The 144,179-nt window shown below is 41.4% G+C and overlaps 2 protein-coding genes, 3 non-coding genes and 1 pseudogene across 9 annotated transcripts; 5 read left to right on the forward strand and 1 right to left on the reverse strand.

Moving 5' to 3' along the window:
• The first annotated feature begins 2,964 nt into the window (after window positions 1-2,964).
• Window positions 2,965-73,234, forward strand: PPP4R2 (protein phosphatase 4 regulatory subunit 2). 5 transcript variants are annotated; one of them, XM_003309888.7, is made up of 9 exons: window positions 2,965-3,249; window positions 4,255-4,336; window positions 53,240-53,410; window positions 65,080-65,173; window positions 67,068-67,105; window positions 69,707-69,781; window positions 70,033-70,176; window positions 70,873-71,162; window positions 71,418-73,234. In XM_003309888.7, the coding sequence occupies exons 1-9, from the start codon at window positions 3,216-3,218 to the stop codon at window positions 71,741-71,743; spliced, it is 1,254 nt and encodes a 417-aa protein (XP_003309936.2). In that variant the 5' UTR covers window positions 2,965-3,215; the 3' UTR covers window positions 71,744-73,234. The 5 variants fall into 5 exon arrangements, with proteins under 5 accessions (XP_003309936.2, XP_063662084.1, XP_054536769.1 ...); XM_054680794.2 differs by lacking the exon at window positions 2,965-3,249 and adding an exon at window positions 3,305-3,626; XM_063806014.1 differs by lacking the exon at window positions 69,707-69,781 and having other exon boundaries at window positions 2,972-3,249.
• LOC112208795 (U7 small nuclear RNA) lies at window positions 33,882-33,948 on the forward strand (annotated as a pseudogene).
• Window positions 68,003-69,072, forward strand: EBLN2 (endogenous Bornavirus like nucleoprotein 2). Its single transcript, XM_009445864.5, is given in 2 exon segments — window positions 68,003-68,281; window positions 68,283-69,072. Coding segments are annotated over 2 exon segments (816 nt in total). The 5' UTR covers window positions 68,003-68,120; the 3' UTR covers window positions 68,938-69,072.
• A 14,894-nt stretch (window positions 73,235-88,128) lies between the features above and the next one.
• Window positions 88,129-88,232, forward strand: LOC112208849 (small nucleolar RNA U13). The gene has a single exon (XR_002943401.2). It is a non-coding gene; the product is annotated as a small nucleolar RNA U13 (small nucleolar RNA).
• A 10,078-nt stretch (window positions 88,233-98,310) lies between these two features.
• LOC112208787 (U6 spliceosomal RNA) lies at window positions 98,311-98,416 on the reverse strand. The gene has a single exon (XR_002943348.1). It is a non-coding gene; the product is annotated as a U6 spliceosomal RNA (small nuclear RNA).
• Window positions 98,417-117,015: 18,599 nt separating this feature from the next.
• LOC112208887 (U2 spliceosomal RNA) lies at window positions 117,016-117,206 on the forward strand. The gene has a single exon (XR_002943435.1). It is a non-coding gene; the product is annotated as a U2 spliceosomal RNA (small nuclear RNA).
• Window positions 117,207-144,179: the final 26,973 nt, after the last annotated feature.

The following is a 144,179-nucleotide window of genomic DNA, read 5'->3' on the forward strand; positions in this document are numbered from 1 at the left end:
GTGCATTGGAGAGGAGGAGCTAACCAGAGGGGCACAAGCCTTGATTATCTGAAGACCAGGTGGGATCTGAAAAACCATAAGAAATTCAGTTAAGCTGACAGCAATGAAAGGGACAAAACAAAGTGTTAGAAATTAGCATAATGTGTTCTCCAACAGAAAGTTCCAATAGAACTTTTTGCAATAATGAAATTTTCTTTATCTGAACTATCCAATACAGGAGCCACTAGCCACATGTAGCTACTGAGCACTTAAAATGTGGCTGGTATGACCAAAGAATTGGATTTTTAGGCCAGGGGCGGTGGCGCACACCTGTAATCCCAGCACTTTGGGAGGCTGAGGCGGGTGGATCACAAGGTCCAGAGTTCAAGACCAGCCTGGACAATATGGTGAAACCCCATCTCTACTAAAAATACAAAAATTAGCTGGGTGTGGTGGTGGGAGCCTGTAATCCCAGCTACTGGAGAGGCTGAGGCAGAGAACTGCTTGAACCCGGGAGGCAGAGGTTGCAGTGAGCTGAGATCACGCCACTGCACTCCAGCCTGGACGACAGAGCAAGACTCCGTCTCAAAAAAAAAAAAAGAAAAAGAAAAAAGAAAAAAAGAATTGGATTTTTATTGAAGAACTCAGGAACTGAATTTTAAATTTTATTTAATTTTAATTAATTTAAATTTCAATATTCACACATGGCTAATATCTACTGTACAGCAGAGCTCTTACAGTAAGAGACCCTTCTGAATAGTAGAGTGGCAGATAGAAGGAGAGGCTAAGCTTTGCCATGTAGGCAGTAGGCCCTTTCAGACTGGAAGGGACCTGGATAAACTAAACCTGGTGCCTGGCAAGTGCTGGCCAAGTGCTTGATGTGCTACCCTATTCCCTCTCTCTGCAAGGATATTTGTAATTGAGCTAGATGCTCTGAACAATGAAGGTCTAAAGACACAGGGGACTGGTTCTCTGATGGCACAATTTGAGAGAGCTATTTTGGGTGTGAATGTCTTTTGCCTACATCTACCACCTAGGATCAGGGTCAGACCCACTGTCTTTTAAGAGGGTCAACAGTGTAAAGGCTGTGTCCAAACTTGCATCTTCTTAGACCAAACAATAACCTTCCTTCCCTCCCTTGGTCCTTCTCTCCCCTCCTTCCTTCCATGACTTTGTGCTATGCTGGGTTTTGGGAAGAGGAGGTGGAACAACGCAATACCTTTTCTTTTCTTTCTCTCTCTCTCTTTTTTTTTTTTTTTTTTTTTTTTTTTTGAGACGGAGTCCCATTCTGTCGTGCCCAGGCTGGAGTACAGTGGCTGGAGTATCTCGGCTCACTGCAACCTCAGCCTCCAGGGTTCAAGGGATTCTCCTGCCTCAGCCTCCCGAGTAGCTGCGATTACAGGTGCCCGCCACCAAGCCCAGCTAATTTTTTTTTTTTTTTTTTTTTTTTTTTTTGTATTTTTAGCAGAGACAGGGTTTTGCCATGTTGGCCTGGCTGGTATCAAACTCCTGACCTCAGGTGATCCGCCTGCCTCAGACTCCCGAAGTGTTGGGAATACAGGTGTGAGCCACCGTGCCCGGGCAGTACCTTTTCTTTTAAAAGCTCACAGATGAGTATAAAAATGTCCACGCACTGGCTGGGAGCCAGATGATTTGGGTTCTGGGTTCTAGTTCTGTCTCCCCAGACTTGCTGCCTGTGACACAGCTTTCCCATTTGTAAAATGTCAGGGCTGCAGAGGACTTCTGAGGTTTCCGCCCTCTCCTACCTCCTGGGAGATTATGTCATGTAATAATGATAACAGTGGTAATAAAAACCCAGCCACGTTGAGTGTTCCAGGTTTCACGCACTGTGCCAAATGTTTCACATTTGCCATTTCACTCAATCCTCGTGGCCGTTTTACAACCCTCATTTTATAAATAAGAACCCTGAAGCTGCCTGAGTTTAGGTAACTACTTCAGGGCCACACAAGGAGTAAGTAGTTGAGTTGGGATTTGAATATTGATTCCAAACCTTGAGCTCTTAATGACTTTGCTGTATACATTACTTCTTGCCACAGGTGGGCCAGTGACGAACGAACGTTGGGTTAAGCAGGGAGGTATTCTTGTTAGGATTATTAGCAATGCTTAGTGTATGTATGTATTTTTAATTTTATTATTTTTTTTTTGAAACAGTCTCGCTTTGTCGCCTAGGCTGGAGTGCAGTGGCGCGATATCGGCTCACTGCAACCTCCGCCTCCTGGATTCAAGCGATTCTCGTGCCTCAGCCTCCCGAGTAACTGGGATTACAGGCACGAACGACCACGCCCGACTACATTTTGTATTTTTAGTAGAGACGGGGTTTCGCCATGTTGGCCAGGTTGGTCTTCAACTCCTGACTTCAGGTGCTCCGCCCGCCCCAGCCTCCCAAAGTGCTGGGATTACAGGCTTGAGTCACCGCGCCGGGCCTGTATTTATTTTTATATAGAGAAGGGCGCGGGAGCGGGGTCATTTTGTTACCCAGACTGGTCTCGAACTCCTGGGCTCAAGCGATCCTCTCGCCTCGGCCTCCCTCCCAAAGTGTTGGGATCACCGGCCTGAGCCCCCTGCCCGGCCTCGCTCTACGTTTTTTAGGCGCATTCTGAACGTGAAGTGTATACACTGAATTCTCACAGCAACTGCATAGGGCATCGGTACCAGTGCCCTCACTGTACAGATGGGGAAAATGAGGCTCAGACAGGCGAAGTAAGTAGCTTAAGTTCACACAGAGAGGAAATGGCAGGGATTCAAAGCCTAGGAGTCCGCCTGCAACCCTCTCGCCTGACCGTCCAGTCTTCAGCTCCGCGGAGCCTGGGCCTGGGGCTGGGGCTGGGGCTGGGGCTGAGGCTCGGGCTGAGGCTCGGCAAGCCGCCGGGACGCAGCCGCCACTGGGCCCCAGCGTCACGCCTCGGCCGCGCACGCGCTCTCGGGTTCCGGGCCGGAGCGCGCGGCGGGAGCGAGGACGGCGGCAGGGAGCGTGCGCGCGGTGACGTAGCGGGCGCCATGTTGGAGGGTTGGTGGTAGCGGCTTGGGGAGGTGCTCGCTCTGTCGGTCTCGCTCTCGCACGCTTCCCCCGGCTCCCTTCGTTTCCCCCCCCCGGTCGCCTGCGTGCCGGAGTGTGTGCGAGGGAGGGGGAGGGCGTCGGGGGGGTGGGGGGAGGCGTTCCGGTCCCCAGGAGACCCGCGGAGGGAGGCGGAGGCTGTGAGGGACTCCGGGAAGCCATGGACGTCGAGAGGCTCCAGGAGGCGCTGAAAGGTGGGGGTAGCTGCCCCCTCTTCATTCCCCCTCACCTTCTCCGGCTCGCTCTTCTCTCCTTTCAGGGCGGATGGTTCCGAGGACCGGGGCCGGGCGCGGCGTGGGGAGAGTGCTTCCCGGGCTCCCATCCCCCTCCACCTCCCCAGGGGCGGGGAGCCCTGTGGGCAGCTCCCTCCCGCCCCGCTCTGGCTTTGTGTCGGCCGCCGGCGTCTGGGCTGGGGGAGGGGAGCCGGGGAAGCTCTTGCGGGGGCCCCAGTCTTTCTCCCACCCGTTCAGGGGACGAGTCGCGGACCCGCAGACCCCTCCCTCCCAGACATCCTCCTTTCTCCACCAGGCTACCCGCACGCTAGGCGTTGGGGTGGGAGAAAAAGTAAACGGTTGGTGGGGGCGGGGGTAGGGGGTGGCATCGCAACTTTTAAGTTGTCTCAGTATGCCTTTTTCAGGGCTTTTGAAGTCATCCTTCCGCGCCCTAATTTCGAGGTGGTTGCCTTCACTGTTCTTGATTGCACGCCTTCCACGCAACAGGCTTGAGAACAGTGGCTTACAAACTTCGAATAGAGAGATTTCAGCGTTTTGAGAATTATTCTTTGACATTCACAATCATTTGGGGACGGCAACTTGGAGTAGTTGGTGCTTCTTAGAAAGGCAGATTTATGGACTTAGATGAACAATTGGTGGGAGTCGGGGCCTGGGGATTTTTATTGTCGCTGGATTCCCAGCTTAATATAATGCTGGTGTTCCCCCGGACCACACTTCGAGAAGCACTGCGTTAAAAATGGTTTGTGAAGTTGAGTGCCCCCTTTAGGAGGATTCTTGTTATCTGTAAAGAGGGTGACATGTTGGAAGTAGAACTTGGAGGATTGAGGTGGTAATTTGGTTGAGAGGCCTTATTTTTTTAATTTTGTATTTAATTGATTTTTAATAAGGTAAAGGACTAGGAGGAAAGTTTGTTTTTAGAGCGCTTTTGAGAAAACTGATAACGTTTTTTTTTCTTCTTTCATCTAGATTTTGAGAAGAGGGGGAAAAAGGAAGTTTGTCCTGTCCTGGATCAGTTTCTTTGTCATGTAGCCAAGACTGGAGAAACAATGTGAGTTGAAAACATGCATTTGTCGTTATAGACCAGTGCATTATTAAGAATTGCTCAGGAAAGGGAAAAAAGTATATTTTGGGATAATTAAATAATTCATTCTAAATTGTAGAAGTCCTGGTCATTTAAATAATTTATATATTTACATTTAAAGAACGTATACGCTTACTTACTTTATACATGGTCTGTAACGGATTTTAAAAACTTGTGTATGTTAAAATTTTCTTTATAGCTAGGCTTTGGCACGCTTAGAGAATGTATTAGTCTTAACGAGCCAGAGAAAGGAAGAATGCCTATTCCATTATGACCCTTTTTGGCCATAACAAATAGGCTTATTCCTAGAATTTTGTGGCTTTGATTCTGTTTCAGAGTCTTGGTGGTATTTTCTCATATTGTCGTGTGTCCAGCCTTTTTTTGGTCATATTTGCATATGTAGGTGTTTAAAGTGTCACTTCTATTTATCGTCTGGAGGACTCTGTGATTATCTGACAAATTCCAGATGCTACAGTTTTGACTTGTAGACTTTCTAAGATAGCTGACTTGTTACATATGCTCAGCATTTTATTAAGCTCGTTTCCAAATGTTCTGAATCTGAAACTTACACTATAAAGTTAGGGCTGTGTTCAGAAGGAACATTCCAGGTCATTGTTTTGCAGTTTGTGTGGTAGACACAATCTGGCTAAGTTTATTTGTAGAGAACAGTGCATCTTTGATGACTTCTTTTTGTAGTCTTTGGGTGGGGGCTGGGGCAGCAGGAAAGGGGTAGGTTTCTATGGTTTCAGTGTTAATAAGTGGGTTATCTGCCCAGTATGAGTGTAGCTTTCAGCAAGTATTGTATAATTTCTCTGGCTTTATTATTAGCAAGTGTTCATTTCTCACAAGATTTGCTTATGGTTGTAGTCTAGCCTTTTAACAACTAGCCTAATTTTAGAAAGAAAAAAACCTTTGCTGCCTCAGTGCTTGATTTAATGGTCATGCCTGCAAGCTGAGTCTCCTTAGTATTCTATTAAAATACACCAGTCATTTTGAGAACGTCACTGTGATGTGTTCAATCTTGTATTTCTATTTATTACATTAAAAAATGGGACCCTCTTGGGGGGAAGTCATTTTTACCTTTGCATTAGGGTTTCATATAGAACATCTTGATTTAGAACAATGTAAAACTGTTAATTTGTGCTTATATAGATAAGCCTAAAAATGACCACATGCCATCTTTCAAAAATAAATTAATCCCTAAAACATAAATGCTTAGACTGCCACTATTCCTCTTGAATTGCTAGTCGGCACAGACTTAGCCCTGTCAACAATGTCAAGCCAAATAGCATTTTACTTTTGGCTGTTTTTTGATATACAAGATGATATCAAACTATTTGGAGATGAGTACTTAAAACGTCTTACTCAGTTTATCAGGTTTGTACACACTGCTTTCGCTTTTTGATAAAGTACATTGCCTATAAATGTATAAATAATTGAAAGTTTCTAAAAGATAGCTTTTTAATATCCTGTCTTACTGGAACACCAAGTGGCTGGGGAAGTTATCTGATTTTTTTTGGACAGTTATTTTATCCTGGTAGAAGAGGACTTAAAATTCCCAATCCTCCACCCCATATTAGGTGTTTATGTATTCACTAAGCATGTTTTGTACTGAAATGATTGGTGTAGTTAGATTCTTATATTCAATGGAATTTGGAAAATATTTTTTATTTTATTATGTAAATAGCAGCCAGTGTTTATGCATTTAGCTTTAAGCTTTGATTTCTTTTTATCAACATGGCATATCTTTGATACTGACATTTGCAGAGTTTCTGCTACCCATTTATGGCTAAACTAAGCTTTGTCTAGTATGTGAGATTGTAACGAGAGAATGAAAATGAAAATTTAAAGAACAGCAATTTAGACTTTTCTGTTGTTTTAGGATGAGTGGATTGCTTAAGATAAGCATTTCCACCGGATGTGGTGGCTCATGCCTGTATCTCAGCACTTTGGGAAACAGTGGATCACTTGAGCTCAGGACAAAAAATTTAAAAGTTACCTGAGTGTGTTGGTACATGCCTATAGTCCCAGCTTCTCCAGAGGCTGAGGCAGAAGGATTGTTGGAACGTGGGAGGTTGAGGCTGCAGTGAGCCATGATGGTTGGTGCCACTGTACTGCAGCCTGAGTGACAGAGTGAGACTCTGTCTCAAAAAAAATTTTCATAGTTGTTTTTATTTTCACTGATGCATTATAGCAAGAAAGCATTAACAGAAGTAGTATGTGAAACTGTTTATGGATCAAAATCAGTGACCCCCCAGGCTGCTTAGTTTTCTTTTCAAAAGACAATTGATTTGACACTTGCTTTTAGCTTTAGAGAGGTTTTAGAATTGTAAGTATAGGCTTTTACAATGGAGGAGGTTGTAGGAAAAATGGAGGAGGCTGTAGGAAAAATTTGAACATTTTTACTTCTTAGTCTATTAAAATTACCTGTAAACATCTGATGTAGGAAGTTAGGAAAGATATCAAGACATACTAAATTGATGTGAAGAGGGAAACTATATATGTATATAACTAAAATAATTAATCCCCAGGTGAATTGTTTCTGGCCACTTCAAAAAATTGTTTTTATGTTGGAAAGAATACACTCTTCTGAAGGTAATGTAGTTTCTGACATCATGCTAAATATATAGTATGCGCTGAATAAACAGGAACATATGGTGTGTTTCAATCATGAATTTAAACACTTGATGCATTTCAGTCATGGATTTAAAGGTATTTGATGGGTTTGAGTTGCAATTATCCTTTTTGACGGTCAAGTTGTCTCCCATTTGGTCAGTGGTAGCCTTTTCCAGTTGGCTCCAGAGTCCTTTTGACGTGACCTTAGTAGTTTTTGATAGTATCCTTATTCTCTGGTATAAGAATATGTTCCAAGCTTATTTCCTGCCCCAGATGTGAATCAGATATTTCTCAAGAAGACCTGCCTTTTAGTGGGAAATGGCATTTCAAGACTACAATCTTGGTGGTAGAGAAGTTTATTATTACTCAGCTACATAAAATACTAAGACTTGCAATTCAGGTTGAGGAATACAGCGTTTTAAAAAGTTTTTTTTTTGTTTAGGTAAAATATACTTATATAATTTACTGGCCAGGTGCAGTGATTGATGCCTGTAATCCCAGAACTTTGAGAGGCTGAGGCAGGTGGCCCAGGGTCACTTGAGCCCAGGAGTTCGAGACCAGCCTGGGCAACATGGTGAAACCCGTCTTTACAAAAAATATAAAAAATTAGCCTAACGTGGTGGCATGCGCCTGTAGTCCCAGCTACTCCCAGCTACTTGGGAGGAGGAGGTAGGAGGATCACCTGAGCCTGGGAGGTTGAGGCTGCAGTGAGCCGTGATTGTGCCACAGCACTCCAGTCTGGGCAACAGAGTAAGACCTTGTCTCAAACACACACACGCACACTTGCACACTTATATAATTTACCATCTTTACCATTTTAGTTTTCTTTCTTCTTTTTTGAGATGGAGTCTCGCCCTATGCCACACTGGATCGTAGTGGCGCGATCTCGGCTCACTTCAACCCCCACCTCCTGAGTTCAAGCGATTCTCCTGCCTCAGCCTCCCGAGTAGCTGGGACTACAGGCACACACAGCTAATTTTTGTATTTTTAGTAGAGACAGGGTTTCACCATGTTGGCCAGGATGATCTCTGTCTCTTGACCTCGTGATCCACCCGCCTTGGCCTCCCAAACTGCTGGGATTACAGGCGTGAGCCATCGCCCCCGGCCCCATCTTTACCACTTTAAGTGTACAGTTTGGTGGTAATAGATACATGTATATTCTTTTTTCTCCCCTTTTATCTCTCCTGTTCCTTGCTCAGTCTCTAGTAATCATCAGTCTTTAGACTCTTACCTTTGTGAGATCCACTGTTGTAGCTCCCACATATGTGAAAACGTGATGTTTGTCTTTCTGTGCTTGACTTAACTTCACTTAACATAATGGCCTATAGTTCCATCCATGTTGTTGCAAATGACAGGATCTAATTCTTTTTTATTGCTGAATAATATACCACATTTTCTTATCCATTGATGGGAACTCGGGTTGGTTCCTTGTTTTAAAAAAATGTATTTTTGAGGCAAGGTCTTGCTGTTGCCCAGGCTTTAGTGCAGCAACTCAGTCATAGCTCACTGCAACCTCAAACTCTTAGGCTCAAGGGATCCTCTTGCCTCAGCCTCCTGAATAGCTAGGACTTACAGATAGGGTACATGCCACGATGCCTGGCTAATTTATAATTTTTTTTGTAGAGACAAAGTCTTGCTATGTTGCCTAGGCTGATCTCCAACTCCTGGCCTCAAGCAATCCTCCCAGAGTGCAAAGATTACAAGGCATGAGCCATTGCACTGAGCTGGTTTCATATTTTGGCTGTTGTGAATAGTGCTGCAGTAAACATGGGAGTGCATAGGGATTTTTCTTTTCTTTTTTTTTTTTTTTGAGACGGAGTCTCGCTCTGTCACCCAGGCTGGAGTGCAGTGGCGCGATCTCGGCTCGCTACAACCTCTGCCTGCTGGGTTCAAGCGATTTTCCTGCCTCAGCCTTGTGAGTAGCTGGGATTACAGGCATGCGCCACCACGCCTGGCTAATTTTTTTGTATTTTTAGTAGAGATGGGGTTTCACTGTGTTAGCCAGGATGGTCTCGATCTCCTGACCTCGTGATCCATCCACCTTGGCCTCCCAAAGTGCTGGGATTACAGGTGTGAACCACTGCGCCTGGCCCAGGGTTTTTATAACTTTTTGAATACCAGAAATCCTGGTTCTCTCAAGAACACAGGCAGGGTATGATAGAATCAGGATGTCTTGTAATTACTGACTGTAACCAACATTACACATCAGAAAGTCTAAAATAATAATGCGAATATTACTGCCACCAATATAATTACTAGGAATGTTAACTTTTTTTTTTTTTTACATATTCTCTATTTCTAGCCCCCATTTAAAAGTTTTTCTGTCTACATTGTCTGAGCATATTGCTATTACGTAACTTTCCCTTTTGTTTTTTTTTTGAGACAGAGTCTCACTCTGTTGCCCAGGCTGGAGTGCAGTGGTGCGATCACAGCTCACTGCAACCTCTGCCTCTTGGGTTCAAGTGATTCTTGTGCCTCAGCCTCCTGAGTAGCTGGGGTTACTGGCACGTGCCACCATTGCCTGGCTAATTTTTGTGTTTTTAGTAGAGACGGGGTTTCGCTATGTTGAACAGGCTGTTCTCGAACTCCTGACCTCAAGTGATCCTCCCCCTGCCTTTGCCTCCAAAGGTGCTGGGATTACGGGCATAGTCACTGCCCCGGCTGACTTTCCCTTTTAACTGTCAATCTTAGTTTTACAGTAGGTATATATCTCATGCCTACAACCAGTCCTTATGTCATTGTCATTGTATTCTCTCTGTCTCTAGTCGGTTTGGTTGTCTGAATGAAGCTTATTCTTTAATAGATTATTGAAAAGCGGCTAATTGAAACAATATTTCTGGAGTTTTTTTTGTTTTTGTTTTTTTATTTAAGACAGAGTCTTGCTCTGTTGCCCAGGCTGGAGTGCAATGGCGCCATCTTGACTCACTACAACCTCCACCTCCTGGGTTCAAGCGATTTTTCTGCCACAGCCTCCTGAGTATCTGGGATTACAGGTGCATGCCACCACGCCCGGCTACTTTTTTGTATTTTCAGTTGAGACGGGGTTTCACTATGTTGGCTGGGCTGGTCTCGAACTCCTGACCTCAGGTGATCTGCCTGTCTTGGCCTCCCACAGTGCTGGGATTACAGGCGTGAGCCACTGTGCCTGGCCTAACTTTTGTATTTTTAATAGAGATGGGGTTTCATCGTGTTGGCCAGGTTGGTCTCAATTTCCTGACTTCAAGTAATCTGCCTGTCTTGGCCTCCCAAAGTGCTGGGATTACAGGCATGAGCCACCGCGCCTGGCCTGGAGTTCTTATGTGTATGTCTTGTATGTTGTCTGTGCCTTTTATTCTTTTTTTTTTTGCCCCCCTTTTTATTTCCCCTTTTTGTTGAGCATGGGGTCTCGCTATATTGCCCAGGCAGGTCTCAAACTCCTGGGCTCAGGCTGTCCTCCTGCCTGTGCCTCCCTAAGAGCTGGAATTACAGGCATGAGCCACCGTGCCTGGCATGTGCCCTTTAATCTTGAAGGTCACTTTGGCTGGAAGTAAAATCTTCGGTTCACATTTTCTATCCTTGAGTGTCTTAAGTTTGTTAATTCTATTGTTTCCCCCAGTAAAACTGTTAAAATCTATTTATTTTTGAGACAGAGTCCTGCTCTTTTGCCCCGGTTGGAGTGCAGTGATGCAATCTTGGTTCACTGTAAACTCTGTCTTCCCACCTCATCCTTCCCTGTAGCTGGGACTACAGGTATATGCCACCACACCTGGCTAATTTTTGTGTTTTCTGTAGAGATGGGGTTTCACCATGTTTTTAGGCTGGTCTCCTGAGCTTGAACTCCCGAGCTTAAGTGATCTGCCCACTTTGTTGGCCTCTTAAAGTGCAGGGATTACAGAGGTGTCACCATGCCTGGCCAGCTGTTAACATCTGATGATAATTTTTTTTACCTTATAAACTGCCCACTCTTTTTCCCTACCTTCCTAAAAGATTTTTTTCTTTAAAATACAGTGTGGGGGGTGTGTGTGTGTGTGTTTGTGTGTGTGTGTGTGTGTGTTTTGAGTCGGAGTCGTGTGTGTGTGTGTGTGTGTGTGTGTGTGTGTGTTTTGAGTCGGAGTCTTGCTCTGTTGCCCAAGCTGGAGTGCAGTGGTGCCATCTCCGCTAACCGCAACCTCCGCCTCCCAGTAGCTGGCATTACAGGTGCCCACCACTATGCCTGGCTAATTTTTGTATGTTTAGTAGAGACGGGGTTTCACCATATTGGCCAGGCTGGTCTCAAACTCTTGACCTCGTGATCTCCCCGCCTTCGCCTCCCAAAGTGTCGGGATTACAGGTGTGAGCCACTGCGCCCGGCCAAAATACAGTGGTTTTTATAGACTAGATCTTTAAAAGCATTTTGAAAATCAGTGTTGGATATTTTGGAGTCATTGTACTCAGGTATATGGTGTGGTCTTTTTTTTTTTTTTTAATCCACTTATCTACACACTGGTGGTGTAGTCTTTCAATATGAATTTTTAAATTTTTAAAAAATATTAAATATTTCAAGAAAGTGAATTGTTGTCTTTGGTTTTTTTGTTGGGGAGGGGAGGGAGACTATATTGCTGCATCTTTGCATATCTTCAGTACTTATCATTTTGTCTTGAATTCTTCTTTTGAGTCCTTTTTTAAAAAGCAGTGTTACGGGCCGGGTGCGGTGGCTCACGCCCGTAATCCCACCAGTTTGGGAGGCTGAGGCGGGCGGATCACCTGAGGTCGGGAGTTCAAGACCAGCCTGACCAACATGGAGAAACCCCATCTCTACTAAAAATACAAAATTTGCCGGGTGCGGTGCATGCTTGTAATCCCAGCTACTCGGGAGAATCACCTGATCCCGGGAGGCAGAGGTTACAGTGAGCCGAGCTCACGTCATTGCGGCAACAAGAGTGAAACTCTTGTCTCCAAAAAAAAAAAAAACAGTGTTATTGAGGTATAATTGACATACAGTACACTGTATTTATTCGAAATGTACAGGTTGCTAAGTTTTCATATCTACACTCAGGAAACCATCACAACAATCAAGATTGTGAACATGTTCATTCGTTACTCCCAGAAGTTTGCTCATGCCCCATTGTAATCTTCCCTCCCTGTGTGTGCTGCCTTCCCTTCAAGCAACTTTTTGTCAACGTAGATTAGTTTGTGAGTTCTAGAATTTTATGTAAATGGAACCATACAGTATGTATTCTTTGGCTTTTCTATTCAACATAGTTTGTATTTCTTTTTATTTCTGAGTAGATGCATCATATGAATATGCCACAATTTTTTTTTTTTTTTTTTTTTTGAGATGGAGTGTCGCCCTGTTGCCCAGGCTGGAATACAGTGGTATGATCTCGGCTCACTGCAACCTCCGCCTCCAGGTTCAAGCTATTCTTCCGTCTCAGCCTCCCTGGTAGCTGGGGCCACAGGCGCGCGCCACCATGCCTGGCTAGTTTTTGTATTTTTAGTAGAGACGGGGTTTTACCACATGGGCCAGGCTGACTCCTGACCTCATAATCCACCTGCCTCGGCCTCCCAAAGTGCTGGGATTACAGGCGTGAGCCACCACACTTGGCCCAGAGTAGCTTTTCTAACTACGTGGAGCACTCTCGTTGGTTTTGTGAAGTGTTTTAAGAACACGGCAGTTTGCATTCTGAAATTCCAGGCTGTGTTCTCCACTCCTGCTTTTTTTTGAACCTTGTCTTCGTTTCTCTTGACTCTTTCTCCTCATTGTGGGGCTTACCTCTAGATTGGAGCACTGTTGGGTCACTTTCAAGAGCTCAAGTGAGCAAGACCTGCTTCGTCTTTTCGAACTCAGAGCAGTCTATTCACTCATTGCTAGAGTTGGCAAAATCCATCTCAGTTTCAGCTGCTGTTCTCAAATTGGTCTGCAGTGATTTCCAATGAATACCTGTTGGCTATTTTATGATTCTCCTGTTCCTAGGCCTTTGAAATACACCTTGACTTCTCTGTGTCACAGATCCCAGTAATGTTGAGGTCATGTGACTATCAGTTTTTCCTCATCCACTTTTTGGAGTCTGGGAATACTGTGTCAGCTAGTTTTGTTGTAAATATGGTCCACTGGTTTTTGGTTCTGCTCTCTAGTTTGGTCAGCCATAAGGTTTTAGAGAGATGAAAAACTGTAGGACCACTGCCACCTTCTTAGAATTCTGCTTTTTAGGAAAACTTTTACAACCCTGTTAAGTCACTTCCCTCATTTATAAAATGAGATAATAATAGTACCTTGAAGTGTGGGCAGGCAATACATAGGAAACTCAGCACAGTGTTTGGTATGCAGAGTAAATGCTCGATAATAATACTCGTTGTTATGTTGTTGATAATGCATATTTTGATTCTGCTTTTTTTTCCCCCTCTACAGTTTGAAATTCTTTGTGTTCAGGTATTTTGACATAACAGTAAGAAAATAAAAGGTTGTTTAAAAGTAGTTATCGACAACTAAGACCCGCATTATTATAAAGAAATTCTCCTTAAGCCCATGAGGCTGTTAGATCCTTTTGTGAGGTTTCTTTTATCTTTTTCTTTTCTGTTTTTTTTTTTTTTTTTTTTTTTTTGTGAGACAGAGTCTCACTCTGTCACCCAGGCTGGAGTACAGTGGTGTCTTGGCTCATTTGAACCTCTGGCTCCTGGGTTCAAGCTCCCAGGTTCAAGCGATTCTCCTGCCTCAGCCTCCCAAGTAGCTGGAACTACAGGTGCACACCACCACGCCCAGTTAATTTTTGTATTTTTAGTAGAGATGGGGTTTCACCATGTTGGCCAGGCTGGTCTCGAACTCTTGACCTCAAGTGATCGACCCATCTCGGCTTCCCGAAGTGCTGGGATAACAGGTGTGAGCCACCGCGCCCGGCCTCTGTGGGGTTTCTTAAGAGGGAATTTTGTTTTATTTTGTCTAACATAGTATTTCTTGAAACACTTTGAAAATTATTTCTAAAATGTCAGCCAAAATACTACCTTTATGAATTTTTCCACATTCTTGTAACATCTGTACAATTACTTCTTTAATGCTTTTTTTCAGGTCAGCTGAGTTTTTTTCCCTCAAAATTTTTTTTAGGTGGAAAGAATATTACAGATAAAGGTCAAGCCCTCAACCCCCAGCCCCCACCCCCCCTCCCATAACCACTGTGTTAATTTTTTTCCCTTAATCTTGCTTTGGGAAATAAGATCTGAAGCCATTGGCTTGGTATAGTGGTTACGTTTTCTGAGTCACTTTACAATCTATAAATACTAAAATTACTAAAATATGAATTATCCATGTGTCACCTAAAGTCCTCTCATGTGCTGTCATCACAATGGTACACAGAGGAAGCACAATAGATTTTCAGTAAATATTAGTTGAATAGATGCCCTTTTGCTTCTGAATATTCCAGTGAGTGAAGTTATTAAGATATGAACATGAATAAAATTATAGTTTTCTTTTTCATCACATCATGTAAACCTGAATGGTACACTGGAAGTTAGGCACGCCAACTTTCTGAGTAGAGTTAATTTTTCTTATCTTCATTCTTTTGGGTGCCCAAATAAGCTCATGTTTTCCATGGTCGGTTTAGTTTTTACTAGTCGTTGGCTAGTTTCCTAATTGCATGTGAGTTAGCATGTGGTGATGGTGGAGTAATGTCATGTCTTGGAGAGAACATTGCTTGAGTTCCAAACTTAGCTTTTCTACTTCTTGGTGAGACTTTGGACAAATTATTTGTGAGCTTGTTTCCTCACTTAAAAAAATGGGGTTTGTACCTTTAGTTGTTTCAACTGTTGTGAGTACTTGAATAATAAAGTATATAGCTATAGATATGAAAACTTGGGGGACAGTAAAAATTATCTGTATGCTGGGCATAAATAGAATGAATATGGCTAAAGAAACAAGTCTAAAGTACTTAATCTTGTGGAATGAACTCTGATTGGACAGTCAGGAGAGCACAAAACAGATTTAGGTTTGAATTCTGAATTTCATCACGTAGTTACTATATGACCAAGGCTGACTTCTCTCCCTTAATTTCCAGGTGTGTAAATATAGGTAATAAAGTAGGTCTATTTAAAGGGATGTTGTGGGGATTAAATGAGTTTATAAGGTGCTTAATGCAGCGACAGGCAGATAGTGAGTGTCCTGTAAGTGGGAGTTACTGTAACTAATTATTCTACTTTTAGTGATTTTCATCACTTAAGTTACTGTTGGTCACAGTTTCCTCAGATACTAAATGAGAGGCTTGTAATAGATGATCTCCAAGGTTCCTTCCACCTTGAAAGCTTAGAGGAATCTCTGTGCTGCAGCACTATTTGTCTGGGGGTGGTATTGTAGCAGTAGCGACTACGAGTGGGGAATGGGACATGGTGATAGTGCTTAGTGTTAAAGTGTCTGATAATAATATGAGATGTTAACTGTTCGGGAGTAATTAGTAATTGGTGAATGGTGTGGACACATTAAAAAGTTGAGAAGCAGTTGTCTATATTGCATGAGAAAGAGCAGTCACCACTACTACTAAACTCTTTAAAGTCACAAAGAGGTTCTTAAAATATCTGTTAGTTTTACCTGTATGCACATGTGTATCTGTATCTACAGATCCACTTTGTGTCTGCCAGTGAATGTATGGAATCATAATGTTTATGGACTATTACTGTATATGACATTACTGGACACCTGTCAAAAACTTCACGTTGCTTCAAAACATCATTAGTAAGCTTCAGATCTCATTAGTAAGAAGATAAGGAATTTATAGTCCACAGAGCACCTTGCTTTCTCTCTGCTTGTAGACTGAAGGTCTTTTCCCTTTTTGATGTAGAAGTTTGTTATTCAGGATCCATAGCAAAAAACTGAATCGCTGACTAAAACATAACAGTGTAGATAATTGAGAGTGTTTACTGTTTAATTACATATGTCTATGGAAAACATTATATGTTGAGAAATGTATTTTAGATCTTCATTTTCACCAGCTCTCTGATGTGTTCGTTTGCTTGTCTTCTCTCTGGTTTCACCCATGAGCAGTCCTGTTGATGTGTCAGGCTGCCCAGGTTTTGCATTGCTTGTAATACATGTGTGTGGAAATCTACATGTAACCACTTGCACATTCCATCCCTATCGGATACCTTGGGTAACCTATTACCTGAATATTAAATATTTTTGAGAACTCACACCATTGACTATAAACTGAATAATAGCTAATTCAAGTCTCAAATTAGTAATGATATAAAACAGTAGTAATAATGCCCTTAGTGGTATTTTAAAAAAATGTGGCATGGAAGTAGGGCTTTTTCGTTATCACTTACCACTTAACGCAAAAAAATAAAAAACTTTTTTGTTTTGTTTTTTTTGAGACAAGGTCTTGCTCTGTCATCCAGGCTGGAGTACAGTGATGCCATCATGGCCCACTGCAGCCTTGACCTCCCGGGCTTAAATGATCCTCCTGCCTCAGCCCCCGCCCCCAGTAGCTGCCAGAGGCATGTGCCACCATGCCTGGCTAGAAAAATAAAAAGCTTTATTGAGAGCCTCTGTAGAGTGAAGAGCCATTTGGAGCTATAAGTGTCATAGTATCTCTCTTGTCTCTATGCTTGTAATTTGTTTGACCGTTGCTTAGAAGACAGTCATGGTTAAAACTCTACTTCTTTCAGTATAATTTACTTGTCTCTCTCACTCTCTTTTTTTTTTTTTTTTTTTTTTTTTTTTAAAGACAGAGTCTCACTCTGTCTCCCAGGCTGGAGTGCAGTGGTGCAGTCTCAGCTCACTGCAGCCTCTGCCTCCCGGTTTCGAGCGATTCTCTTGCCTCAGCCTCCTAAGTAGCTGGGATTACAGGCGCCCACCACCGCTAATTTTTGTATTTTTAGTAGAGACAGGGTTTCACCATGTTGGCCAGGCTGGTCTTCAAACTCCTGACCTCAGATGATCCACCTGCCTCGGCCTCTCAGAGTGCTGGGATTACAGGCGTGAGCCACTGGGCTCAGCCTTTCTTTTATTCCTAAATGGCAAATATTTAATGAACATTTATTTTGTGTCAGACATTATCAAATATTTCATATGCATAACCTGATTTAGTCTTTACAACTACTATCTGAAGTAGGTCTTTCTCTTTTTTAAAAATGAGGCTGTTGAGTCTTAGAAGGCTTAAATAATTTGTCCAAGGTTGTACAGCTGTTAAGTAATGGAACTGGGTTTTATACTCAGGCATTCTGGCTCCAAATCCTCTTGTAATTTGCATTTTATTAATACATACCATTTGCCCCTTGTTCAGTTGTCTTACATCCTCTTCCTCTACTGTAACAGTGCCAGAATCTTTTCAAAACCACTGTTAGAATTCGGAGCTTTTAGGCCAGGTGCGGTGGCTCACGCCTGTAATCGCAGCACTTTGGGAGGCCGAGGCGGGTGGATCATCTGAGGTCAGGAGTTCGAGACTAGCCTGGCTAACATGGTGAAACCCTGCCTTTACTGAAAATAGAAAAAATTAGCTGGGCATGGTGGCAGGCGCTTTTAGTCGCAGCTACTCGGGAGGCTGAGGCAGGAGAATCGCTGGAACGCGGGAGGCAGAGGTTGCAGTGAGCCAAGATTGCATCACCACACTCCAGCTTGGGCAAAAGGGTGAGACAGTGTCTCAGGAAAAAAAAAAAAATTGGAGCTTTTTGCTTTTGTTAGGACTCTTATAATCGTTATTTCTGTAATTTCTGAGATTTTTCAAGTGGCTTACCTAAGCTTGACCTCATGTACTGTGGGGGATTTGGGGGCAATTATGAGAAGGTTGAGTGTGGGTCAATAAGATAGATGACTGATGTACCCTTAACATTTGTAATTTTGACTATTTTCCCGTCACCTCAAGGAAAAAACTTTTAAGTAATTGTAATTTTGTAGAGACATAAATTTGAAACATACAGGTGATGAGACTGATACGTGTATTTTAACTTGAAGCGACTCTAAGCTTTCTATTTAATATATGCATCTTGGATTTGTTATTCTCAGTTAAGTAAAAATCTTACCACACCAATATTGGTAGGTAGTTCTAATATTCCCATTTGTAGGTGATGAAACTGGAGAAAAATATATGTTATAGAATTTGAAATTTAAGGAAAGTGCGAGGTCTTAACATTTGTAATTTTTGCACTATTGTGTGTATCTGGGAGGAAGGGGGAGAGTGAGGTAGCTTTCTGTCAACTAATGGCAAAGTACGGTTGTCCCTTGTTATATGTGGGTGATTGGTTCCAGGACCTCCTTTGGACATAAAATCTGTGGATGCTCAGTCCCTGATGTAAAATGGTATAATATTTGCATATAACCTTTGCACATCCTTGGTGCGTCTCTAGATTACTTATAATACATAATACAATATAAATGATACGTAGTTTTTATATCTTATATTGTTTAGGAAGTAATGACGAGAAATGTCTCCACATTTCAGTACAATTTTTCTCAGATATTTTCTCCTTCTTTTTTTGAGACGGAGTCTTGCTCTGTCACCCAGGCTGGAGTGCAGCGGCGCAATCTCAGCTCACTGCAACCTCTGCCTCCCGGGTTCACGCCATTCTCCTGCCTCAGCCTCCCGCTTAGCTGGGACTACAAGCGCCTGCCACCACACCTGGATAATTTTTTTAAATATTTTTAGTAAAGACTGTGTTTCACCATGTTAGCCAGGATGGTCTTGATCTCCTGACCTCATGATCCACCCACCTCTGCCCTCCAAAGTGCTGGGGCTACAGGCGTGAGCCACTGCGCCCAGCCCTTTCTCAAATATTTTCAATCTGAGGTTGGTTGGATTCGCGAATGTGGAACTCGTAGATACAGAGGGCGCACTGTATTTCTATTTAAAATTGTGCAACTAAAGGGAATTTAATATTTTTAGAGATTGTTTTATTAGGGATACTGTTGTCTATGGTGACTTCCAGGGTGGCTTTTGAGGTGGTGGCCGTTTTTGTTTCAAAGAGATTTGTTAACTGGAGACTGGTCCACCTTTTCTAGGGCTTTTGCATACTAGAGTGTGTCTTGCTGTAAGGAGCAATCTTAAATGTAGGTAGAATGTAGGCTTTTTTTTTTTTTTTTTTTTTAAACCACCCTTACCAGTGAATACTAGTGGTGAATTTGAGATTTTCATGTTTGTAGGGTATTGCAAGACAAGTCGTGTTTCTTTTCCTCTTGTGTAGATACTGATACTTTTCTAGTCTTGCCCTGCTTGCTTGTTCATAGTAGAGAGTTTTTGGGGATGATACCTTGTTAAGTTGTCATTCAGTTTTCTTGTAAATATTGTGTGTGGTCTTTGGTTTTGCTATGTTGCTTTTGGTAGGATATGGCTAAAATCAGTGCCATAGCCAGCATGTGGTTACTTTAAAAATTATTTCTGACAAAATATTAGATGGTTAGATGAACAGGTAAAAATTTAAAAGTAGCTTTAAAAACTTGGATTTAAAATATGGAGAATATCTTGATATATGCGTTTTCTATCTACATCTTCATTTTGGTTAAGGAGGAATTCGGTGAGAATAACTGCATTTTGAGTGTAATGGATCACACAAATTAGGTAATTCTTGTGCCTATAAATGTGGAAAACTCATGTGCAAAGATGATTGAAATTGATACTGCTTTAGATGTTTGTCTCATTTTACAAAAATGTAAGAAAAAAGAAAAATCAAACTATACTGTTACCTATTTCTTGTATATTCTTAACAGAATTTTCTATACACATAAGTGTATGTGTGTTAATCCTCTTGTTACATGCCATGAAACTTCAGTTTGCCTTTTGTTATTTTCTTTATTTAGATACCTTTTTTCTTTTTCTTTTTTTTTTTTTTTTGAGACAGTCTTGCTCTGTTGCCTAGGCTGGAGTGCAGTGGCACAACCTCAGCTCACTGCAGCCTCCACCTCCTGGTTTCAAGCAATTTTTCTGCCTCAGCCTCCCGAGTAGCTGGGATTACGGGCACGTGCCACCATGCCCAGCTAATTTTTTTGTATTTTTAGTAGAGATGGGGTTTTGCCATGTTGGCCAGGCTGGTCTCAAACTCTTGATCCCAGGTGATCCGCCTGCTTTGGCCTCCCAAAATGCTGGGATTTCAGGCATGAACCACCGCGCCCGGGCTTGTATTTAGATATCTTACCAAAACACAAAAATTTACCTCGTTGTCTTCATGGGCTGCATAATATTTTATTGTTTTGGGTGTTCTTTATTTAACCTGTCTTCTTTGATGGTTTTTTGGGCAGTTTACAGTTACCAACCAATTCAAACAGTGCTTAAGTTAATATACTGGCACAGATGTAAGAGTGGGATTTATGGGTTCATGATTATGTACATTACTATGTTTGACAGATACTGCCAGCTGGCTTTCCAAAAAACTTGTTCAGTATGTGCTTCTACTAGCAGTATATGAAAGTTATCTCTATATCCATGTTAGCACCAAGCATTATTCAGATTTTAAAATTATTTTTATTTTTATATGTATTTTTGAGACCGGGTCTCACTCTGGCCCAGGCTGGAGTGCAGTGGCATGATCATAGCTTACTGCAACCTCAAACTCCTAGGCTCAAGTGATTTTCCCACCTGAGCTTCCCCAATAGCTAGGACCACAGGTATGCACCACCACACGCAGCTAATTTATTAATTTTTTTGTAGAGATGGGGTCTTGCTCAGGCTGGTTGCCCAGGCTGGTCTCAACTGAGAATTGCTGAACTCAAGCAATTCTCCCACCTTGGCCTCCCAAAGTGCTGGGATTACAGGCATGAGCCATTGTGCAGAGCCCATTATTAGGCTTTTAAATCTGAAAATCTGGTAGGCGAAAAATGCTTTATTTAATTTGCATTGTTTTATTTTGTGCTAACATCTTATAGTTTTTTTTATTGCCACTTGTAATTTTCTATCTGATTCCTCCTTGATAGAGTTGTTCCTTTTTCAGATTTTTTGGCTAGACTAAAAAAATTGCCTGTATCATTTGTTTCATTGGAGATTTGAAAGTGATAATATTCTAAATCTAGCATTGCTTTATCAATTATTAGTTGGAATCCTTGTTTATTTATTTATTCATTTTAATGAGATGGGGTCTTGCTGTGTTGCCCAGGCTGGCCTCGAAACCCTGGCCTCAGGTGATCCACCTGCCTCAACTTCCCAAACTGCGGGGATTGCAGATGTAAGCACCCTCACCCAGTCGTAATTTTTTTTCCTCGAAATATACTCCTGGCCTGTTTATTAATAAACATGCCAAAGCAAGCCATTTAGGATATAGGAAGAAAATAAATACTGAGAGCACTCTGAGATCTCAGAAATGTCATAAAGTCCTATAAAACAGAAGGAATGAAAACACTACCCACAAGATTTAAGATTGCTCTCTGCTATCTTTTTTTGAGACAGAGTCTCTCTCTGTTGCCCAGGCTGGAGTGCAGTGACTTGATCTCAGCTCACTGCAACCTCTGCCTCCCTGGTTCAAGCAGTTCTCCTGCCTCAGCCTCCTGAGTAGCTGGGATTACAGGTGTGTGTCATGCCCAGCTGATTTTTACATTTTTAGTAGAGACAGGGTTTCGCTATGTTGGCTACGCTGGTCTTGAACTCCTGGCCTCAAGTAATCCGCCCGCGTTGGCCTCCCAAAGTTGGGATTACAGGCATGAGCCACCATGCCCAGCCTACTGTCTTTTTTTTTTTTTTTTTTTTTTTTTTTAGAGTCTCGCTCTGTCGCCCAGGCTGGAGTGCAGTGGCATGATCTCGGCTCACTGCAACCTCTGCCTCCCTGGTTCGAGCGATTCTTCTACCTCAGCCTCTCGATTAGCTGGCACTACAGGCATGTGCCACCATGCCTAGCTTTTTTTTTTTTTTTTTTTTGAGACGGAGTTTCGCTGTGTCGCCCAGACTGGAGTGCAGTGGCGCCATCTCGGCTCACTGCAAGCTCCACCTCCTGGGTTCATGCCATTGTCCTGCCTTATCCTCCTGAGTAGCTGGGACTACAGGCTCCCGCCACCATGCCCGGTTAATTTTTTTGTGTGTTTAGTAGAGACGGGGTTTCACCGTGTTAGCCAGGACGGTCTCGATCTCCTGACCTTGTGATCTACCTGCTTTGGCCTCCCAAAGTGCTGGGATTACAGACGTGAACTACTGCACCCGCCCTGTTTTTTTGAGTAGAGACAGGGTTTCACCATGTTATCCAGGCTGGTCTCGAACTCCTGACCTCAAGTATCTGCCTGCTTCGGCCTCCCAAAGTGTTGGGAATACAGGTGTGAGCCACCATGCCTGGCCTCTACTATCTTAAAAATAGTTTTAAATGACATATTTTAATCTAAATATAAATAAAACATTTAATTTGACCAATGCTGTTTAAGCTAATAATAACCCTTGACAATAAATTAGATCTGAAATTATTTGAAGTTGTATGAGATTCTTTGAGTTGTGGGGGGTTTTTTTCCACATTTTCCTTTAATTCTATAATATTCTCGTTCACTTTTTTTTTCAATGCCTTATAGCAGTGGTTCTAAACCAGGGCTGACAATGTCTAGAGATGTTTTTGGTTGTTACAGTTTGGGGGCATGCTGCCGGCATCTAGTGGGGTAGAGGGCAGGGATGCCGTCAAACATCCTATATAGCTCAGGACACTCCCCAGCAATGAAGAATTGTCTGGCCCCAAATGTCAGTAGTGTCAAGGTTGAGAGACTGCTTTATAGGAGAAAGCATACCTGAAGATTTTAAAAGTGTCTTGAAGTTTTCTTCTAGGACCTCTGAAATTTAAAAAAATGGTAAGACCACCAATTAAGGTCTTTAACCAAGTCTTAGTTTTACCTATCAGAATTCTATTTGAGACGGTAAAGCATAATTTTGAGAAATAAATAATATGAATGTCCTAGATGTTTTTGTGTTTATTTAAATATGGTGTCTGTTAACTGGCTTTATTGGTTCATTGTTTCATTTTTTTTTTTTTTTTTTTTTTAAATACAGAGTCTCACTCTGTCGCCCATTCTGTTAACTGGCTTTATTGGTTCATTGTTTCTTTTTCTTTTCTTTTCTTTTTTTTTTTTTTTTTAAATACAGAGTCTCACTCTGTCGCCCAGGCTGGAGTTCAGTGGCTCACTGAAACCTCCACCTCCCACTGAAACCTCCACCTCCCGGGTTCAAGAGATTTTCATGCTTCAGCCACCCGAGTAGCTGGGATTACAGGCATGTGTCACCACATCTAGCTAATTTTTGTATTTTTAGTACAGATAGGGTTTTGTCATGTTGCCCAGGCTGGTCCTGAACTCCTGAGCTCAAGTGATCTGCTTGCCTTGGCCTCCCAGTGCTGGGATTAATAGAGAATGGGATATGGCCTGTGTTGCTTAGGCTGGTCCCAAGCTCTGGGCACAAGCTATTTACCACCTCAGCCTCACAAAGTGCTGGGATTACAGACATCAGCCACTGTGCCCAGCCAGGTCATTCTTCATACCTGTGGGGAGAGAGCCTTTAATTCCTCACTTTCTTGATGGATTAGTAGCCTCATGGCTTCATTAACCACAGGTAACCATAGAGGTATACCTAACCTTTAGTTTCCCATAAACTCTGCCGGTTGTTAGCCTGGAAGCTGTGTGTGTTTTACAGTCCAGGTCACAGGCCACTGCTGATACACCAACCAGTCTTCAGTGACAGCAGTGCTGACCACTTCCCCCACCCCCAATTAGCACCCAAAGGAGCTAGCTGCCCTAGCCACTGGTGGGTCCCCTGCATGCTGTCCTTGAAAGGGAAGAGTTAGATATATTGAGTCTAGAAAGAGTGAGAGAGAAAGAGATTGGTTATTTCTGTCATCTTTCAGAATTAAGTGTATGTTGAAGTGAGGACTCTGTTCCTTATATATGCATCATATATATGCATTTCGGAAACTCTTGACAAAGTTGGAAGAACTTTGGAAGAAGCTGGAAGTGTAAGGTGGAGAAGTCTACTAAATCCATACCAGCTTTTTTTTTTTTTTGAGATGGAGTCTTGCTCTGTCGCCCAGGCTGGAGTGTAGTGGCTCAGTCTTGGCTTACTATAACCTCCACCTCCTGGGTTCTAGCAATTCTCCCTGCTTCAGCCTTCCGTGTAGCTGGGATTACAGGCGACCACCACCACACCTGGCTAATTTTTGTATTTTTAGTAGAGACAGGGTTTCACCATGTTGGCCAGGCTCATACCAGCATGTTTTAATGCAACTATTAACAATATTTTGTTAATGTATGGTAGAGATGGTAAACTGGCTGGGACACTGGGCGTGCAGATATAGACCAGGTTGGTTTTGGGGAAACCAGGAGGTATGGTCACTCTATTTTGTTTCTTTGATGTCCTTTGTACATCATTGCTAGTTAATATATTTCTTATATATTTTATCCTATCTTTCTTATACTTTTAGCCAGGCAGATATACACTTGACCCTTACACAACACAGGTTTCAACTGTGGGGGTCAACTTAAACATAGATTGAAAGTACAATATTTGTAGGATGTGTGAAACCTGCCTACACAATGGACTGCTTTTTTTGTATTCATGGGTTCTACAGGGTTGACAGCGGGATTTAAGTATGTGCAGATTTTGGTATATACAGGAGTCTTGGAACCAGTTCCTAAAGTATACCAAGGGATGACTCTGCTGTCATAGTCTTTATTTTATTTTATTATTTATCCGAAACAGGGTCTTGCTCTGTTGCCCAGGCTGGAGTGCAGTGATGTGTCCATGGCTCATGGCAGCCTCAACCACCCGGGCACAAGCAGTTCTCCCACCCCAGCCTCCCATGTAGTGTCTTGGTCTTTAAAATTTTTTCTTCACCTAGGTTCTTCTTACCTTTCCAGTCTTCTCTTTCCACCATTCGTAACTTTTTCACATTACTTGAAGTTCACTGAATATGCAGTGTTCTACTGTGCTGGTGTTAAATTCTCATAGCACTTTGTTGTTAATTGCCTCATATGTTCTTCCTTATGGGATACCTTCAACTTGTCTTTTAAGACTGTTCAGATGGCCCCCATTCAAATATATATTATTTACTGAGAAGTTTTCTTGGATCTCCTTTTCTCAATAAAAACTGCCATATTTCTGACATGCATCAATTGCATTTTCTGTTATAGCTGTTTGCTTACTAGTCTGTTTCTACTTGTGGTTCTGTAAGTTTTGAGGGGGCTGAACTTATGTTACTCAGAATGTGTCACACAGTAGGAGCTGGGTTAGATAAATGAATAGAGATATGTACCATATAATGACATTTTAGTCATCGATGGACCACATACATGATGGTGGTCCTATAATAGTATAATGCCGTATTTTTACTGTACTTTTTCTATTTTACCTATGTTCAGACATACGAATACTTACCATTACAGGTTTGCAGGCTAGGAGCAATAAGCCATATACCATATAGTCTAGGTGTATAGTAGACTATACCATGTGGGTTTGTGTAAGTGCACTCTGTGATGTTCACACATTGGAATCATCTGATGACACATTTCTCAGAACATACCCTCATCATTAAAAGATACATCACTGTAGATGAAAAACAGAACCCTGTCTTCATCTACAAAGGAACTATTATTTTATTTATTTATTTATTTTTGGGACGGAGTCTTACTCTGTTGCCCAGGCTGGAGTGCAGTGGTGTGATCTCAGCTCACTGCAACCTCCTCCTCCTGGGTTCAAGTGATTCTCCTGCCTCAGCCTCCCTAGTAGCTGGGATTATAGGCGTGTGCCACCACACCCGGCTAATTTTTGTATTTTTAGTAGAGACGGGGTTTTGCCATGTTGGCTAGGCTGGTCTCGAACTCCTGACCTCAGATGATCCGCTCCCTTTGGCTTCCCAAAGTGCTGGGATTACAGGTGTGAGCCACCATGCCCGGCCCCTAGAAGCTATTATTTGTAACTTTAGAAAATAATAGAAATCATTATTGGGATTGGAGTCATGAGTGTGAGTGGGTGAAAGTGTATTCTGAGTGAAGTATACTTGCTCTCTCTCTTCTCTCCCAATTTCCATATGTCCAGATTCTGTCTATTTGTCCACTTGGCTCTTGTCTGAGAGCTTCCCAGATTTTCCTAGAATATAATAGCCTTGCCATTTAAAATTTTGTCTTATTTTCCACTCTATATTTGGGGTATTTTGTTATAAATATTATTCTGTCAAGGTGTAGGCTTCTTCTAGAGGGCATAATTTGGTTGTTTTATCATTATTTGCTTCTGCATCATATGTCACGATTTCTTCAAAATACAAATTTACTGTCTTAGCTTGGGATGCTATAACAAAATACCATTGACTTGGTGACTTAATAGAAATTTATTTCCTCATGGTTTTGGAGGCTGGCAGTCTAAGATAAGTGTGCCAGCATAGTCAGGTTATGTGGTAAGGCTTTCTTCCTGGCCCTGTTTTTTTGTTTCATTTGTTTTTGAGACAGGGTCTTGTTCCATCACCCAGGTTGGAGTGTAGTGGTGGGACAATAGCTCACTGTAGTCCTAGGCTCAAGCAGTCCTCCTGTCCTCAGCCTCCTGAGTAGCTGAGACTACAAGCACACATCCCCACGCCTGGCTTATATTTTAAAAACATTATTTTGGCCAGTTGTGGTGGGTGGCTCACGCCTGTAATCCCAACACTTTGGGAGGCAGAGTCAGGCGGATCGCTTGAGCCCAGGAGTTTTGAGACCAGCCTGGGTAACATAACATGCTGAAACCCTGTCACTACAAAGAAATGCAAAAATTAGCTGGGTGTGGTGGTGTGTGCCTGTAGTCTCAGCTACCCAGGAGGCTGAGGTGGGAGAATCCCTTGAGCCTGGGAGGTCAGGGATGCATGGGGCCAAGATGGCACCACTGCACTCCAGCCTGGGCCACAGAGTGAGACCCTGTCTCCTTAAAAAAAAAAAAAAAAAAAAAAGTTAAAAAACTTTTTTTGTAGAGACAGGGTGTTGCTGTGTTGCCCAGGCTGGTCTTGAGCTCTTGTGCTGAAACAGTCCTCCCACCTTGGCCTCCTAAAGTGCTGGGATTATAGGTGTGATCTACCGTGCCTGGTGTTTCTGGCATAATTGGTGTGTCCTCACACGGTGGAGAGAGTATAAGTTCTCAGGTGTCTTCTTATAAGGGTCCTAATCCGATTATGAGGGCTCCTCCAAAAGGCTTGGGCTCCAAATACTATCATATTAGGAGTTGGGTTTCAACACATGAATTTTAGCGGTGTGGGGCGGGCGGGTAAGGGCACACATTTGGTATGTAACACTTGTCAAAGATTTGTGCATTAGTCTATGTTGCTTAATGTTTACTGGTTAAATTCAGGTATGGATTGCTTTATGCAGATACGTTTTTGAAAATTATGTTAACTAAGTTGTGTGTAGTAAATGTTTTAAGTGAACTCATATAGCTCACTTAAAAAGAGTAGGAAGGAGAAGGGGCTTGGATTCATTTTATTTCATTAAAAAAAATTTTTTTTTTTTTTTTTTTTTGTAACAGGATCTTACTGTTTCACCCAGGCTGGGGGTGCAGTGGCAAGATCACTACTCACTGTAGCCTTAATCTCCCTGGCTCAGGTGATCCTCCCACCTCAGCCTCCTGAGTAGCTGGGACTACAGATTTGCAACACCATGCCTGGCTAATTTTTATATATTTTTTTGTGGAGATAGGGTTTTGCCCTTTTGCCCAGGCTGGTCTCAAATTCCTGGGCTGAAGCCTTCCTCCCACCTCTGACTCCAGAGTGTTAGGATTACAAGCATAAGCCATCACGCCCAGCCTGGAATTTATTAAATGTATACCATGTGACAGGTTAGATACTTTCAACATAAATTAGGAAAAAAATACTGGTGTGAATTTTCTCAAAGGGGAAGCTCTGTTTATCACAGTATTTGTGTAATTCCTGATTTTACATTGTTTGCTCACATTCCTTCTCATGTTTATTAAGGTATCACTTAAGTCAACAAATATTTATTGAGTATATATTCTGTTCCAAGTACTGCGCTAGGTATTGCGGGTGCTGTGGTGAGCAAACCACAGTATCTGGTAGTAATTTAAAAAATTACTTTAACAGTGAAGTATTACATTTCTATATGTGTGTGTGTGTGTGTATATATATATATATACATATATTTTTTTTTTGAGACAATCTCGCTCTGTTCTTCAGGTTGGAGTGCAGTGGCACAGTCTTGGCTCACTGTAGCCTCCGCTCCCCAGGTTCAAGTGATTCTCCTGCCTTAGGTTCCCAAGTAGCTGGGTCTAGAGGTGCCTGCCACCACTTCTGGCTAGTTTTTGTATTTTTGGTGGAGATGGAGTTTCACCATGTTGGCCAGGCTGGTCTCGAACTCCTAACTTCAAGTGGTTTGCTCTCCTTGGCCTCCTAAAGTGCTGTGATTACAGGCATGAACCACTGCGCCCAGCCTGTTTCTTTTAATATTTTGCTTATTGCTTTTATCAGCATTGGCCTGTACAAAATACATTAACTTCATTTTAAAAATTAGGCTTGGAGGAAATCTTTTGTAAATGTAGCCCTTTAAGAGAGTAATTTTTTTCAATTGATTTTTAAATAAGCTTAGGTTAGGGGCCTAAGACTGATGAGGTATACAGAAGGTCAACAAACAATTATTACTTTTGTTATGCATTGAAAAGTTTTAGTTACAAGGTGAAAGTTACAGTGTCAAGTGATAGTAGCCTCATAATGTGTGAAGTGCTTAGTTCATAATGTGAGAGAGCTTGGTTAGATTAGATGGGAGTAAAATTGAAATTGAAATTTTTGCCTTTAGAATTTTTTCTGCTATATATGTAAATTCCAAAGATTTTGACATAATTACAAACTTCAGTAAAATGAAGTTTAATCCTATCTTTGCTACCAAGTTTAAGAACGTCAATAAATATCATCATTATGTTTTTCTCCACATTTTAATATCTCTGAAACTGGAAAGTCTTTGAAACATCAATAGTGACCTAGAATTGCAGCTTGCCGCATTTCTTTGTTTTTTTTTTTTTTAAACAATGCAGTCTTACAGTTTGATGCTGACTTAGATTTAATGGATACAATATTAATAACTCTTGGAAGGCTTAGGATATTGGATAGTACAAGCAACTTGGAAGAGACATTCACTCTTGAAGGAAAGACTTCTGAGTATTCATTGTAAATAGGCTGATTTAAATAATGTTGTGTTTCAGGTAAGAAAATGTTTTAAGAGACATTTTAGTATGTTGCTTTTATATTTAGTTGGTATTGTTTGCTCAGAAGTTCAGATCATTATGAGGATTTGTGGGTAAAATTGCATCCTTACTTTGTGACTGTTTAAGAGATTTTGCCTTTTTAAAATTGCTAATGGAACAATACAAAAACTTTAAATTATGGAATCATTATGGAATGAGGTTTCTTTTCTTTTCCTTTTTCTTTTTTTTTTTTTTGAGATGGAATTTCGCTCTTGTTGCCCTGGCTGGAGTGCAATGGCGCGATCTCAACCTCTGCTCACTGCAACCTCTGCCTCCTGGGTTCAAGCAATTCTCCTGCCTCAGCCTCCCGAGTAGCTCAGATTACGGGCATGCGCCACCATGCCTGGCTAATTTTGTATTTTTAGTAGAGACAGGGTTTCTCCATGTTGGTCAGGCTGGCCTGGAACTGCTGACCTCAGGTGATCCGCCCGCCTTGGCCTCACAAGTGCTGGGATTAGAGGCGTGAGCCACAGTGCCTGGCCAGAATAAGCTTTCTTTAATGTGCCCTTTTTAAAAATCACTGAATTTGGTATTGAGATGAGGCATAGGGTGTTAAAAAACACGGCTGGATATTTAAAATATGTTTTTTATTACAAAAGTAGGAAACCTTGTTTAAAACAATTTAAACAGTGCAGTAGTTCATCAAAGGAAGACATGACAGTCCCTCCATTTCTATCCCATGTAATATAGCATATTAATTTAGAATATACTTAATATTTATGTGCATTCAGTAAAATAAAAAATGGAAGTGGACCATTTAGTAAGTTGCTTTTTAAAAAGTCACCGTGAAAAATGAAAGTATACTTGAGCAAACCTTTGTATGTTAAGGAATTAAATTCAGATTTTTCAGGTATAATATACTTGGAAGAGAAATGCCAGAAGCCACTTAAAAGAATAATTTGGATTACCTTTACTTTTTGGTATTCAGTTTGAATGTTTTTGTTTCTGAATTACAAAGTTTCATCATTAGTAGCTTAATTTTTCTTAATTTGTATTTTCACTAAGCATTTACCTTTTTAATACTTTTAAAAGGTAAAAAGCTTATATTAAAAATAAAATAGATTTTATAGATATGATTGGCTGAAATGAACAGCCTTTTTTCAGACTAGAAACTTAAATTCATAAATATATACATAATAAATTCAGATCTAATTTCTAATGTAGGAAAATCAGTGTTTGGGTCTGATGCAGGAACATTTATATATTTTGAAGATCTATGATACTTACATTGGAAAAAGGTAAAATTCACCAATTTATAATCAAGGGTAGAAAGGAAAATTTATCAAACTAAAATCAAGGGATAAATTTCTAGGAAGAAAGGAAAATAGCAGTAAAGTTACTTTATTGGTAGTGATCTGTCTTAGGAGGATTGTCAATGTGTATAACAACATAGAGGATCTTTTACATTCTGTAGGGTTACCTGCGGAGAACCAAACTAAAACCTAAATTCTCTGAGTATTTTGGTGGATCTTAAGGTGTTGGGTAGTCTGCTGGACTCAGTGTTTTAAATGGTTCATTTGGGAATGTCCACCCAGATTTGAATTAATTTAGTAGTCTCACAGCATTTTAAATATTAAATGGTAAATAAACTTCTAAATTATAATTTGAAAGCCCAAAGGAGTTTCTTTTCTCTCTCCTTCCTTCCTGCCTCCCTCCCTCCCTCCTTCTCCTTTCCTTTCCTTTTCCTTTTTTTTTTTTTCTTTCTTCACAGCTCAGATTTCTGCTTTTAAGCTAAAGCATTTAAGATTTAGTCCCAAAATAATACTTGGCTTTTTGAAAGCATCAAATTCATTTAAAAATTTTTGCTTCCAAGCAGCACAACTGATTGTGGTTCACGTAAGCCCAAAAGAAAACTAGAAAAGAAGGGAAAGAAATATTTATTAGAAGGATATTGAAGTAACACTTAGAAACAAGGGTTGAGCTACACTACCAAGCCAAAGGGTATGAGGATGGAGCCCAGGGACCTCAGCAGCAGAAGTTGTTAGACTTGTTCTTCAGGTTCTAGCAAAGGACTGAGTTCCAGTCTTGGTATCTTCCATATTTCACATTTTTGGAGGAAAATATCTGATTGGCCTGGCCCTGGTCAGGTGGGGTGATGAGAGAAACAGAGCTGGCTACTGGAGGCCCATCCTTGTGTATTCAGTACCTTTTAAAGAAAATGGGAACCATGAGCTGGGGAGCTGACTCATTAGTATGTGCTATAATCAGCATATATGTGTGTACAGTACCTGCAATTCATCATATTGGTAAAATATGTTAAAATTATTATCTTAAAACTCTTGTGAAGGTTATAATGGCAACTTACTGTGTCAGTGGGAATCACCTTCTGACCTTTAAGGGTCCAGATAAATTTAGCACTGACCCTTGTTCTATTATTGTGAGACGTTTATTGTTCTTACTAAGATCTTTGAATTGTTGAAATGCTTATATTTCTTGATACTGTAGCTTCTGTTAGCCTAGTATCATGGAACCTGATCTTATAAGGAAAAAAAGACATAGAACTGGTGATTATGGTCTGGGGAAGAATATAATAGTTGCTTTAAGGAAGTTGTAAACAAAGTGCTTTGGGAGCAGTAACTTAAAAAGTTTATTTCTGGCAAGGAATATATAGCAGTGCATCATGGTGCAAGGAGGCATTTCAACTTAGTCTGGGCAGAGGGAACAGTGAGCAAAGGAATAGTAAAGTTCAGAGCTGTGGAGGAAGAATTAGGATAGATTAGAAAGGGTCTGCTAATGCATAGAATTTTGGCTTTAGAAAGACATTAGAAATTAATGAAGGCTTTTGAGCAGAGAAAAGATAAATCAGAGCTTTGCCTTGGAGAAATTGAGTCTAATTTAAAGGAATTAGGGAAATCACTCAGGAGACTATTATGGTATTTAAGCTAGAGGAGATGAGAATTTGTAATGGTGCAGCATTAGTGGGAATGAACATGAGGGTTCAAGACAACATTGGGTTATGGATCTGTAGATAATATCTGTTCATCATTCTCACCTTGCCTGGGTTTTTATAGGTTTCCTAACTTGATTTTGCTTGCCCTTTCTAGTCTTGTCTAATATATGCTATTAATAGTAGTCATGCTACAATGTAAGTATGTTATTCCCATGATTAAAATCTTTCTGCACCTTCTCCCTTACTCAAGTTAAAACTTAAGGTTCTTATGAGATTTAAGTCATAAATAAATAATTGTGACTCTACTTAATTTGATATTTTTCTATTTGTTCCCTGTGTTTGTCTTTTCTCCTAAATTACTCAATTCTCTAGTAAATTCGTACTGCCTCGTCCCAGTGACTTTGTACATATTGTTCCCTTTGCTGGAACAAAGGCCTTACTTTTCCTTTGTGTACATTTTTTCTCCCTCTTCTGTGTTGCTCTTGACTTTGTGCTCATTTTAAAAGATACATGCAAGGGGTCATCTCTTCTAGAAAACCTCCATTGACCCTGAATTAGATGTGACTCAGCCCACTTCTATCATCATATATAAAATTTGCCGTGCCATTATTTTTTGTTTAGATTGTGAGTTCCCTGAGGACAACTAAATTCTTTATATATCTTTTCTTACCACATAATAGCTTAGGGATGCATATTTGCATTAAATGTTTTTTGGCCTATACCGAGCTTATACAGCCCACAGGCTGCATGCAGCCCAGGGCAGCTTTGAATGTGACCCAACACAAATTCATAAACTTTCTTGAAACATTATGAGATTTTTGCGATTTTTTTTTTTAAAAAAAGCACATCAGCTATCATTAGTGTTAGTGTTAGTGTATTTTATGTGCAGCCTAAGACAATTTCTCTTCCAGTGTGACCCAGGGAAGCCAAAACATTGGACACTCCTGGCCTATACTGTTCCTGTAACTAGATGTCATGATGTAATTAGAGTATGGATTCTGAAGCCATAATGCCTGGGTTGAAATCCTAGCCCTGTTACTTATTACCTGTGCAATTATGGGCAGTTTATTTAACCTGTTTCGAAGTTGTCTTATTGATAATAAAATGCGGAGAGTAGTACCACCCAACTCATACATATGCTTCTGAAGATTGAGTTAATATGTCCAAAGTGCTTAGAACAGTACCTGGCATTTGTGATTATGTATGTGCTTGCTATTTTTGTTATGCATTACAGTTCAAATATGAATCTATTCCCCTATTTTTTTGTTTTTGAGACAGAGTCTTGCTCTGTCACCAGGTCGGTGTGCAGTGGCATGATCTCAGCTCACTGAACCTCCACCTCCCAGGCTGAAGCTCTTCCCCTGCCTCAGCCTCCCGAGTAGCTGGGACTACAGGCGTGTGCTACCATTGCGTGGCTAATTTTTTGCATTTTAGTAGAGGTGGGGTTTCACCATGTTGGCCAGGGTGATCTCAATCTCCTGACCTCATGATCCGCCCGCCTTGGCCTCCCAAAGTGCTGGGATTACAGGCGTGAGCCCCGCTCCCAGCTATTCCCCTATTAATTGCCAAAGCAGTTCTACACATAATTCCCAGATCTGCTTGAAAGGTGGCATTTTTTCTACCTGATTTGTTTTTTCTACTGTAGATGGTTTGTAGACATTATTCCCACAGAGTGGGCTTCAGGATATTCGTTTATTCAATCACCAGATAATTATTGAGTGCCTACTATTTGCCAGACTTTGTATTTGTTTTATATATATGAATAAATTCTTGGTACTTGTGAGGTGTGTGTGTGTGTGTGTGTGTGTGTGTGTGTGTGTATAAATATGTGGGTAGACAGTAGATAAATAAATTATATAATGTTACTGGATAGTAAGGGCAATGCAAAAAAAGGGTAAGGGAAATGAGAGTTAAGAGTGGAGAATGTTACAGCTCTTTCAGAATTTGTCTTAGTAGGCTTTCTGGGAGGTCTTTACCAGAAAGCCTCCCCACCGCTCCCCTCAAACTCCCATGTTAAAAAAAACTCTTTTTTTTTTTTTTTTTAGAGTGAATAGGTAGTTGGATTTTTTTTTTTTTTTTTAAGAGACGGGGTGGGCTGGGCACTAGTGGGTCACGCCTCTAATTCCAGCACTTTGGGAGGCTGAGGCAGGTGGATCACCTGAGGTCAGGAGTTTGAGACCAGCCTGGCCAACATGGTGAAACCTCATCTCTACTAAAAATACAAAAATTAGCCATGCGTGGTGGCACACGCCTGTCATCCTAGCTACTCAGGAAGCTGAGGCAGGAGAATAGCTTGAACCCCGGAGGCGGAGGTTGCAGTGAGCTGAGATCGCACCACCATACTCCAGCCTGGGTGTCAGAGCAAGACTCCGTCTCAAAAAAAAAAAAAGACGGGGTCTTACTCAGCCTCCCAAAGTCTGGGATTACATGTGTGAGCCACCATGCCTGGCCCAGGTAGTTGGAATTTTAAATAAGTTGATCAGAGGAAGTCTTATTTAGAAGGTGACATTTGATCGAGACCCAAGGATAAGGGAGTCAGCCATGCAATATATAGAAGATAAATCCAGGTAGAAGACTTTTTTTGTTTTTGAGATGGAGTCTCGCTCTTTCACCAGGCTCGAGTGCAGTGGTGCAATCTGTGCCTCCTGGTTTCAAGCAATTCCCCTGCCTCAGCCTCCCGAGTAGCTGGGACTACAGATGCGCGCCACCATGCCCAGCTAATTGTTGTATTTTTGGTAGAGACGGAGTTTCACCATGTTGACCAGGATGGTTTGATCTCCTGACCTCGTGATCCGCCCGCCTAGGCCTCCCAAAGTGCTGGGATTACAGGCACTTTTGTGAGCCACTGCACCCGGCCAAGGTAGAAGAATCTTTCAGTGCAAAAGCCTTAAGTAGGACTAGTGTGTCTAGCCCTTTCACAGACTAACAAGGAGGCCACTGTGGCTGAAGCAGACTGATCAAGGAGAGGAGGAGGTAAAGGGAATGGGGGAAATATAATGTAGGGCAATGTGGAGCACTGTAAAGGCTTTGGCCTTTGAGTGAAATCCAGAGCCGTTGCAGTTTTTTGTTGTTGTTTTTTTGAGACAGTCTCACTCTGTCATGCAGTGTAAGTGCAGTGATGTGATCATGGCTCACTGCAGCCTCGAACTCCTGGGCTCAAGCAGTCCTCCTTCCTCAGTCTCCTGAGTAGCTGAGACTACAGGCTTGCGCCACCATGCCTGGCAAATTTTTAATTTTTTTGTAGAGACAGGATCTTGTTGCCCAGGCTGGTTTTGAACTCCTGGATGCAAACAATCCTCCCACCTTGTCCTCCCAAAGTGTTGGGATTACAGGCGTGAGCCACTTCGCCTGGCTAGGATTACAGAGTTTTGAGCAGAGAAGTGACACTATCAGACTTAAGCGTTAAAAGAATTGTCCAATGAATGGCTGTGCTGAAAATATATTTGAGGTAAAGTAAGCTAGAGGCAGGGGTATTGAAATCAGGCTAAGAGATGTTTGTGGTTTGAATTAAGTGGTAGCAGGAGGTGTTAAGAATTAGTCACATTGTATATGTATTTTGAAGGTACAACCAACAGGATTTCCAGACAAGATAGAGTGTGATGTGAAAAAGAAAGAAAGGAGTCAGTAGTGACTCAGGAGTTTGAGCATCCGAAGTGTGGAATTTCATCACATCTGAGAGGTGAAAGGCTGTAGGAGGAGCAATATGTGGGAAAGATCAGAAGTTCAGTTTTGGACATGCCAAATATTAGTTGGCCAAATGGTTGGGTGGATGATTGGGGATCAGGAGTCATCCTGATAAAATTGGCATGCAGATAGTATTAAAAACTCCAGACTGGATGAGATCACCAAGTGTAGATAGAAAAGAGAGACTGAACTGTGAGTGCTCCAGCGTTAAGCAGTTTGGGAAACCAGAAAAGGAAAATGAACAAGAAAAATAAAAGGAAACCCAGGAAAGTAATTAAGGAGGAGTGATCAACTGTGTAAAATATTGTTAGTGAGACATTTAAGAAAATTGTCCACTAACCAGTGGATTTAGCAATTGGAGTTCGTTGGTGATGTTGATAAATGCAGATTAGGTTTAGTGGTGGGACAGAAAGCTTGGAGTAGATTTGAGAGATAATGGGAGGGAGACAGCTGTTTTAAGGACTTTTATTACAAAGCACAGCAAATTTTTAAATGGTATTGGAACTGGGAGGGTAAGTGGAATAAAGAATAAATTTTAAAAGGGAGAAATATCAGTGTTTTTATATGTGTATGCTGGTGGAAATGATCCATTATTAGCAAATAAAAAGTTGATGTAGATGATAGGAGAAAGGGGAGAATTGCTCAAGTGATGCTCTTGAGTAGGTGATCAAATGGCAAATCTGGTATATAAATAGACCAGAGCATGGATAGTTCCATCTATGATAACAGGTGGGAATTCAGGGTGTGTACATGTACATGACAGTAGGTAACTGGTGGGACCCTGGAAATTCCCTATTGTTTTCAGTTTTATAAGTGCGACAAGAAGCAAGGTCATTGAGTGTGACGGAGGGAAAACTCAATGTAGGGTTGAGGTGAGAAGATATGAAATAGTTACTGGGAGAGTCAGAGAATGAAATAGACTGGGGATAATGTCTGGTAGCATTTGTAGCGTACTCAAGATCAGCCAGCATGGTTGTGGATTTTTCTTTGTCTTTGCTTTCTTCCCTATGTTTATGTAGGCACAGATTTGGTGGGGATTATGTTGATTTTTTTTTTTTTTTAAATTACAGTGAAGCCAGAGAAGGGCTAGAGAACCAACTATATCTGAGGGAGTGATTATATTTTTTTTTTCTCTTTTCTCTTTTTTTCTTTTTTTGAGATGGAGTCTCACTCTGTTGCCCAGGCCGGAGTGCAGTGGCGTGAACTCAGCTCACTGCATCCTACGCCTCCCAGATTCAAGCAATTATCCTGCCTCAGCCTCCTGAGTAGCTGGGATTACAAGCACGTGCCACCATGCCTGGCTAATTTTTGTATTTTTAGTAGAGACGGGGTTTCACCATGTTGAGCAGGCTGGTCTCGAACTCCTGAGCTCAGGTGATCTGCCCGCCTCGGCCTCCCAAAATGCTGGGGTTACATGTGTGAGCCACCGCACTGGGCCAGATTATAATTTTTACAGTTGAAGCTGGGTAATGAAGGGAGAGAGGTTGTCAGAGGGTTGAGGGACAGTAAAAAGGTAATAGAATCAATGGATAGGAAATCCTGGTGGAGTCAAAAGAATTTTTGGAGTAAGTATAACATATGTAAATGTCTTTTAGCTCATCAAGAACTATAAAAATGTAGCTAAGGTTTGACAAAGCTAAGTGATACACCTCTTCTGTACTTTTCTGTTAGTTGAAATATTTCATTTATTTTTATGGCTGGGCACGGTGGTTCACGCCTGTAATCCCGGCACTTTGGGAGGCCGAGGCAGGTGGATCACCTGAGGCCAGGAGTTCAAGACCAGCCTGGCCAACATGGTGAAACCCTGTCTCTGCTAATAATACAAAAAGAATTAGCTGGACATGGTGGCATGCACCTGTAATCCCAGCTACTCGGGAGGCTGAGGCAGGAGAACCACTTGAACCAGGAGGTGGAGGTTGTAGTGAGCCAAGATAGTGCCATGGCACTCCACCCTGGGCAACAGAATGAAACTGTGTCTCAAAAAAGAAAAGAAAAAAGAAAGAAATATTTCATTTATTTTTAAAAAACAAGCAGTTTTGTGAATGGGTGGAAAAGCAACGTTGGGTAGAGACTTTATCCTCTCTGATGAAAGAGGATATTTAAAGTGCCTTTAGAAGTATTTCTAGGCCAGAGAGAATGCCAATATAAGCCCAAGCATCTTACTGTGGTCTAACACAGGTCTTTCTCACTGTTCCAGTCTTCCTTACTTAATGCCATCTCAGAACACTACCCTCATCCCCAAAGCTGTCTGCATATATCTACTGTATTACTCAGATGTTCTCCCCATCCTGAGTTTCTTGAGGAATAACGACCATTGGGTGCTTACTGGGTGTCAGCCATTTTGCTAAGCACTTTGCTTACACTAATGTTAACCCTTACAGCAACAGAACTAAATATTATTATCCCTGTTTCACAGATGGGGGAAACAGAGAGGCTAGGGTTATCTGCCTTAGGCCCTACAAATGAGAAAGTGGTTGAAATACCTGGTCAGGCTTCCAGACTCCAGAGCACCACCTGACTCTTTTTAAATTGATTTTTTTTATTATTTAGTTTTTACTTTTATTAAAGTTATATGCACACGCATTAGTGAATTTATTAATACGATAAAGGTCACAAAAAAGTCTGTGTACTTTCTTTTATTTCTTTTGCTCCTGAGAGACAACCACTTTAAATTTTCTTTGTTTTTTATTTTTTGAGCTACAAGTAAAACTGCTTTAAAATTATTTCTTTTTTTTTTTTTTTTTGAGACGGAGTCTCGCTCTGCTGCCAGGCTGGAGTGCAGTAGAGTAGCGTGATCTCGGCTCATTGCAACCTCCAACTCCCTGGTTCAAGCGATTCTTCTGCCTCAGCCTCCTGAGTAGCTGAGATTACAGGCAGGCACCACCACGCCCAGTTAATTTTTGTATTTTTAGTAGAGGCGGGGTTTTACCATGTTGGCCAGGATGGTCTCGATCTCCTGACCTTGTGATCTGCCCGCCTTGGCCTCCCAAAGTGCTGGGATTACAGGCGTGAGCCACCGCGCCCAGCGTACCTTCCTATTTCTAAGGTACAGTCTTTTTACTAGTTACTTTTTCTCTTAATTTTACAGTCTAGTTACTTTTTCCCTTAATGTCTGATTTCTTACTAATGAAAGTTAAGATTTAGTTTCTTTTACGTACTCCTTCTCCAAGCATACACACAAACTTCCCACTCTTTAACTGCTCATTTTTTCCAGTATAATTACATTGAAATTTTGGTCACATTAGCATTCAATATATACATTGTCTCTGTTAATGCTATTTTTTCGTTTAATTTTCTGTATGCTTATGACTAATTAAACCCCAAATTTTAGTTGTTTATATATCAATTTCATGTTTTAAAAAAAATCTCTTGTTGAGCCTTCTTAACTGCTCCATTCTGGACTGGTTGCTCTCTAGACCTGCCTTAATCCTACCAAGTTATGATGAAGATGGAAATTCTACCATCTTACGGTGGGAGACCCATTTTTATCATCCTATAATTAACTTTTTGTGTTGGAGTCTCAGTATTCTAGATACCATATCATGCTCTTTCTTGGTTTACATCATTGTTTTGGTGGGATGAGAGGAGGCACAATAACAATTTGTTTTGTACTTTCAGTGTCTGAAAATGTGTTTATTCTGCCTACTTATTTGATAGTCTGGTTATTCTAGGTTGAAAATTATTGTCTCTCTGAATTTTGAAGGAATTTTTTCATTGCTTTCTTTGACACCTGTTGATAAATCTGGAGCCCTCTTTGTATGTGACCTGGTTTATGTCCCTGGAGTTTTGTAGAATCTTCTCTTTGATTCCAGAATTACACAGTTTTACTGCAGTGTGCTTTGCTGTGAGTCTATTTGTCAACTCTTGTGTTGGTCACTCTTCAGTAACTCTTGTGAGTTCTCTTAATTTGAAAACTAGTATTTTTTAATTCTGGGAATTATTTATGGATTGGTTGGTTGAGGCAAAACATGCATAAAATGAAATTTACCACTTTTTAACCGTTGCTAAATGTACAGTTCAGTGGCATTAAGTACATTCACAGTGTTGTAGAGCCATCATCACTATTCATTTCCAGAACCTTTTTATTGTCCCAAATATAAATTCTTTACCCATTAAACAATAATGACCATTCCTCCTTCCTTCCAATCCCTGTCTAGCTTTTGTGTCTTTGAGTTTGATGGATTTTAGGTACCTCACTTAAGTGACATTATAAAATATTTCGTGTGTGGCTTATTTTACTTCACGTAGTGGTTTCAGGGTTCAGGGTTGTTTTCACCTTTTAGCCATTGTGAATAACACTGCCGTGAATGTTGGTGTGCGAGTGTCTAAGTCTGTACTTTCACTTCTTTTGGGTATACACCTAGAAGTAGAATTGCTGGATCATATGGTAGTTCTGTGTTTAACTTTTCGAGGAACTGTTTTCCACAATGGCCGCGCCATTTTACGTTCCCATCAGCAGTGCCCATTGGTCCCAGTTTCTCCATATCCTCACCAGTGCTTGTTATTTTTCATTTTAGAAAATGTTTTTGATTTAAAATAATTATTGGTTTCTTCTCCACTTTTCTGTGTGTGTGTGTGTGTGTGTGTGTGTGTGTGTGTATTTTTCTTTTTAAACTGGTCATTTAGACTTTGAACCTCTTGTGCTACTATTACAGTTTTTTGATTACTTCCCTCCTTTTTATAAATGTCTTTAAACAATGCACCTTTAAAAAAGAGTGTTAAATGGTGCCATCATTGAGTTAGTAGTTTTGTTTTATTTTAACTCCTCCTCTTCCCTCCAAATCTATAGTTTTTGTGTGTGTAGAATTTTCCAGGTAACGCAGAACACTTGCTGACTATTATTACTCAGGATATGGAGATTCCTACCAGTTAGTGGACACATATTTTCCTCCAATTTCTTAGTCTTCAAGAATCCTAGCTCCATTTGATAACTATGAGTAGTGCTTTTTGAATAACTTCTTTTGGAGGGATGAGACTGCAGCAAGCTATAGTTTTGTTTTGTTTTTTAGAGACTGTTCCTCTTTTGCCCAGGCTGCAGTGCGGTGGCACAGTCATAGCTCACTGCAGCCTTGAACTTCTGGGTTCAAGCAGTCCTCCTACCTCAGCCTCCCAGGTAGCTAGGATTTATAGGTACATGCCACCATGCCTGGATAATTTTTTAATTTTTTGTAGAGATGGGATCTTGCTATGTTGCCCAGGCTGGTCTCAAACTCCTGGGCTCAAGCAGTCTTCCTGCCTCAGCCTTTCAAAGTGTTGGGGTTACAGGCATTGGCCACTCTGCCTGGCCCTAGTTTTGTTCTTAAAACATTTCCAACAGGTCAGATCATTGGTCTGGGCAAAGGTAGGTGAGACCTCAAAAGCACAGGCAACGAAAGCAAAAACAGACGAATGGGATTACATCAAGCTAAAAAGCTTCCGCACAAGGGAAGAGTCGATAGAGTGAAGAAAATGAAATGGGAGAAAATATTTGCCAACTATCTTTCTCACAAGGGATTAATAACTAGAATATGTAAGGAATTCAACTCAAAAGCAAAAACACCAAATTATCCAATTAAAATGGGCAAATTATCTGAACATTTTCAGAAGACATACAGGTATGTGAAAATATGATCAACATTAGTAATCATCAGGAAAATGTAAACCGCAACCACGATGAGATGTTATACACCCCAGTTAAATGACCATTATCAAAAAGACAAGCCAGGCATGGTGGCACACACCTATAGTCCCAGCTACTCGGGAAGCTGAGGTGGGAGCATCACTTGAGCCGAGGAGGCAGAGGTTGCAGTGAGGTGAGATTGCACCACTGCACTCCAGCCTGGGTGACAGAGTGAGACCCTGTCTAAAAAAGGAAAGAAAAAGAAATAGCAAGATTCTGGCAAGGGTGCAGAAAAAGGGAAACACTAGTACACTGCTAGTGGAAATGTAGATTGGTACAGCCACTATGGGAAACAGTGTAGAGATTCCTCAGAAACCTAAAAATAGGTCTGCCATCTGACCTAGCAATCCCCACTGCTGGATAAATGTCCAAAAGAAAAGAAATCAGTGTGTCAAAGAGATACCTGCACTTTCTTTTTTTTCCATTTTTGAGATGGAGTTTCGCTCTTTTGCCCAGGCTGGAGTGCAGTGGCACAATCTCGGCTCACTGCAACCTCTGCCTCCTGAGTTCAAGTGATTCTCCTGCTTCGGCCTCCCCAAGTAGCTGGGACTACAGGCACACACCACAACGCCTGGCTCATTTTTATATTTTTAGTAGAGACGGGCTTTCACCATGTTGGCCAGGCTGGTCTTGAACTCCTGATCCGCCCACCTCTGCCTCCCAAAGTGCTGGGATTACAGGCATGAGCCACTGCGCCCGGCTGATACCTGCACTTTAATATTTATTGCAGCATTATTTACAGTAGCCAAGATAGAGAATCAATCTAAGTATCTACAAATGGATGCATGGATAAGAAAATGGTGTATATATACGCACACACACAGTGAAATACAGTCCAATTCAGATATAAAAAGAATGAATGAAGTCCCATCCTTTGCACCAATGTGGATGGAACTGGAGGTCATTTTGTTAAGTGAAATAAGCCAGGCACAGAAAGACAAATATCACATGTTCTCATGCATTATGTTGGAGCTAAAAAAGTTGATCTTAACGGAGGTAGAGAGTAGAATGAGGGTTATCAGAGGCTGAGAAGGGTGGGGGGCCAGGAATGAATAGAAATTGGTTACTGGGTACAAAAGTACAGTCAGATAAAAGGAATAAGTTTTAGTATTTGATAGCACAGTAGGATGACTATAGTTAACAATTTATTGTATATTTCAAAATAGCTAGAGAAGATTTGAAATGTTCCCAGCACAAATGATAAATGTTTGAAATGGATATCCCAAATATCGATTTGACCAATACACGTTGCAAACATGTATGAAAAGTATCACATGTATCCCATAAATATGTATAATTATGTATCAGTACAAATTTCCAGTTTATCTTTTTAGTTTTGTCATATGTAAATGGAGATTCCCAGGAAGCGTTAATTCATTTAGTAGCGTTGACATGTTCATTTTCCATGTATTCAGTCCTTAAACCAAAGTACAAATTGTTCTTGTGATAGGTACTTTGCTTTTAATGATTTTTTTCTTCTTTTTTTGAAAGTATGAGATACAGAAAAATGCATTCCAGATAATTATTACTTACGTGATTGGCAATTTTAAAGTAGCACATAACTCTGGGATATACTTTAAAGTAGCAGTGAAAGTAATCTGTATATAAAATTACACAAAATAAACGAATACCAAAATATTAGCTAACATAGCAGACATTGTTAAGATACTTTTGTTTTACTGTCAAACTCAAGATTCTTCAGGATAAAACCTTTGTATTAAAATATACAGTAATCTCTCACCACTTGTGGCAGTGCCAACTCATTTTTATATTTCAGTAACAGATATTTTAAGCTTTAATCATTTACATATGTCTTTCAGTCTCCCTAAATTCAAAAATGGAATGATTATTGTCTTCTTTGCTGTATATCACATGGATTGGTCTTTGGGTTGGATAGAAGGGGGATTTTTTTTCCCCCTCCACTTAATACACAGACGACTACACCCAAGAAAAAAAATTCTAGATTAGATCTTCATAGCACATTGTCCTGTACAACTGAAAGTGATTCATGAGATTTTAATGCTAATTAGTATGTATTTTTTAAATGAATCATCTGTGTATTAGGTTTAGATTATTTAGATTTCTCTTTCCCTCTTTCTGTAAAAAGATGTATATACATGTGCCACAAATTTTATTCCTCAAATTTTGTGACTTTGATCTTGGCAGTTCTGATTTCCCCAGCCTTATTATTTTAAGGTAACCAGTAAGATGTTAACAAAAGGGATTGTGTATTGCAGTGTTCTCCACCAGGAACCACTTCCCTCCTATGGTTCATTTGGCAATGAGTAGAGACATTTTTTTACCACTTGGAGTGAGGATTGCTGCTAGATAGAGGTCAGGGATGCAAATATCCTACAGTGCACACAGACAGCAGCTCATCACAAGCTAAAACCGTTTGGCTCAAGATGTCCATAGTGCTGAGTTTGAGAAACTCATTTATTGTTTATATTAAACACCTGCTTCTTGCTTTACTTTAGTCAATATATTTCCAATTCCTTTTTCTGTAAGGTTCAGCTTAAAGTTCCAACTTTGTCCTGAGGCCCTTCCTTGTTGAGCCCTAAACCTACACTGTGATCTTTAGGTTCTCTTGTACCATCACTGAAATCTCTGCAATTAAGTGTTAATGATGTTTTATTTTCTATTTAATATCTGTAAGTCTGGTTTTCCAAATGAATTTTGTTTTATTATTTTAAGCACACCTGCTGGCAGTAACAAAGTAATTTTGTTAGTCAAGGATTGTGACATATTTCTTCAGGACTTGCTAACTGCTGTTGACCTTCATGTTAGGGCTGAGTTGGTAGAATGAAAAAAAGGGCCCAGGTCCTACCTGCCCGGTCCTGTCTGACACATGTTGGGGTGAAGGGATAGATCAGTCCCTTTTGATGGCAGATTGGAATTGGTTATCAACTAGATTGTAGAGGGGGTGGTAAAAAGCAGGAGCAAAAGTGGTGAGAAAAGTGACTCTCTAGTTGCAGGGAGGAAGGTAGATCCACTTCAGCCATTAAGCTAGTACAAGTTAAAAAAACTCAACATCTCTTTGTTGGCTGTGGTCATTGTGAGCCGTGCTGTTAGAAGAGTCATCTTTGGTACAGCACTGACGTAGAAGGGAGGAGTCTATGTTGGTATAGTAATAGATTCTAGGGACATTTTTTTTCTTTTTTCTTTTTTCTTTTTGTTTTGTTTTTTTTTTTTTTTGGAGATGGAGTCTCACTCTGTCACCCAGTGGAGTGCAGTGTCACCCAGGCTGGAGTGCAGTGGCATGATCTTGGCTCACAGCAACCTCCACCTCCCAGGTTCAAGCAATTCTCCTGCCTCAGACTCCTGAGTAGCTGGGACTACAGGTGCGTGCCACCATGCCTGGCTAATTTTTGTATTTTTAGTAGAGACAGGGTTTCACCTTTCTGGCCAGGTTGGTTTCAAAATCCCGACCTCGTGATCCGCCCAGCCAGGGACATTTTCTGTAAGGGCTCAAAGGCTAAAAATTAAGCACAAGTCAGGCTAACTGGAATATACTGTTGGTTGGACTTTTTGTTTTAATTGGTAGGGAGAGGTGGATGAATAGGTAGTAATTTGAATCTTTAGGCATTTTTAGAATCCTTATCATGAATATGTAAGTTGCCAAGAAAGCAACCCAGGTTTACACTGAGCTATTGTCTGAAAGTTTGTGTTACCTTCTGAACCTTTCTTTTTCATCTGATTGGATCCTTTATGTGTACAACCATTTAGCACTCTAATTTGAAAAATTTGTCACTTTCAGTGGCAAATACTTTCCCTTCAGAATTTTTGTCAAAACTTTATTGTTTCAAAGCAGGTACTATGCCATCTTCAGATAGAAGTTTATGAGCAAGAAAATATGTAACACTTCAAGGATAATTTCAAAATAGGAAACATGAGAAATATTTTAGTGTCATTTCATTTATATAAAAAACAATACTTTTTTTATGAGACTGGGTTTTGCTTTTGTTGCCCAGCCTGGAGTGCAGTGGCGCCATCTTGGCTCACTGCAACCTCGGCCTCCCAGGTTCAAGTGATTCTCCTGCCTCAGCCTCCTGAGTAGCTGGGATTGCAGGCATGCCCCACCATGCCAGCTCATTTTTGTATCTTTAGTAGAAATGGGGTTTCACCATGTTGGCCAGGCTGGTCTCAAACTCCTGACCTCAAGTGATCCATCCACCTGGGCCTCCCAAAGTGCAGGGATTACAGGTGTGAGCCACCATGCCTGGCCAAAAACAATACTTTTTACTTTTGAAGTAGTCAGCACAAAATGAGAATCCAAAAATTATGTTCATACTTGTATCACATAATTTACCTTTTCTATAACACAAAAATAAGCAAAAGACAAATAATTTTAGAGAGGTGGGGAATGGGCCCATGGTTCTTAACTGGGGACAATTTTTGACTCCCAAGGAACATTTGATAATGTTGGGAGACATTTATGGTTGTCACAACTGAAGTGGGTGGTGTGCTGCAGGTTTCTAGTGGGTAGAGGCCAGGGATGTAGCTCCACATCCTCCAATAGAAAGGACATCCTCCTGTGACAAAGAATTCTATCCAACTTGAAAATGTCAGCAAGTGGCCGGGCCTGGTGGCTCACGCCTGTAATCCCAGCACTTTGGGAGGCCAAGGCGGCGGATCACCTGAAGTCAGGAGTTTGAGACCAGCCTGGCCAACATGGCGAAACACCGTTTTTACTAAAAATACAAAAATTAGCCAGGCATGGTGGCAGGTGCCTGTAATCCCAGCTACTTAGGAGGCTGAGGCAGGAGAATTGCTTGAACCAGGGAGGCGGAGGTTGTAGTGAGCCGAGATCGCCATTGCCCTCCAGCCTGGGCGACAAGAGTGAAGAAGCCAAAATTGAAGAAGCCCTGGGATGAGGGATTGCAAAGGACCTGTTAACACATAAAACAAGTGTCTTGTGGTCAAAATCAGGTAAAAATATTCCATTTCACTAGCAATGAAGGAAATGTAAATTAAACTGTTTCTCTCCTAGCATATTGACAGAATTTTTGAAAGGTTATCATACTCAAATGTAACATGTTGCTTTATATTACTGATGACACTACAAAGTATGGTACATGGTGTCTGGGGAGTTTTTGAAGGTTGAAACAAAAGTCTTGATGTATGTACTTCATACTTCGGACTCAGTAATTTCACTTACAGAAATCTATCCTCAGGTGATAAATAGATGCCTACAGGGTTTATTATTAGGCTGTTAATCACATAACTACATAATTATTTTTAATTGTAATGAAGTAGATGTGACCTATTTTTTTTTTTTTTTTTTTTTTTTGAGACAGTCTTGCTCTGTCACTCAGGCTGGAGTGCAGTGCAGTGGCATAACCTTGGCGCACTGCAACCTCTGCCTCCTGGGTTCAGGCGATTCTTGTGTCTCAGCCTGTCTGTAATTCCAGTAGCTGGAATTACAGGCGCTCACCACCATGCCTGGCTAATTTTTGTATTTTTAGTAGAGGTGGGATTTTACCATGTTGGCCAGGCTGGTCTTGAACTCCTGATCTCAGGTGATCTGCCTGCCTCAGCCCCCCAAAGTGCTTGCATTACAGGCGTGAGCCATCGCACCCAGCCCTAAATATTTTTTTAAACTGTGATTAATAAATTATGGCACAAATACGTGGTGCAGTTAAAAATCTTGCCCTCAAAGACTGTTTGTCCCATGCAAATAGCCGTAGTGAGTAAGGAGGAGGGAAAAAGGAATATTAGGATGTCAAATTTGAAAAATATATTAAAATGTTACTTTAGTGATGATGGTTGACTGCAGATTATGGATACATTTTACTTCTGTGTCTTTATTATTTCTTATAATGGCTGTACTATTGATGTAATCAGAAAAAACACATTATTTAGTTTTTAAATCCTATTAACATTTTGGAGTAGTCTCAATATTTTTCAGTTTACTGACTAATCTGTCCTTTACCATATATCAGATTTTCATATATGTGTGGGTGTGCTTCTCCGCTCTCTTCTGTTCTACTGATCTATTTTAATGTTCAATTAGTCGACAAGATGTAATATGATGTGGAATGATAATGTAAAAGAATCTCTTGTTTCGTGCCCCATTTATAGAGATAGTAATTTGTGTTTTAAAATTAGTCCTTAAAAATGTCATAATTTTATGTAAGCAACTCAGTGTTTTCTTACTTTTGCAGATCTTTCACTTATTTAATTCAGTGTTCAGATTAAATATACTTGTTTTGTTTGCCTCAGTCATATAATTAAGACTGAATTATTTGACGTTTTAAGTCATCTGATTGAAATATCTGCCTTTTAAACATTAAGTGTATTTTAAGCCTGTCACCTTTAATGAATGATCATCTCCATTAGATTTTATTTATTCATTCTTCTCAAATTCCCGTTTGATGTTTATAAATGGTGCAGTATTTGCTATCCTTTGGAGTAGCTAATAGTAGTAGGATTCTCCTGAGCTTTGTTGTGCTCTTAGTGTTCCTCACACTTTGTGTGCAATGCAGATAGGCTGAGTAGAGAGTAATCTTAGAACTGGAAATGGTAGGAACCAGTACGTTAAAGTGGTTGGCCGCTGGCCGCTAAATTGTTGTAGCACCACTTGGGAAAAGAAAAGATGGATTTTCTGTCCTTAAGCCTCTGGAAAATACCTTTAGCCTTTAGAGAATTGTGAGAGAAACATGTTTGAATATGAACTTGTGAGTTCCTATGGAGAAAAAAGGTCAATGTAAAATCTAGCACCAGGATATATTTATTAGAGATATGAATTGTACTTTCCTACAGGAGAAACTGCAAAAATGGGAAAATGGAAGGGGAGAAGAAAAAGGAAGTGAAGGGAGGTGAAGCTACTTAGTTAATGGTGATTAATTTCAGTACATTATTGAGTTAATTTCAGCAAAGTAGATTTAAATTTTGAGTATGTATTTTATTGGAGGGGATTTTATGTGGAGAAATTTGTTCTGAAGTTGAAAATGTGTTTATGTCTTATGAGCATCTTTTTAGAGTAATTTGATTTTCATATTGAAAGCCAAGGGTTTTTTTGTTCTCATTTCTACTCATCCAGTGAGTGTACATTCCTAAGAAATTTTTTTTTGTTGCCAAGTTTTTAGTTGATTTGCGCATGGCCTGTTTTTTGTGCCTGAATATAATTTCTTTTTTTTTTTTTTTTTGAGATGGAGTCTCGCTGTGTCACCCAGGCTGGAGTGCGGTGCTGCAATCTTGGCTCACTGCAACCTCCGCCTCCTGGGTTCAAACAATTCTCCTGCCTCAGCCTCCCGAGTAGCTGGGAATACAGGTGTGTGCCACCACACCCAGCTAATTTTTGTATTTTTAGTAGAGACAGGATTTCATCATGTTGGCCAGGATGGTCTCGGTCTCTTGTCCTTGTGATAAGCCCGCCTCGGCCTCCCAAAGTGCTGGGATTACATCCGTGAGCCACCGCGCCTGGCCCCTGAATTATATAACTTTTAGGGAAGCATTTTCTGTTTTTGTTTTTATCAAATAGTTGTCCTCCATCAAAAAGCTGTATCTTTCACATTTTATGAATGCTCTCCCCATATATATGTGGAGTAGTATCACTTGAATTGCATCGTATTGATCTAATTTAGAGTAACTGCTTGATTTATTTGAAAGTTAAGACTACAGTGTGTTCATAATTCATGTCAATTTATGGGGCTTAATTTCTGTCTCATGAGTTAGTGCCATAGAGTCTTTGAATCTCTTCAGAATTTCCATTACCTGGGGTCCCATACCTCTTGTCTGGCTGTTCCCATTAATGTGCTTTTTTTGGACCGCAAACATGTCATGTCAGATGGTTAATGGAAAGATGAGATTAAAACACACCACAAGACTCTGTGCATATGGAAATCTGAACTCACGCTATGAATTAGTGGGTGATTATTAAAAGCACAAAAAATTATTAATTTAAGAAATGAAAAGTATAAGCGTCCTATTTCAGTATAACTTTCCCTGGTATGTTTAAGTATGAAGTGCATGTGGAGAGTCTCATAAAATTTAAAGATAGATTTTAGGAACCAAAAGCAATTGTACATTAATAAGGATTAATATTAGGCATATCAAAAATTCTGTGAAATTAAATTAAAAATTAAAAATTCTGCTTGTTAATCCTCAAATTCCCCTTTCTAAAATAGGATAGGGAAAGGTGGAAAAAAGTAATCATGCAAATAGCTTTTAATTATCCTCACCGTTTTTAAAAGTAATAGCGGTAAAATACATAATTCACTCATTTAATAGAATGGAATTGTTGGATTACAAATCTGCATTTACCTTTCTGAGGAACTGCCCAAGTACTTTCCAAAGCAACTACACCATTTTACTTTCCCACCAGTAATGTATGACATTACCAGTTTCCCCACAGCAACCCAGCACTCGTTTATTATTCATCTTTTTGATTATAGCCACCCTAGTGGGGTGTGAAATGGGTGGTTTTGATTTGCATTTCTCTAATAGATAATAATGCTGAGCATCTTTTCATATGCTTATTGGCCATTTGTGTATCTTCTTTGTGGGGAAATACCTATTGAAATATACCTAATGTGAACCTTACCATTTTAACTATTTGAAGTGTACAATTTATTGGCACTAAGTACACTCAGGATGTATGTTACCATCACTGTCATCCATCTGCAGAACTTTTCATTTACACAAACTGAATACACATTAAAGAGTAAGTCCCTGCACCTTCCTCGCCACAGTTCCAGATGACTCTAAATTGACTATTCTTGATAGCTCATATAAGTGGAATCATACAATAGTCGTTCTTTTTGTGTCTGGCTTATTTCACTTTGCATAATGCCATCAAGCTTAATCCATGTCAGAATTTCTTTCAGATTAAAGACTGGATAATATTCGTGTGTGTGTGTGTGTGTGTTTATCTCTCACATTTTGCTTATCCATTCATGTGCTGATGGTGGCACGTTTGGGTGGTTTTCACCTTTTGGGGATCTATGGAGAAATGGGATTCCTGAATCATAGGGTGGTTTCATAATTTTTGTTGTTGTTGTTGTTGTTTTTGGAGGAACCAAACTGCTTTCCACAGTGACTGCATCGTTCCTACCAGCAATGCACAAGAGTTTCGGTTTCTTGGCTGGGGGCAGTGGCTCACGCACTTTGGGAGGCTGAGGTGGGCTGATCACGAGGTCAGGAGTTCCAGACCAGCCTGGCCAACATGGTGAAACCCCGTCTCTACTAAAAATACAAAAAGTTAGCTGGACGTAGTGGTAGGCACCTGTAATCCTAGCTACTTGGGAGGCTGAAGCAGGAGAATTGCTTGAACCCAGGAGGCAGAGGTTGCAGTGAGCCGAGGTTGCACCACCACTCTCCAGCCCTGGCAACAGAGTGACACTGTCTCAAAAAGGAAAGTTTCAGTTTCTCTACATCCTTGGCCAGCCAATACTTGTTCACTTGTTTTTTAGATAATAGCCAACCCTAATGGGTGTAAAGTGGTATTGTGATTTGGATTTACATTTCCCCAAGATTAATGGTGTTAAGCATCTTGTGTGTTTGCTATTTGTATATCTTCTTTGGAGAAGTGCGTATTTAAGTACTTTGCCCATTTTTAAATTGGGTCATCTTTTTTGTTAAGTTGTAGGTGTTCTTTATATATTCTGGATATTAACCCCTTATCAGATAAAAGATTTGCAAATATTTTCTCCCATTTCACGATTTGACTTTTTGCTCTGTTGATACTGTCCTTTGATGCACAAATTTTAAATTTTGATGTAATTCAATTTATTTTGTTGCTTGTGCTTTTGGTATCACACAGTATCTTTAAGAGATAGGGTCTTGCTCTGTCGCTCAGGCTGGAGTGCAGTGGTGTGATCTTGGCTTACTGCAGCCTCTACCTCCTGGGCTCAAGCAATCCTGTTGCCTCAGCCTCTTGAGTAGCTGGGACTACAGGTGCATACCACCATGCCTAATTTAAATTAATTAGTAATTAATTATTTTGTAGAGACGGGGTATTGCTGTTTGCCCAGGCTGGCTTCCAACTCCTGGGCCCAAGTGATCTTCCTGTCTCGGCTTCCCAAAGTGCTGGGATTACAGGCGTGAGCCACCACACCTGGCCTCATGTAATATTTTTATGTCGACACTGGTTGCCTTCAGAATATTTTGGGACTATATCAGGAAGCTTTCAAGCTCACAGTGAAGAATAAAAATTGTCCAGACTTTTAGTTTCTTGCTTAGAAGTTCAAATTTTTATCATTGGTAACAAATACTGTCAGTTATTTATCTTGAAATGACAGGTTCACTTTATTTATTTTTGAGAAAATGTCTACCACATTCTCCTAATTTTTTTTTGTTTTTTTGGAAATGGAGTCTTGCTCATCGCCCGGGCTGGCGTGCAGTGATGCAATCCTCAGCTCAGTACAACCTCCACTTCCTCAGTTCAAGTGATTCTCCTTGCCTCAGCCTCCTGTGTAGCCGGGAATACAGGCATGCACCACCCCGCCTGGCTAATTTTTGTATTTTTAGTAAAGACAGGGTTTCACCATGTTAGCCAGGCTGATCTCGAACTCCTGACCTCAGGTGATCCGCCTGCTGGGATTACAGGTGTGAGCCATCACACCCAGTCTGCTAATCTAAATAAGCTTTATTTGTGTGGCAGTCCTTTCAGGTTAAAATGCTGTTCTATGAAAAATAGCTAGTTCAGCTGGCAACGGTCTAAATAAAGGTATTGTTCTTTGAGAATCCCATACCTCTTTGATATGCAGCATAATTTTTTAAATATCTGTTTCTCATTTTGTTACACAGAATATGTAAAAGATGTATTCAAGGGTTGGGATTTAATGAAATTAGTAATTTTTATGTCTTTTACACTTTAAGTGAAACAGATTTTTTAAATTACGAGTTTTTGAAAATTATGGCTTCTACTACAGCTAGTAATACAGTTTGGTGCTGCTGTCTTGACTCTTGCTACATGGATTATCAGTTTTATCCACCTTGCTTTTATACCATCATTGCACACATTAACAGTGAACTAGTCAGCCCTGATTCTTTTGACAATAGCTTTGACCTCTTGGACCACAATTTGAAAACTGCTACCCTAGTTTATAGGGTTGCTGGATGGGATAGAAGGTGATTACAGATGGGCTCCCGTTAATTTGTGTAAATTTGTTTAAGTAGTCAACCTGTGTGAAGAGATTGATCTGCTGTCACTAATGGTAGTACTGTCTGCCTGAGGAAATGGTTAACATTCCTGACTCCCGTGTCTCCTGGAATTTACACTATTCAGGCAGGTATCCTCACAAAATTTCCTTTTATATTAGTGGTGAAATGTGAGGAAAGAGGGATAAAAAGGTGTTTATGTTAATTTGATAAATGAATAGATGTGAAAAGTACCTAAGCAAATTATGTATTTTTATTGTGCAAGTACTGGTTGGATAGAACCTGTGATTATGTGCCTTAATCATAGGTACATGCCTTTTGTCTCTTAAGTGACAAAAGAGCCTGAAGATATTAACTGAAAGGGGAAAAAAAAGAAAGTAAAGTTATTTTGTTATTTAGTAGATAATAGACAAATTTTACTAGTCCATGCAAACATTGTAACTTGGATGATTAAGGTATGGATTCATTCTGACTTAATAGGATAGTGTAACTAATGCCCCCCTGGTTAGGTTTGTTATGAGTGAAAGTCAAAATACTATTTTAAACATACTAAGAATAGGACCTAACACACCATAGACTTTCAGGCAGAGGTAGTTCATTTAAAAGATCTAAATGAGAGATCTGGGTTTTGTTTGGGTTGGGAGTTGGATAGCATCAGGATGAAGCTTGTGATAAATGAGGCATGATGTGTGCTCTTCAATGACGGCATTCTCATTACTAATTATTCACATCTTAATTTTGTTAGTATTAGTGTCATATTTTATATTTGTGTTTTGTGTTCAAGAATTGTGAAGCTACATGGTATTATATATTTTTTAATTTTTTGCTTATAGGATTCAGTGGTCCCAATTTAAAGGCTATTTTATTTTCAAACTGGAGAAAGTGATGGATGATTTCAGAACTTCAGCTCCTGAGCCAAGAGGTCCTCCCAACCCTAATGTCGAATATATTCCCTTTGATGAAATGAAGGAAAGAATACTGAAAATTGTCACTGGATTTAATGGGTATGCACTTAATACTGTTTTAAAGATTTAATTTTTAGCAGAAGATCAATAGATTTTTCTTTTAATTTTGATGTGTCTGGTTGATAATTGATTGATTATCCATTAGAATAAATTCCTTGTTTCTAGTGACATGTAGTAGTTGATGATTTTTAGCTTACAACTATTTAAAATATTTGTAGCCTCTTAAAAAACTTGAACCACCTTTTTATAGGTATCAGTGGAAACAGTCATTTATCAGGAAACATTTTAATGGTTTTTCTTTCCTGTTTTATATTTGGTGTTATGTCTTCATACTTTATATAGAACCTTTATATCATTGAGAAATCACATTTCTTTTAAAACGAAATAGTAATTTATGGAAGTATTTTAGTGAGTTTTTGTTTAGACTTTTTTTGGAGTCCTCATTTCTCTCCTAAGTAACGGCTTGCTTGTTAGTTACAAGTAACCATTTTTGGCCGCTTGTAAAACATTAAAAACACTAAAAAGATATTCTGTACAAAAGTAAAACTCCCTGGTTTTTTTGTTTTGTTTTGTTTGTTTTTGAGAAGGTGTCTCGCTCTGTCACCTAGGCTGGAATGCAGTGGCGTGATCTTGGCTCGCTGCAATCTCTGTCTCCTGGGTTCAAGCAATTCTCCTCCCTCAGCTTCGCGAGTAACTGAGACTGTAGGCGCATGCCACCACACCCGGCTAATTTTTGTATTTTTAGTAGAGACAGGGTTTCACCATGTTAGCCACGATGGTCTCGATCTCCTGACCTCATGATCCGCCTGCCTCGGCCTCCCAAAGTGCTGGAATTACAGGCGTGAGCCACCACGCCCGGCAGTACTCATTTTTAAAGAAATGTTACTGTGTCTCATACTCTGTCATTTTAAATTCTATTTTTTTAGGACTTTGTTTTTTGTTGTTTTTTGTTTTGTTTTGTTTTGAGACAGAGTCTCGCTGTCACCCAGGGTGGAGTGCAGTGGCATGATCTCGGCTCACCGCAACCTCCGCCTGCCAGGTTCAAGCAATTCTGCCTCAGCCCCCCGGGTAGCTAGGCTAGGACCACAGGTGCGCGCCATGGTGCTCGGCTAATTTTTTTTATTTTTTAATAGAGATGGGGTTTCACCATGCTGGCCAGGCTGGTCTCCAACTCCTGACCTTGTGATCCGCCCACCTCAGCCTCCCACAGTGTTGGGATTACAGGCGTGAGCCCCCGCGCCCAGCCAGGACTTTGTATTTTTACGGTTTCCTTTGTTGAAGGGAAGAAGTGTTTGTGAAGTTGAATTATTCAATATTTAGTTTGGCGTTAATTTAGGGTGTGGAACAACAACAATACCAAATATAATGAATTGTGGTTTTTCTAACCAGTGAATTCATAGTTAGAATTAGATAGTATTTGAAGGGTTTCAGTTGTATTTTTAGATGGCATAAATGGCTTGATTCTTTAGGTATTTAATTGCATGGGATTTCGAAATAAGATAGTGTAATCCAGTTAACGGTTTGCTTTATATCATATTCCACTGTTTTTAGGTTTAAGAATTTTGCTTGAAATGTCAAACCCTTAGGCCTTGACTTTGGGTCTGTTACAAAAACATTTTGGGGGGGAGAAATCATAGCTTTTGTCTTTGAGGTTCATCAGTTATGGTTACCCCTGGGGACCTGGGATGGGAAGGAGACCTATTTTCACTGTGCACCCTGTTGGACTGTTGAAATTATTTAACCAATATGTGTATATTTCCATATCAAGATTTTAAAATTTTTCAGAAAAAGGAAAAAAAACATTTTAAAAGCACTTATCCAAGAAATAGCCACATGATACATTTTAGAAGCATGTTGCATAAGATTTACTATTGAACTAAATGAATACATTCAAGATTAGAATACTTCTCGGGGCCAGGTGTGGTGGCTCACGCCTGTAATCCCAGCACTTTGGGAGGCTGAGGTGGGCAGATCACTAGGTCAGGAGATTGAGACCATCCTGGCTAACACGGTGAAACCCCGTCTCTACTAAAAATACAGAAAAATCAGCTGGGCATTGTCGCGGGCGCCCATAATCCCAGCTACTCGGGAGACTGAGGCAGGAAAATGGGGTGAACCCAGGAGGCAGAGCCTGCAGTGAGCCAAGATCTCGCCACTGCATTTCAGCCTGGGTGACAGAGCGAGACTCCATCTCAAAAAAAAAGAGAATACCTCTCGGGGTTATTTATAAATTGTACATATATATAAATAGTACTTAGACATAGTGACTCATCTTTTATTTCAATAAATTATGGCCGTCATTCAAAAATAAAAGTTAAGGTGAAACAGGTCAAATTATACTGCTGCTTTGTAAGCAGATTTACTTGTTATTCTGAATTAGTAATAGCAAATACCATTTTCAGTTCTTTCACATTAAGTTGGGCTAGAAACAAATACATGTATTATATATTATATATAAATATTATAATAAAACTAATGTGTATTTATTACATAAATCTAAATATTTGTAATTTCTTAATCTGTAAAAGAGGTAATTCACCTACTTCAGAAAATGATTTGAACAGTCATTAAATGCCTGAGCATTCTTCTTTTACAACTTTATTTTTGAACCGTATTTTGAAATTTTGTTTTGTTTTGTTTTGTTTTGTTTTGTTTTGTTTTGTTTATTTAGAGATGGAGTCTTTGTCACCCAGGCTGGAGTGCAGTGGCACCATCTGGGCTCACTGCAACTTCCGCCTCCCAAGTTCAAGCTATTCTCCAGCCTCAGCCTCTCGAGTAGCTGGCATTACAGGTGTGCGTCACCACACCCAGCTATGTTTTTTTTTGTTTGTTTGTTTATTTGTTTTGTAGTTTTAGTAGAGACAGGGTTTTACCATGTTGGCCAGGCTGGTCTGGAACTCCTGACCTCAAGTAATCTACCTGCCTCAGCCTCCCAAAGTGCTGGGATTACAAGCTTGAGCCACCGCGCCTGGCCCGAACTTACATTTTTTAAATTTGATTTTTCAGTTTATGAATCACTTTCTCTGAGCAGGCAGAATCTAAGTCTTATTTAATCAGTGATACATCAAGATTTTTCTATTTTTAATTTACTCTTTTTTTGTCTGTATTTTAATATATTGGTATGTTGAAACATGTCTACAAAATCTTCAATTTTTGTGTTTTTTATATATATATAGTTTTTAAAAATATTTACTAAGAAGTAACATTTTGTTGGTTTTCCACCAGTTTGAGGGTTTGTCCATTCTTATACACTCCTCCCCCCATTTGTAATAGATAATCTTTAAATTACAAAAGCGGTGTATGTTCACGCTTTTAAAAAGATCCCCACTGTTACAGAAGTACATAAAGAATGAAAGTAGAATCATGCTATATGCTAGTGGTATTTTCCTTTTAGAGAAGCTTCAACATGTCTATATTAGTACATTTAAAGCTATCTTTTTATTTATTTGAAATGGCTACATTGTTTTCTATTATGTGAATAATAGGTTTTTATTTGCCTGTCCTGATTGATGGATAGACATTAATTTTTTTGGCTGTTAACTAGCAGTGCTTGTAGTGAGCATCCTTCCACGTATCTTTTGTTGATGAATGTCATGTTTTGAATATACGTATAGATTGTTGCCTTTTTTTATTTTTTTCTGGAGACAGAGTTTCGCTCTTGTTGCTCAGGCTGGAGTGCAATGGAACGATCTCGGCTCACCGCATCCTCCCCCTCCTGGGTTCAGGCGATTCTCCTGCCTCAGCCTCCCGAGTAGCCGGGATTACCGGCATGCGCCACCACACCCGGCTAATTTTTGTATTTTTAGTAGAGATGGGGTTTCTCCATGTTGGTCAAGCTGGTCTTGAATTCCGGACCTCAGGTGATCCACCCACCTTGGCCTCCCAAAGTGCTGGGATTACAGGCATGAGCCACCGCGCCTGGCCAGATTGTTACTTTTTTTAATTTGTAGAAATGTAATTGCTAGGTTAGCTTATGAACACTTAATTTTCAGTTTATCAGTGCTGCAAAATTGACTTAGCAAAATGTGGTTTTGATGCTTTCTTTTGTAATAAGTGCAGATATTGTAATTGTTCGGTACTGTATATGTGTCTGTATTTGTGTTTCTTTGACTGTAAGTGAAATGGAACATCTTTTTGTGTACTTACAGCCTTTCTGTGAATTGCCCTTTATATCTTCTTTTGGCTTTCTTTTGCTAATTTTCTTACTGGTAAGTTTTTGTTGTTTTTGCTTTTAATTTGTAAAAGTTTTATATTAAATGCTTCCTAGTATTTTGCCGTAAGAAAGATTATCCGTTTTCTAAAATTATTTTAGTATATTACCAAAGTACAAGTTTGTTTGTTTGTTTGGTTTTCGAGACGGAGTCTCGCTCTTTGCCCAGGCTGGAGTGCAATGGCTCAATCTCAGCTCATTGCAACCTCTGCCTCCCGGGTTCATGCCATTCTCCTGCCTCAGCCTCCCCAGTAGCTGGGACCACAGGCACCCGCCACCATACCTGGCTAATTTTTTGTATTTTTAGTAGAGATGGGGTTTCACCCTGTTAGCCAGGATGGTCTCGATCTCCTGACCTTGTGATCCACCCACCTCGGCCTCCCAAAGTGCTGGGATTACAGGCGTGAACCACCGCGCCCGGCCAAAGTACAGATTTTTCCCTCTTTGAAGTGGAAATTGTCCATGCACTTGTTTACTTGATTTCCTGAACTATAAGCTTCTGGAGAGCTGGGGTAACAGTCTTTTCCAAACAAGGCCTAGAAGAGTGAGTGCCTGAATATAGTAGGTTCTTAAACAGACAAGTATGGAGTGACTAGGTGCATAGATGGATAGATGAATGAATGAGTGAAGAAAAGAATATTGAATAACTGGGGACTAGAAAAAAAAAGAATAAAAGTATATTTATATCTATTTTGTCTATTGAGGCATAGAAGACTCACAATGGAATGCTTAATTTCTTTCTTTCCTTTTTTTTTTTTGGTCATTTTCTTGTCTTTTAAAATTACTTTGGAACTTTAAAATTTCATAGAAGATGGATTATAACTACTCTCCAAAAGTGAAGTTACAGTTTGTCAGATGAGAAACACCAAAAATTAAAATGAACGAAACTAAAAATTTTAATGAAATGGTCAATTAAAAGACCATTTTATGCCCTCTGGAATTATAATTAAAAAGACTATATGGGTTTACTCAAACCAGGGCCATTTATGAAAATCCTCCTCCTATTACAGAGACCATGAATATAATTTAGGAATTGCTAATAGGTAATGGTTCATTCCTATAATGGTGTACACAAAGAGGGATTTTGAGGGATAGAGAGCATGTAAGTTACATTCCTGGCAGTTTTAAAAGATACCATTTTATGTTCTCTGAATTTTTCAAAATGAAAGAATAATGAATATAAAAGTAAATTAATCTCTCAAGTCTTGACCCTTTCTTGTCATTGCTGTTACCTCTAAGACCTCTCTAAAGTAGGCAGTCGGCCTCCTCACTCTGAATAGTAAACTAAAATAGCGTTCCTATATATTTATGAGGAGGTCTGGAAAAAGTGGAAAACTTTTGATACCTAATAATCTTTATATCATCTGTTAAGCAGGTACAGTCAGTCACAGCTGAGAGTACTGCTCATGATCTTTTAAAGTTATATATGAGACTTTTATACTCCAAAGTCTGGATTGTAGAATAAAACAACCCACATTTGATTTTCAGTTTGTGTGTTGTTTGCTTTACGGTTAGCTCCAGATGATTCAGGGACTGAGAGAATGGGTCCTTAGCCATTTATTACTTTGTTCTCTGACACTGTTGATCCACTTTATTGCTTCCTGATTTTTGTGCTCCCCAGTTGCCTGGGGAAAATAGGTTTTTGTGCTGTTAATTATTTGTGTCAGTGTTGAGTATATTAGTTAAAATGTACTTATTTGTGGCAGATTTCTGTCTCTCTCACATACACAAACCCACACCCACCCACCCCTACTTACTTGTTTTTTCTTTATCCCCTTTCTTTCTCTTAGAATAATTACTTGAGAATTGGCATGATTTTGTAACCATCCCTCCTTACTATTCCCCACCTGGTCTTGTCTAGTGGTAATATGGCTTGATGTGATACTCTCTTTAATAAACTTAAAAATTGAAATTAACAGAAAGCCTAATTAACTTTTTCTTGCTAGTTATATTTGATGCAAATAAAATAACAGTTCAGACTATACGAACTCCAAGAGATGATTAACTTTATTAAAAGCTTTGACAATTGCTGTAGATTAATTTTGGGTCAAGGAGTGGTGCAGACATTACTTACATCATTGGGGTTCCTTATCATTATTAAAAGAGGTGAAATTAGCTGGGCGTGGTGGCTCACACCTGTAATCTCAGCACTTTGGGAGGCCCAGGCAGGCGGATCACGAGGTCAGGAGATCGAGACCATCCTGGCTAACACTGTGAAACCCCGTCTCTACTAAAAATACAAAAAATTAGCTGGGCGTGGTGGCAGGCGCCTGTAGTCCCAGCTACTCGGGAGGCTGAGGCAAGAGAATTGCTTGAACCCAGGAGGCAGAGGTTGCAGTGAGCCGAGATGGTGCCACTGCACTCCAGCGTGGGTGACAGAGCGAGACACCATCTCAAAAAAAAAAAAAAGCGAAATCTGTCATTTGATTTGAGACATAAGATTATATGTGTATGAATTTTCTTTTGGTGGGGACAGAGTGTTGCTCTATTACCTGGGTTTAAGCAATTCTCCTGCCTCAAGCACCTGAGTAGCTGGGATTACAGGCATGCATCAACCATGCCCGGCCAATTTTTGTATTTTTAGTAGAGACAGGGTTTCGCCATGTTGGCCAGGCTGGTCTTGAACTTCTGACCTCAGTTGATCCACCCGCCTCGGTCCCCCAAAATGCTGGGATTACAGGCGTGAGCCACCGTGCTCAGCTAATTTCGCCTCTTTTAATAATGATAAGGAACCCCAATGATGTAAGTAAACTGGTGTCTGCACCACTCCTTAACCCAAAATTCATAAATATAAATATTTATGAATGTGTATGTTTATGTAAATATTAAAGCCTGAGTACAGAAAGAACATATTGCTTCAAGTAAAGCTAGTATCACAGGATTCTAATGGTATTTCTGACTTTTGTAAGACTTTGTAGGTGTAAACAAAATTATGAACTTAGTCTTTGATTAGTTTCCATGTTGACAGTTAAGTTTCACTCAGTATTTCTGTTAACTAAGACACCACTAATGTGGTCATTTAGTCAGAAAAGACAGTAAAATCCACATATACATGGGTAAAACAAAAGTGAATGACTGTTTTGACTTTTTTTTTAGTAGGATGTCAGATTTTATGGTCATTTCTTTAGCTGTTTACTCCAGTAGCCTCTGTGCTACATGTTACATTCCTTTGTCTTTTTCATGTGGAAAAGTTGCTTATATAATTTAAAGTTAAGGTAGTTAAGCTGATTTTTTTAGAGTCTGAGTGAAGTGTGCACTTATTTTTTGAGTGCCTTCTTTTCAACTTAGTACTTTTATAGAAATTTAGGTTAAAATACATGCTTAAGACATTATTTCTTTAGTGTTTAGCCTTATGACTTAAAATTTATCTTTTAAAAAATAGCATTGAATTGCTACTTTATGTTGAGATGTCTTTCCCTGATATTCAGCGACTTTCTTGGTATTTGAATTTCCATAGCTTTTAGGTGTACAAGACTTCTGCTTTTAAAAAAAAGTAAATAGGGACAGCTTGCATTTAAATTAAGATATAGAAGGTAAAATGTGTGATCCTATTAATTAGGGTTAGTTATTTTCCTTGGAATTAAAGGGAGTATTTTTAAAGACAGACCTATACTTTTGGTTTTGTTGGTCTTTGGACCATGTGTGCCTTCCCACAATCTCTATCAAAGAGTAGATGGAGTGATGACAATAAGAACTAAGATTTATTGAACTTTCTGAAATATTTTAGGCACTGTTAGGTGATTTAATATACCATATACATTATGTCGTATTTAGTCATCATGATAATCTTTGAAGTGTACTTGTAGAACCCTTGTTTTCAGACAAGACCCATGAGACCCATGAAGACTCAGGTAAATTCAGTTTTGAGTAAGGTCTCCTAGTGGGGGTAGCGTGTGTGTGTGTGTGTGTATATTAAAATATATATATATATTTAGCAAAGGTGGATCCTTAATGTGTGGGGCGGGGGGTTTAAAAAATGTTACTGGATGTTGTAGGCACTGTTTTAAAAAATTTGAGATGCTAGCTAGTCATGTCCTTTTTTCAGTTCCTTATATCATCTTAGTTTTCCATTTTACATTATGAATAAATCAGATGATATATCAGAGTAAACCAAATGCTTTTTTTTTTTTTTGGAGACAGTCTCACTCTTATCACCCAGGCTGGAGTGCAGTGGCTCGATCTCGGCTCACTGCAACTTGCAACCTCCACCGCCCAGGTTCAAGCAATTCTTTTGCCTCAGCCTCCCGAGTAGCTAGGATTACAGGCCAGGCTGGTTCTTGAACTCCTGACCTCAGGGGATCGCCTGCTTCGGCTTCCCAAAGTCCTGGGATTACAGGCGTGAGCCACCGTGCCTGGCCCAGGGTTTTTTATTTTACAGTATAACTTTGCTAATTAACATCTGATCACCACTTCCCCACAAATTTAAGGATTTCTGAATAGACTTTTCATTGAGAATGAGTGGCATGTGGGTTTAACGCTCCTCTCCCTATATTTGCTTTTCTTAGTATGTGTGGGAAAAGCCTTAATATTTTCAGAAGTTAGAATAAACTATTTTGTATGCTATGTCTAATGGTTGAGTATCAGAGAGCAGAGCTTTCATATACTTGTACCAAATGCATTCATTTTGTACTGGTTTATCTGGTTTATTCTTGTGCCTCCTTTTAGAGGCCTACCTCAAACTAAGTTTTCCCAGTGTCATGCTTACTAAGCTTGGCATACAGTTTATTCTGTCTCCATGGCACTTTTTATACAGTGTTGTTATTACTGTAATTGTAATTATTTACATGTCTTTTGACTGCTGTTGAGCAAGGTTGGTATTTCTAGTTTATAATAGGCTCTTATATTTATGGAATAAGTTTAAAAGTACAGTCTGTATGTAAAGAGACCTTTCAATGCTGTTGTTACGTTCATTTATCATACTAATATTTCTAGTGGATCCATTGATTTGCAGAAAGTGTTTGGTTGGGTTTTAGCCTGTCATGTGAGAAAAGGAAGTGTTGTGTGACATTTTAGTGCCATCTATTGGATACTTGGTAAAATGACTTTTAAAAGTTTCTTTTACTTTTTGAAATAAGGATCTTTTGAAAAAAGCTTCTGAAATTGTCTAAGAACTTAAACTCGTTTTATCATTGCTGGTATTGCTATGTAAACACATACCCCCTCCCAAAGCAGTATTAATATTAAGCAACACATAAAATATTAATTGGCTACAATTTAACTTACATTTCTAAAGAAAATTAGCCAAAACATTCAGTGTACATGTTGTTAAACAAGAAGTTTTAAAATATTCATCTGTTAAAACTAATTTTAATTAGTGAGAAAACATTAGGTTTTAATGTGGGAAAGAATTTTAGTTGGAAGAAAAAGCATAATGACTAGACAGTATTTTTCAGTTAAGTACTATTTGAATACCGAAACACTTGTTGAATACCCTGTTGGTGCTATTTTGTATATTTTGAATAATAAATTTTAATGACAGTATCACTATGGGGTGATATAATGAGGAAATAGCTTAGGTGTGTTGTGTGTGTAAGGTTTGAAGAGCCATGAACTAGAAGAGGAGCTAAGGTGAGTTATACCACTAATCTGAAATCCCCGATAATACTGGGTTTCACGGACAGACAATTGAGAAACTAATAACTGTTTGTTATACATGTGGAAAATGCTTAAATATTTTTAAAGTAGAGTTAGTTTTGTGTATTAGCTATAGATTTCTAATGGTTGTCTTTATAGGAATGAAACAAAAGATGTATAAGCTTATTGTTTCATAATTAGTAACGCTGTTGGTGTGCTTTGTACTTCCCCATTTAAAAGGATTCTTCATTTTGACATTGTACTTCACTCTGAGTAGATTTTCAAAAGCAAAAAAGTATTCTTCCTCAGAAACCCAGAGGAATTTCTAGTTGCTTCTGAATGTTTAGAATATCAGGCAAACATTTAATCTTTTATTCTGTGCCTTGTCTTTTGGTAGGACAGTTTTCTCAATTTTAGGTTTGGATTCGATTTTAGGTTTGAGACAAAAGATTGATTCTTGGACTCTCAAATTTATCTAAAAACATTTGTTCTCATATGAATAACATGCACTTTAAGCACTTTCAGAATTTTTTGCACATCTTATACTTTGAACATAAGAATAGTATTGATACAAAGAATATGAGAACCAAATGTAGTTTATCCAGTTAGAAAATAAACAACTATAATTTTGTAAAATACGTGTGGTACAATGGAAAGGACATGAGATTTGAAGTTAGACTGAGTTTGAGTCCTGGCATTGTAACTCACTAACTACTATACCTTGTGGTGGAAGAAAATTCTGTATCACACTGCCTATAAAAAATGAAGACCTTTGTGAATGTTAACTATTAATTTGAGGCTTTGTAATTCTTTTCATTAAGGAGAATAAATAGATTGGTATGGCAGACACTGAAGTCTGAAGATTTATGTTTGTACTTCTTAGCTGCGTTTGTCGTACCTCGTGCTCATAACTCTGCTGTTCTGTTCAGCTTGTAATTCTTATGAATGCTAATAGCTACATGAGCTCAAAACTTAAAAATATTTATAAAATGATTTTAGTTCCAGCTTATATCAGTTTTGTATTTACTGTGGTCAAGGAAAAATTGAGGTATAGTGAAATTATTTGGTAAAGTTAAATAAATGTTGTGTATATTTTAAGTTGGATTAAACGTAGATTATATATGAAATTGCAGTAATGGAGCAGAACCACATTTAAAATACTTTATTTGTAGTTTTGTTTGAACATTTTAAAGAAACCTTTGAGTGCAGAAGAATACTTGAGGAAAAATACATATATTAAATAACCCCCAACTTGATTATTATTTGTGTTACCTCTCTTGTAAACTTAAAAATCAAATTATCAGGATTTAGAATTTTCTATTATATAAAAATTTTTTCCTCAGTTTTGAAGCTTTCTGTTGATTTTGGGTGTTCTAAGTTGCTTTTTTTTAAAAAAAAACAACAACAGGAATTTCTGTTGGTAAATAGTAGGTTTACATATTTATGGGGTACATGAGATATTTTGATACAGCCATACAATGCATAATAATCACATCAGGGTAAATGGGTTATCCATCACCTCAAGCGTTTATTTATGCTTTGTGTTACAAACAGTACACTTATACTCTTAGTTATTTTAAAATGTACGATAAATTATTGTAGTCAACCTGTTGTGCTATCAAATACTAGATCTTATTCATTCTAACTATATTTTTGTACCCGTTAACCATTCCCCCTCTCCCTCCCCCCCCACCTTTATTGCTTTTTAAAGGAAGGGAGAATGGGTTTTTTGTGAAATAGAAAGATATGCTTATTTTATTGTCTTTTTTTAAATGACTCATCCATTTATTTCCCTATTATAGCATTTTCTTTTGTAGCTTAATACATGGGTGACTAGATAAAGCTGTACCTAGCAAAAGAAATAATGTTCCTCGTTCTCTTGATTATCAGTGATCTCACACTGTAAAATTATATTTTTTTGCAGTATCCCTTTTACTATTCAGCGACTATGTGAATTGTTAACAGATCCAAGGAGAAACTATACAGGAACCGATAAATTTCTCAGAGGAGTAGAAAAGGTATTTATTTTATTATTGGAATTATATTATGCCGTGGTGTAATAGCTTTTATTTTAGAAAAGAACATTGAGTAAGATCTGTTTCAGGTACCACTTCTTGAAATATGTTTTTCAGCCTACCTTGAGTTTCCCAAATTGTTTTCCAAATTGCATTCTGTTTTACAGAGTGATTTAATAGGACCGGGTAGAGGAGGGTTTGTGTGTTGGTCATTGAAGTTTGGGGAAAGCAGCTTATTATTTCTTGGAAATTCATAGTGTATATCAACTTATTAAAGGTTCTGTGAAGTTATAATTGCTATTTTAACTTTATAGAGTGTTTTATAAACTTACCCATGGCATTCATTTTCTCAATTCTGGAGTTCAAAGGTACATAACTTTGGAAACTTATTGGTGCCAAGCATGTAAATGAGGTGTTGAGTAGAAAGATGCAGGTCAGATTTACAGATAAACATTAGTGTTTGTGTGTGGAGGGGGTTGAGGGAGTGTTAGAATAAGGGAAGGGTATTCTGAATAAAGGAAATGGTGTGGGCTGGGTGCGGTGGCTCATGCCTGTAATTCCAGCACTTTGGGAGGCTGAGGTGGGTGGATCATGGTCAGGAGTTCGAGACCAGGCTGGCCAACATGGTGAAACCCTGTCTCTGCAAAAAATACAAAAACTAGCCGGGCATGGTGGTGCACGCCTGTAATCCTAGCTACTCAGGAGGCTGAGGCAGGAGAATTGCTAGAACCTGGGAGACGGAGGTTGCAGTGAGCTGAGATGGCACCATTGCACTCCAGCCTGGGCAACAAAGTGAGACTCTGTCTCAGAAAAAAAAAAAAAAAAAAGGAAATGGTGTGAAGAACAAAGATTCAAGGTGTTTAAGGGAATGAAAAGTAAGAAATTGACTTGTCTTGAGTGAAAAATGAAGGAAGCCCTGTGAGAACCAAGATTGGACTAATGAGTTCTAATTTTCAGTTGATGATTGGTCCGAAAACACTCCACTGTTCATTTAAGGATCTGGTTCAAGTCCACTTTATTTTACCCTGGGAACAGGAATCAAAAACCATTACATAGTGATTTACAGTAGTTTTTGTGGCCATACTGGATTAATATATTTTATTGATCCTCTGTACACTCAATTGAATAATATCCCCAAAGGCCAGGAAACTGAGATGGCTCATCAGTACTTATTTTTCAGCTCCAGGAGTTGTAATAATTACATTTTGGAGATTTTCAGATAAAGTAGCAATATGTTACAGTAGTCATACCAGGTGCCCTGCCTTTAAATCAGGGCTGCAGTGCTTCATAGTTGTGTGACCTTGGGCCAGTTAGTTTTCTCCTCTGTAAAATGTGGTTAATAATAGGGCTATGAGGGGGATTAAATGCAAAACACTTACTGTGACTCATAGTAAACTTTCAGTGAACACTGAATATTAGTAAAGTTATTTTTACTGGGAAGATCATAAATATATTACAAAAAAGGTTTGAGTCTCTTTCTGTGGGATATATGATGCAACACAACAAGCCGTGGATTGGGTGTTGCTTTGTAAGGAAAATCAATTACGTATGTCTTAAGTACTTCAATCTCTCAATATCTTTGTTGATTCCATCTGAGCTTAGTTACTCTACTACATATAGTGTATGATGTTACGGGTCTAGAATAACTAGATTAGGGTAAAAAATAAGTATAGGAAAAAAAAAATCAGTGGCTGAGTAGGATATTCTCTTTTGGTCCTTTGTTATTGTTTTAGTTTTTGCTGTTTTACCAGTTTTCATTTTTAACCATTTTCCTTTACTAGCAAAATTAGAATCAATGGAAATTTAACCCACCAGAGTGATTTTAGAAACAAAAATGATTAAACTTTATGTTGTAGTACTTTTCTTCATACTAAATCACTGGTTTTTGTTATTGCAGAATGTGATGGTTGTTAGCTGTGTTTATCCTTCTTCAGAGTAAGTATATTTTTTCTATTTCTAGTATATTATTTACTATATTTAATCATTTTATTGCTTCTAATATATTATTCTTAAAATAGACTGAATTTATTTAATATGTAATTAAGTGTGATAACATACTTGTGAACCTACCATTCAGTCCCCAAAGTAGAATATTACTAATAACATTATCTATATGTTTTTTCCAGTAAAGAGATTTGGATTAAAGAGATTGGTGATTTACTGTAATTTTAATATTGTTGGATTTACATACTGTGGTGGCACTCATTGCCCTGAGATGCCATTCTAGATGCCTTTCCAGGGTGTCTCTAGGGCATAATTCCCATGTTTGGAATAACTACTTGATGGCTTTTCTCTTCATGATGGAAAATATTTCCAGTTGTCAAGATTTAGATATAGCAAAGTAAGAATTAAATTTGGATACAATTTCTCAACCTTGGAACTATGGACATTTTCTACCAGATAATTCTGTTGTGAGTGGGTGTCCTGGGGTTTATAAGAGGTTTAGCACTGTCCTTGACCTCTGCCCACTTATGCCAGTAGTGTTCCCCTCTCCAAATATCTTTAGACATTGCCAGATGTCTCTTGGAGATGTGAAAGGCAGGGAGAGGAGGTTGTACCCTGCTGAGAACCATTGGTTTAAGGTTAATCTGGCTCTGCTTTCATAGACTACTCTGTTACCCAGGCTGGAGTGCGGTGATGAGTGATCATAGCTCACTGCAGCCTTAAACTCTAGTGATCCTCCCGCCTTGGCCTTCCAAAGTGCTGAGATTACAGGTGTGAATCACCACACCCAGCCCAGTCAATTTGTTTGTAGAATGTTCCCAAGATTATAGTTATGTTGCTAAATAAGATACTAAAATAATCCCATACTATATTTCTTGACAGAAAAACTATTAAAATGTATACATGATAAAAATTTCTTTTATGAAGCAAAATATGTTTTTTGCTCACGAACGTGAGGTATTTTGGAAAAATGGTGAAGTGCAGAGTCAAGTCATAGCGACTAATAATGGATTCTTTTCTTAAGTTGTATGCTTATGTTAATTCTCACAGTCTTTTTGTTTGGGTCTGTGACAGATCTTACAAAAGATCTTTTAGACCTATGATTCTTAACAAAATTAAAGAATTAAGTCGGAACCAATTTCCCACAATGTCTCATCTAAGAAAGGACTCAGCCCAGCAGCCCAGCAGATGACGCAGTGGACAGGAGTGGGCTCCCTGACCTTCAAGGAAGATTTGAGCTATCTGGGAAAAACAGACAGTATCCACTGGATGCATTGGAACCCCAACCCAGCATTGGGGATATTAAGGACATTAAAAAAGCAGCCAAGTCTATGCTAGACCCAGCACATAAATCTCATTTCCACCCTGTGACCCCAAGTTTAGTATTCTTGTGTTTCATATTTGATTGGTTACACCAGGCATTACTGAGTGTTGGTGTGAGCAAGAGGTCTAATACTGTGGTTGGGAATGAGAACGAGGAAATGGGTACTCCTTATGCTAGCGGATTCAAAGATATGCCTAACTTTATTGCCCTTGAGAAGTCATCAGTTCTCCGCCACTGCTGTGACCTTTTGATAGGCGTTGCCGCTGGATCAAGTGATAAGATTTGCACCAGCAGTCTCCAAGTTCAGAGACGATTCAAGGCAATGATGGCATCTATTGGAAGACTTTCACATGGTGAGAGTGCTGATCTGCTAATCAGCTACAGTGCAGAATCAGCCATAGGTTGGATCAGCTCAAGACCGTGGGTTGGAGAATTAATGTTCACATTTCTATTTGGAGACTTTGAATCCCCTCTACACAAGCTACGCAAGTCAAGTTAGTTGCCAAGAAAGCACAGATGACAACCTATTAATGCTGTGAGAATGTTTCTAGATCAGTGCATGGTTGGCTCCATTGCTCTACGGGCCATTGTGTCTGAGATCCCAGTCTTTGAGGAGAAAAAAAAACAATGGTTAAAAAGGCATTGGGGAAATATTTTGAGTTTGGGGGTGTACTTTGCCACCCCATTATTGGGGAGCTATCACCACGAATGTTCCCAAACTTAGCAACAGCGGCAAACTACTGGGCCAAGATGAGCAACCCCACGTTTTTGGGATTTAAAGCTCCTGATGTTATACCAGGATCAACCATCACACTCCCTTTGCTTCAAATGGCATCTACCCTGTAAGATCTTGAGGGGGGAGTGTTGGGTGGAATCATAGATCCATGCACTCCTAACATGAACTAATTCTCATTATTTAAAAAAAAAAAAAAAAAAGTCCAGGTGCGGTGGCTTAACGCCTGTAATCCCAGCACTTTGGGAGGCCGAGGTGGGCCGATCACTTGAGGTCATGAGTTTGAGGCTAGCTTGGCCAACATGGCAAAACCCCGTCTCTACTAAAAATACAAAAAATAGCTGCGCATGGCATCACACGTCTGTCATCCCAGCTACTTGGGAGGCTGAGGCATAAGAATTGCTTGAACCTGGGAAGTGGAGGTTGCAGTGAGCCGAGATTGCACCACTGCACTCCATTCTACCTTGGGTGACAGAGCCAGACTCCATCTAAAAAAAAATTAAGTCATCCACAAGTGTATTTTCTTTTCTTATAGGAAAAACAATTCCAATAGTTTAAATCGAATGAATGGTGTTATGTTTCCTGGAAATTCACCAAGCTATACTGAGAGGTGAGATTCTAGATTTTTAATACCTACAGAGTTTGCATTGTCCTGATTTTGAGTAGCAGGCTTAGTGTACTTTTTTAAAATTGGGCATTTTATGGACACTATAGGATGAACTACATAGAATTAATTTGGTAAGGCATGGGCCTGAAAACAAAGTTGCAGCAAATACTTCTGTGATGTATTCACATCAACATACCTTAAGAGGGATGACTTTTTATAAAAATAGGAAATGATGTTCATTTATCTTATTATAGGTCTAATATAAATGGGCCTGGGACACCCAGGCCACTTAATCGACCAAAGGTTTCTTTGTCAGCCCCCATGACAACAAATGGGTTGCCTGAGAGCACAGACAGCAAAGAGGCAAATTTGCAGCAAAATGAGGAGAAAAATCACAGGTTTGTATGTTTTATATTTAAAAACAGTGTTTTTATTAAAAGTTAAACTTAACATTTAATCAGTGCTTATCACTTACTATTTATAAGTTCTGAGGGACAGAACAAGGTTTTCATGCGGTTTATAGGAGCACTGGCTTCTCTTTGCAGCTGTAGCAAATGTTGAAGGTGGACATAGACAAGACTTAAAACTGCTAATTTGTGGAGACTGTTTATGTAGGGTCTAAAAGTAACGTAGATATGATGATCCATTTCATTTGTTGTTTCTGAAAGTTACTTGAAACGATCTTTATAAATAAGTTGATTTTGTGAGTCGTTTCTCATTGTAGTTCATAAAAGGACACCTTTTGTTTATATCTTCAAATTTTCTGTATCACATTAAGGGAAGGAAGACTAAATGAGGGAGAGGACTTAAGAGAGTATGTCCGTATGGAAGACTTGCGGGTTTATTGTAGGAGAATATTTAACTTACTGGAGAATTTCACAGAAAGGTCATAGAGCTTTTCTGAGTCCTGGGAATTATTCATCAAACAGTTTAGTTTACCTTGAAATTATTCTCTTGTGTTTTTCTTTGTTCAGGTGTTATAATTTAACTTTGACACTGAAATACAATTTAAAACATTATTTAACCTTAAAAATGGGGATGTAGAAGATGGGGAAAATAATCTTATTAATGACACTTTAAAAAAACATTTACAGTGACTCTTCGACATCTGAATCAGAAGTTTCCTCAGTGAGCCCTTTGAAAAATAAACATCCAGATGAAGATGCTGTGGAAGCTGAGGGGCATGAGGTAAAAAGACTCAGGTTTGACAAAGAAGGTGAAGTCAGAGAAACAGCCAGTCAAACGACTTCCAGCGAAATTTCTTCAGTTATGGTAGGAGAAACAGAAGCATCATCTTCATCTCAGGATAAAGACAAAGATAGCCATTGTACCCGGCAGCACTGTACAGAAGAGGATGAAGAAGAGGATGAAGAGGAAGAAGAAGGTATTTAGAGACCATCTGTAAAAGGGTGGAGTAAGGAGATCCTCAAATTCTTGTACTTCATTTTTTTCGTGAAAGAATTTTACGTAATGGAACTCCTTATAATGCTGATGTTGGGCTTTTCTCCCACCTGTATGTAGTTGCTGCTGAATTTCAGGGGATGTGATTTGAACTATAGAATATCAGAATTCATGAAACTTAACTGTGGAGGTATTTTGAAAATAAAATTTAACTACAACAACATTTGCTTATTTTTAGAGTCTTTTATGACATCAAGAGAAATGATCCCAGAAAGAAAAAATCAAGAAAAAGAATCTGATGATGCCTTAACTGTGAATGAAGAGACTTCTGAGGAAAATAATCAAATGGAGGAATCTGATGTGTCTCAAGCTGAGAAAGATTTGCTACATTCTGAAGGTAGTGAAAACGAAGGCCCTGTAAGTAGTAGTTCTTCTGACTGCCGTGAAACAGAAGAATTAGTAGGATCCAATTCCAGTAAAACTGGAGAGATTCTTTCAGAATCATCCATGGAAAATGATGACGAAGCCGCAGAAGTCACCGATGAACCAATGGAACAAGACTAACTATTTAGAAACATTTAGATGCAGTATTTTACATACAGTTCTGGTTTTAACACTGTATAAAACTTTTATGTAATAAAATGGACCTTTAGTTTTACAAGAGAAGCAGGTTGTAAAATAAAGTACTTTATGGATAATTCCTGAAAGAGTTGTACACGTAAGAACTGTGAATATCAGCTCCTCTGGGTCCTGCTTACCTTACCGCTGACTTTTCTTTCTTTCTTTTTTTGGTCTGGGCAAATCAGTGGTTTGTGGATAGATTTTTTTTTTTTTTTTAATTTAGGATTGAAGTTTTTAAACTGGAAGGTAATTATAATTTTGAAAAGTTTTTTGAGATTATCACATTTAGTTTATACATATGCAAGAAGCTTTTTGTCTTGTCTCTTTCTGATAGCTCTAGCAGTTTTCATATTTTGGTCATAGTTTCAACATTTTAACATGTGAATTATAGGGTTTCATGCTGGTTTCCAGATTTTATTGTTTGGCTACGTACAATGGAACTTTAAGTCATATATACATACACACACACACACACACACACATATATATATATATATATATTATTCTAAGGGGGGAAATGTTATATTTTTCTGTTTCTATAAGAGATGAATACAGTGGATACTTTTTCTATTGGTAATGATTGAGTTCACCTCTTTCAGAAGACATTTTCTTTCTCTTCTGAGTAATTGAAATAAAATCTGGCCCTTGTGAAACCCTGGAAATCTTAAGTCTGTTGAAATACCAGGTTAAACACATTCCAAGAGATCTGTTCAAACTCAAATTCTTTTGTATACTTCTGAGGTGCCTGAGAAAAAGACTTCATTATTTATGAGAAAATATGCTTTATCTTGGAAATTGTGTTCAAATGTTAGCTTACTATTTTGTAGAATGAATGTTTATGAAGCCGATATGAGACCATCTCAGAAGAACCAAGCAGGTTCCTTGACCTTTTGCTTGCTTTTCTGAACATTGTGAATATTACACATGTCTTTCTAAATTATTCTAGGGTATGCAAATGTCAATGGTATGAAACACCACTGTACTGGAAGAATTAATATATTACTTTAGTATGTACCTGAGCTAAATGACTGAAGCTTTAGGGGTGCATAGAAACCACCATAATTTGTATGACATTTTTGAAGTGAATTAAATATTTTTGAACATGCTTCTTCGACAGCCAGTGTTATATTTTTCAGATCAACACAAAGCACAATGATTACTCGAAATTCAATATTTTCAAATTTACATATTTAAAGTCATGCAAGCTGCAACTTCCCTGTCAAAATTACTGGCTGCCAAATTTATACCTGTTTCTTCAGCTGTACCTTTTGATATTTAAAGTTTTTAAATTTCTGTAAAGTAGATTTTGTAGAATGTAATGTGTTCACTGCCTTTGTGAAGCGGTATATAATTGTATAATTTCTGTGTGTAAACTGAATGCTTGGGCTTTCAATACAGTATTCATATAAAGCAATAAATATTAATGTTATGAAATATTCGAGTACATTTTTATCAAAATATGAAAGAATCCCCCCCTTTTTTAGTTTCAGATACCTGAACTACACAGATGAGCTTCTAAAACTGATGCAAACAGTTTCTGACACTGTATAATACGCTTTTGGGTGATTTGGGGGGCAACCACAAGTTTTGCGTTTTGACTACTTAAATCATCATGGCTATAAATACCAAAACGATTTGGATCCATTTATGTTTGTAGGATAATATACTACTGACTGACTTGACTGTAAAGTTCACAACAGCTAGATGATATATTTATGACTATGTCTAATAGTTGAAATCTGAATATTGATTTACTATACCCAAGAGGGGAGAAAAATTAACCATTGTAAATTTTTTAAAATTTTTTCAAAAATGTTAAAATGAAGCAAATTTAAGTTTACAAATTTTGAAATTTTCTTTTGAATATTTATGAAATTGTCAGTAAACCTACCTAAGATCCTGTGACCTTTGATATTTTTTATTTTAATTGTAGTGCCATGGACCATTTGTAAACAAATTGATTTACTTTTGTTATAAGTTGAAGATTTAGCATTATGACTTTGAGGTCTGTGGTTTTATTTGTAAACTTGCAATTGCTATATTTGCAAGGGCAAATGTATTTCTTTATTAAATAAAGTACAATAATGGTGAATGTACCAAAATGACATCACTTAACTCTATGAGAGATCTGCATTTTAATCTATAGTTTAATAGTTTTAATATTTATTAGATATTCATATGTTGATCATAGATGAAACTTGTTGCTGTTTATACAGATAATTGTAGAATGCTCATGGAATATCTTTAGGGTAGGTGGAATACTTCTGTAGTTAAATTGGGAAACCTCGTTCAGCTGGTTTTAGATATTGATGGCCATTTGGAAGTAAATTTCCGCAGGTATTCATAGGTGCACTTAACACAGACTTTGCTTAATGAAAATGTCAGTTCTAATAGTAACTGATTCATTTATGAATCAATTCTAATAGTAACTGATTCACTTCTGAACAGAAGTGATTTTAGGCATATTTCTTAACATATATCAAGCAAAGTCCTGTAAAAAGATCTAAGTGAAGAATGGAGACCTCAGTGATTAAAGATATTTTGTTTCTGACGTTGAGCAGATTGCTTACCTGTTCTCTAGACTATAACCCAACATGTAAAAAAAATTTGAAGATGGTGATGAGGAAAGTGAGATATATATATATATATATATATATATATATATGTATTATGTTTCTAGCACTTTTCCCTTTTAAAAAGTGAAAATATCCTTGTACATTTTTGAAAAATATATTTTCAGTTCTGAAAAATGTAGCAGAAGTAGTGAAAATGTCATATTTTAAATGTTGATTATTAGATAAATTTAACCTGCTTAGGGTTTATTGTAACTACACCTTTCAGACGTGTTTTGGAGTAGTGGAATTGCCAGCCAGGCCCTGTGGCTTGGAAAGGCATCCCAGAAATCCTCGGCCAGAAGGTGTGGCTTGTTAAAGCATTGAGATTCAGAGTATTTTGTTTTGCCGGTGTAGATAGGCATGTATTTATGCATTTTTGCATTTGTAAAATCAACTTTTCAAATAATGTAAATGTAATATACTAGTTTACTTAAAGGTACTTGGGCAGAATCTAAAGCTGCTACAATGTTTGATTATGAAAAAAATGTAACATGGTAAGGATGAAAATGCAACTTACAAAACCAAAGGAATTAAAAATTTTCGGTAGTGTTTCAAATTGTCTTCTGAACAGGAATTTAACATTGGTTTTGATAAAGTGAGGGTCAGTTCTCAAGATTTGTGCTAATCATAATGCAAAACACCTTGTAATTTCATATGGAATTATAAAAATTAGGTTTACTGGGTTTTGGCCTAATAAGAGTGCTAGTATGTGTTGGTTAGAATACATCTTACTATTTCACATTTTAAAAATCAGTACACTCTTCAGGATTTTCTTTTATTTCAACTTGGAGCCTAGATTACTTTGCCAAATGTATTATTTTCATAATGCAATAAAATATAAATTAGAATATTTTTATGTGTGTAATTATTTTATGTGCCATAATGGTTTATTTGCCCTGCTGCCACTCCGACTCCCCCAACCCCCCCCCCCCCCCACCCTGCGCCACCACCCACCTCAAATCCTTAACTGAGGAAACTCAATGCGTGACTTTGTTACAGCCCTGTTTCTTACATGGTGACAAAGTGTTCCTGCAGAGGGTGCATCTGACTTGACAGTTGTGGTTCTTTGCCAGGCAAGTCATGCTGATTGTCAACAAAATCCAGATTTAATTAAGTCTCCACTGGTATAATTTGGCACTAGCTTACATGTATATATTTACAATATTTGTGTTAATCATTTTAAAGGCTGGGCGCAGTGGCTCACGCCTGTAATCCCAGCACTTGAGGCCAAGGCAGGTAGATCTCTTGAGGCCAGAAGTTCGAGACCAGCCTGGCCAACATGATGAAACCCCGTCTCTACTAAAAATACAAAAATTAGCCGGGTGTGGTGGTGGGCACCTGTAATCCCGGCTACTCAGGAGGCTGAGGCAGGAGAATTGCTTGAACCTGGGAGGCAGAGGTTGCAGTGAGCCGAGATCACACCGCTGCACTCCAGCCTGGGCGACAGATCGAGACTCCGTCTTTAAAAATAAAAAAAATCATTTTTGAAATCCCACCTTCAGGCAACTACATGGTAAGAAGTGTAGAATTACCTGAAGTGGAGAGGAGGGTTCTGTTTTCAACTCTGGGTCTCCTTTCCTATGCTTTTTTTTGTTTTTGTTTTTGGGACGGAATCTTCCTCCGTTGCCCAGGCTGGAGTGCAGTGGTACGATCTCGGTCTCGGCTCACTGGAACCTCTGCCTCCCGGGTTCAAACAATTCTCCTGCCTCAGCCTCCTGAGTAGCTAGGACTACAGGCATGCACCACCATGCCCGTCTCATTTTTGTATATATATGTTTTTCATAGAGATGGGGTTTCACAGTGTTGGCCAGGGTGGTCTTGAACTCCTGACCTCAGGTGATCTGCCCGCCTCAGCCTCCCACAGTGCTGGGATTACAGACATGAGCCACCATGACTGGTCCTCTGGGCATATATCGCACAGTAGCTACAGTAGAGGGTAAGATCTGTGGCTCTGAACTAAGGAGAGTACTAGTCAGTGTGTTTCTAACCTTAAGAATGTCTTAGTTTTCAGCTTCTCATATTTGATCTCTTACCCCTACTTAATTTTGTTTACTAAATAGTATAACTAGGGCTAATGATGGGAAGACTGATTTTTCCACTGGCTAGGAATAAACTGCGTGAACTCTTCCCTATTTAAAATGAAGAGTATGCAATTCCCTTTTATTCTTCAGAACGTTTTAAGTTTAAACTTCAGCAGTAGAGTTTGTCATCTTTAGGTTTTATTTGTACATTTTCAGAGTTTTTCTTCCCATAACTAAAAGTAATGAATATTCCAAAATGCCAGCAATTCCCTGTATACTAGTCTGCCAACTCCACTGTTTTACTCATCTTTGTAACCTCACAGGCTAGCCCCATGCTTGACAAGTGATAACAAAATTGAAAGAAGTGGTAGGTCCACAGCCCACTTTAGATTCCTATGTTTTACCGATTCTGTGTCTACTTTGCCCACTTCAAGTGTGCTAAGGTCACCCCTGCAACTTTGCTACTAGGTTTGTGGGATTGGGAGCAGTACATTCTGTTGAATGCCCTTGCCAGGAAATCAGTGGGCAGTTGGACGGTATCACCAGAAAGTGAGCATCTTAACAAAGGAAATTTCCGTGAATGAGACCAGCTACTCCCTGCCTATAGAAAGCACAATAGCACACCCACCTCTTACAGGGGATAGGTGCTGCTACAGGAGGACATATTACCCAAGTCCTGCTTTAGACATGGTATAATGGGACTTGATATTCAGTAATACTTGCAGCAAGAAATTTTTGCAGTTGAGTAGGCTTGTGAGACTTTTGATGCTGCCTATAATCGCTGAGAATTTGAAAGATAAATATGGGTTCAGTATTCTGTCTTCATTTTGGATGATAACTTTTTCTTTGCATTTCATGCAATGCTACAGAGTGGAAGGGTAAGCTTAGTTGGTAACTAACAATTCCCATGTGTATTTAAGAATGCATGCAGTTTCCCACTTTCAACCTGAAAACGTTACTTGATTGGAATTCAGAATACAGTTTCTCATGTAAATTATTTAAAATGTGGCTAACTTTGAGGCTATTATACAAGAAGCTGTTTAGGCCTTAATGTTGAGTGTATTACTGTGGTTAAATGTAGCAATTGTAACATTTCTATTGAAATGTGTGGGTCAGTTTCCACTGTGGGTTTGTCAAAAATGCCTCTCCCACAGCTTTGGCAGTGCAAGTAAAGACTGAAGGTGGAAGTGTGTTAGGATCCAGCAGCTCGCCAAATATGTCAGTTATTTTAAAGTCAGGGATTTAGCATAAACTAAATATATCTCAATATTGGGTGATTCAAACTGCAATAGAATTTGCAGTGTCTTGGGATCATTATGATGGTGGTGTTTTGAATATTAGAAGTGTATCCAGATATAGGAGGTAGGGAATATTTTCCAGTATATTTCATAAGTTCCCTCTAAAAAACAACAGCACAGAAAGAATTCCAGGTGTTTTGAGTATTCATTTGGAATTTCATGAAATGATGACTATCAGATTTCACTTATCCCAACAAAGGGAGTTAAGAAGAGGTACACACAACATACAGATGGAGAAAAGCGTGTCTGTTGTTAGGTAGCAACTTTCATGAGTTGTGTATTTGGGGGGCTACAAAGAGTAGATTTAGTCCAATTTCATATTTGAGGAATTCAATCACCCTGAAGAAAATAAGCAATGCAAGATTTTAACAAATTGGTGTGTGACTTGCATAGGTGCACAGGAGAACCATATTGGTGCAGCTGTGGCAGTCTGGGAAGGCTTCTCAGTTGAGGCAGGTTCTGCTTGGCCTTAGGTGAGCAGGACCATCAGGTAGCATGGTGTAATGGGCAGAGGAGAGTGGCATGGGAGTTGCACGATATGGGTTAAGTCACAACTTCACCATTCCCAGCTGAGGCATTTTGTGTAAGTTACAATATTTCTTTGAGCCTAGTTTTCTCATCTGGAAAATGGGTATAGTTATATCTACCTGGTAGGATTGTTGGAAACATTAAGTGACTATGGGTATAAACTACATCTGGTCCAGCACCTGATGTTTCTTTTAAGGGAGAAAGGAGAAACATGAAGGGAAGAGGGGAAGATACTGGTTGTCCCTGGGGAAGACAACAGTTTTTTTGGAATCAAAGTTGAGATTTCAATCCTGGTCAATGCTAGGATAATAATGGCAAGCACTAATTGAACACTTACTTTATGCATGACATTATCCTTAGCACATATCACGTATTACCTAATTTAACCATACTATCAACCCTGTGAGGTGCTTAATCTTATGCCCATTTTATGGATGAGATATTTAAGGTGAAGAAAGGCAACTTGCCCAGGGACCCTTTAAAAGTGGAGGGTCAGAATGAGAATCAGTGGCTCTGCCTCCAAAGCCCAGTGGTTGTTATCCATTATGCTTAGGTGCTGGCTAGTCTTGGAGGGCTTGTAGAATTAGGGGGAGGGTGACCCTGAGGAGGTGAACCGCAGAGAGGAAGCCATGCCTGGTGGCTGAAGATTCTCAGAGCCACTTCCAGTTGCCCACATTCAGAACATCAAAAAGCTTCCTCATCATTCACAACAAACCCAAGCTCTTGGTTTCACATTCCATGTATTTCACCATCTGTTTTCACCTGATCCTTCTAAATGGATCACCCATGTTTTTCCAGCTAGACATTTTGAATGCATTATCTATTTTAAAAATAAAATTTAAAAATTATTTAAAAAATAGGTAATGTTTACACCTGATAAAAATTCAAATAGAACAAAATAGTATATACTATTTCCATCCACCTACCCTTGCTTCCAGATCCCTTGGTTACACCCCTCTCCCCCATGCCCCAGGCCAGTCTTAACAGTGGGGCAGAATGCTCCAGGACTAGGAGCCAGATTCCCTGGGTTTTCATCCCAGCTCTGCCATTTTCTGGCTGTGTGATCTCTGTGCATCTGTAGAAAAGGGGGATGAGGCCCTTACCTCACAGGGCTGTTAAGAGGATTAACCGTTAGAAAAGGATTAATCGTTAACTACTAGAAAAAAACATACTTATGCACTTTCAATTACTAACTGGTAGATAGTAAGCCCTACCTACAAATGAGTTCAAAAAACAGCATTTTGCAGGCCGGAAGTGGTGGCTAATGCCTGTAATCACATCACTTTGAGAGGCCAAAGTGGGTGGATCATTTGAGGTCAGGAGTTCAAGACCAGCCTGGCCAACATGGTGAAACCTTGTCTCTACTAAAAATACAAAAACATGAGCTAGGAATGGTGGTGTGTGCCTGTAATCCCAGCTGCTCATGAGGCTGAGGCACAAAGAATCACTTGAACCCAGGAGGTGGAGGTTGCAGTGAGCTGAGATCACGCCACTGTACTTCAGTCTGGGTGACAGAGTGAGACCCTGTCTCAAAAGAAAAAAAAAGCATTTTGCAGAAATGTCCTGTATCCTTCAGCCTGGGTGACAGCAAGACTCCGTCTCACCATAAAAAAAAGAAAAAAGAAAAGAAATGTGCTGTATCTTTCTAGAGATAACTGCATACTCTGGCAAGCACAAGGTGGCCATCACTACCTCTCCCCTACTCCTCTTTTCTTTCTTGTTTTTTTTTTTTTTTTTTTTTGAGATGGAGTTTCGTTCTTGTTGCCCAGGCTGGAGTGCATGATCTTGGCTCACTGCAACCTCCGCCTCCGGGGTCCAAGCGATTCTCCTGCCTCAGCCTCCCGAGTACCTGTGACTACAGGCGCCCACCACCACACCCGGCTAATTTTTGTCTTTTTAGTAGAGACAGGTTTCACCATGTTGGTCAGGCTGGTCTCGAACTCCTGATCTCAGGTGATCCACCCGCCTTGGCCTCCCAAAGTGCTGGGATTACAGGTGTAAGCCAACATGCCCAGCCTATCCCACTCCCCTTTTCATGGTGAGTTCACACTGAACCCGTTGAGATGGATGCACCTGGTCTTTTTTTTCCTTCCCCATTTACTGGAGTTTTGTGATATTCCAAATCAGTACCTAGAAAGTGCTCTAGTCACCTTAGCAGCTTCATAGTCTTTCAGTATATAGATGAACCATAATTAATTTAACCAGTCCCCTACTAAGTGATCTCATAGTATTTTGACTTGTGACTATTACTGGCTCAGTTCAAGCAGTTTGAGATGGAGACATTTAAAATCAGTGCCCTCTGGAAAGAAAAAAACAAGTCATTAAACTTTTAAGTGTTCTTTGTCGAATTATTAGGTAATGTGAAGTAGACATCCTTGCACCTAGGGATGTGGTTGGAGGTGAGAATGGAACCTTATCTGGCAGGCAAACCACATGCTATATTCCCAGTCATCTAAGATGGTAACATACACCATTATTTTATGTAAAGTAAGGAAATAAGCCACCCACTGAAACAGGACACGTGCCTGCACAATGCATGGACCGGTCACAACAGCCTCTCCTGGCTTGACATTTTCATTTCTTCCGAGGAATTTTGTGGGTATTTTCCTCTCTTAAGCTCTGCAGAGCTCTTGGTTTTGGCTTGGCAAGAAAATGTGGAATTTCAGTCATCCCCACAATGACAAATACATGCTCTTCTAATGTCAAAGTTACTCCTTGCTGCTCTGTTTCCTTGACTTTTGGAAGGACATGCTAACTTTTTGTCTCACTGTGGAGTCAGTATAGTCCTCCTAAAGACATTTCCAGTGGTGATTAATTTCAGTATGTGTGCTACGCCAGCAACGCACGTAACCTCGATTGGATCAACGGCGATGACCAACTTTGCATACGTTCTTGCAACAGCAGCAGCCACAGGGATTTATGCATCGAGATTTCTGAGACAACAAAACCAGCGTTCTGGAGTCAAACATCTCAGAAAGAGCCATCAGTCAATCCAGGCAGCGATCTGCTCATTTGTTCATCCACAGATGTTTATTAAGGGATTTCTTACGAGTATGGCCCTGGGGTAGTTAATGAAGACAGACAAACAAGATAAGTAAAAATATATGTAAGATGGTGATAAGTTCAATGATCCTAAATAAAGCAAGCAAGAAAGAAGGGTTGTGGGAGGAGGTAGTTCTATTTCAAACATGGTGTCTCTGAAATGACATTTTATGTTGAGTGCAGTGGTTGTCCCCCACAGAGGGGCTCAGTTCCCTTGAAGAGAGCAACTGCCATCTCTGAGAACGCACTTGCATCTCGAATAGGGTCTCTAATTCTTCCATCTCTCTTTCTCATACACATGCACTTTCAATTACTAATTAGATTTGGTTTCTTAATCATGTAACTGAATTATTTTCCATTGCACCAAAGCAGATATTCAGAGATATATTTTTAATATGTAGAAGTATACATATTTATGAGCATACTGTCACATTCTCTCTTTTTTTTTTTGGAGACTGAGTCTTGCTCTGTTGCCTAGGCTGGAGTGCAGTGGCGCGGTCTCTGCTTACTGCACCCTCCGCCTCCTGGGCTCAAGCAATTCTTCTGCCTCAGCCTCCTGAGTAGCTGGGATTACAGGCACCCACCACCACGCCCGGCTAATTTTTTTTTTGTATTTTTAGTAGAGATGGGGCTTCACCATGTTGGCCAGGCTGGTTTCAAACTCCTGACCTCAAATGATCCGCCCATCTTGGCCTCCCAACATGCTGGGATTATAGGTATGAGCCATTGCACCTGGCCTACTGTCACATTCTCTGTCTGCATCCACTCCTCGACACCCAGGTATTCATGAATGCCTGGGGCATTGCTCAATTAAAGTCTGTTAAATAAGTGAACTCATTAAAAGAAAATTAGACAATTTTAAATGGTTAAAATGTCAAAATGACACAAAATTCTCCTTCCCACTCTTGTCCTTATCCCTCTTGCTCCCAATCTATAGGTAACCATTTTTATTAGTTTCTTGCTTTTAGTATTTCCTGATGCAAATACAAGCAAATTAAAATATATAGTGGCTGGGTGCTGTGGCTTATGCCTATAATTCCAGCACTTTGGGAGGCCAAGGCAGGAGGATTGCTTGAGCCCAGGAGATTGAGGTTGCAGTGAGCCATGATTGTGCCACTGGGTGGCTGGGCAAGACCCTGTCTCAAAAAAAAAGAATTAAAACATATTATCTTAGAGCTGAGTTTGGCGGCTCATACCTGTAATCCTAGCACTTTGGGAGGCTGGGGCAGGAGTATCACTTGAGGGCCAACCTGAGCAATATAGCAAGACCCCCATCTCTACCAAAAATAAAAATTAGCTGGGCATGTTGGCATGCACCTGTAGTCCCAGCTACTTGGGAAGCTGAGGTGGGAGGATCACTGGAGCTCAGGAGTTGGAAGCTGTGATGTGCGACAATCTTGCCTGTGAATAGCCACTGCACTCCAGCCTGGGTGACACAGCAAAAACCCTGGTCTCAAAAACACCCAAAACAGTAAAAAGAAAATGTCTAGTCTCTATGTATCTATCTATCTATCTATCTATCTATCTATCTATCTATCTATCTATCTATCATCTATCTCTATCATCTATATCTCTATCATCTGTCTATATCTCTATCATCTATCTCTATTATCTATCTATCATCTATCTATCTCTATCGTCTATATCTCTATCATCTGTCTATATCTCTATCATCTATCTCTATCATCTATCTATATCTCTATCATCTATTTCTCTGTCTATATCTCTATTATCTATATCTCTAGCATCTGTCTATATCTCTATCATCTATCTATGTCTCTATCTATCTATCTGTAGTCTTATTTCTCTTCCTTACCCAAAAGTAGCATACACCTTGCTTTTTACACATTTTTTTTTTTTGAGACATTGTCTCACTCTGTCACCCAGGCTGGAGTGCAGTGGCGCGATCTCAGCTCACTGCAACTTCTGCCTCCTGGGTTCAAGCAATTCTTGTGCCTCAGCCTCCCGAGTAGGTGGGATTACAGGTATGTACCACCATGCTCGGCTCATTTTTTTTTGTATTTTTAGTAGAGACAGGGGTTCACCATGTTGGCCAGGCCGGCCTCGAACTGCTGCCCTCAGGTGATCCACCCACCTCAGCCTCCCAAAGTGCTGGGATTACAGGCCTGAGACACCGTGCCTGGCCTTTTTTCACTTAATATATCCTGCTGCTCACACCATACTCCATGTAGAGATCACTCTTGTTCTTTCTTTCCTGTAGTCTCTAGAGTGGATGTACACTCCACTTGTTTCCAATCAGGATTCCCAGAAGTGGGTCCTGTCAAAGGTAACTGCTTCAGTAATTTGGGTAGTTCCTATCAAATTCCCCTTCCTCAGGCTTTATGTTCTGTTCTCCCACCAGCTGTGTATGGGGGTGCCTGTTTCTCATGGCCTCACCAACAGTGTAGGTCTTTCCCCAGGTTGAGGGGCTATTGGTATTTTTCTGTGACCTCTCAGTTCGCGTCCTTTGCCCATTTTCCAAATTGGGTTGTTGGTCTTTTTCTTTAGAATTTCTAGAACATTTCAGAATTTTCTTTAGAATTTCTTTGATAGATTATGGAAATTAATCTTTGTGATGTTACAATCATGTTGTTTTTCCAGTTTGTCTTTTTCCTTTGATCTTTGCGTAACAAAAAAAATCATAAGCAAATTATTTTTATATATTTGAATTCATGAGTTTTTTCTTTTTAATGGTTCTGGATTTTAAATTAGTTTTAGAATGGCTTTCTCCATTTTATTTTATTTTATTTTATTTTGAGACAGGGTCTCACTCTGTCACCCAGCCTGGACAGGGACAATGTGTGATCACAGCTCATTGTAGCCTTGACTTCAGGACTCAAGTGATCCTCCCACCTCAGCCTCCTAAAGTGCTGGGATTACAGGCATTAGCCACTGTGCACCATCTGGCTCCTCCCATTTTAACTTATATGGTTTCATTTCTTATATTTAATATTTGGTTTTCTTGCAGTGCTTTTTATCCTGATGCGTACTATGAGGTTTTTATTCTGTTTGTCTTTAGGGCCCAGTACCATTTATTAAAAACTTCATCTTTAGCACCCTGATTTGATATGCCACCTTCATCACACAGTAAGTCCTGGGTTCATTTGGATGTATTAATATTTCTGGATGTGTTCTGTCTGTCCATTCGTGTGCTGATACCACACTGGCTTAGTTGCTGATGTGTACAGTGTTTTACATTCTAGTACAGCTGCTTCCTTTTTGTTCTTCTTTTTCTCAATTTTCCAGACCTAATCTTGCTTATTTATCTTGTCATATCAACTTCAGAGTCAGCTGTGTGATTCCAGAAAAAAAATATCTCTTGCTACTTTAATTTGGATCATAATACTTTATTTATTTATTTATTTAAGACAGAGTCTCACTGTGTCACCCATACTGGAGTGCAGTGGTGCGATCTTGGCTCACTGCAACCTCCGCCTCCCAGGTTCCAGCAGTTCTCCTGCCTCTGCCTCCCGAGTAGCTGGGATTACAGGCACCTGCCACCATGCCTGGCTAACTTTTTATATTTTTAGTAGAGACGGGATTTTGCCATGTTGGCTAGGCTGGTCTCAAACTCCTGAACTCAGGTGATCCACCTGCCTCGGCCTCCCGAAGTGCTGGGATTACATGCGTGAGCCACCATTTCCGGCCTCATAATACATTTTAAAATTAATTGGGGAAGAATTTGCATCTTCAGGATGTTGAATCTCTCTAACCAAAGACATGGTATACCTTTCTATTCAAGTTAACTTTTGTGACTTCAAAACCGTTTAAATTTCCTCATGGAGGTTTGCATATTTCTTGTTCAATTTGCTCCTCAGTGCTTTATCTATTTTATTTTCTAGTTCAGGGATCATCAGCAAACTACAGCCCTTGGGACCACTGCCTGTTTTCTTATGGCTTGTGAAGTAAGAATAGTTTTTCTATTTTAATGATTGGAAAAAACACAAAGAAAAGTAGTATTTTGTGACTTGTGTAAAAATTACTTGAAATTCAAATGTCAGTATCCATAATGACGTTTTATTGGAATGCAGCCACTGCCATTTCTTTATGTATTGTCTGTGGCTCCTTTCTTGCTAGGACTGCAGTAGAGCTGTGACCATGTGGCCCACAGAGCCTGAAATATTTACTATTTGTGCCTTGATGGAAAAGTTTACTGGCCTCTGTTCTTTTTTTACTTTTTATTTATTTTTTATTTTTTGAGATGGCGTCTCTGTCGCCCAGGCTGGAGTGCAGTGGTATGATCTCAGCTCACTGCAACCTCCCACTCCCGGACTCAAGCAATCCTCCCACATCAGCCTCCCGAGTAGCTGGGACTACAGGAGTGCACCACCACTACTGGCTAATTTTTTATATTTTTAGTAGAGATGGGGTTTCGCCATGTTGCCCAGGCTGGTCTTGAATTCCTGGGCTCATGGGGTCTGCCCACCTCGGCCTTCCAAAGTGCTGGGATTACAAGTGTGAGCCACCGCACCCAGTGATCTCTAAGTAGTGGTTTTTGTTTGTTTGTTTGTTTTTGAGACGGAGTCTTGCTCTATCACCCGGCTGGAGTGTAGTGGCGCGATCTCGGCTCACTGCAACCTCCGACTCCCTGGTTCAAGCGATTCTCCCGCCTCAGCCTCTTGAGTAGCTGGGATTACAGGTATGCACCACCAGGCCCAGATAATTTTTGTATTTTTAGTAGAGATGGGATTTCACCATGTTGGCCAGGATGGTCTCCATCTCCTGACCTCGTGATCTGCCCACCTCGGCCTCCCAAAATGCTTGGATTACAGGTGTGAACCACTGCGCCTGGCCAGTAGTGGTTATTTTCATGTGTATTTCCGTCCTCCAAATTTACAGTCACTCATAACTAGCTTGGTCCTACTTTTGAAAATTCAGAATGCAACTGAAGAGGTTGAGGGAAAATTAGCAGAAAAACAGTCTTGAAGGGCTGCTGCCAATAATTGAAATGCCTAGAATGTTCTCAGTGGAGAAATGACCTTTAATACTCTTAATGACCGATTTCAAGTCTGCTCTTCCAGGCAAAATTTGCTTTCTTCCTTTAAATGGGATGGTTTGTTTGTGAGAGGTACAAAATCTTCTTTGGGAAAAAGAGGGAAAGATTCAAACTCCCTAGCCATGTGACCTATTCACTGAAGAGAAATGACAGCACGACCCCTTGAAGCTACCATCCCACCACGGTTTGCGTCGGAGTGTGCATGAACCAGATGCCTTGAGTGGAGTCAGCGTTCCCATCCTGGGAGGGCCAGCTGTCTGCACTTTCTGTCAAGACCGGCCCAACCTGCTGCTGCCTTTGTGAAAGCCTTCTGTGGCTGACAGCTGCTCCTCGTGTATTTATTCCTGAAGACATTTCCTCATGTATCCTACCTGAAGACATTTCCCCTCCCCTCCACCTTCTACTTCTCATTCCATTTATGACAACTCGTGTAAGTTTGTAATAAGATTTACTTCCATGGTCGTTTGTATGAAGAAATCCGAAAAACATTATTTTTCCAGTTTTTGTCTCCGAACGCCATAGGCCCTTCAGTGTTGTGGTTTACGCATCTTGCTGCGAATGCAGGGCCACCATCACTCAGCACCACTCCCGGGACTGACGTTTCACTGAAAATGTCTCAGAAACTAAGAGCAATGGGGGGAATTTTGCACAAAACGAAAGTGATGGTGCAGTGTGTGGGCAGATCATTATTCTGAGATTGTCTTTCCTCCTCTTTTGGCAGGTTTTGTGGGGGTTTTTTTTCTTTTTCATTTTGTTTTTTTTTTTGAGACAAGCTCCCTGTCATCCAGGATGGAATGCAGTGGTGCAATCTTGGCTCACTGCAACCTCCTCCTCCCAGGTTCAAGTGATCCTCCCACCTCAGCCTCCTGAGTAGCTGGGACCACAGGCACCCACCACCACGTCTGGCTAATTTTTTTTTTTTTTTTTTTTTTTAGTAGAGATGGGGTTTTGCTATGTTGGCCAGGCTGGTCTTGAACTCCTGGCTTCAAGAGATCTGCCTGCCTCGGCTTACCCAAGTGTTGCGATTACAGGCATCTGTGCCCGGCCTTGGCAGTGTTCAAATACCCTTTCTTTTAGGAAATGATAGGGGTAATAGGTGAGAGTTGCTGGTAGTGTTTTAGTGTCTTTAACCGGCAAAGGAAAACACTGAAAACTTTTGGCTGGGTCCCTTGATAGACCAATGATTGATATCCCAAAGCCATTATCTGTCACTCTCCACTTGCCTAGTTTTTTTTTTTTTTTTTTTCTGACAGGGTCTCACTCTGTCGTCCAGGCGGGAGTGCAGTGGTGCCATCTTGACTCACTGCAATCTCCGCCTCCCGGGCTCAAATGATTCTCCCACCCCAGCCTCCTGGTAGCTGGGATTACAGACATGCACCACCATGCCCAGCTAATTTTTGTATTTTTGATAAAGATGCGATTTTGTCATGTTGGCCAGGCTGGTCTCAAGTGATCCGCCTGCCTCAGCCTCCCAAAGTGCTGGAATTACAGGCGTGAGACACCGCACCTGGCCATTGCCTACCTTTTCTATAAAGGGTGGAAAGGCGACCTGCTGGCCACCCAGCTTCCTAGGAATAGCCCTGTGATACAGCCCTGGCCGACAAGATGAAAGCAGAAGTCCGGAGTGATGTTTTCTTGCTGGGAGAAAGTTCTGCGCCCTTGGCCCCTTTACCTTTTCCCTTCTCTGACCTCTTCTTCCTACACGGAACTCAGACTCAGGTCTTGAAGTGAACAGCTGCTTTCTATCTCTGAGGAGACTAGCCTGAGGATGAAAGCTTGAAGCTTGGCAGAGCAAAACCCAGAAATGTGCTCGTTAATAAAATCCAGGATCCTTTTATAGTTCATAAGTGTGATGATTGGGTTTTCACGCTCGTATGTGAGATGTGCCTCCCTCAGACTTTGTTACGATGTTGGTACATTCCCCGTTTGATGTGAAAAAAGAAAAGTAAAATGAAAAAGGTATCCAAAATCAAACTGTATATAAAGTGATGAATTTGCCAAAAAGTCTTTTACATGTGTTGGACACAGACTCTTGTGGTCAATACAAACCCAAAATTAGAATTTGTGGATGTGATTCTTCCAGTGAATGCTTGAGGTATCTGTTATCTTTTTAAAACTCCTGTATTATTTATGGAGAAATACTTTTTGAAAGCAGGTAGTGGGTCTTGAGTTTCCCTCTTCCACCCTCTCCTTGACCAAACATGGCACTCCAAGCAGGCTTGGATGTTCTGTGCAACTCATGTCATTCAGTTGCTTTATGAAGTATTTTGAAGATGCTTTTATTTCAGCCATTGATCTGACATTGATGTCAACAAAGTCTAAAAGCAGGTCCTTGACAACATCTTGGTCCCTATGGTAGCAATGTCTGGGGCAAATGGCAATGATGGAGGTGTTATAATCATTTTCATAAATTTATTTGAGTTAAAAGCTATTGAAAGCTTTCCTGGTATCTCTTGAGGAACTTCAAAGGGGACCCAATTGGTAATCCTTAATAAAACAGAGACATCTCTTTTAAAATTGACACCAGAGAGTGGCACTTCTCAAGTCATACAGCTGGGGATGTGAAATAAAAGGTCATTAGTGGAGCCATTTTGGCATTTTATGCACCAGGTGATTTAGATTTAATTTCTTGGCCTGACACGGTGGCTCATGCCTGTAATCCCAGCACTTTGGGAGGCCAAGGCAAGCGGATCACTTGAGGCCAGGAGTTCGAGACCAGCATGGCTAACATGGTGAAACCCCGTCTCTACTAAAAATACAAAAATTAGCCAGGTGTGGTGGTGGGCACCTGTAACCCCAGCTACTTGGGAGGGTGAGGCAGGAGAATTGCTTGAACCCAGGAGCCAGAGGCTGCAGTGAGCCAAGATGGCACCACTGCACTCCAGCCTGGGCGACAGAGTGAGACCCTGTCTCAAAAAAAAAAAAAAAAAGAAAAAAAGAAAGATTTAATTTCCTAATCCTTACACTCCCAGAAGTAGGGACTATTATTATCTCCATTGTAGAGATAAGCAAGATGGTGGCTCAGAGAGGGAAATTAATCTCTCTAATGACACACAGCCAGTTAACAGTTGAGTAGGATTCTCTGATGCCAAAGTCTCAGCCTCCACTTTGCCTGAACCCTGTGTAAGGGCAATTTACAAAGTTTATGTGCAACTTATTTATTTAACTTTCTGTTTTTCATCCCCTTTTATGTGAAAAACTGTCAATAAGTGCATATTGAAAGACTTTTTCTTCTTCTTTTTTTTTCTTTTTGAAATGGAGTCTCGTTCTGTCACCCAGGCTGGAGTGCAATGGTGCCATCTCTGTTCACTGCAACCTCTGCCTCCCGGGTTCAAGCGATTCTCCTGCCTTAGCCTCCCAAGTAACTGGGATTACAGGCGCATGCCACCATGCCTGGCTAATTTTTTGTATTTTTAGTAGAGATGGTTTTCGCCATGTTGGCCATACTGGTCTCGAACTCCTGACCTCAGGTGATCCACCTGCCTCGGCCTCCCAAAGTGCTGAGATTACAGGTGTGAGCCACTGCACCCGGCCTTGAAAGCCTTTTTCTATTCTTGTCTCCCCACTTCTTCCAAATCCATCAGACCATCTCATTTGCAGTATTACTGAAGGTCAAGTGTTCTCTTTGAGGTTGTCATTGATAAAACTGATGGAAAGGCTGGGGGTGGTGGCTCACACCTGTAATCTCAGCACTTTGGAGGCCGAGGCGAGCGGATCACTTGAGGCCAGGAGTTCCAGACCATCCTGGGCAATCTGGCGACACCCCGTCTCTACTAAAAATACAAAAATTAGCTGGACATGGTGGCACATGCCTGTAGTCCCTTGGGATGCTGAGGCAGGAGAATCGCTTGAACCTGGGAGGTGGAAGTTGCAGTGAGCTGAGATCATGCCATTGCACTCCAGCCTGGGCAACAGAATGAGACTCTGTCTCAAAAAAAAAAAAAAAAATTGACAGAGATGAATGACTTCTTTTTTCAAGGTCTGGCTTGCCCACGTTCAAGTTCTCTGCCCTCTGCCTCACGCCTGTGCATGTTGCTCTATCGTGACTCCTACCTAAGTTTAATTTTGGCCTTACTCTGTTGCAAAATCATTGTCCCAGAAAAGCCACTGTTGCAGAGCATGTCAGAGCCAAGATGTCTTTGGGTTTTCTGATTTCATTTCACATCAAGTGAAAAGGTCCTGTAATATAGCAAACAATACACTGCTTCAGGTGAATTGCAGATGACTTACACAGGCTTTGGTCAGATGAAATAGAATGAACCACTATGTGAGTCAGTGATTCTGTGGAAGAAATGTAATGTTGTAAGCCACAAGAGTGCAAGAAAATATTGGGTGAATAATGTTTTATTAGTTAAATTTGCCTATAATATAATGCTTTTCCACGATCTTGTGCATTTGTTCCACTGGAATACAGTATTGCCCAACTGTGGTAGGCATCAGATAATTCACTCACATTATTTAAGTAGATTCTATTTTTTTTTTTTTTTTGAGATGGAGTCTCACTCTGTTGTGCCCAGGCTGGAGTACAGTGGCACTGTCTCGGATCACTGCAACCTCCGCCTCCCGGGTTCAAGGGATTCTCCTGCCTCAGCCTCCCGAGTAGCTGGGATTATAGGCGTGCACCACCACGCCCAGCTAATGTTGTATTTTTAGTAGAGATGGGGTTTCACCATTTTGGCCAGGCTTCTCTCAAACCCCTGATCTCAAATGATCCACCCACCTCGGCCTCCCAAAGTGCTGGGATTACAGGCATGAGCTACCGTGCCCAGCCTAGATTCTAAATTTTTAATAGCAGGGAGCATATTTTCTATTTGCTTTGCTACCTTTGGTATGTTATATTGAATAGGTGGGTAAAATGTAGGTACTAAGTAAACTTCTTGTTTAGTAGAAGAATGAAATATTTTTAAACTTTGTTTTGAATTCAAGGGAAACTATGACAATAGATAGGCAAGGTAGATAGACTGCTAGAATCCATGAGGCAGTAAAGTGTCATGGTTAGGAGCACAAACTGCAAGGCTTTGTCTATGCGGCTGCCATTCAATAGATTACATTCTCCATGATGTGGGAAATGTTCTATATCTGTACTATGCAATAGAAGCCACAGGCGTCATTTGGCTGTTGACCTCTTGAACCTGTGGCTAGTGCAACTGAAGAACTGAATTTGTAATTTTATTTATTTGAGATGGAATTCCGATCTTCTTGCCCAGGCTGGACTGCAATGGCACAATCTCGGCTCACTGCAGCCTCCACCTCCCAGGTTCAAGTGATCCTCCTGTCTCAGCCTCCCAAGTAGGTAGGATTACAGGCATGTGCCACCAAGCCCAGCTAATTTTTTGTATTTAGTACAGATGGGGTTTCACGATGTTGATCAGGTTGGTCTTGAACTCCTGACCTCAGGTGATCCACCCGCCTTGGCATCCCAAAGTGCTGCGATTACAGGTGTGAGCCACCCCGCTCGGCCTAATTTTATTTACTTTTAATTAAGTTAATTTAAAATTTAAATATGTGCACATGTGACTAGTGACTCCCATATTGGGCTGTGCTGAACATGGAGTGTAATAGCAGAACACAGACGCTGTATACACAGCCAGGGTTTGCATCCCAATCCTGTCACTTTGCTATTTTTTTTTTTTTTTTTTTACTTCAATAGAGGACATTTTCCTGAAGTCTGTCATTACAGGAGTTTCAGATTTCTTCCATTTTTGCTCATAGCTGTTGATCTATACACTTTTACTCAACCCTGATAAAAATAACTTAGAACAAAGTATATCTGAGTAAATGTGCTTTTATAGTTTCTACGAACTGGAAGACATTCACAGCTTATTATTAATTATTATTATTTGTTAATGTTGTACCAGTATTTGATTTTCTCAGCCTGCTCTCCAAAGGGTGTGTTACCACTGGGCGGTAGATCTTGGAATGAAGAAAGAGATTAAGAATAAAAGTCCCAGAGTTTTTTGCACTGTCCCCACCATCAGGTCTCAATTTTCCACCCACTTTGCGTAGAGCAGAAGTGCGGCCTCATGGTGCCCTCCTGTGGCCATACGTTTAGTTGCAAGATGATGGTAGAGTTTTTCCTTTTTAAAAAAAAAGGAAAGAAAGAAAAGGAAAAAAGGTTCTGCATATGTTTTTAGTCAGCAACACGTTTTGAGATGTGACAGTTCTGTCAAAACAATATAATTCAACAAACTTCAAAGTAACCACAACAGAAGATATGTAGACACAATTTGGAGCGCTGTCTCAGAGCCTTACCGTGAAATGTGCCACAAACATTTTGAGGGACGAACAACGACATCTGCAAGGGAAGCAGGGTAAGTCACACTCAGGTGTGTGAGAATCAGAACAGAGACCCAGAAGAAAACCAGCTTAGAAATGGAGGCAGAGCATTAAAGAAAAGGCAAAAGAGAATTTCAATTTTCTGGTGCTGGAAGCTGTTAGCTGCACATGTTTGAAGAAGGCAAGTTCTGCAATGCCTTCACTTGTATTCATCTAGCAGGTGTGAACCAGACAGTGTCTCTGTCTTCAGGGAGCTTACATTTTAGAGGAAGGGGCGACAGAAAGTCGTTACACAAGGAATTGAACAAACAAGCTACTTTCAGAAAGCAAAATGCACCGTGGAGAAAATCAAACAATGTCCTGAGATGGCAATAGATAGAAATTAAGAGCCACGAGGAGGAAGGGGAGAGGGAGAGAGAAGCGAGAAGTTCTCAATGAAAGAAGTGGTTAAATTATGGCTACATTAAAAGAAATTATTTCTAAAATTTCTTTCTTTTTTTTTTGAGACAGAATCGCTTTCTGTTGGCCAGGCTGGAATGCAGTGGTGCATTCTCAGCATGCTGAAACCTCTGCCTCCTGGGTTCAAGTGATTCTCCTGCCTCAGCCTTCAGAGTAGCTGGGACTACAGGGCATGTGCAACAACATCTGGCTAATTTTTTTTTTTTTTTTTAATTTTTAGTGGAGATGGGGTTTTGCCATGTTGGTCAGGCTGGTCTTGAACTCCTTACCTCAAATGACCCGCCCGCCTCGGCCTTGCAAAGTGCTAGGATTACAGGCATGAGTCGCTGCGCCCGGCATTTTTTTTCTTTTTTTTTTTTTGGAAATTGAGGCAGAGTCTATGTTGTCCAGCTGGTCTTGAACTCCTGGGCTCAAGCAGTCCTCCTGCCTCAGTCTCTACCTGGGACTACAGACTCAGCCTCCCAAGTACCTGGGACTACAGACGCACCCAGCTAATTTTAATTTTTATGTATACATAATGTTTGCACACACTTATGGTGTAAGTATGATATTTTGATCCATGCACACAATGTGTAATGATCAAATCGGGGTAATTAGCATATCAATCACCTTGAACATTTGTCATTTTTCTGTGTCGGGAACATTCCAAGTTTCTTCCAGCTATTTTGAGATATATAGTACATTATTGGCCAGGTGCAGTTGCTCATGCCTGTAATCCCAGGACTTTGGGAGGCCAAGATGGGAGAACTGCTTGAGCCCAGGAGTTTCAGACCAGCCTGGGCAACATAGTGAGACCCCATCTCTGTATTAAAACACACACACACACTCACAAAATATTATTTTTAACTATAGTAACCCTACTGTGCTATTGAACATTAGATCTTATTCCTTCTTTTTTTTTTTTTTTTTGAGACAGAGACTTACTCTGTCACCATATTGGCCAGGATGGTCTCAAACTCCTGACCTCGTGATCCGCCTGCCTTGGCCTCCCAAAGTGCTGGGATTACAGGCGTGAGCCACCGCACCTGGCCAGATCTTATTCCTTCTAATTGTATTTTTGTGCCCAGTAGTCAATCTCTCTTCATCCCCTGATTTTCTTCTCAGACTGGTAACCATCATTCTACTCTCTACCTCCGTGAAATCCACTTTTTCTTAGTTCCTGCATATGAGTGAGAACATGTGATATTTCTCTTTCTGTGCCCGGCTTACTTGACATAATGACCTGCAGTTCTATCCATGTTGCTGCAAAGGACAGGATTTCATTCCTTTTTATGGCTGAATAATATTCTACAGCATAAAATTCTGGATACATTTTGCAGATGGACCTGACAAGACTTGTTGACCGATTGAATATGGACTATGAAAGAAACATGAGCCAAGCAAGATTTTTGGCCAGAGTCACTGCCCTATATTGAGGTGGGGACGGGTCTACATGGGGCCACCTTTGGTAGCTGGGTCTTGAAAATATCGGAAATGCCTGCTGGACACATACCTGAGCTGTTGCATAGACAGGGGACATACAGGTAACTGACACAAGCAACCTCCTGTGTTTAGGCTTACCTGTTGGCCTGCTACAGGTGGGAGCTCCTCACTTTAAGGGCCCTGGTGAAGAGGAGAAACAAAGGGAGGAACGTTCTAAACTTGTAAGCGCAAGATTGGGTCAGGGTTCAAGAGAAGACATGGAAACACGCAGAACAGGTGATCGCCGCTCAGAAGGGAGCTGAGAGAAGAGAGAGAAAGTGGATGTGTCAGTCTGGACTGAGACCCCGAGCAACCCCAGGGAAGGAGAAGGAGGCCGAGGGAAACCATCTGAATCACTGGATTCAACTCAGAGAGATGGAGAAATCCCCAGAAATCATGGAGGGAATCGGAATGAGATGAGGTTACGTCTTCTTTCAGGTGGCATAGAGGAGTCAGGCTGGGAAGATAAATTTCCCCTCAAAAAATGCAAGGAAAAGAAAAAATTATTATGCACTTGATTGCGAGCCCATAAAATATATATATATATTTTTGTCTGAGACAGTGTTTCGCTGTGTTGCCCAGGCTGGAGTGCAGTGGTGCTATCTTGGCTCACCGCAGCCTCGACCTCCTGGGCTCAAGTGATCCTCCCACTTCAGCCTCCCCAGTAGCTGGGACCACAGGTGTGCACCACCACAGCTGGCGAACTTTTGCATTTGTAGTAGAGGTGGGATTTTGCCATGTTGCCCATGCTGGTCTCGAACAGCTGGCCTTAAGTGATCCGCCTCTCTTGGCCTCCCAAACTGTGATTATAGGTGTGAGCCACCGTGCCTGGCCATGTATAATTATTAAAGTTTAAAAATTTGCAGGACCTGGGAGTGAGTGCTTCTCTTGGCTCACCCTTGCTTGGCCCTGCTGAGGAGCTCTTTGGTGTAGACTGCACCCCACAGAGCTATTCTCCCAGTGGGGACACAACTGGGACATTTACCCACCAACACGGGTGAAGCGCTGCTTCTGAGGGGGGTTAATTCCCTGTGCTTCTGACCTGCCTTGTGGGTGGGCAGAGCAGACAGTGGCAGCCAAGGAAGCTCCCAGGTAAAGAAATGCAGGACGCCCGGGCGTGGTGGCTCACCCTTGTAATCCCAGCACTTTGGGAGGCCAAGGCAGGTGGATCACTTGAAGTCAGGAGTTCGAGACCAGCCTGGTCAACATGGTGAAACCCTGTCGCTAACTAAAAATACAAAAATTAGTCAGGCATGGTGGTGGGAGCCTGTAGTCCCAGCTACTCAGGAGGCTAAGGCTGGAGAATCTCTTGAACCCAGGAGGCGGAGGTTGTAGTGAGCCAAGATCGCGCTACTGCACTCCAGCCTGGGTGACAGAGCGAGAAAAAAAAAGAAAGAAGAAAGAAAGAAACAAAGAAAGAAAGAGAGAGAGAAAGAAAGAGAGAGAAAGAAAGAAAGAGAAAGAAACAAAGAAAAAAGAAAGAAAGAGAAAGAAAGAAGGAAAGCAAGCAAGAAAAAAGAAATGCAGGTTCTGGCCGTGGAGGGTGCATGTGCCCTGAGGTGATGAGGACAGGGATGGGGTGGGGACACCGAGGGCATCCTATCCACTGATCCACTGGTGCCCTAAGTGCATCTCGGTCGCTGCTCCGGGGCTTCCTTCTCCACGGAAGCTCTAGGAATGGTTAATATTTCTCCTTTGGGTGAAGCCCCAAAGCTACCTTGTCCTACCTGGCCACGCTGCATCTGAGACCGGGATCCCCCTCCCGCAGCCCATCACCTATTTGATGGCAGGTTTCATTCCACTTTGCTCTTGCCCTCTAATCCCAAATTTTCTTTCCTCAGGATCTATGGCCCCAAGTTTTTCAACATTCCTCCCATCCTGGCACCAGACTGATGGCATACCAGTTCGCTGGTTAATATTCCTCTTAACACAGGTGCCCCGAGCTGGACACACCCCTAAGCTATAGTGAGATCACTGCAGAAATGAAGAGGCCATCACCACAGACCAGGAGCTGGCCGATTACAGCCCTGTGAGCTAAGAATGGGTTCACATTTTTTAAACAATTGGGGGGAAAATCAAGTGAAGAATGTTTCATGACATGTGAAACTTACATGAAATTAAAGTTTCAGCATCTTCAATAAAGTTTTCTTGGCATGTGGCCACACCCATTCCTTTACTTACTGTCCATGGCTGCTTTTGAATTTCAAAGACATTGCTGAGGGTGGTGGTGATTGAGCTCTTACTAGCCTGAAAAGCTTAAATATTTACTCTCTGGTGCCTTGGGAAAATATTGGCCAAACCCAGACATGGAGTGATCCTGGATTTCTTTTGCCTATTCAATTAAAAAAATTGACCTTGGCCGGGCGCGGTGGCTCACGCCTGTAATCCTAGCACTTTGGGAGGCTGAAGCGGGCGGATCACGAGGTCAGGAGATCGGGACCATCCTGGCTAACACGGTGAAACCCCGTCTCTACTAAAAATACAAAAAATTAGCTGGGCGTGGTGGCGGGTGCCTGTAGTCTCAGCTACTCGGGAGGCTGAGGCAGGAGAATGGCGTGAACCCGGGAGGCGGAGCTTGCAGTGAACCGAGATTGCGCCACTGCACTCCAGCGTGGGCGACAGAGCGAGACTCCGTCTAAAAAAAAACCACAACTGAGCTTAATGTTTATATTGAAAGGCGAATGCAATCATATGATTCAAAATGTTAAAGACAACAAAAAGATTCCATCCCTTGCCCACCCAGTTCTTCTCTGTGAGGGTGTCCGGGGTTCCCAGCTCATACAGGTCCTTCCAGATACATTGTATGCAAATGTAATCAAATACCTGGACCTACGTCTTATCTCACTCTTGTTTACACAGTGGAAGCATCCAATAGAATTGTTCTGAGCTGTGTCTTTTTTTTTTTTTTTTTTTTTTTGAGACAGAGTCTTGCTCTATCTCTCAGGCTGGAGTGCAGTGGCATGATCTCTGCTCACTGCAACCTCCACTTCCCGGGTTCAAGCGATTCTCCTGCCTCAGCCTCTCGACTAGCTGGGATTACAGGCTTGTGCCACCATGCCCAGCTAATTTTTGTATTTTTAGTAGAGATGAGGTTTCACCAGGTTGGCCGGGCTGGTCTCGAATTCCTGACCTCAAGTGATCCACCCACCTTGGCCTCCCAAAGTGGTGGGATTACAGGCGTGAGCCACCGCGCCCGGGCCCTTTTTTTACCCCTTACATCTAACAGTGTATTTTGAAGATGATTACACAACAGTTAATACGGACCCTCTTTATTCTTTCTTATAGCTGCAGTGTATTCCATTGTACCTGTTTAACTCCTAATACTACAGATTTAATCCGTAATTAATTTATCCCTTCCAGATGAAATTTTAGGTTCTTGTCAATTTTTATTTTTATTTTTTGCTAATACAAAGAGTCTTTTAATCTTGTATATGTATCATTTCACAAGCGGACAAGTGTGTATGTAAGATGAGTTCCTAGAAATAGGAATCCTGGTTCAATGCGTATATGTTACTTGCTTTTTTTTTTAAATTATTTTTTATTTTATTATTTTTTTTTTGAGACAGTGTTTTGCTCTTGTTGTCCAGGCTGGAGTGCAATGGCGCGATCTTGGCTCACCGCAACCCCCGCCTCCTGGGTTCAAGCGATTCTCCTGCCTCAGCCTCCCAAGTAGCTGGGATTAAAGGCATGTGCCACCATGCCCGGCTAATTTTGTATTTTTGTAGAGACGAGCTTTCTCCCTGTTGGTCAGGCTGGCCGCAAACTCCCGACCTCAGGTGATCCGCCTGCCTCGGCCTCCCAAAGTGCGGGGATTACAAGTGTGAGCCACTGCACCTGGCCTATTTTTTATTTTTAAATGCAGGGGCCATGCTAATCTTGTCTATATTGTTCCAATTTTAGTATATGTACTGCTGAAGCAAGCATGCTATCTGCTTTTTAAATTTATTTTTATTTATTTATTTTTGAGATGGAGTTTCATTCTTGTCGCCCAGGTTGGAGTGCAACAGCGCGATCTCGGCTCACTGCAAACTCCATCTCCCGGGTTCAAGAGATTCTCTTGCCTCAGTCTCCCAAGTAGCCGGGATTGCAGGCGGCCGCCTCCACGCCCAACTAATTTTTGTATTTTTAGTAGAGATGGGATTTCACTACGTTGACCAGGCTGGTCTTGACCTCCTGATTTCAGTTGATCCGCCGGCCTTGGCCTCCCAAAGTACTGGGATTACAGGCATGAGCCACCGCACCCAGCCCTGCTTTTGAAGTAACCTAAACTGCTTCTTTCTCCCATTCCCCATATCCCTCTCTCCCTTCCTCTTTTGTTCCTCCCTCCCTCCCTCCTTCCTGAAGTAGGAACTGAGAGCTCTTATGGGACATTTGGAGGGGGCATAAGGAGTGTGGAGAGTGTAAGATTTAGGTTCATGATTTCAATCATGATTGTAAGTCATGGCCAACTCCCATCTGCTTTTGGAGAAGACAAGCCTTGAACACAGGATGATAATTTAAAGGGCCTGCAGGATCCTGAAAGTTATGTTTCCAAAGGTTTATACCAGGAACAATATTCACCCTCACTGTCTTCAGAAAATAGACAAAACATAAGTACTTCATAGTTTTTTGGAGGAGCCATTCTCTAGGTGAACTGGAAACATACCAGGATATTATCATAAAATGAAAAACATAGAAGAAAACATAGTTTTGAGACCAGGCGTGGTGGCTCACGATTGTAATCCCAGCACTTTGGGAGGCCAAGGAGGGAGGATTGCTTGAGGCCAGGAGTTCAAGACTAGCCTGAGCAACACGGCAAGAGGCCCCCATCTCTACAATTTTTGTTTTTAATCAGGTGGATATGGTGGTGCAAGCCTGTGTGTGGTACTAGCTATTCAGGAGGCCAAGGTGGGAGGATCATTTGGGTCCAGGAGGTGGAGGCTGCAGTGAGCTGTGATCATGACACTGCATTCCACCCTGGGTGATGGAACCGGAGTCATCCATCTCTCTCTCTTTCTCTCTCCTTTAAAAAGCTTATAAAAGCGAAATTTTCAGTGTGCCACAGAATTCTTCAGTGACGAACACAAAAGCAGGACTTGAATTAACTCAATTGTACAGTTTTCCTTGTTACTGAGGAGTTTCCCAATTCTACTCTAAAATATTAAAGGATGGGCTTAAAATTTTAAAAAATTAAAATAAAAATGCTCTTATACTCAGTTTTATATTTATGTAAAAATTCCTGGAATTCAGAAAATATTTGGCTTAATCAAAACTTTGCTAACTTTTTCTATGTCTTGTTGGTCAAGGAAATATATGTTTGTCTCCTCTGACAGAGTTCTAGTCAGTTCCTTTGTTTACATTTATGATAAATTTTCAATATGCTACAACTTTTTTTTTGTCCCATATTTTATGACATCAAGACTGGATGAGAAAGAACCCATAGCATAGGCTTACTTTTTTTTTTTTTTTTTTTTTTTTTTGAGATGGAGTCTCAACTGGGTTGGCCAGGCTGCAGTGCAGTGGTGTAATCTTGGTTCACTGCAACCTCCGCTTCCCAGGTTCAAGCAATTCTCCTGCCTCAGCCTCCCAAGTTTAAGCAATTCCACTGCCTCAGCCTCCCAAGTAGCTGGGATTAAGGCATGCAGCACCACGCCCAGCTAATTTTTGTATTTTTAGTAGAGACAGGGTTTTGCCATGTTGGCCAGGCTGGTCTCGAAATCCTGGCCTCAAGTGATCCGCCCACCTCAGCCTCGCAAAGTGCTGGGATTACAGGTGTGAGCCACCATGCCCAGCCAGGCTTACATATTTGGATGTTTAGTCTATGACTGAATGGACCATGTGAATTTGTGCTTGTGTGGACCATTAATGGGAGGTGCAATAATCAGGCGAGAGTGTGCTGATGGTGGCCACATCTGTCGCTGTACTCTCAGATATGACCCAATGAGGTGCACAGTGAATCTCTTAGAAGCCTTTGTTTTCCAGCTGCTGGGGAATTTCGGTATTTCAATTAACAAGGACCCAGGGCAATCATTTTCTCTCTCCCTGTGAAATCCCATTCCCTGCTGCAACGCCCCTGCTGTTGGGGTGCACTCCCTGTCTTCCCCTCCTGGTCACCCCTCCTCTCCACTCAAGTGTGCCCTGCTTCCTCCCAGATGCCCATGAGTCATTTCCTGTGCTTCCTGCCACCACCATGCCTTTCTTTTCTTTTCTTTTTTTGAGACAGTGTCTTGTTCTGTCACCCAGATCTCGGCTCACTGCAACCTCCACTTGCCTGTGGGGATTCTCCTGCCTCAGCCCCTGAGTGGCTGGGATTACAGGCGCCCACACCACCATGCACAGGTAATTTTTGTATTTTTAGTAGAAATGCGGTTTCGCCATGTTGGCCAGACTGGTTTTGAACTCCTGACCCCAAGTGATCCCCCCGCCTTGGCCTCCCAAAGTGCTGGGATTACAGGCATGCACCACCACACCCGGCTCACTTTTGTATTTTTAGTAGAGACCCTCTATAGTAGATCACACCCTCAGAAAAGCTACGCTGCACTCACTATCTCGGGACCAGCTTGGGTGTCCCTGAAGGGCAGAACAAAACCTTTCCAAAGGCAAAGCCTCACTATCAAACAGAGAAGAGGCCAGTGAATGACAATAGCTGATTGAAGAGTTTCGGTGGAAAACACCTCACTGGTTTAGACCAAGTCCCTTCAGGGGACTGGACTGGGAGTAAGCAGAGGCCATGCTTCCTGCCTGGCTTGGCAGGAGTGAGGGGCTGCTGGACGCCCTCAGGGTTGCTGGCTCTGGAGAGGGAACTGGTAGTGCTGGAGGGTGATCCAGGGGGAGCAGTCCCCACCTCCACCATTGCACAACCACCTGCCTGCTTTCTGCTCAGCTTTCCCCAAAGGCCTGCTGGGGGCTTGCTGCGCAGCCGCAAACAAAAAGGCCTCTTTGTAGATCCTCTCCAAGGACGCTCAGGAGGAAACAGCTCCCCTCGAAGCGGTATTCACCATTCACGGCTGTCTTCCGAGTCCCTGCTGGGTGCTGGGCCCAGTGCCAGGAGCTACAAAGGTGAGGTGTGGACCGCAGGTACTATGTGTTTCCAGGAGAGGCTGAACGTTTCAGTCTTTGTCATATTGAGTTGGATTTAATTGCACTGAACTGGATTATTGGAAGACCTACAGCGTGCCCGCCGCTATGCTTGTGTCTGGCGTTGAGGAAAAATGGTGTGCAAAACCACACTTATACTGTATATAAGTTACTGATAAGTAGCTTATAAGTTATCTATTAGTATATAAGTTACATATAGAATGGAAGTTGCCCATAGGGAGCTTACGTTCTCCAGATGAAGGCAGTACACTGTCCATATACTGTTTTTTTTTTTTGGACACAAAGTGTCACTCTGTCACCCAGGCCAGAGCCCGTGATCTTGGCTCATGGCAACCTCTGCCTCCTGGGTTCAACTGATTCTTGTGCCTCAGCCTCCCGGGTAGCTGGGATTACAGGCATGAGCCACCATGCCCAGCTGATTTTTTTTTTTTTTTTTGGTACTTTTTAGTAGAGATGGGGTTTTATCATGTTGGCCAGGCTGGTCTCAAACTCCCGGCCTCAAGTGATCCGCCCACCTCAGCCTCCCAAAGTGCTGGGATTACAGGTGTGAGCCACTGCACCCAGCCGGTCCATATACTATGACGAGAGCATCAAAGCATAGGCGCCTGTGCCATTTAGCAGCTGTGCAAATTTGGTCAAATTACTCACTTCTCCAAACCTTGGTTTCCTGATCTCTAAAATGGGTAGAGCAATGGGCCTCCTGTTGAAATAATTAAATGCTACGAAGAATGAATAGCACCTGACAAAGCACCTGCTGCATAATAGGCCTCAATATATGTTAGTGTCAGTGGATCATGAGTTAAATAGGAATAATAAGAGTATATTTAGTGCAACATAGATCTCGCACAACCCTAGACTTTGTGAAAGGCTTAAACTGGTGTCTGGGAGGTGAGCTTAGCTATTAGGGAAGTGGAGGCAGCAGTGATGTGGTGACTTAGTTCTATTTGAGCCCAGCTAAAACAGATGTCTTCTCAAGTTCTCTGTGTCCCAATCTGCAAAATGGGCATGACTGTAGTTTTGTCTCTTGGCCTGTAGTGAGGATGAAAATAGGCAACGTGTATGATTGGAACAGCTTGTCCTGCACCAAGGTCTGGTGGCCTTTGTGACTCTGTCCTGGAAATTTGCTGTTGCCATTCATTTATTTTAAACAGCTCAGCCTGATAAACCAACAAGCTCATGGCACACGTTGGAGCAGGGAAAACGTACTTTAAGGAAATCTTAGGGAGGCTGCTGGAGCTGGGGTCCCAGCCTGGCACTGACCTTCTAGGTCACTATGTGGGGGCCACTTGCACCCCTGATTCTCTGTTTACCAGCTGCATAATGGGCCTCAAACTGGATCATTGGTTTACATCCAGGGTGGTCAATAGAGTCACGTGGGGAGCTTTTAATACGTGCCAGGCCCCAGCCTGTGGATTCTGAAGCTCTGGTTGGGGGTCCCGGGAATTTGTATTTCGAAAAAGGGTTCCCAGGATTCTGATGCCCACAACAGCCCAAGGTCTCTAGGGTCCTGTTCACTTTTCTATCCAGCAATTCAGGGAAGTCTTGAAAATGCTCTGTGCAGGGCCGGGCGGGGTGGCTCACGCCTGTAATCCCAGCACTTTGGGAGGCCAAGGTGTGTGGATCACAAGGTCAGGAGTTCAAGACCAGCCTGGCCAAGATGGTGAAACCCCGTCTCTACTAAAAACTACAAAAATTAGCCAGGTGCAGTGGCAGGTGCCTGTAATCCCAGCTACTCGGGAGGCTGAGGCAGGAGAATCGCCTGAACCCCGGCGGCAGAGGTTGAGGTAAGCCAAGATCGCACCACTGCACTCCAGCCTGGGCGACAGAGTGAGACTCCATCTCAAAAAAAAAAAAAAAAAAAAAAAAGAAAATGCTCTGTGCTTGGACTCCAGTGACTTGGATCTCACGTGCTCACGTGGTTGGCGTATTCCTGTGAAGTAGGGAAGGGGAAGGGTAATTATTTCTGCTCTTCAGGTGGAGGGGAAGAGAAGGAGAAAGGCGGGCTCATCTGGTCCTCCTGGGATCCAAGTCCCACGACCTCTGGGCCGTCTCCATGCTGAAAGTCTGAGAGAAGCTCTTTCAGCTGGGCAGGCAGCAGAGGGGAGCTTTGTGTCCTCCCAAGGTCCTGGAAAGTTGATTGATTCTTGCTTGTTAGTTCACCTTCTTTCTCTTAACTGCATTAGGCAGAAATAAAAACTAGCCTTATGCTTGGGAAACATAAAGTAATAATGTCTCTTTCTGAGAACCCAAAAATACTAGTAGTAGATAAATAAGTTATGGGAATTACTTTCTGAATATGAAACATTATGATTTTTTTTTGCATTTAGCCACTTTGAATTATTTTTAAAAACAAGTTTGAGTATAAATGAATTATATATATGTACACACACACACACACATAACATACACATATAGATTATCTGTCTATCAATCAGACATGTAATTTAGAGTCAGGGAGACCTAGGATTAAGTCTTCACTTTGCCACTAACTAGCTGAGTGCTCTTGGGCAAGTTACTTAACCTTTCTATGTCTTAGTTCTCATAAATTTAAAATTGAGAACAATAAAATCGATTTCAGAGGGGTGCTAGGGCAGACTGTATTTTCCGATGATGGCTGCAGTACTATCTCCCCTCCCACATGTTCTTCATATAATGTGACCTTGACAGTCCTGCCATCAAGAGGTGGGGTTCATGTCCCCTCCCCTTGAATGTGGCCTTGGCTGTGGTATGGCAGAGTGATGCTGAGTGACTTCTGAGGCTAGATCATAAAAAGGCCATGTGCTTTCTCCTGGGATGCTCACTCCTGGACCCCAGCTGCCATGTTGTGTGGAAGCCCAAGCCAACATGTGTCAAAAGACCTCAGGGAGTGACATCCCCACTGCAGTTCCCAGCTGACAGCCAGCATCAACATCACACCCGTGATGAAGACACCTGCAGGCGATCCTGGTCCCTAGCCCTCAGTTGCCCCAGCCTTGGCATCGCCAGGCTGAGGCCCCAGGTACTGTGGAACAGAGATGAGCTGTCCCTACTCTGCTGGACAAGAATTCCTGACCCATAGAATCTGTGAGCATGAGAAAATGGTGGGGTTTTTTGGCCATGAAATTTGGGGTAATTTACTACATAGTGATAGTAACTGGAACGATTACTATGATAAGAGAGATAATGTATGTAATGTGCCTAATTGTCACACATTTGTCTACTATTAGTCACACAATGTCTACTATTATAGTGGGAGATTTTGCCACAAACAAGTAGGCAAAAATGTAATAGGAATGTAGAAAGTTTCAATAACATCAGCAATAAGCTTGACTTACAGGGCATTTGTGGAATTCTGTACTCAACAGTTAGCAAAGACACATCTTTATTGATATTCAGGAAACAGTTATAAAACTGGACCATTACCAAGCCATAAAACAAGACTCAATGAACCCCAAATTACTGATATCATAGTTCATTCTGTCACTCCACAAATCGTTCTTGAGGCTTGGTATGGTCCAGGCACCCAAGGAGTAGCAATGAGCCAAAGAGATCAAGTTCTCTACCTCCTGTCATCTTCATTCTAGAGGGAGACAGAAGACAAGCAGCAAAGTGGGTAAATACCTAATGTTAGGTGGCAATTACTATTACAGAGACAAAAACTAGAGCAGGGTAGAGAAGACAGGAAGTGCTGGGTCAGGCTGCAATTAGATATGAGGTGATTGGGAAGGCCTCTCAAAGGGTGACATTTGAGCAGAGATTGGAAGGAAGTGAAGGAGTGAGCCGCTCAGCCTTCTATTTTATTCCATGCAAATCCACCCTTGTTTTTCTCTTTATCTTCCATTCTGGTGGTGTTTTCCATTCTCTGAAGTTTGAAATATGTGTAGGTGAATCAGTAGTTCCCAAACCTGGCTGTGACTTAGACTTGCTTGGGGGTATTTGTTTTAAAAATACAGACTCCTGGGCTCCACTGTCAGCTTTGGAGGGTGACCTCCTTGGAATCTACATTTCAGCACGCTGGGTGGGCCTAATTCTGATGGGTAACCAAGTCCCAGAACTGTTGGTCCAATCTCCCTTTTCTGTTTTAATTTATTCCTTTGCTTGAAATGGAGTAACTTACCCTAAGACCATAGGACAGCGGTTCTCAGCAGATGGTCCCTGGCCTAGGAGCATCAACGTCACCTGGGAAGCTACTGGAAAGAGCACACCTCAGATCCCACCACAGTCCTATGCAATCAGAAACTAACAAGCCCTCCTGGTGATGCTGCTGCCTGCTGAAATTTAAGAACCACAGCGATGCACTGAGTATTTGGTTCTCTCTGTTTAGTTCTTTAATTCAATTGGAGTTCCATTTGTGGTGTGCTCTAAGTCATTCACTTCTCCCAGTTGCTAGGAAACATTTACTGAATGTTTCTTCTCATTCCAGAGAGTTTGAAAGAATTTATTGAGCATCTATTGTAGGCTAGGCTGGCCTAGATATAGGGGCTACAAAGACATGTCTATGTCTTTGTAGTTCAAAACCTAGGGCAAATAGGACTGATGTATGAGTGCTAAAATATGCCATGAGCCATGAGCTATGTTCCAGTGAAAGCTGACAACACAGCTCAAAGGGGAAATCAAGGTGGGAGGGAGGGAAAGGCTCCACGGAGGCACATCTGGGACCCACCTGGCAAGAGCTGGGTCCTCTTCTTACCAGACTCATGACACCCAGGTGTAGAAAGGACATACCAGTCTCCCCTCCCTGTCAAACAACGTGGCTACCTTGAAGTAGCAAGTGCTGACTATTTGGGGTGTGTCCTCTTGTTCATACAGATAAGTTAGAAACCTTGCTGGCCACTTACAGGGTGTCTGACATGGAACTGTACAACTTTTCTGTGTGGTTTTTTCTCACTCAGTATACCTGGCCATCCCTCCAGGCCCGGGGTCGAGGCTTACACACCTTCTTTCCCATCCTGGGCCCACTCCGTGGTGTGGAATGCTGTCACCCTCTCAACTGTCCTCCCATGGACGGGCTTCAGCCTTGTGTCTGGGTTTTGGCCATTTATGGTGAACAAGGGGTAATCTCCATAGGGCAGGAGGGAGGGGGGTTGGAAAGAGCTGTTCAGAAGAGGACAAGAAGGAAAGTCGGGGACTTTTCAATTTAGCAGCAGAAAATCCACTTTTATCAAGAATGATGGGAAGACATTGTTTCTAGCAGGCAACGTCTACAACTAAACGTATGGTTGAAAGGAGTGAGCTTGATGGGGTCTTGCTAGTGATCTCATTTTGGGCCTCATTGGCCCACCCTCCCACCCCTGTATTCGAGTGACCGGGGACCCACCTCTGCACCCCGGGGAAAGCGTCCGCCTGCTGCCCTCTGTCCCAGGCTTGGCGGCACCCCAGCCCCAGCTTTCTGCCTCAAGCCTCAACTTCCCTGAATTCTCAGCCCGGTGGATTTCCAGGGAAATCACCTCTGTGCAGTTTCATTAATTTGCGCCAAGGCCATCAAAGGGGGTTGTGTAAGAAATGTTGGCAGCCCATGGAGGCTCTGGGAGCTTCAGATCAGGCCTTCTTAGCAACAGGAAGCCCTTTCTTGCTCAGCATAAACAAGCCCAAACACTCCCCCACCGCCCATTCCCCTCAAGGTGCCAGTTTGCTTTGAAATCCACAGCAAAGGATTTCGAGGTGTGGCCTCATTTTGGCAAAAGCCTTAATTCTCATTATCTTAAGAGTCTGCACTCCCACCTCCCATGTATAACTTAATAAAAGTCACATGTGACAGGGGATTATCTTTCATTCAGTGGAGTAAAAGGTCGTCGTGTGTCCCCATTGTCCCTGGTAAGTAGCAGGCACTCAGGAGGGGGCTGATGTGGATACTGGAGTTGCAGTTTAGGCAATGTCCAGCAGAGGGAGCACGATGCTTTGAGAACAACCTGGCTCCTGGCTGTTCTGAAAGAGGAAAGCCTGTTTGCTACCATCCCCATGCATGTAGGAGTTGTCTTCTCTGCATGTGCAGCAGCTAATAAAAGAAATCCAAAGTTTTCTCGCTGGGAATTTGAGAATTCAAGGATAGATACATCCAACAATGGTTAAATTCTGTAAAAATTAATCCTGCTGGTCAGCTCATGGGTGTGGCCCTAGTTGGCTGTAATCATTGGTATTTAAATCTGTAAGTGGACGGTGGAGAGAGGTTTGTTTCCTGCCTTAATGAGTAAGTCAGAACCTGCCTCGGAGGCCCTGTTAATTGTTAAAAACTGATCTTTGAGCAGGGTTGTAAAGAAGAAGAATGGCTTTTTTTTTTTTTTTGAGATGGAGTCTCGCCCTGTCTCCCAGGCTGGAGTGCAAAGGAACCATCTGGGCTCACTGCAACCTCCGCCTCCTGGGTTCAAGTGATTCTTGTGTCTCAGCCTCCCAAGTAGCTGGGATTACAGGCACCCACCACCACACCTGGTGGATTTTTGGTCCCCAGAACCTGTTTGATAATTATATTCAACTGTCTACAGCAGCCATAAAGAGACCTGTGGTGTACCTGTTCTGGGTAGAATTATGGATTTGGAAGCCTAGGGAAGAACTGAATGTGGCACTGGTTCATGAAAAGGCCAGATTTCCTCTGGAAAGACCTCTGTTCCCTGTTGTTCTGCACAAAACACTTCCTGCAGCTGGCACTGGGATTGGGGCATGACAGGCATCATCTTGCTTAATCTTCATGACCATCTAGTGAGGTGGGAGCTTTGATCATACTCATTTTAAAACTAAGGAGCTAGCTTAAAGTCGTTAAATATTTACCCAAGGTCATATAATGGCAGAGCTGGAACGTGAACCCAGGTCCATGTGACTCCATTCATTCATTCTTTCATTCATCAAACATATATTGTGGGCTCCTTGTCCCAGGCAGTGTGCTAGGCAATGGGGAATAAGAAATAAGAAAGACAAGATCCCAGTCCTCACAGAGTCTTCATCCTAGGAAGGGATGGTGGACTCAGAGCAGGTAAAGTAAAAACCAAGATGCTTTTGATGGGTGCTCTAAGGAGAATAAAGAGGGTGATTTGACAGACAGTGTGTGGGTGCTGCAGGGAAGAAGGACGGCTTTTTTTTTTTTTTTTGAGATGGAGTCTCGCTCTGTCTCCCAGGCTGGAGTGCAAAGGAGACATCTTGGCTCACTGCAACCTCCACCTCCTGGGTTCAAGTGATTCTTGTGTCTCAGCCTCCCAAGTAACTGGGATTACAGGCACCCACCACCACACCCGGTGAATTTTTGTATTTTTTGGTAGAGACGGGGTTTCACCATGTTGGCTAGGCTGGTCTCAAACTTGTGACCTCAGATGATCTGCCTGCCTCCGCTTCTCAAAGTGTTGGGATTACAGGCGTGAGCCACCATGCCCGGCCAGAAGGACTGCTTTAAATAGGATGTTTGGTGAAGGCGTCATGGAGATGGGACAGATGAATGAGACCTGAGGATGAGAAGTCTCCATCCATGGAAAGATGTGGAAAGAGCAGTCCAGGTGGAGGGCCCAGCCCATGCAAAGGTCCCGAGGTGGGGCAGGCCGGGCAAGGCAGGATAAGAGATTGGAGGGCTGCTGAGGCTGGGGCATGGTGGATGAGGATGGGTGAGATGGGCTGGGCCTCATTGACTCTGTGCCCCTCTCCACTCTACCATGGGCTCCCCTGAAAAGTGTACGTGACAGAGTCCAGCTTCCTCGGACGTATGTGCCGCTGTCACATGCAAGGCGAGCCCATGGCTGGATTCCAGCTCGTTTCACCTTTTTTTTTTAAACATTTAATTCATCCTCGCTGGCCTCCCTCACTCCCAAAGGAAGACCCAGCTGCCAATTCCCTCTTTATTCTAATCTCTCTCCGGGTCCCTCCATCTGCTTTGGAGCAGGGTAGAAACTGCCATCTTCACCCCTGCCAAATAAAGCCATACGTCTTGTTTAGCCCCACTGGCACTCAGATGCTAAACCTTCAGATCAAGGGCAGGCCAGGCCTTGGGATAACCACATTGTTGAGGAAAAGGGAATTCAGCCACGCTGAGGTTGAAGAAAAACTGCAGTGGTGCATGCGTGAGGATGGCACTGTTGTGGTGTCCACAAAGGGAGGGAGAACAAGACAACCCCGATGTCCATAGACGGAGGCTGGAGAGCCAAAGTTTGATCCCTTAATGTCATGGAACAATAAGCAGCCATTAAAATAATGACACAGAGCCACATGCATTGACCTGAAGTGATGTCCACCACGTATGGCTAACAGGAAAAAGCAGTCTGGAAAAAAGACTGTGTCGTGTGGGTCTGCATTCGAAAAGGCAATAGCTCTATGCTTGTGAATGTGAGTGCCTGGACCCAAGTTGCAAAGGACACACAGCAAGGCATGTGCAGTTATTACTCTGGGTGGTGGCATTTGGGCGATTCTAAGAGATTCATTCTCTTGTTTGTAACCCTTCAGTGGGGCCCATTGTTCTAAGGATGAAGCCTCGCCGACCACACAAGATATGCTGATGAGGCCTCATGTTGTCTGACCCATGCCTGCCTTGCCAACCTGAGCTGCTCCCTCTCTCTCTGGTCCGACAGGCCATCTCTCCTTTCCTCCAGCCTCGGCCCTGGTAGTCTGAGGACCTTTGCACAGGCTCTTTCCTCCACCGGGAAGCCTCTTCCCTGACAGCCCACTTTCCCTTTGCTGCCTCTCCTTCTTTTTTTTTTTTTTTTTGAGACAGAGTCTCACTCTGTCACCCAGGCTAGAGTACAGTGGCACAATCTCGGCTCACTACAACTTCTGCCTCCCAGGTTCAAGTGATTCTTCTGCTTCAGCCTCCTGAGTAGCTGGGACTACGGGCATTTGCCACCACGCCCGGCTAATTTTTTATATTTTTAGTAGAGACGGGGTTTCACCATGTCGGCCAGGCTGGTCTCGAACTCCTGACTTTGTGATCCGCCTGCCTCGGCCTCCCATAGTGCTGGGATTACAGGCGTGAGCCACTGCACCTGGCTGCCTCTCCTTTTATCAGCTCAGTCTTCACTTCTTTAGAGAACCTGCCCTGACTCCCCAAGGCCAGACTCTCCCAGCCCCAAATGTCTCTCCTGGAGGTCCCCGACCCCATTGAGATGAAATGCCCAGTCCTTCTCCCCTGCCCAGTTCTCAGTTCCAAGAAGGCAGGGACGATGCCAGTCTCCCTACTCTGTTTCTGCTGTGTGTGCCACCAAACAGCAGCACAGAGCTTTACTGAGTGAATGACATGAATACCTTTCTAGATGGCCTGCATTTTATGTGTGTGTGTGTGTGTGTGTGTGTGTGTGTCTGTGTGTGTGTGTGTGATGGAGTCTCACTCTGTTGCCCAGGCTGGAGTGCAGTGGGGCGATCTTGGCTCACTGCAGCCTCCACCTCCCGAGCTCAAGCAAATCCTCCCACTTCAGCCTCCCAAGTAGCTGGGATTACAGGTGCCTGCCACCATGCCCGGCTAATTTTTGTAATTGTAGTAGAGATGGGGTTTCACCATGTTGGCCAGGCTGGTCCTGAACTCCTGACCTCAAGTGATCCACCCGCCAAAGTGCTGGGATTACAGGCGTGAGCCACTGCACCTGGCCTGGCCTGCATTTTTATAACTAGCATTTATCCCTCCTTTGAGGGAAAAAACCAAAAATATTTTTTCTGGCAATGCATGATCATTGCAAGAATGCAAAATAATCCAGAGGATGTTAAATTATCCCTATTATATCTTTTTTTTTTTTTTGGGAATCAGGACACTAAAGCAGAAAAAAGAAAGAAGTGAAGGCAAGACATTTCCATATCTTCTTTTTTCTTGAAAGCTGTGGTGTGGTGGAATGTGGCTCTGGAGTCAAACTATCTAAAGTCAATCAATCCTGGTCCAGCACTGCTCTCCACCAGCTGTGTGACTTTGGGCAGAAGGCTTTAACTCTCTGAGTCTCAATTCATATCTATTAGGTGGAGACAGTCATGCCTGCCTAGGGTTATTGTGAAGACTCAATAAGATAATACACATAAAATGCTTAACACAAGGCCAGTGCATAATAAGCATTTAATAATGAATATTCGCACAACCATCCGCCTATCTCTGTCTGGCTAATACAGAGCCCAGAGTCAATCATTTTGACAGTTCCATGTAAGCAGGGACATCATCTGTTTTGCTCCCTACCATAATGCCAGTCGTAGGATGGTGCCTAGCACATAATAAAAGTTCAATAAGTATGTTTTGAATACATTTGAAGACACTGATGCATTTCTTAAGATCCTAGACAGCATTACTCATTTTTCTTTTCTTTTTCTTTTTTTTTTTTGAGACGGAGTCTCGCTCTGTTGCCCAGGCTGGAGTGCAGTGGCACAATCTCGGCTCACTGCAAGCTCCGCCTCCCGGGTTCATGGGATTCTCCTGCCTCAGCCTCCCGAGTAGCTGGGACTACAGGTGCCTGCCATCACGCCTGGCTAATTACTCATTTTTCTGAGATGGCAGAATTGGAAAAAAATCACGAACACATCTTTTCTCCTGTTTATTTTATTATTTATTTGAGATGGAGTCTTGCTCTGCCACCGAGGCTGGAGTGCAGTGGTGCAATCTTGGCTGACTGCAACCTTCATCTCCTGGGTTCAAGTGATGTTTCTGCTTCAGCCTCCCGAGTAGCTGGGATTACAGGCCCTTGCCACTATGCCCAGCTAATTTTTTTTGGTATTTTTAGTAGAGATGGGGTTTCACCATGTTGGCCAGGCTGGTGTTGAACTCCCGACCTCAGGTAATCCGCCTGCCTTGGCTTTCCAAAGTGCTGGGATTACAGGTGTGAGCCACCATGGCTGGCCTATTTTATTTTACTTTATTTTATTTTTGGAGACAGAGTCTTGCTCTGTGACCCAGGCTGGAGTGCAGTAGTGCAATCTCGGCTCACTGCAACCTCTGCCTCCCGGGTTCAAGCAATTCTCCTGCCTCAGCTTCCCCAATAGCTGAGATTACAGGCGCACACCACCATGCCCAGCTAATTTTCGTATTTTTACTAGAGATGGGGTTTTGCCATGTTGACCAGGCTGGTCTCAAACTCCAGTGATCTGCCCGCCTCGGCCTCCCAAAGTGCTGGGATTACAGGCGTGAGCCACCACGCTCAGCCCCTATCTGTTGTTTCTATCTACATATTTGGAGACCATCCAAAGGGAATCTACATCCAGGGGAAATCTTCTAGGGAAAAAAGGAAGAGCAGGCATATAGGTAGAGGGCTCCCACCAGAATGATGAATTCACACTTGCTGCTCAGTCCGTATCCAGTTAGGCTTTAAAAGGGACAGTTGGTTCTAAACCTTTTCCTTTTTATCAGGAACAGCCCATTGTCCTTTTCTTTGTGTTTCAGACAAAGGTAAGGTCGTATCTCTTACATTTCCAAAAATATGCTCAGTGGACTAGGGTCGGCAAGATGTTGTAATAAACCGATTAATTTTTTTTTTTTTTGAGGCAAAGTCTCACTTTGTCGCCCAAGCTGGAGTGCAATGGTGCAATCTTGGCTCACTGCAACCTCCACCTCCCGGGTTCAAGCGGTTCTCCTGCCTCAGCCTCCAGAGTAGCTGGGTCTACAGGCACGCACCACCATGCCCGGCTAATGTTCGTAGTTTTAGTAGAGATGGGGTTTCACTATGTTGGCCAGGCTGGTCTCGAACTCCTGACTTCACGATCCACCTGCCTCAGCCTCCCAAAGTGCTGGGATTACAGGTATGAGCCACCACGCCCCACCCCGATTAAGTTATTCTTAAAAATGTAACACACATCTAACATGGACTGAATATGTGCTAAGTGGTGTAAGGCCTTGTATTTGCTGTATCTGCGTTAACTCAGCTGGTCCTCATAAGGTCCCCCTGAACTTGGTCAGTTTTCATCTTCATCTATCAATGAAGAAACTGAAGTACAGAGAGGGTGACTAACTTCCCTGCGGTCACACAGCCAGTGGCTGAGTCAGGATATGAACCCAGATGCTGGTTCCAGAGCTCGAATTTAACTGCTGGGCTCTGCTGCCTCTTAAATAAGTTTGGAGTTTGTAACAGCCTGAGTCGGACACACTTAAGCAGGGTTTTGTGCTGCAGGATCTCTCAGAGCCTTTAATATGCGAATGTGCACTCTGACTTTCCAAAAGGTGGGTCAAGGAAACACCGTTTCTCAAGTTCAGTTGTCCACCACGCCCCTTTTCCAGACATTCCTAGTAACATCTTCAGGAAGTAATGCTCCATGGAACACTGAAAAGGGAATCCCATGTGCTAGGTAGGGTATTTTGGCTGTTTCATTGGAATTTGTTTTTGAAATGAACCACTACTTTCAAGAGTTTTGTCCCTGGAATTGAACTAAAGCTCTAAACCCAGTATAAAAAGGAACATAATTTCAATTCTCTATCTAACTGCTTTTGTTAGTAAATTCACTGGGTACTGAAAAAGGGACAGATTTGGAAGGCAGCGGAGCCTGGGGATATTTAGGAGATTTATTTTTGGCACGGCCCCTGAAACTCCTCCTGTTTTATGGTGGGGAAACATTTGCCGGTTTGGGCTCAGCTGGTCTGGTGAACAGGCGCCCCGCCCCACCCAAGCCTCCTCACAGTCAGGTGAAGATGGATGCATCAGGCCTGCCAAGGCCTCTCCCCTGCCAAGGTGGTGCAGCCCAGCTCTCTGTACTGTGCTTTGGGGGGCGTCCACACACCTTGAAAGAAAGGGCATCCTGATCCCACCTTGGCTGCTAAACTTGTGTGTGTGTGATGAGTTGAACACACTCAAACTCACACCCACACGAGCCCTTGAAGTCCTATTATCAAGGAACCCACAAATAGTTTATTTTCACGTGAAATGTATGGGTTGAGATTGGCTGAGTGTGACAGAGAATAAGACTCATGTTGATTTTTGGGCAGTCCTCCTCACACTTCAGCTCATCTGAGTCGCCTGGAGGGTCTGTGAAAACACTGATGGCTGAGCCCCACCTCCAGAGCTTCTGATTCTGTAGATCTGAGGTGAGGCCTAAGAATGAGAATTTCTAGCAGCTTCCCAGGTGATGCTGCACTGCTTTCTGGGATTGCACTTTGAGGATCACCGACATCAGAGTTTCTTGGTTGGAGTCACCTAGCTTAAACTCCCAGCTCTGCCATAAAAATATTATTGAGCAGGAAGTTCACATATCGTAAAATTAACCATTTTAAAGTGAACAATTCAGTGGCGTTTAGTGTACTCACAATGGTTTGTAAGCACCACCTCTACTCAGTTCCAAAACATTTCCATCACCCCAAAGTGAACTCATTCATCAAGCAAGTTCTCCCCATTCCCTCCCTCCCCCAGCCCCTGGCAACTATTTCAGTTCTGTCTCCATCGATTCATCTGTCTGGATACTTCATATAAATGTAACTGTACAACATGTGGCCTCTTGTGTTTGGGTTTTTCACTTAACATGATGTTCTTGAGGTTCATCCATTTTGTAGCATGTATCAGTACTTCATTCCTTTAAGACTTTAATAATATTCCTGTGTGTGTGTGCATGTGTGTGTGTATGAACAATTTGTTTATCCTATCCATTCATCTGTTGATGTCTGCCATTTTTTAGCTGTGTGTAGTTGAACAAATTACTTAACCTCTCTGAACCTCAACTTTTTTTTTTTTTTTTTAAAGACAGAGTCTTGTTCTGTTACCCAGGCTGAAGTGCAGTAACGTGCTCATGGCTCACTACAACCTCTGCTTTCCAGATTCAAGTGATCTTCCTACTTCAGCCTCCCAATTAGCTGGGACCACATGCATATACCACCACTTCTGGCTAGTTTTTATACTTTTTTGTAGAGATTTTTTTTTTTTGCCTTGTTGCCCAGGCTGGTCTCAAACTCCTCAGCTCAACTGATCCATCTGCCTCATCCTCCCAAAGTGCTGGGATTACAGGCATGAGCCACTGCACTCAGCCAACCTCAACTTTTTGCCTGACTGTAATAACATAGCTGCTCCCTTGTGGAATTGTTGTAAATGTGAGTGAGATAATGCATGTGAGCCGCCTGGCACAACACCAGCCCATATTTAAAGCCTCAATCAATGGAAGTGACTATTGTTAATATGCTTTGTCTTAAATTAGTATTTCTCTTAAATAGATCCTGTGATGCAGATTTGCCTCTACATAGTTTATTTGGGAGGTAATCCCAAAAAACCTTTTTTTTTGAGACAGAGTGTCGTGCTCTGTCATGCAGGCTGGAGTGCAGAGGCACGATCTTAGCTCACTGCAGCCTCCACCTTCCGGTATCAAGCGATTCTCCTGCCTCAGTCTCCCGAGTAGCTGGGATTACAGGCGCCCTCCAAGACACCAGATTAATTTTTGTATTTTTAGTAGAAATGGGGTTTCGCCATGTTGGCCAGGATGGTCTTGAACTCCTGATCCCAAGTGATCTGCCCTCCTCAGCCTCCCAAAGTGTTGGGATTACAGGTGTCAGCTACCGCGCCCGGTCCCAAGAAACATCTCTGGGGGAGTTAGGAACATTACAGGCATGCACTACCGCGCCCGGCCCCAAGAAACATCTTTGCGGGAGTTAGGAACATTACAGGCGTGAGCCACCGCACCCAGCCGAGGGCATCTTAGTCTAAAGGGAGACATTCCAACATCAATGTTGCTCCGTGATTCCGCAAAAGACCCAAGCATTGTCTCTCTTTCCATTCTATTAGTCTTCAATGTTGGCTTGTAGCCTCATGATCACAAAATGGTTGCTGCACCTCTGGGTATTACATCTATATTCAAGGCAGGAAAAAGCTGAAGTGCATCTGTCCACTATATCAGGAAAGCAATTTTTCTCAGACTGCCCCCTTCCCCATCAGATTTTTAGCTACTCTTTAGTCAGAAGTGGGTCATAGACATATCCAGCCACGAAGACAGCTTGGGAATTCATGCACTTAGCTTTCCAGCATCTGTAGCAGAAGCAGATCAGGAAGAAAAGGGTGGGAAAAAGGTGTGGAGTTACCCAGTCAACTGTGTCTGCCAAAGAAGAGTGAACCTAAAAGCACTTCAAAGCCATTTAACAGCAAATTTTGTTAGCAAATTTTCTTTCCAAAGCACTTATCTTAGTTTTCTTAAAAATGACCATGTTTGCGTGGACCGCTCTCCGCCAACAGGTGTCTTCCATAGACCCCTCTCGCTTTAGCCCTCAGTCTCTTTCAATTCTGTCTTTTCTCTCGGTCCATAAAAACAAGGAAGTCGACCCCAGTGGAGCCTAGTCTCCCCACGAGGAGGCGGCCCCGGGGGTGGAGTCAACCCTGGAGGCCACGCTCTGTGGGAAAGCACGGGGCATGCAAACTCGAAATGAAAGCCCGGGAACGCCGGAACAAGCACGGGTGTAAGATTTCCCTTTTAAAACGTGGAGAATAAGAAATCAGCCCGAGTGTGTAATGGCGTCAATAGTGGTGTGGACGAGACAAAGGCAATGAGGCAAGGAGCGAGGGTGGGGCTCTCACCGCGACTTTAATATGGATGAGAGTGGGACGGTGACGGCGGGGGCGAAAGCAACGGTAACGCTTCTTGACCTTTGGGCTAAGATCAAGTCTAGTAACTGTTCTTATCAGTTTAATATCTGATATGTTCTCTATCCGAGGACAATATATTAAATGGGTTTTTGGAGCAGGGAGATGGAATAGGAGCTTGCTCTCTCCACTCCACGCATCGACCTGGTATTGCAGTAGCTCCACGAACTGTGCACCCCTTTAGAAGGGAAGAACACTGCAGAGTAGCTTGCACACCTAGTATCTGTGATATGCTGGTTTTCCTATTCCTTGAACTACCTTGAGGTTCCTGGTCTGCGGACATAAGGTGGACTTTTCGGCACTCCCATTTTCGCTGTGTCTACAGCACTTTGGGAAGACTAGAACCCAAAACGAGACTACCCGTTTCTGTATCTGCATGCAGAGAGAGCGTGTTCAATGTTTCTTGGAGGTCCTTAGATCTCAGCTTGGCAGTCGAGTGGTGGTGACCTGTTAAAGGAGCGGGGTCTACCAGTGTGGCCCAGCCTGGACTTGAACTTCTTCCTCTTTTTTTTTTTCAAGTTCTGGATACATGTGCAGAACGTGCAGGTTTGTTACATAGGTATGCATGTGCCGTGGTGGTTTGCTGCATCTACCAACCAGTCATCTAGGTTTTAAGCCCATATGCATTAGGTATTTGTTCTGATGCTCTCTCTCCCCTTGCCCCCCAACCCCGCCATCAGGCCCCGGTGTGTGATGTTCCCCTTCCTGTGTGCATGTGTTCTCATTATTCAACTCCCACTTATGAGTGAGAACATGCGGTGTTTGGTTTTCTGTTCCTGTGTTGGTTTGCCGAGAATGATGGCTTCCAGTTTCATCCATGTTCCTGCAAACGACATGAACTCATTCTTTTTTATGACTGCGTAGTAATTCCATGGTGTATATGTGCCACATTTTCTTTATCCAGCCTATCACTGATGGACATTCGAGTTGGTTCCAAGTCTTTGTTATTGTAAATAGTGCTACAATAAACATACATGTCCATGTGTCAAAAAAAAACCATGTTTGCACTTGTGTCTAATTAGATGACATAATGTTCAATTTAATTCATTTATTATTCAATGCACTTAATTTAGTTGATTTATTGTAAATTATATCACAGCTGACATAAGCAGGTTTAGGCACAAACGCAGGACACTCAAGGGGAGCACCGAGTCAGCAGCAGGGAAGTGTAGGGGGTGCCTGTGCCCTGGGTGAGCGAGGGGCCTCAGGTAGGGGTTTCGCTGAGGGACTGTACATCAGCAGCTAATCGGGAAGTAAGCTAGACGGGGGTCAACTGAGAGAGCTTCTACCCATCAAAGCACTGTGCTAGGCTCTGTGAGAAATACAGATAAGAAGTGAGATTTACGCTGTCCTAACAGCACTACCTGCTGATCAGGGATATGAGTAAAGGAGGGAGTAAGCTTAGATGGGCCTCAATGATTCAAGAAGGTGGGGAGAGAGGAGTGCTGAGTGCTGGACAGAACACACTGTCCAGGTAAACAGACTACAGTGGACACTGCCCAGACCCAGCCCACATCCTCTCTGCCTTGCGCTGCAGTGCACACAGGCCTGATTCCAACGGCCAACACTGGCATGCTTTTACCTGAGGATTTTCTGACTCAGGTAAACAAACACACCTTACTCTGACCCAAAGTGCTGGAGAATTAGCACCACCCCCTCCCACCCCCAGATCTGCCTCCCAGATGACTGGCAGGAGCCACTGTATAAGTCCCCCAGCCCTTTGCCCTTGGCGTGATGGCTCTGGGGTGTGCTCTGCACTGCTTCCCAGAGCTGCCCAGCAGGGTTAAGCTCCAGGTGCCTACAGTGGTAGCTGGCCTGATAACGCCATCTGGATGGGTTCCTTCCTTCCCCATCTCACTCCCTAACTCCCCTAAAAATGTTTCTTGGGGCCAGGTTCACGCCTGTAATCCCAACACTTTGGGAGGCTGAGGAGGGCAGATCACTTGGGTCAGGAGTTCAAGACCATCCTGGCCAACATGGTGAAACCCTGTCTCTACTAAAAATACAAAAAAAAAAAAAATTAGTTGAGTGTGGTGGTGCATGCCTGTAATCCCAGCTACTCAGGAGGCTGAGGCAGGAGAATCACTTGAACCCAGGAGGCAGAGGTTGCAGTGAGCCGAGATCACGCCACTGCACTCCAGCCTGGGCGACAGAGCAAGACTCTGTCTAAAAAAAAAAAAAAAAAAAAAAAAAAAAAAAAAGAGAGAGAGGAGAGTATTTGATATATAAGATTATTAAATATCTGCATTGCTTAAGCCATTCTTAATTGCAACCCAAAGCATTCTTAATTGATAAAGCCTCTTCAAAGAACTTGAATCCAGAATTCAGAGATGGTACATTATGACTGTGGTTCATGCGAGGAAGATGTGCAACTCCAATTAGGGAACCCATCCTTAAAGGTATTCATCATTCATCAAAATATTGGCTAGTGATGATAATCTATGTGTTTGAAGTTAAAACAAAATGTTATGTATGTAGCCCCAGATAAGATGAGAATAGCATCAGTCAAACCCACAATGGGAGATATTCTACAGGATACCTGGCGCTCATTAAGACTGTCAGGGTCATAAAAAATGAAGAAACCCTGAGAAAATCTCACAGTACATGGGAGACTGTGGGGACATGATGACTCAATGCAATGTGGTAGCTTAGATTGGGTCCTGGAACAAACAAAAGGATATGAATGAAAAAATTGGTGAAATGTACCAATGTCAGTTTAGTTTTGACAAATCATGATAAGATGTTAATAACAGGGGAAACTGGCCTGGGGCAGTGGCTCACACTTGCAATCCTGGCATTTTGGGAGGCCGAGGCGGGTGGATCACTTAAGCTCAAGAGTTAGAGACCAACTTGGGCAACATGGCAAATCTCATCTCTATAAAAAGATCCAAAAAAATTTGCTGGGGATGGTGGTGTGCACCTGTAGTCCCAGTTACTCAGGAGGCTGAGGTGGGAGGATCACTTGAGCCTAGGAGGTTGAGGTTGCAGTGAGCTACGATTGCACCACTGTACTCCAGCCTGGGTGACAGAGTGAGATCCTGTCTCAAATTAAAAAAAAAAAAAAAAAAAAAAAAAAAAGGGGAAACCAAGTGAGGGGTATAAGGAGACCCTCTGTGCTATCACTGAAACTTTTCTGTAAATCTAAAATCACTCTACAATAAAATGTTTATTTTCAAAAATATTGTGTACATATTTTTTTGTTTTTGTATCTCATCTGGACAGATTCTTGATTAATTCACACTTCCCAGCCATTGGAATAAGAAGTGCCTCTGTAGCATTTGCTGGTGCTCACTCAGACATCTGCCTTTATTTTTGTGGACAAAGAAAAATTTACAGGTAACTTTCTCTCCCTTTCTAGTTTACAGCTCACAGCCAGCCTATCATAAAGCTGCTCATAGTTTCAAAAAATTATTTCATTCATATATTTAAAATTTTCATTTATATTCTTTATTTACATCTTTTAAATGGAAATAATTTAATTTTTACTATTTAATTTATAACAATTACTTTTACTAACTTAACATTTAATTTTAAAATGTTATTTTATTGTATCAGGCTGGGAGAGAAGCTAAACAAATATGGTGGCCAGAGTTGAATCGTGCTATCTTTGCCTGTTGGTGGCCAGTGCCTTGGGGTTAATCCTTTCCTCTTGAGGTCCATGTCCGCTTGGGGAGATTGATCCACAACTTCATTCACATTGACTGGGGTGGGAAAATGACCCAGGCCAGTCACACACACAGCAGTCTGCTTGGGATAAGAGTCAGACTCAGGACTTTGCTGGAGTTCCCGGGAATGATGCCCTCTTTTTTGGCTGGGGATGCTAAGCTGCAAGATGTGCTCCTGGAGCTGGTGACATCTGTGCCATCATCAGAGCAGACGCCTGCCTGGCAAGGAACCCAGAGGAAAGTGGAACCCAGGCTTAGAGATGAGCCTTCCTGACATTGTTTGAGCATCTGGGATCCAGCTACGTTCAGATGGCTGGGCTTTTCCATGTACTGAGCCAATGAATTTCCTTTCTCTCTTTTTAAAGCCACATTGAGTTGGATTTCCATTTCTGTCACTTGCAACCCCAGCAGTTTTGTTGGAACAGTGGCCCTCACTGCTGTTTGATTATGGTGTGTCCTTCTTGGCCCTCCCATCATCCTGCGTGTGAAACCACACACTGCCAAGTCTTGCTCAATATTCCTGATTGTGTTGGGTGGGCATCCTTGCTCTGCCCTCTCTAGCTGACAGCAAGTTAGAACCAAGGCAAATTCCTTAATTGCTCAGAGCTGCAGTTTCCTTGATTGTAAAATTGCGGGGTTGGGTGGGGGTGGGGAAGACACCCTCTATCAAGGGGCTGTTGGGAGAATGAAACGAAGTAATGTATGCGTGGCATTAACACAGTTTCATATTAAACATTCGCATTTGAGTCATTTTTATCACTGTTACTATAAATAAAAGGCAGGTTATCACAGGCAGCAATCCTATCTTTCTTCTCTTTGTATCTTCCACAATGCCTGGCTTATAGCTGGAGGTTGGAAAAAATTTTAAAGTGTTAAGGGCTTTTGTGCCAGTTTCTAGGAATAAAAAGATAAGTGAGACACAGTCTGTCCGTTCCAGTTCCTCAAGGCTGGGGGGAGCCATGGCCTGATTGAAGACCAATCAAGAATAAAGATATGGCGGGGTGAGGTGGCTCATACCTGTAATCCCAGTACTTTGGGAGGCTGAGGAGGGAGGATCACTTGAGTCCAGGCATTCAAGACCAGCCTGGGCAACATAGTGGGACCCTGTGTCTATAAAAACTAAAAAAATTAGCTAGGTGTGGTAGGACACCCCTGTAGTCCTAGCTACTCAGGAGGCTGAGGCAGAAGAATCATTTGAGCCCAGGAGGTCGAGCTTGCAGTGAGCCATGATTGCATCACTGCACTCCAGCCTGGGTGACAAAGTGAGACTCTGTCTCTAAAAATAAGAAATTAAAAAAAGAATAAAAATAGAACATAACACATGGCAGTTCACTAAGGCAGCACACATTGAGCTGCTCCTGCCTGCCAGGCACCATGCTAAGAGAGCTACAGTGAATAAAGACAGGAGGCTCCTGCTCTCAGCCAGGGCCCATGAGAGAGGTGAGCAACTTGCCCATATAATTTTAGGAACAGGTGAAGAGGTATTGTATAAATGGAGTAAACACTGTGTTTGAAGACCTCTTATCCAAAAAGCATCCGAATTTTATGAAATATTGGGTGGATGGTCCAAAGCAAAAAGCCTTCCCAAATAATAGAATGGGTCAAATGGCCTCTCTCACCTAGGTAGCCCCTACTTTTTTTTTTTTTTAACGAGACAGAGTCTTGCTCTGTCACTCAGGCTAGAGTGCAGTGGTGCGATCTCAGCTCACTTCTACCTCTGCCTCCTGGGTTGAAGCGATTCTTAGCCTCCGAGTCATGCCTGGCTAATTTTTGTATTTTTAGTAGGGTTGGGGTTTCACCGTGTTGTCCAGGCTGCCCTTGAACTCCTGACCTCAAGTGATCCACCTGCCTCGGCCTCCGAAAGTGCTGGGATTACAGGCATGAACCATTACACCCTACCGCCCCTACTTTTAAATTCAAACAAAAACAAAAGCAATAGTTTAAAAATAATAATTTTTTTGATGCATGATTGTGTGAAAAAATATTGATACAGGAACAAATAAGGTCTCTGTTGTTACTACTTCTAGAACTTGTCTAAAAAAAGTAGATTTTCTTTTGTGTTTATTCTTTATAAAAAAAATCACTTAAGAAGCTAAATGTAAGCCATTTCAGAATTGCAGATGTGCAAAATCTTTATGAGAAATATTTGACCTGATTTGTTTTACTAATTAACAAATAACCCTCCCCTGAATAGTATGTTTCACCCGACAGCACATTTTTAATCAAGGCATACATGGTAGCAAACCAAGGTTTCTAGGAAAACCATGAAAAGTCACCTCGACTGGAAGGATGGAGCACATCACAACAATAACACAGTGGGGACCTGGATGAGAGGAGCAGAGAGTTAATTTGTGGAGGGGAATGAATAGTCCACTTGATGGAAGAACAACTTTCTGCCCTGTCTGAAGATGTGACAGATGGCCATGAGGATATTGCCCTGGGATGGCTCCCCGAGGGGCTCAAGGTGAGGCCTGATTGTCGTCCAAGGGCTGAAGGGATCCAGTGGCATGAGGAGTGATCAGAGGAGAAGTAATCTGGAGAGAAAAGATGTCAAAGAAGCCCGTTTCCATTGACCATGATGGTTGGGCCAAATAGTCTGAGTGTCTCTTTCAAGACATAACAGTTGGAAATATCAGGGGTGTAGGGAGAGAATTCGCTGTCATCCCGGCGGGGAGGCGGGAAATGGAAATACTGAAGCCGTGTGAGCTCTGCTAGGCCACAGGGCTGCACCGGAACACTGAAAAGTGTATCTTGACATACATAGGCGGAGCTCAGGAACCTCAGAGAGGTGGGAAAGAGGGGCTATAGGAGGAATCCAATTCCCCCAGGCACTTAGGGAGAGAGGCTGTGTCTGGATATAGGGCCTTTTATATTTCAGGACATTGCTGCATTTCATCTCCAACTTTAAAAAGTTAGCCTTTGATAGTTTTGGTTTATGCACGTAGTTGAAAATAATCCTAGGGCTCAAAGTGGTTACGATTCTACATTAAAGGAGGAGCTTAATTTAGTCCTTCTCTCTTCCTCCCTGTTTCCTTTCCCCTCCCCTCCCTCCTTCCCTCTCTTCTTTCCCCTCTTCCCTCCTTTCTTTCTGAGGGAGGCCTCAGGTGGAATTTTAAATCTAAATGACACCTCCATTTCTACAAAGTAGATTTTAAAAAATCTTAACCCATTTCTGTTAATAAACATTCAATCATTATAGAAATGTATAACCTTAAAAATAAATGTCTCTCGTGATCTCACTTCCCATGGATTATGACTTTTTATGGTGGCGTATAGTCTTTCACATATTGATTGATTCATTGATTGAGACAGGATCCCACTCTGTCACCCAGGCTGCAGTGGCGCAATCTTGGCTCACTGTAACCTCTGCTTCCTGGGCTCAAGAATCCTCCAACCTCAGCCTCCTGAGTAGCTGGGACTACAGGTGTGCACCACCATGCCCAGCTAATTTTTAAAAAATTATTATAATGGCCAGGTGCAGTGGTTCATGCCTGTAATCCCAGAACTTTGGGAGGCCGAGGCAGGCGGATCATGAGGTCAGGAGTTCGAGACCAGCCTGGCCAACAAAGTGAAACCCCATCTCTACTAAAAATACAAAAATTAGCCAGGCATGGTGGCAGTCACCTGTAATCCCAGCTACTCAGGAGGCTGAGGCAGGAGAATTGCTTGAACCTGAGGTGGAGGTTGCAGTGAGCCAAGATTGCACCACTGCACTCCAGCCTGGGTGACAGAACGAGACTCTGTCTAAAAAAAAAATTATTACCATTATTACTATTATCTTTTTGTAGAGTCTGGGTTTCGCCATGTTACCCAAGCTGGTCTTGAACTCCTGAGTTCAAACTCATCCGCTCGCCTTGGCCTCCCAAAGTGCTGGGATTAGAGGTGTGAGCCACCATGCCTGGCCTTCAGATTTACTTGTAAGGTACATGCTAATATATTATTGTCTTATCAGAAATGGGACTGTTCATACATCTTTGCTTTGCTCCCTGTTGGTGGATATTGGTATCTGTGACTGCCCATTATCTTTGAACACCCTTGTTATGTTTTGACAATTTTCCATAGGCCGATTTGCTTTGCTTGCTTAATGACGTATGGCGGAGACTTTTCCATACCGGGACTTGTAGATCCACTGCTTGCTTTGTTTGATGACTGTGGCTGTGTGTTATCCTATTATATGTCTGTGTAAGTGTTTTTTTCACCCATTTCTCACTAATGGACTGGAGTAGAATGTATAAATTTGGAAACTTTCTCTCTCTCTCCATACACACACATCCTAAAAAAGTTGGAGTTTATAGCACTTCTTTATAGGGTTTAGGAAGCCGTGTATGTGTATGTGTGCATCTGGGATCTGCACAGTTGTGCATTTTTCAATGGCAAAAGAATCTCTTTGTATATGCATTACTTATGTATGATTATATATATTGCATGGGTTATGAGAAAGCTGTGCTGGTGAAGATGGTGAAGACCCTGCTCTTCCTGGAAAGTCTTGATAAATAAGAAAGAGGCTGCAGGCTGCAGATCCATGCTTTGAGCTATGCGGGAGCTAGATGTGCACAGAATAATGTAAGACCCCCGCTTGCATAAGAGAAACAGAGTGGCCACAAGGTGCTAAGAATGAAGAGCAAAGTATAGTAACAGGGGATCTTAATAAATGATGTTTTAACCATGGCAGCATTTCAGGAACTCGGGGGTACAGGAAGAAGGATGCTAGGAAAGAAAGTAATGTTATTCCAAAGTATGTTGAAAGGAAAGTTGGATAGCAATCGGAAATAAAAAAATCATCTAGAGGTCAAAATAATCAGGGTGATACTCTCTTGTCTAGTAATTTGGGGGTGAAATTAAATTATCTTTCCTTTGCCCATGACAGACATTGTCAATTTATCACAGCATCTTTTTTTTTTTTTTTTAATCTTTCAACCCAGAGGCAGCTTCACACATCTTCTTTCTTTATTGTTTTAGGCCAGTTTAAATTAGTCAGAGCTGACTAGCCAGGTAACTGTTTGCTATCCAGGTCTATAGAGATCTCCTCTACATGAGGGGCCGGAGGTCTGGGTGGAGGGGCTTAGCAGAGGGTTTGATGAATTCTGCTGCTGTTTCTAAACCTTCGTCTTTCCAGGGGAAAACAAAACAAAACAAAACAAAACAAAACAGCATGGAATGGTGTCACAAGTGAAGAGTTTAGCATTATCCTGAGTAGAAGCAAAGTCACTTGTCCATTTGGGAACTTTGAGTAAGTTACCTAATTTATCTTGGATTTAATTTGCTTGTTTGCAAAGTAGGGAAAAGAATACCCTACAAGACCATAAGAAAGATTAAAAAGTAAATGGCACGCTATTTGAAACAATGCAAGTGCCAGATACACATTCTTCCTTTGACCATCATTTAAAAAATTCATTCCTAATAGTTCTTATATATTAAGAAATGCATCCCAGGCATGTCTACACACCTTCAGTGATCAACTCATGCCGGTCTCATCCTCTCCTCCTCCTGCCACACTTTAGCCTTTTTGTTTTGCTTTGTTTTGTTTGGTTTTTGTTGTTTTTTTTTGAGACAGAGTCTCGCACTGTCACCCAGGCTGGACTATAGGAGGGCAATGGTGTGATCTCGGCCTACTGCAACCTCCGTCCCCTGGGTTCAAGCGATTCTCATGTCTCAGCCTCTTGAGTAGCTGGAATTACAGGCACACACCACCATGCTCAGCTAATTTTTGTATTTTTAGTAGAAATGAAGTTTCTCCATGTTGACCAGACTGGTTTGGAACTCGTGACCTCAAGTGGTCCACCTGCCTTGGCCTCTCAAAGTGCTGGGATTATAGGCAAAAGCCACTGCACCTGGCCTGGCCATTTGATCTAAATAACAGAACCATATCTCTCTGACCAGAGTCACGGTTGGAAGGGTTGGTCTGTTACCCAGGTGGGCCGATCAGTATATCCCATTCCCTGGCTGCTGTGATTGGTCCATGAGTGAATGCAATTGGTCACCCAAGCTGGTCCAATCAGAGGTTTTCCTTGGACTTTCTCAAATTGGACTGGGGAGAAAAAGGCCCTGTTTTCTCTTGCCAAGGATATAGGGATGAGAGTCTGGGAGTTGTGTGTCAGGCCTCTGTGATCTCTGGCATTTGACAGATAGTTCTGTGGGAAGAGAGACTACAGAAGTGCTGCAGAGAAATGCAGAGACAGGAGATGGGTGGGAAGTCGAGAGAGCTCCAATTCATGGCCTTAGCTATTCCTGGGCCCATGCCTACACTGCTGACACCCTGATTTGGGAATGTGAGCCAGTAAATTCCCCCTTTCTCCTGAGCTGCTTTGAGCAAGGTTTTTTGCCATCCATAACCAAGAGAATGCTGACTAATAGAATACCTAGGCAGCTGGTGTTTCCATTTTAAAAATAAGACTCCTGGGTTTAATGTAAAAGTTGAGGCAGGGCTGGGCCAAGGATTTAGTCCTGAGCCCACTGCCCTGCCTGCTCCTTCTATCCACCCTCAAAGACCTCATCTGTACCATCCCAGGGTAGGACATGAAGGGGAGGTGGAGAGTACTGCTACTGCTCTATTGGGAAATACCAGAGTAAAGAGGAAGAGGGCTCTCTCTCTTCCCTTCATATTAATGTCGTTTACGGTCTGCCTGCTAAAAGAAAATACTCCCATGTATTTTATTGGGAATATGTAGGTTATAAGCAATGCATTCAATTTACTACAAGGAGAAGATTTATTGTAAAGATACAGAGAGAGGAACTAGGCCTCTGAGGCTCTGAGGCAGCTGCTAATAATAATGAGAATAGTAAATACTGTCTAGGGCCCAGCTAAAGTGGTAGCCACTTCTTGATTCCTGTAGAGTGTGGGAATAGATGGCCTTATATGGCCAGTTTTTCAAATATTTCTGTAGAGGCTGAAATTCCAGATTTTTAAACCTTGGCTCTGATGCAGGATAGGCAAGCTCCAGAACTGGGGCTTAGCCTGGGAGGGTTCTTGGCTTTGCCCAGGAAAGAACTCAGGGGTGAGCCCGTGGTGTTAAACAGCGACTTTTATTGAAGTGGCAGTGCAAAGCAGCAGAGACGCTACTTCTTGTGGAGCAGGGCTACCCCACTGGCAGTGTGCCCAGGGTAGCAGCTCAGAGGCAGTTTTATAGTCATATTTATACCTACTTTATTTATATGCAAACTAAGAGGTGGATTATGCAGAAATTTCTAGGAAAAGTGTGGTAATTTCCAGGTTGTTGGGTTGTTGCCATGGAATGGGGTGGCAGCATCTGGGTGTTGCCATGGCATTGGTAAACTGACATGGCCCACTGGTGGGTGTGTCTTATGGGAAACTTCTTCCACCCCCATCCCTGTTTTAGCTAGTCTTCAATTTGGTCCTGTGTCTGAGCCCTGCCTCTGGAGTTGAGCCCCACTTCCTACCTCAGCTCCATTAAAACAAAGCTACTTTGTGGGCCAACTGAAAGATATACATACCCCAGACTGTGGGTTGAAGGGTTTGTGACTGTTCATAACATCAAGTAGGCAGCCTTTATAGAATGTATGAGTGATTCAAAATTTCCTATCTTCTTTATGGCTTTGCCACTTAAAAGAAATCCCCAACCAAAAGCACAAGCATCAAAAGAAAAATTAGATCAATTGAACTTCATTAAAAAAAAAGTTGGTTCAAAGGATACCATCAAGAAATTGAAAGGACAATTCATAAAATGGAAGAAAATATTTTCAAATTATATATCTGATAAAAAACTAGTATCTGGAATACATAAAGAAATCTTACAACTCAACAATAAAAGACAAATAACCCAGTTTAAAAATGTACAAAAGATTTGAACAGATATTTCTCTAAAGATTATTTATATATATAAAAATATATAATATATATGGCCAGTAAGCACATAAAATATGTTTAATGAGTCAAAACCATAATAAGCTACCACTTCATACTCATAAGGATGGCTATAATAAAAAAGAAAAACAATTACAAGTATTGGTGAGGATGCAGAGAAATTGGAATTTTCATACTCTGCTGTTGGGAATGTAAAATGGTGCACACTGGAAAACTGTCAGTTTCTCAAAAGGTTAAGCATAGAGTTACATATGATCCTGCAATTCCACTTCTAGATATATATACCCAAGAGAATTGAAAACGTATGTGCACACAAAAGCTTGTGCATGTGTTTTCATGCTTGTGTATGAAAACTTGCATGCAGCATTATTCATATGAGCTAAAATGTAGAAACAAAAAAATAAAGCATGCAGCACTATTCATATTAGACAAAATGTAGAAACAAAATGAATGTCCATCTACCAATGAGCAGGTAAATAAAATGTGGTGTATCTCTACATTGGAATATTATGTAGCCATAAAAAGGAATGCAGTATTGGTACATACTATGACATGAATGTTTCTTAAAAACATGCTAAGTGAAAGGAGCCAGGCACAGAAGACTACATATTATCTACTTCCATTTACGTGAAATGTCCAGAATGGGCAACTCTCTAGAGGCAGAAAGTAGGTGACTATCTGCCAAGGGTAGGGAGGAGGGGATGGGGACTGGTAGTATTATTGTCTGTGCCTTTATCTACTTCTGAGCCTATGTTCTGGAGAAGTTCTTAACAAAAAGAAGCCATTTCTAATTAGGCCGATGATGCCCACTGTAGCTCTTAGCTTCCCTATAACCCATCAATCCTTGGCTGTGATGACTTCCTGTTCTTGATTAATGGCCTTCAAGAAGGATTTCATTTCTGCTGGATTTTGACAAATTGTGGGATGGACTGAGGCCACAAAACCTGTTTTATCTTGTGGTGTCAGTGAGGTTTGAACCTAGGTCTTCAGAGATGAAAAATTACTTATTTAGCCCACTCTATCAGGAGGCTTCCCTTGATCTAATCCTGTGTGGCCCAATGTGTGATGACCACACAGCCATGGCAACCATTGACTATTAATCCAATGCCCACAAACAGAGAAGAGAGCTGTTCTGTATACTGAAAGACTTGGTTGGCTCAGCTGTGTTGTGTCAGTAAGCCATGTGATCAATGGAGGAATGGCCATAAAGTATCCTTGTGAAACCTTGAAAGGAATTGGACATTTACAATCGTGAAACGGGATGTTAGGTATCAAAGGATCAGTCGCTGTAGCTGTTAAAATCAGGATTTAGGGATTTATGATGCTCTTTAGTTATTCCCTCTCAATTGCCAAGGGATGAAATGTGACATATGGCCTTTCCTGTTGTTAAAACTCACAGGTCAAATGTTGTAAATTCTGTTTTCATCCACCAGGAGGAATGATAAAGCAAAGAATTTCTTTATGCAAGCAAAGGATTAAAGAATTAATAATAATCAGCATGTACTGGAAATTGTTATGCTCCAGACATTGTTCTAAATGCTTTACACACAGAATAACTAAGTCGTCACCCTGTGAGATAGGTGCAGTTACTATCACCATTTTACAGATAAGTTCACTGCGGCACAGAGAGGTTAAATGATTTATCCAAGGTTACACAGAGCCAGGATACAAATCGAGCCTGCCCCTAAACCATTCTGTCATAGTAACCTGAGTGATATGCTGAGTTAATCCTACATACACAGGTTTCTGCACTTCAGGACTTTTGGAGCTTTAAATGTGGTAATAGACATTAAAAAAATCTCTTCATATCTGGGTGTAGGATATGTCATTTTTCAAATTAATTAATTGCTCAACTCAAGAAGTTTGTAATTTTGCAGAGAAGCTGAGTTCAAACCCACACAGTCTAGTTTTAGGGTCAACATATTTATTATTAACTATTTTGTTACACTGACTCTCAATGTGGTCTACTTTCCCAAAGCTGTTCTCCCTTAAAATGATTTAAAAATGGCAATGGTGAATTCTAAAATCTGCTTTAGAAGTGAATCCCTCACTCTGGCATAAGTAAATACTACGTGTTGGTCTTGGCGAGGACATCTTTCATTTTTGCCTGGCTAGGGGCTATTATCCCTTCTTTTATTGTATTACAGTTTTCCTTAGGGGGTCCCATATTCATTGAGGACAGAATCTGAGCTAAGCCAAGCAGACACTTCCTGAGATTTTGAATATTTTGTACTTGAGCCACAAGACTCAAGTACAAAAAATGGTGGGAGCAGCTGTATCCCTATATGGAAAACCCAGTGATGCTGGTCTGCCTGCCTCCATGGAGCTAACTTGGCTGTGTATTTTCTGAGACTGGGCTGTTGTATCAGTTATTTATTGCCATGATCATGGTATATAACAAACAGCCACAAAACCTTCAGTGGTATTCAGCAGTAAGTATTAGTTGCTTGTGTGTTTGGGGTCGGCTGGTGCTCGGCTCTGCTGATTTTGCATGGGTTTCCACATGACTGAGGATGGGTTTGCTGTTGACAGATATAAGGTGGCCTCAGCTGGAGCACCTAGGGTGATGGGCTCTGGTGCACATATCTTTTAACCTCCAAGCCGACTAATCCAGGCATGTTTTGCCTCTGCAACGGCAGAGGCAAAAAAGAGAAGGCTCTGATACACAAACCCGTTTAAACAAAAAATGAAATTCTGTTTTTTCCCTTTTCTTAAAAAACTTATTTGAGATGATTATAGATTCACATGAAGTTGTAAGAAATATAGTGAGATCAGCTGGGTGCGGTGGCTCACACCTGTAATCCCAGCACTTTGGGAGGCTGAGGTGGGTGGATTGCTTGAGGTCAGAAGTTCATGACCAGCCTGACCAACATGGTGAAACCCCGTCTCTACTAAAAATACAAAAATTAGCCAGGCATGGTGGCACATGCCTGTAATCCCACTCGGGAGGCTGAGGCAGGAGAATTGCTTGAACCTGGGAATCAGAGGTTGCAGTGAGCCGAGATTGTGCCATTGCACTCCAGCCTGGGCAACAGAGCGAGACTCCGTCTCAAAAAAAAAAAGAAAAAGTAATATATGTGTCCTTTACCCAATTTCTGTCAGTGATGATAGCTTGCAAAACTGTAGTACAGTATCACAACCAGGACATTGACATTGGTACAATGCACTGATCTTATTCAGGTCTTCCCAGTTAACTTGTACACATTTGTGTGTGTGTGTGTGTGTGTATGTATGTGTATGAGTGTGTATTTAATTCTATAATTTTATTTCAAGAATGTTTGAGTGTGCATTCAATTTTATAATTTTTTTTGAGACAGAGTCTTACTCTGTTGCCCAACCTGGAGTGCAGTGGTGACATCTCGGCTCATTGCAACCTCCACCTCCCGCGTTCAAGTGATGCTTGTGCCCCAGCCTCCCGAGTAGCTGGGATTACAGGCACACACCACCACACCCAGCTAATTTTTGTATTTTTTAGTAGAGATGGGGTTCGCCATGTTGCCAAGCTGGTCTCAAACTCCTGACCTCAGGTGATCCACCCACCTCGAACTCCCTAAGTGCTGGGATTATAGGCGTGAACTTACTGCGCCTGGCCAAATTTTATAATTTTATTTCAAGAATGTCATATATAAAATCATACAGTCTATAACCTTTTGAGATTGGCTTTTTTTCACAGCATCATTCCCTGGATGCTCATCCAAGTTGCTAATCAGTAGTTTGTTCCTCTTTATTGCTGAGTAATATTCCACCATATGGATGTCCTATAGTTTGTTTAACCATTCACTGATTGAAAAATATCTGGATTATTTCTGGTTTTTAGCTGTTACAAATAAAGCTGTTATGAACAGCTGTTTTCTTGTTGTGTATAGGTTTTTGTGTGAATATAAAATGTTATTTCTTTGGGATAAATGCCTAAAAGTGCAATTACTGGGTTGTATAGCAGTTGCATGTTTGGTTTTTATAAAAAAACCTGCCAACCTCAGAGTTGCTGTGCCATTCCGCATTCCCACTAGCAATGTATGAATAATCTAGTTTCTCTATCCTTTCCAGTATTTGGTGGTCACTATTTTTAAAAAATTTTAGCCATTATGATAGGTGTGCAGTATTATCTCATTACAGTTCTAATTTGCATTTTTCTTAATGGCTAGTGAAGTTGAAAATATTTTAATGTCTTTTTAAAATAAATCCAAATGTGGAACAAAAATTTTAATGTCATTATTTGCCATCTGTGTACTTTCTTCAGTGAAACTTATGTTCACGGTTTTGCCCATTTTTGAATTAAATTGTTTGCTTTTTCACTGTTGGGTTTTGAGAGTTCTTTAAATGCTCTATATATCTTTTGTCAGATGTATTGTCTCCTAGTCTGTGAGTTGTCTATCCAGCCTCTAAACAGGGTCTTCTGAAGAGATGTTTTTAATTTTGATGATGTCCAATTTACCAATTTTTCCTTTTACGGATCATACCTTTGGTTTTAAGTCTAAGAACTCTTTGCCTAGCCCCAGATTTCAAAGATTTTCTCCTATGTGTGTTCTGAATGTTTTCCAGTTTTGGATTTTACATTTATGTTCAGGACCCATTTTGAGTTGATTTTCATATAATGTGTAAAATTTAGGTCAAAGTTTATTTTTAGCCTACAGATGTCCATGTGCTCCAGCACCATTTGTTAGAAAGATCATCCTTCCTCCATTCTTTTGCACTTTTGTGAAAAATCAGTTGGCCATATTTGTGTGGCTATATTTCTGAGTTCTTTATTCTGTTCTGTTGTTCTATGTATCTCTCCGTCCACCAATACCACATTGTCTTATGTAGCTATATAGTAAGCCTTAATATCAAGTACAGTGAATCCTCCTGTTTCATTCTTTTTTTCAAGATTATTTTGGCTGTTCTAGGGCTTATGCCTTTCTGTATAAATTTCAGAATAAGCTTGTCTATGTCTACAAAAAACTTTGCTTAGATGCTTTGATAGGAATGGCATTAAACTTATAGATCAGTTTGGGGAGAATTGATATCTTTAATATGTTGAGTTTGTCAATTCATGAACATGGCATGTATCTCTCCATGTATTTAGGTCTTATTTGATTTCTTTACTAAGAGTTTTGTGATTTTTTAGCACACAGATCCTGTATGTATTTTGTTACACTTGTATCTAGGCATTTCATTTTCTTAGGTGTGATTGTAAATGGTATTGTGTTTTTAATTTCAGCTATCATGTGTTAAGTTTTAATATGGTCATGCATCGCTTAATGGCAGGGATATGTTCTGTGAAATGTGTTACACAATTTTATTGTTGTGGGAACATCACAGAGTGTACTTACACAAACCTAGATGGTCTATCCTCCTACACACCCAGGCTAGATGGTGTAGCCCATTGCTCCTAAGCTACAAAACTATACAGCATGTGACTGTCCTGAATACTGTAGGCAATTATAACACAGTGCTAAGTAAGAAAAGGTACAGCAAAAATATGATATTATAATCTTATGAGACCACGTTTATGTATGTGGTCCACCATTGACTGAAACATTGCTATTCAGCATATGACTGCATATGACAATGCAATTGGGCCAGGCATGGTGACTCACACCTGTAATCCCAGCACTTTGGGAGGCCGAGGCAGGAGGATCATGAGGTCAAGAGATCAAGACCCCAGCCTGGCGAACATGGTGAAACCCTGTCTCTACTAAAAATACCAAAAAAATTAGCTGGGTGTGGTGGTGTGTGCCTGTAGTCCCAGCTACTCGGGAGGCTGAGGCAGGAGAATCGCTTGAACCCAGGAGGCAGAGGTTGCAGTGAGCCAAAATTGCACCACAGCACTCCAGCCTGGTGACAGAGTGAGGCTCTGTCTCAAAAAAAAAAGAAAAAAAGCAATTGATTTTCTGTTTTTGTGTAATCTTGTTTTCTGCAACCATGCTGAATTCAATGATTAGTTCTAGGAATTTTTTTGTTGTTGTTGGAATCTTGCTCAGTCATCCAGGCTGGAGTGCAGTATCTTGGCTCACTGCAACCTCTGCCTCCTGGGTTCAAGTGATTCTCATGTCTCAGCCTCCCGAGTAGCTGGGATTACAGGCGTGTGCCACCACACCTAGCTAATTTTTGTGTTTTTAGTAGAGACGGGGTTTGCCATGTTGGCCAGGCTGGTCTCAAGCTCCTGACTTCAGGTGATCTGTCTGCCTTGGCCTCCCAAAGTGCTGGGATTATAGGCATGAGCCACTGTGCCCGGCCTACGAATGTTTTTTGTTTGCTTGTTTATTTTGGTAGATACCTTCGGGCTTTTTTTTTTTTTTTTTTTAATGTAGAAAGTTCTATCATCTACAAATAGTGACAGTTTTATTCCTTCCTTTACAATCTGTATGTCTTCCCCTATCCCCTTGCTTTGTTGCAGTGGCTAGACCTTCCAGTACAATGTTAAAGAAGAATATGAGGGAGGACATCTTGCCTTGTTTCCAGCATTAGTGGGAATGCATTCAGCTTTTCATTATTAAGTATGGTATTATCCATAGGTTTTTGTAGATGCACTTTATCAAGTTGAGGTAGTTCTCCTTTATTTCTAGCTTGCTGAGAGTTTTTATTATAAATTAGTATTGGATTTTGTCAAATATTTTGCTGCATCAATTGAAATGATTATATAATTTTTCTTCTTTAGGCTGTTGATATGTTGGATTACATTGATTGGCTTTCAAATGTTGAACCAGCCTTTCATGCCTGGAATAAATCCCACTTGGTTATGGTGTATGATTTTTTTAAATATACCTTTGGATTCTATTTGTATTATTTTGTTGAGATTTTTACATCTAGGTGGTATGAGAACTAATTGGCCTGTGGTATTTTGTTTGCTTGTTTGTTTTCTTTTAGTACTGTAGTTCTCTGGTTTTAGTGTCAAGGTAATACTGGCTTCATAAAATGAGTTGAGACTAATTTCCTCCTCTATTTTCTGGAAGAATAGATTGTGTAAAATTTGAATGAATTCTTCTTTAAATGTTTGGTAAAATTCTTCAGTGAAGCAGAGGGTTTTTCTTATTTGTAGCTTTTAAATTATATATTCAATTTCTTTAATGATTATAGGAGTATTCAGGCTATTTTAGCTTGGTTAATTTTGGTAGTTTGTAGTCTGCAAGAAATTGGTCCATTTCTTCTTCTTCCTTCTTCCTCTTCCTCTTCTTCTTCTTCTTCTTCCTCTTCCCCTTCCCCTTCCCCTTCTCCTTCTCCTTCTTCTTCTTCCTTTTCTTCTTCCTCTTCCTCCTTCCTCCTCCTCTTCTTCTTCCTTTTCTTTTCCTCCTCCTCCTCCTTCTTCCTCTTCTTCTTCTTCTTCTTTTCTTCCTTCTTCCTTCTTTTTTTTTTTTTTAGATGGAGTCTCACTCTGTCACCAGGCTGGAGTGCAGTGGTGCGATCTTGGCTCACTGCAACCTCTGCCTCCTGGGTTCAAGTGATTCTCCTGTCTCAGCTTCCCAAGTAGCTGGGATTAGAGGGGTGTGCCACTACACTCGGCTCAGTTTTGTATTTTTTAGTGGAGACGGGGTTTCACCTCATTAGCCAGGCTGGGGTCTTGATCTCCTGACCTCAACTGATCCGCCCACCTCAGACTCCCAAAGGGCTGGGATTACAGGCATGATCCACCACGCCCAGCCCCATTTCTTCTAATTGTTAAATTTATGAGTGTAAAGTTGTATTTAGTATTCCCTGATTAGCCTCCTTTTCTTGGCTTCAGAATCTGTAGTGATAGCTCTTGTGTTTGATTCCTAATATTGGTGATTTGTGTCTCCTTTCTTTTTATTTTTTTAGTCTTGCTAGATGTTTATTACTTTTATTAACGTTTTTCCAATAATCAGTTTTGGTTTCATTGATTTTCTCTACTTTCTTCCTATCTTAAATTTCATTGATTTCTGATTACTATCATTCTTTCTTTACTGTTACTTTGTTTTTCTTTTTTTCTAGTTTTTTGATTTAATACTTAAATTATTGATTTGAGATCTTTCATCTTTTTAAATGTAAGCACTTGGTGTTATAAATTTTCATCTCAACATTGCTTTAGCTATGCTATGCATATTTTTAAATGTTGTATTTTAATTTTCATTCTGTTTATGTTTTTTTTCAAATTTCCATTGAGGTTTCCTCTTTGACCTTTGGGTTGGTTAAATAGGTGTTACTTAATTTCCAAGTGTTTGAAGATTTTCGTTTTCTCTTTCTGTTATTGATTTTTTGTTTGATTTCATTCTTGCTGGAAAACTCTATGATTTAATTTTTAAAAATTTGTTGGGAGTTGCCTTATGATTCAGAATATGGTTTATTGTGGTATTCTTTTCCACATTTTTTTTGAGGAAAATAATGTGTATTCTGATGTTGTTGAGTATTCTATAAATGCCAATTAGTTCCTGTTAGTTGAAGGTATTGTTCAGTCTGCTATATTTTTGCCTATTTTTTGTCTAGTAACTCTATCAGTTGCTGAGAGTGTGGTGTTGAAGTCCCCAACAGTAATTGTAAACTTGTATATTTCTCCCTTCAGCTCTACCAGTTTTTCTGTTTGAATTGCTATAATAGAATACCTGATACTTGCCAATTTATGAAGAACAGAAGTTTATTTCTCACAATTCTGGAAGCTGAGAAGTCCAAAATCAAGGCACTAGCATTTGATGAGGTCCTTTTTGCTGTGTCCTCAGATGACGGAAGGCAGAAGGGCAAGAGAACAAACTGACTTGTGCCAGCCCTTTTTATAGGGACATTAATCCATTCATGAGAGGGGGGCCCTCATGATTTAAACACCTCCAAAAAGGTCCTACCTCTCAACACTGTTGCACACAGGGGATTAAGTTACCAACATGTCAATTTTGGGGCATATATTCAGATGATAGCAATGTGTTTTGAAGCTCTGTTGCTTGGTGCATATGCATTTAGGATTGCTGTGACTTCTTGGTGAATTGTTTTATCTTTATGTAATATCCTTCTTTATTCTTTATAGTTTTATTTGCTCTCAGCTCTGCTTTATTTGAGTTACTATAGCCACTCTTGCTTTTTAATTATTATTAATGTTAGCATGATATATTCATTTCCATTTTTTTACTTTCAAACTTTGTCATTGTGTTTGAAGTAAGTTGCTTGTAGACAGTGTACCTTTGGACTATGTGTCTTTATCCACTTTGTCAATCCCTGTCTTTTAGTTGTTACATGTAGATCACTAACATTCATAACTATCAATATATCAGGCTTCAGTCTACATTTCTTTATTTTTTGTTTGTTCCTCTGTTTCTCATTTCTCTGTTTCTCTTTTCTTGCTTTCCTATGGATTACTTGAACATTTTTTAGGGATTATTTTATTTACACTGGTTTTGAGTATATTTATATTGTTTGTATTATTTTTATATAGTATTCATAGATTTTTTAATGGTTGCTCTAGATATTACAATGTATGTATATACTTTTCCACAACCTACTTATATCAATGTTTTATCACATTGTATGAAGCATTGAAGCCTTACTTCTATTTAGGTCTCTTTACTCTCCATAGTTTTTAAATACAATTGTCTCAAGTATTTCCTCTACATACATTAAGTGCAACATCAGTTGGTATTATAAATTTTACTTCAACCATAAAATATGATTTTTAAAACTCTGGAGGGCAAGGGTATAATTTCTGTCTTTTTTTTGAGATGGAGTCTCGCTCTGTTACCCAGGCTGGAGTGCAGTGGTGCAATCTCAGCTCACTGCAACCTCCACCTCCTGGGTTCAAGTGATTCTCCTGCCTCAGCATCCTGAATAACTGGGATTACAGGCATGCACCACCCTGCCCAACTAATTTTTGTATTTTGTTTTTAGTAGAGATGGGGTTTCACCAGGTTGGCCAGGCTGATCTTGAACTCCTGACCTCGTGATCCAACCACCTTGGCCTCCCAAAGTGCTGGGATTACAGGCGTGAGCCACTGCGCCCAGCCAATAGTCTATAATTTTAATCCTTATTTTTATCCATTTCATGTAGTCTGTCTTAGTGTGTTGGGACTACTATAACAAAATGCCATAAACCGGGTGGCTTATAAACAACTGAAATTTATTCTTTGCAGTTCTGGAGGCTGGAAAGTCTAAGATCAAGGTGCTGGCAGAGTCAGTGTCTGGTGAGGGCCCACTTCCTTGTTCATAGATGGCTGTCTTTTGGCTGTGTCCTCAAATGGTAGAAAGGGTAAGGGATGTCTCTGGGATCATGTAATATATGCATAAATCCCATTCATGAGGTCTCTGTCCTCATGACCTAAGTACCTCTCAAAGCCTTCCACTTCCTAATACCATCACATTGCAGGTTAGGATTTCAATATATGAATTTTGAGGAGACAAATATTAGGTTTATAGCATCTCCTTTCCTTTATGAAGTTCTAATGCTTTTCTTTTCTCATTCTCATTCTGCTTGAAGAGATTCCTTTAGCTATACTTTAAGGATAGGTCTTTTAGTGAGAAATTCTCATAGTTCTTTTTCACCTGGAGATGTTTTTATTTCTCCTTTATTCTTGAACAATGATTTATCAGATCCAGAACTCATAGTTAACAGTTATTTTCTTTCAGTACTTGAAAAATATTGTGCCTCTTCCTTCTGATCTCTGTGTTTTCATATGACAATCTCTTGTTTAACTTGATGTTCTCTTATAATGCATCATTTCTCACTGGTTGCTTTTAAGGTTTTTCTTTGTCTTTAGTTTTCAGGAGTTTACTTACACTGTGTCTGCATGGATTTCTTTGGATCTGTCCTGCTTGGGATTCCATCAGCTTCTTAAATCTAGAGGTTTTAAATCAAATTTGGGAAGGTATTTTATAAAATTTAGGAAGTTTCACCTATTATTTCTTCACATATTTTTTTCAGCTCCACCTTCTTTCTCCTTCTCCTCAATAACCCCAAAGATACAAGTGTTTATTATTGTCCTGTAAGTCCCTGAGGCCCTGCTTATTTTTTTTTTCAGTCAATTTTCTTTTTTGTTCAGATTGAGAAAATTCTATTGATCTGTCTTCAAATTTTCTGATTCTATATTATGTCATCTTCACTCTACTCTTGAGCCTATCTGATGAATTTTTTATTTCAGTTACTGTATTTTTTAGTTCTGTAATTTTCATTTTTAAAATAAGTTTTATTGATTTGCTGAAGTTTTATATAATTTAATTTGTTCAAGGGAATTCATAATTACCTGTTGAAGCAATTTTATGACAGCTGCTTTAAAATCTTTGTCAGGTTACAATATCTGATTCATCTCAGTATTGGTGCCAGTTGATTGTCTTTTCTTATTCAAGCTGAGATTTTCCTGGTTCTTGATTCTATTTAAATCATCTTTATTTTAGCAGGAAAACTCCCTTTTTAGGTTTAGTGTGTAGGTTCTGGCCTACTTTAATAGGCTTGTGTTCCAATGACAATTTAGTTTTTTAAGTTCCTGCAATGTTATTCTGCTTTGCTTTGTTCTCTTGGCTCCTTTGAGCCTCTGCTGGGTCCTTCCTGGTGCTGCCCAGGAATGGGGAGTAGAATTTAAGAATAGGAGAGGGCAAAAGTGCTTTCCTGTGCCATCTGGTGTTACTAAGTTGGACCTAGGGTTGCTGGACCTGGAGGACTGAGAATGTTTCTCCTGGCCTTTTATTTTGCCACCTGGTACAGGTGAGCTTCTCACTCTATCTCTATTGGTGTTCCTAGGGAAGAAAAGTGCCTTTGTAGGCCACCTTCTGCAGCTGGGTGGAAAGCCAAGAGCTACAAGGTCTGGTGGTTCCCTGCCACTAGGTGGGAATCAGGAGGCCCTGGGCCTGGTTTACCTTCTGCTACTGAGTGGAAGGCTGGGAATGCTAGACCTGGGTTGCCTTTTGAGCAGAGGGCTGGGAGATGCTGGGTCTGCTGGTGCAGCCTGGTGTGGGATGTGGGATGGGGGGTGATTCTCCTGCCCGGTTTACTTTGTTGCTGATGCTGTGGGTAGATTAGGATGGTTGTTTTCTGGAGCTGGTGCTGATGGTAAAGGTAGATCAGGCTGCCAGTCTCACTGGGAATGGGTCTCCTTTCTAAATCCCTGATGGGAACTCTGGCCAGAGTGGGCCTTTTCTGTTTCTTTATTAATTTTTCTCTTTTTATTTTGGTCCATGCCTGTTGGTGGTTCTGGGTTACAGGCTTTCTGGTGCCCTGTCTGGAATACGTGGGAGATAAAATGAAAACCCAGGGAATTTACTATTCTTTCATTCTTCAAGTCCTTAGGTCCCTAGGCAGTCTAGTTTCTCTCTTCACCTTTTATCATATCTTTTGAATTATTTCCAGGGTATTTAGTTGTATTTAGAGGTGAGGAATAGAAAAACTGAGTCTATGACAGCTTGCTACCCTCGAATCCTTTTTTTAGCCCCTGCTTATGTCATGCCTGCTAATATCCCACTGGCCAAAGCAAGTGACACAGGTAAGCCTCGTGTCCAAAGAGGAACAACTCAGCCCTGCCATGGTGGGTGGATACTGCAAAATTACATGGCAAAGGGTGTGGAGATTAGGAGGGGTGAGAAATTAGGGCCATCTTTATAAACTACCACAGTGTTATAGTTCTAGTAAAGCCCTCTTTTCTTTCTTAGAGTCCATCTCTCTTGCTTATAAGCAAAGAACCTGGATAGTATAGTTTTGTATTCCATAGTTAGGCAAAAAGATAATTCTTTTGTGGGTTATAAATCTCATGGGGGCTAAGACCATCTTCCCCAGTTAGTTACTATAGCCCTAGTGTCTAGGCAAGGCAATTGAGCAAAATGTGTTGATTGAATAGCTTTGGGTTGCGACCTCTATCTTCTCTTTTCAGATGCTTAGTCAACATGATATAGCTTCAGTTTTCTTCACAGTAGGTCTCTTGCTGGGGTTTCCTAAGCCCAGACTTGAAACCAAATATCCCATCTAGCGCTACTTCAGTGACCTGGCAGTAATTGTGATCCAGATTTATGTTTTCATTTTTACTATGTAATGTGGTTGAGTGAGATGCAAGTAACTCTTGGACTTTGTTAGGATGACCACCACAGACCCCAAACCCCCATGTGGAGGGGTCTAGTAAACTGGACTGGTACACGTGGAGTTCCCTAGTTCTCTTAGGTCATTTGGATCTGGGCCAAAGAAGATTCTGTGACTTTATTGTATTTAATCTCCCCAGTACTCAAGACTTGGATTTTACAGCTCTTCAGTCAGCTGCACAGAAAGAAGACAGAAGAGAGCTAGGCATGGTGGTGCATTCCTGTAGTCTCAGCTACTTGGGAGGCTGAGGCAGGAGGATCGCTTGAGCCTGGCCAACATAGTGAGACCCCCATCTCTTAAAAAGAAAGAAGGCAGAAGAGAGAATTGAGGCACAGCCTCCTAATACACAATGACCAAGTGGCTGCGACTGTGGAAAGGGAATGTAGTGGGAGGAAATTTTGCCATGTGTTAGTTTCTTACGTTATTGTTTTATTCTGTATATATATATGTATATTTTTGAGACAGAGTCTTGCTCTGTCACCCAGGCTGGAGTGCAGTGGCGTGATCTCGGCTCACTGCAAGCTCCACCTCCCGGGTTCACGCCATTCTCCTGCCTCAGCCTCCTGAGTAGTTGGGACTATAGGCGTCTGCCACCATGCTGGGCTAATTTTTTGTATTTTTAGTAGAGACTGGGTTTCACTGTGTTAGCCAGGATGGTCTGGATCTCCTGACCTCATGATCCACCCGCCTCGGCCTCCCAAAGTGCTGGGATTACAGGCGTGAGCCACCGCACCTGGCCTATTCTGTATATTTTTAAACTTTCATAGTAATGAAGATGATATCATTATGAGTAGTAATAATAGCAACTAACACTTATTTATTCATTCATGTAACAAATATGTGTATGAACTTATTAGAGTCTAGCAACCAGCCTAAGGAGTAGGAGGTGTTATGCCTATTTCCACTTTAAAGATGAGGAAACAGGCACAGATCATTTATGTAACTTGAATACAGTCTCATAGCTAGTAAGGAGTGGAACCTGGAAAAATGTTCTAGTTCTCTGCTCTTCTACAGAACCCCAGTCTTTGTCGGGTGCAGTGGCTCACGCCTGTAATCCCAGCACTTTTGGAGGCTGAGGCGGGCGGATCATGAGGTCAGGAGTCAGAAACCAGCCTGGCCAACATGGTGAAACTGCATCTCCACTAAAAATAAAAAAATTAGCTGGGCATGGTGGCACACACCTATAATCCCAGCTACTCAGGAGTCTAAGGTAGGAGAATCATTTGAACCCAGGAAGCGGAGGTTGCAGTGAGCCAAGATAGCACCACTGCACTCCAGCCTGGGAGATAGAGTGAGTCTCCATCTCAATAAATAAATAGATAGATAGATAGATAGATAAAACCCCTGTCTTTAGAGAGGAGGATGCAATAGATAACTGAATTCTCAAAGAAATCACTGCTCCTTTAGGCACTAGGGATGTGTGCTAGCTGTAGTCAGCATTTTATCTTCTTCAGCAGTTTAGCCAAATCAGACTATGGCCTCCGATTTGTCTGCTACATCTGAATGCCAATTCACAGCTGCATATTAATTTCCTCATAATTTTTGCTTTTGCCATATACTCTCAGAGCACAGCCTGTCCCCTATAAGTCACTGTCAGCCACCTGTCCCTTCAATCAGACCCACGCTCTGTCCTAATGGGGAAGTGGAGGGAGTCGTGGAGCAGCTGCACTGTAATTGCTGAGAGTGCTGGGGGGAATTAATTGAGAATCAAATATTTGCCTACTCCAGAGTGATTTACCACAATTAAAAGGAATAATTATTTGCCCTTTGGGTCAAGTCGTGGATTTTGAGGGTTTGACTACTGGAACGTGTAAATAAATCAAGCTAGGGAGGAATCTTCCTGGATTTTGGTTTGAGGCAGCAGAACTTTCAGACTGGGTTGCCCAGAGGAGTTAATGCTAAAGATGGTGTTTGGGGCCGGGCACGGTGGCTCGTGCCTGTAATCCCAGAACTTTGGGAGTCCAAGGCCGGCGGATCACGCGGTCAGGAGATTGAGACCATCCTGGCTAACATGGTGAAACCCCGTCTCTACTAAAAAGACAAAAAATTAGCCGGGCGTAGTGGCGAGCGCCTGTAGTCCCAGCTACTCGGGAGGCTGAGGCAGGAGAATGGCGTGAGCCCGGGAGGTGGAGGTTGCAGTGAGCCGAGATCGTGCCACTGCACTCCCGCCTGGGTGACAGAGAGAGACTCCGTCTCCAAAAAAAAAAAAAAAAAAAAAAAGATGGTGTTTGGGAACACATTAGGGGAGCCCAAATTATCCTTGACATTCCCTTAGGAAGCCACTGCTTTTTGGAAGTTAAGGTTCTGTTTGTCAGTGAGTCTAACACAGTTAACTTCTCATGAATTAGAACTCATTGCAGTTTCTTCAGCTGAGCAGCAAGTAGGTGTGAATTGGTACAGAGCTTAGAGCAGCAATAGGGACAGCTGAATCATATTTCCAATCTCATGCCCTCTCCGGGACACGTGCTCATCAAGTGGATGGATGGCACAATCATTTGCACTATTTGAATTATTTCCTTTTTCACCCTCCCCCACTTATGTTTTTGGCCAGTGCATGTAACCGAATTTGCAAAAGTCATACCCACTGCGATACAGCTGCTCTCTAGTGAGATACCCAGAAACCGCCATGACTTTTCAAAGTTAAAAAGCACTTTGGTGGCAGGTCTGGAAAATGTGTCCTATAAACCATGATGA

This window comes from Pan troglodytes, chromosome 2 (genome assembly GCF_028858775.2).
Source record: "Pan troglodytes isolate AG18354 chromosome 2, NHGRI_mPanTro3-v2.0_pri, whole genome shotgun sequence".
In the NCBI taxonomy this organism is placed as follows: domain Eukaryota; kingdom Metazoa; phylum Chordata; class Mammalia; order Primates; family Hominidae; genus Pan; species Pan troglodytes.

Bases quoted from the DNA above. Each gene is read 5' to 3' on its own strand.
- PPP4R2 (XM_054680794.2), top strand. From the start codon at position 3,320: ATGGTTCCGAGGACCGGGGCCGGGCGCGGCGTGGGGAGAGTGCTTCCC. The intron at 67,106-69,706 runs GTAAGTATATTT...CTTTTCTTATAG, and splicing joins TGTGTTTATCCTTCTTCAGA to GAAAAACAATTCCAATAGTT. The intron at 71,163-71,417 runs GTATTTAGAGAC...GCTTATTTTTAG, and splicing joins GGATGAAGAGGAAGAAGAAG to AGTCTTTTATGACATCAAGA.